The 144,179-nt window shown below is 41.4% G+C and overlaps 3 protein-coding genes across 5 annotated transcripts; all 3 read left to right on the top strand.

Moving 5' to 3' along the window:
* The first annotated feature begins 10,463 nt into the window (after positions 1 to 10,463).
* Positions 10,464 to 17,943, top strand: LOC141978700 (keratin, type I cytoskeletal 19-like). The gene is made up of 8 exons (XM_074941026.1): positions 10,464 to 11,057; positions 11,623 to 11,705; positions 12,501 to 12,657; positions 13,394 to 13,555; positions 15,033 to 15,158; positions 15,398 to 15,624; positions 16,476 to 16,858; positions 17,918 to 17,943. Exons 1-8 carry the CDS (start codon positions 10,464 to 10,466, stop codon positions 17,941 to 17,943), a joined length of 1,758 nt encoding a protein of 585 aa, XP_074797127.1.
* A 30,137-nt stretch (positions 17,944 to 48,080) lies between these two features.
* LOC141978532 (keratin, type I cytoskeletal 19-like) lies at positions 48,081 to 57,003 on the top strand. The gene is made up of 8 exons (XM_074940697.1): positions 48,081 to 48,647; positions 51,119 to 51,201; positions 52,785 to 52,941; positions 53,219 to 53,380; positions 53,508 to 53,633; positions 53,794 to 54,014; positions 55,223 to 55,251; positions 56,805 to 57,003. Coding segments are annotated over exons 1-7 (1,302 nt in total). The 5' UTR covers positions 48,081 to 48,095; the 3' UTR covers positions 55,224 to 55,251; positions 56,805 to 57,003.
* Positions 57,004 to 65,747: 8,744 nt separating this feature from the next.
* LOC141978632 (keratin, type I cytoskeletal 19-like) lies at positions 65,748 to 119,595 on the top strand. 3 transcript variants are annotated; one of them, XM_074940887.1, is made up of 10 exons: positions 65,748 to 66,314; positions 67,790 to 67,872; positions 69,084 to 69,240; positions 70,156 to 70,317; positions 70,620 to 70,745; positions 70,861 to 71,085; positions 78,694 to 78,715; positions 102,775 to 102,801; positions 105,276 to 105,279; positions 119,511 to 119,595. In XM_074940887.1, exons 1-10 carry the CDS (start codon positions 65,748 to 65,750, stop codon positions 119,593 to 119,595), a joined length of 1,458 nt encoding a protein of 485 aa, XP_074796988.1. The 3 variants fall into 3 exon arrangements, with proteins under 3 accessions (XP_074796988.1, XP_074796987.1, XP_074796989.1); XM_074940888.1 differs by lacking the exons at positions 65,748 to 66,314; positions 67,790 to 67,872; positions 69,084 to 69,240; ... (3 more) ...; positions 78,694 to 78,715; positions 102,775 to 102,801 and adding exons at positions 109,105 to 109,187; positions 110,743 to 110,899; positions 113,877 to 114,038; ... (2 more) ...; positions 117,247 to 117,249; positions 118,056 to 118,084 and having other exon boundaries at positions 104,910 to 105,326; positions 119,492 to 119,595; XM_074940886.1 differs by lacking the exons at positions 78,694 to 78,715; positions 102,775 to 102,801; positions 105,276 to 105,279; positions 119,511 to 119,595 and adding exons at positions 72,134 to 72,159; positions 72,732 to 72,826 and having other exon boundaries at positions 70,861 to 71,081.
* The last annotated feature ends 24,584 nt before the right edge of the window (positions 119,596 to 144,179 follow it).

Here is a 144,179-nt window from a genome sequence, read left to right as displayed (position 1 = left end):
GAATGAAAGTCCAAGTCCTCATCTGAACTAATCATAGTTTCCCTTGAGATATTTTCTTCCAAAATGTATTAATTGGGGAACAGAGAGAATAACCAAAAGATTGTTCATTGTGTTTGGAGGTTTCCATGTTTTTTGTTTTTGTAGTAGCCTATCTGCTGTAAATGGAAAATACAGGTTTAATAGCTGCAGGGTGATTCTGGGATGCATTTTAGAAAAATCCTAGCCAGAGTCGTCTTGACAGTTAAAGATTCCCAACCAGGGTCACGCAGCAGCTTTTAGAGCAGCAGCTTTTGACAGCACAAGTGTGAGAGGTCCAGAGAGAAACAGCTGGAGCATGGTTGTAGCAGTTGCTTCTCCTTACTTAGACACAGGCAGGCGGACTCTCTCAGTCCTAGCTCAGGCTTTTATCAAACGTGGCCATTTTCCTTTTCTCCCATCAGTCCCTGTTCTGCTCACAACAACCCCTACCCCTGCCCAACATCAGTGAAAAACCAGATGTGACAGAGGTGGAAGATCTTTTTGTGAAGATCCTTCTCTGTGAAGTCTCATATTTGTATAGACAATTACAGACCTGGCTGATGTTGCTGAGTCTGCTAACCACATGCTACAGGCTCCATGTGTCCCTCCATCCTCCCTTTCCAGTTTTCCAATTTTCACCAAAATCAATAGGATTCTGCCCATTGTTCTGCCTAGAACATTCCCTGAAATTTTAGAATTGAGCAGATGTGGCATTCAAAAATTATTATGTTCCATCCAAACAGAGAAATGCCATCAAGCTAGGCGTAGGCTATTATTATGCTGACAACACCTATCACTAAATCCTTCAGCAGTCCCACCCTTGAGTCTATCTTCACCACTCTCAAATATCAATACCTGGCTCTTTCATAACTTTTTTCAATTGGCTTGTTGACAAATGAATTTCTCTCAAGCTCTCTCAATTCTGGCCTCTCTTTTGCCACTAATGTCTATAATCTTGGAAAAAGAAAAGGAGTACTTGTGGCACCTTAGAGACTAACAAATTTATTTGAGCATAAGCTTTTGTGAGCTACAAAGCTTATGCTCAAATAAATTTGTTAGTCTCTAAGGTGCCACAAGTACTCCTTTTCTTTTTGCGAATACAGACTAACACGGCTGCTACTCTGAAACCTATAATCTTAGAGGCATCCTTGCCCCATAGCTTTTCTTTGAACCTCATATTGTTAAAATCTGCAATTCCATCTACTATAACCCACACCTGGATCTATTACTTTCATGCACTCTCCATTCCTTCTTTGATTACTCCAATTCCCTCCTCTTTAGACTCTCTGGTACTCATAGACAAACTCCAGTCTGTTCAGAATGGGGTAGCACACCGAGTGAGGGAGCATTGTTTAGAGCCCTGTTTCTCAATCGGTGGGTTGCAAACCCCAGATTGATCTAAAAGGCAAAAGGGGGTTGTGAGGTGTTGAAAATTTAATTATGATTCTAAAGCAAAGAAAATAAAAATTCCAGAATAACTTTAGGGTGGCCACAACCTTTAAAGTTTGTGATGTCAAATGTATAAACAGCTCCACCCCTTTCAAGTTCACACATGTAATCCTCTCCCACTATCTTTCTCCCTCACTTCCTATGCACCTTCAAGGTCAAGTATTCTCTGTGAACCTCTCAAACCACGTGCACCATACGCGCGCGCACACACACACACCCCCCAATTATACAGGCTTATCACTGATAACATTTTTACTGTTACTTTTACAACAAATATAAAGAGGTAACACATTTTTTTGACTTCAGGTAAGGGATGGCCAACCCCCAAAGTGGTTTGATCATGGAAATGGGAGCCTTGAACACCTGAGCTCCTCATCCATCTGTGCCAGTGACTCACTGTGTTGATTTATTTAAGTCACTCAGTTTTTGTGGGTCAATTTCCTCATCTTGAACAAGCATTTACTTGCCTACCCCATAGGGTTGCTGTCAGGATTTGGTAAATGTTTGTAAAATGTTTGCTATCTAAATGCTAAGCATTGTTAATATTCTCACCCTAAAATACAAACATGATTACATCAGCTGTTCAGTAAAACCTTCACTGTCTCCCTATCTACTACAAAATCATGCTCCTCATCTTTATGTCCCTTCTTAGGTATTCTCTAGTTTTAGCTCTCCCTCTAGCCCTATATAGTCTCTTGGCTCTGTTAGTTCTGTCTTCCTCTCTGTTCCCAACTGCCTCCTTTTATTTCAGAGATATAAGCCAAAGGGCTAATGCACTTGCCTATAAACCAAGGAACAATCTCTAGTCATAGGATTCTAGTCCCTTTTCATCAGGGACTCGGTTTTATTTTAACACAAGTGAAATATATCAGTCATGTCCTTTTCCCCTTGGCCAGGATATCCTACAGATGCCTGCCTGCCTTGCTGGTGGTGATCTTCAAGCTATCACCTGATCTCTCACATGATGGCATCATCTGGGAGGCAGCTGTTTAGTCACAGCTGAGGTGGGCCCAATTCCTCATTACAGACCAGCCATCCTGAGCCAGGGTGTACTGTTGCTTAAAGCAGAACCTCATTATAATAGAGTTGGAAGTGAGAACAGGCATAACGCAACCTGCAGGGTTGGAAGCTGTTGGGAAGAGAACTCAGTAGATAGCTGAACACTAAACTGTCTGAGATCAGACGGTTATAAATATTACATGTGACAAACTCCTGAACTAGCACTAACTGAAATTTTATCAATATTAATATATTGTATTTTGCAAAGTGTTATATAATCATAGAAACATAGGGCTGGAAGGGACCTTGAGATATCATCAAATACAGACCCCTGTGCGAAGGCAAGACCAAGTAAATCTAGATCATCCCTGACAGGTGTTCACCCACCCTATTCTTAAAAACCTCCACAGATGGGGATTCCACAGCTCCTTTGAAAGCCTATTCCAGAGCTTAACTACCCTTATAATTAGAAAGTTTTTCCTGATAGCTAACCTAAATCTCCCTTGCTGCAGATTAAGCCCATTGCTTTCTGTTCTACCTTCAGTTGACATAGCAACTGATTGATCACCGTCCTCTTTATAACAGCCCTTAAGATATTTCAAGACTTATATCAGGTCCTCCTTCAGTTTTCTTTTCTTAAGACTAAACACGTCCAGTTTTTTTAGCCTTTCCTCATTGGTCAAATAACTTTTCGAAACCATTTATCATTTTTGTTGCTCTCCTCTGGACTCTCTCCATTGTATCTAAATCTTTCTGAAAAGTGCGGCACCCAAAACTGGATATAGTACTTCAGGTGAGGCCTCACACGTGCCAAGTAGATTGGGACAATCACTTCCCATGTTTTACAAATGCCATTTCTGTTACTATAGTCCAGAAATATTATCTTTTTTTTTGCAGCTGCATCACATTGTTGACTCATATTTATTTAGTGATCCACTATAGCCCCCAGATCATTTTAGTAGTACTATCATCTGACCATTACTTCCCATTTTGTAGTTGCACATTTGATTTTTCCTTCCTAAGTGAAGTACTTTGCACTTGTCTTTACTGAATTTCATCTTGTTGATTTCAGACCAATTCTCCAATTTGTCATGGTTGTTTTTGAATTCTAATCCTGTTCTCCAAAATGCTTGCAGTCCCTCCCAGTTTGGTGTCAACTGCAAATGGTATAAGCATATTCTCCACTCTATTATCCAAGTCATTAATGAAAATAATGACTAGTACTGGTCCCAGGAAAAACCCCTACAGAAAACCACTAGGTACACCCTCCAAATCTGACGGTGAACTAGTGATAGCTTCTCTTTGAGTATGGTCTTTCAACCAGTTGTGCACCCACTTTACAATAATTTTATCTAGATGACATTTTCCTAGTTTGCTTATGAGACTGTCATGTGGGACTTTGTCAAAAACCTTAATAAAATCAAGATATATCAAGTCTACTACTTCCCCCCATCCACTAGGTCAGTAACCCTGTCAAATAATGATGCTGACCCATTCGGAGTTATACTTGCAATTAGTATGATTATAATAATATACAGTTTGCAGAAGAATTTTGGTTCTTCAAGATGGAAGATGCTATGTGAATGTACTATAACAATACTTTTGGCAGTACTTTCCTCCTTATCTAATGTCCACACCTGTTCTCACACATCATGTAGAACTGCTGTGTCTTTGTATAGCAGTTGTAGTAAAGACATTATAAAATTAGAGTGCATCATTAAATAATGTATTTTATATCCTGAAAGTAAAACAATAAAATCTAATGAATACCCACTTAAATTACCTAGAGAGGGAATCGGAGGACTACTGAAGCATGAACAAAGCCAGAGCAAGCCAGGCAGGTTTAATATTTTATGCTCCCAGGAGCATAGCTTGCCAACCTCTCAAATTTTATTTCTGATTGTTTTTTTATGCCAGAATAGCAAGGCCTGCTTTGGGTTATTACTGAGGTGCACTGGCCAAGTTGTGTGGGAAATCCAGATCTGGAATAGCACAGACAGTACAGGCAAAGCTGTGCATAGACACAGGACTAGAAAAGCAGAAGTACTGAAGGCCAGGAATTAAGTACATTAGCAGAGCTGTGTGGGGTACCATAGCTGGAAATAGAGGGACTGCTGTAGGTGAAGTCTGGGTAGTATTGACAGAGCTGTGTGGAGAACCTTGCACAGTATCTGCATTCATTATGATTAATCAGCATTATGAGCTCTAATCTTGTGAGCATCAAGTCTTGCAATTTGCAGAATGTATCTGATGTTTCTAGTAGTTACTCAATAAGCTTGCCGCAATACATGTTGGAGCAAGATCTTCTGAACAGTCATAGGCAAAAATAAATTAGCACACACAGTCCTGCAAAAACCCTTCACTCTCAGAATAATTTGCTTTCTGCAGTTGAAAGAATCAATTTAATTTTGTTAACATATTTCAAATTGCCTAGAGAAGATTTAAATTAATCCCATTATTTCTTAGGCTGATCTAATTCGTCAGCACATGTGTAAGTGTACAGAAATACTTCCTGCTGAGAAAACTGCTCCCTTATTGGACTACAAGGGGGAAAAAATGGAAGAAAAGGGGGAACATTCTTTAGTTTGATGGTAAACCGGCAAACTTTCTCCTTAGAAACCATCCATCTCCATCATGTATTTCCTGGTGCTTTCCCTACTCTTTTTATGAGCAGGGCATCTTGGTTGCTTAGGGACTTATTTACTTCAAATATTTATTTCCAATCATAATGTCCTATTTGGAATATCAGAGTAAGGTGCTTTGGAAATTATCATGATTTCACAGAGTATTATGAAATTAGCTGGACATGAACAGCTAGGGCAGATTCCTAAGCAAAATCAATAAAAAAAATCCTGTTTTCAAGCAGAAGTTTCTGGTAACAGTTGGGGGGAAGAGACTGTCAAATATAACAGCAGAAAGGTTTACAAAGTTTGCCACAAGATATTAGATGTGGTTGGATATCCTGGTACATATTTAACTTCCTGGGACAGACACACAAGCATCGGTGTATTTTTTTGCAAGTCCATTTTGTATACAACAGCCTCATGAACTGCCTAAATTAAGTGTCTCTGGGTTGTGGTGAAGTACACAATGGGGTTAACTGTTTGTGGACTTTGTCTTTGGTCTGATGCTCACCAGCTCTCTCGTTGATATGTACTGTTGGGGCCTGGGATAGAGGCAAAGAGTGAGAGAGAGTCAAAGGAAATCAACATCATTTTAAATCCATCACATGCATGTAGATTTAACAGCTAGTTTCAGTGGTGGCAATAAACTAGTGGTAAAGCTATGTCATAAGATCTGAATCCTTTGCAGACTTCGGGCAACTCTACATTACTGCACTACACTGGCGCAGCTGCATGAGCATCTGGTGAAGATGACCTATGCTGATGGGAGAACACTCTGCTGTCGACATAATTACTCCACCTCCACAAGAGATGGAAGCTATGTCAGTGGGAGACATAGTGCCAGTGTGGACAGTGCTTAGGTTGATGTAACTTACTTCGCTCAGGGGTGTGTGTCTTTTTCACACTCCTGAGTGACGTAAGTTACATCGACTTAAGCAGTATTGTAGACAGCCCTTAGTAATGCTGGCAGTGGTAATCATGAATTTGTATGCAGGCAATCCAGAACGTTGGTCTTTCTGCACTGGACTTGAAAATAGCAACAGCATTTAGTGCATCTTAGACGGGTAAAGAGCATAACTGTATCAGAATCATAGTGCTCCTCAAAGATAAAAAGAAAAAAAGGGACTAGAAAAGCTGCCCTAAAAATTGTCAGTTTCCTTTAGGCACCCCAGAAAACCACGGCTTTTAGGTCATCCATTTTGCAGTTACTTATGTGAACAAAAATGGATCAAAAATAATGATTATTGTTGTGTCTTGAAACATCAAAACAGCTCAGGATAGGAAAGATTGATTCTGCCAGAGAGAAAGTGTGCCCTATTTTTCAAACAATTAACATATAACCATACAGATACTGCTGCATTAAGTGACTTCCCAAGAAGGTTGAACTAACCAAAGTTTGTGTGCGATTGAGAGCTTACCTAGTGGAGGAAATCACAGGAACCCAAACCTGCTGGTACTGGATTTAAACTTTGAAATAACTTCATTTAATAACTTGATAGTTTAGAAATGGGAAAAGTAGGGCTGGCTGAAAATCTGCCATCAAAAGTTTTTTTCAATGGAAAAACGGGATTTTGACTACATTAAAATATTCATAGAAAGTGTCTGATTTCCACAGGTTTTTCATTGAAAAACTGAAAATGTGACTGAAAACTGATTGTTTTTAATATGACAAAAAGTCAATTTTCAGTGGGGGAAAAATTCTGACCAGCTCTAGGAATAAGTGTGTGGTGTATGACACATAATTGCCACTTTAACAAAAAGGCCATGCTTCGTGCAGTGCACTGTACAATGCATGTACTTTGACTAATAGCAATGAGAAAAAAGGGAAATTTGTACAGCAAATTAGATGAAGCTATCAAAAGACCCCCAAATGCTGAGACATGTCTCCTTTTAAGTGACTTCAGTGACCAAGAAGGAGCTGACTGCCACTATTATGGGTTGACTGGATGAATAGCTAATGGAAACGGCAGCAGACCTTTGCTACACCAAAATAAACACTGCTGGATTAATGAAAAGAAAGCATTAGAATTCAAGTGATAATGAAATAATAGCAATATTGAAAGAAAAAAAGGAAAACCCCACAGGTATACCATTTAAAAGTTACTGAAGTTCAAGAAGCAAAAATTCATACTTTTGTTCCATCTTTCAATATAACTGATGAGAATTTTTAAGTATTAGAGTGGGACTAAAAGAGCCTCTGAGACTAAAGTACTGAAAGTAGGATGGAGTGTTATTAGGGATTTTAAAAAGAGTACTAGGGAAATCTCATTTCTGAAAATCTCATATTTTGGTCTCTTGTAATTATATTAAATACTTCATTGTGAAATTCTTAATTTTTTTAGAATTATGTATCCACTTTATATTGTGGGAAAAGAATTTAAAACATTTTAAAATCTTTATAATTTATTATTATTTTACAGCCCCCAAAAATGTGCTGGGCATTTATAGACAGACAAGACCTTGCCCTGAGGAGCTTTCAATCTAAAAAACATCATACAGGACAGGAGGAGGGGAAAGGATGCAGGTTCTTTAACTTGAGGAGACTGAAAGCCTTCATAAAAGTGACCAGGTTATATCAGAGAACTTGATGCAAATACTTTTGCTCTTGTTGCACACACTCCAGAGAACCTTCAGTTCATTACTAAGCCAATAAAATAGGTCTGATAAAATGAAAGTAATGTACTGCCTTGCACCTGGGAAAGCATATGTAAGACACAGCACTAGAATCAGTGGTGGGAAACTCAGTGTGATAATTGATTTTAGTTACCTTATGGAATTTTGTCAAAGAGGGCCCTCACTGACCAAAAATATGTTACCTGAATAAAAAAAGACACAGAAAAGAGATTTTGCATATGGCAAATTGCATTTTTCAGTCATGCACCAGTAGGGTATCACACATAAGACCAAAGTCTACATTTACTCTGTTGTAGCTTGCCACCTTGCTCTCCATCTGTGCAACAAGGACAAGTTATTATCTTATCAAGGAAAATAAAATATTTCATCACCATTAAGCTATTATGCATAACAAATGGCAAGACAAAATCATAAACAGTGAGCTTCTGCAAAGAGAATGCATAAAGAGCAATCAAGCAAACACAAAAGCACAGCTTTACTGGACAGGACATGTCCCAGATGGCACCCACTGAGCTCAGAAAGAAAATGTTGTATAATGATTTGTTAAATTAAAAACAGCCAGAAATGAAGACGCAGAAAGATATCTTGAAAAAGAACCTTGCACATTGTGACAGATGGCAATTTGTGAGAAGTGACTTGCAGCAAACCAAACAGGTTGCATAGTCAGGGTAACATTTGCAAATCCATGGAGCGCTTGCAAAATGGGCCATCAGAGATACAAGGACAAATGATGATGACACTCTAGGTGTGTCTCACTGTGGTCTTAGCAGGGGGAACATGGGGTGAAAATAGTGTGTCCATACCAGTTGCTAAATCTCACAACAGCATCACAACTCACTAAACCAGCAATCACAAAATATCACAAAGGCAGGATAGTGTTAAAAATAATTCAGTAATATCCAACACTTGATACTGCAAAAACAGTCCAGTTTCCTCAAACCACACCTGCCAGAGGATTTGTGGTTTTCTGAGGTTTAATCCACGTGAGGAAGATCACAAGAAGTACTGATAGGTGAATCTTACAAGGTTTAGAGGCTGATTTCAGATAAGCAATCCAGGGTTTGGATGTTGACCTGAATTTACTAAACCTCGTATGTATACAAATATGGGCTGGAAATCTCACAAAAACAGACTTCTGGGCTGCAGTGGGGTTGAGTTCTGGATCTGGCAAAGGAAAAAGTTAATTAATCAATTGACAGCAATTCATACCATCAGACAAATGCTTTTTGGAGACAAAAGCTGATTCTGGAAGCAAGCTGTTATACTCAGTGTTGGTTGGCCATTTCCATGACAATACTCAGAATACTCTTTTAACTTTCTCAGAAACAGTGCTGGTGTCCAAACACTCAGTGAAAATATTAGGATTGTTTGGGGGTACTGCCTCTCCACAGACTGCTACAACATGCATGCTTGGCAGAAGTTTTGAAGCGACCCACACCTTTTGATTCCCTACTTTCGCACAGATTTAGAAATTTAAGATGGAAAAGACCTATAGGTCTTGTGGTCCATACCCCTTTAGGACCAGAGCAAGATTCTTCCATAAAGTATCTTCTCTAGTGCTTTGTCCAGTATAATTGTAATTGATTCAAATTATGGGACTTCCAACATTTTCCCTGGATACTATTTCAGACTCTCTAAGATCTCTTTACTATGAGAATACATAACACTCTAATCATAGATGGAACTGACACTTTCTACCACACTTTGGTTTATGAAAACTCTTCAGCTTAATACAGCTTTTCACTGCACTGCAATTAATTTTTAACAACATTATTGTACAATTGATTTTATTATGATTTCATAGTGAATATCACTCTCCTAGACAAGAACAGTTTAAGAGGTATATGCTGAAGAGCTCTTTGCTGCAAATAAACTGTAATTATTCTTTCTCTGTAATATTCAGAGTGCTTTTGTATAGTTTTCTTCATAAAGAAAAGTTGAAGATTTAAAAATATTAATACTGATGCATTGTTTGGAATAGACTTCTGATATGTACATTAACTGTCTTGTTGTAGCTAAATACACATTCCAGACAAGTTAAATAGCTTCAATAGTAAAAATATATTGCAATGTTTTGCCCACTGAGACAAAAATATGAGCAGAATTAAAATGGAAATATACAGAATATGAAAATACAAAAGAGAACAGTAACATTCTATAACAGTAATTAACGACAACAATTAGAGCAAACAAAATGAAAGAATAAATAAATACCCAACCTAAATCGGAGGGAATTAGGATTAATTTTCTCTATTTCATATAGGGAAATGGAATTTGGAAAACAACTTTATTGACCAATGATGCCCATTAGAGAGACACTATCCAGTAGTTGCCTTTTGCAGTTTATTGGACTACAGAAGCCTTCTTGCTATGATGAAAGAGGTACAAATGGGAAGAGTGAGGTAAAGCACTGCACTGCACTATCTAACACAGAGATCCACATTAATACATCCATCCCACTGAAATTACGTTTGTTTGTCTCAAACAAAGACACGCTGAAAAAAATCAGCAATGTGTGCTTGATTGTCTTTATATTTAAAAAAATCCCTTTGGCAAACTATTCTTGGCATCAGCAATACGGTTGCCAAATGCCCTGGGAAGAGGAAACACCCTAATGGTGACACCCAATGTGTAAGGTATAAATAGAAATCGGAGGACATCAAAAATTTACAGTCTGAGTCTTTATCAGGCTGTGCAACTAAACTTGGGCTTTGGGTTGGACGCTTTACTGCTATCACTATGAGTCGTAGCACTAAGACTACGATTACCTCTTCTTCAGTTGTTGGAGGTGGAGGACGTAGCTCCAGTGGAGGTGGTGGTGGGCATTCTTCAAGCTCCTCTAGAAGGATAACCAGTGGTGGAAGCTTTTCTGGTAGAAGTTATGGTGGAGGAGGTTCCAGATGTGGTTACGGAGGGGGAATAAGCATTGGTCGTTGTGGAGGGGGAATAAGCGGTGGTAGTTATGGAGGGGGAATAAGCGGTGGTAGTTATGGAGGGAGTTTTGGATCAAGTTGTGGTGGCTTCGGGGGATTTGATGGCAGTTATGGAGGTGGCAGCTTTGGTGGAGGTGTTGGCTGTGGTGGAGTCATCGGCTTTGGTGGAGGCGTTGGCTTTGGTGGCGATGATACTGGCATCCTCTCCAACAACGAAAAGATAACCATGCAGACTCTTAATAACCGCCTGGCTTCTTACCTGAATAGCGTGCGAGCTTTGGAAGAACAAAATGCTAATCTTGAGAATTTAATCAAAGAATGGTATCAGAAGCTAGGTCCAACTGGTACATTAAACGACTACAGTCACTATTATGGAGAAATTGAAGACCTTAACAATCAGGTAAGCTATTATTTTTCAGACAAGTTCTATTAATTATAAAGGCTTCTTTTTGAGACTATGCACAGCTACTTAGGCAGACAGCAGGTAAAATATTTCATGTAATATGAGATTACATACAAGCAAGCAAAAATTAGGATGTGCCAGCATTAAGGTTACCTGTGCAGATGGAAACTTCAGAGACTTTACTAAACTCTAACAAGTATTTACTGAGCATGTGCAATCTCAGATTTTCACAGGCAAATAACTTGTCCAATTTGGGGCTGATTTTACAGAGTCAGCAAAAGGTATGTCTTATGCCAGGGTACACCCTCCTGCCAAATTTAAAGTCTCTATTCCAAAAGATGGAGGTGCTAAACTCAACAAAATGTTAGTAAGAGCTTTTTTTTTTTTTTACATATACAGTGTTTTGTCTTTTACCTAACCTTGTCTAGAGAAATAGCTGAACTGTTTCTGCTAAAATTATATATTTTAAAAAGGAGGCGGGACTCCAGCGTTCACAAACAGGGGCAAGACCCCCCGTCCCCCCATCTCTGGGGCTGGATGTCATCTGTCACCTCTTTTTCAGATTGTTAATTCATCTGTGGATCTTAACAAGATCATTCTGAACATTGATAACACTAGGATGACTATTGAAGACTTTAAACTGAAGTGAGTATCTCTCTTCCTTCCTGCCTGACCCAGTCATTTCCACCTCTTCACATCAGTTCCATGAATCCACTATCCAAAGCAATTCATACAGGGGGTTATAGTATTTTAGTTCCAACTACATGACAGAAGATGTTATTGGAAAGAGAAGTACTCCAGGAACCACTGGCTTTTTAAGATTTACGTTGTCATTTTTCTCTAGAGATGCTTTTGAAGAGGAGCATTCCAAGGACTTCAGTTCGTTGTCACCCAAAACTTTTCTTGAGTTTCTTAGGTATTACGAATTTAGAATCAGATCCTCAGCTGGTATAAATCAGTGTAGCGCCATTGACAACAATGGGGTTTTGCTGATTTTTACGCACTGAGGATCTGACCCTTAGTTTTACATGGTAACTGAACAAAAAATTGATGATTCCTCACTGATAACAGGATACACTGGTAGGTGATATCTGTACAATGCCTACAGTGAGTGGGAACATGGAAAAGACTGAGGAAGGAGTGCTTAATTGTACTCAAAAATCCAGTCCATGACGTTGAACTAATAGGTCAGATGGTCAGCCTGTACTCACCTACACCAATGTTAATCAGGAGAGGCTCCATTGCAGCCAATGGGATTAAAACAGTGTAAAGTCAATAAAAATTGAAAGAGAATCAGGAATAAGCAAATAGATTAAAATAAGGTAGAAAAAGGCAACTAGGTGATGAGGACCTGTTTGCAAAGAAACCTGATTGTGCTAAGAATACTAACCTAGTATTCCTCTGGCTCCACGGTTACTGACTTTCCTTTCTGTGATTTAGATATGAGACTGAATTGGGTCTCCGCCAGACTGTGGAAGGTGATATTAGTGGCTTACGCCCTCTGTTGGACCAGCTGACCCTAACCAGGTCTGACCTGGAGTTAGAGTTTGAAACCCTGAAGGAGGAACTGATTTCTCTCAAGAAGAACCACGAGGAGGTAAAATCCCCCCATAAAAATAATAATTAATGAAAATTCAATATTCAAAGAGTTTCCTTGGCTACTAGTCACCAAATTTTGCCCACTGATTTTGAGTGTCTAACTTGAGACATCCTGGGCCTGATCTTCAGAGCTACTGATTGTCCACCACTCTCACTGACTTCAGCAGGTACATTCTTGTTCAGGAAAGGGATGGCCAGGTGAAGTCTACTTCGAATGTTAGACCAAACTAGATTAGGGAAATGAGCAGCTTTCATTCTCCAAATTCAATTCATTGGTGAAGCCATGGAAGAAAACAATAGATTTCATGTATGTAAAAGCCACAAGGAAATATTTAAACTTCTTGTGAAAATATTTTTCATGGAAGAAATGTGATGCATAAACTCACTACCATAATGAACACTCAACATGCAAGGTCCACAACACACTGGAAATCAAACACCCCACAGGAGGCAGAGTTGGGGCTGAGCATACAAAACTGGCCCTTTCACAGAGTAAAACAGTGTTGGCCATTGTGTTGTTTAACTAGGGAGTTAAAAGTGTGGATCCTGCTCCTCTCCTGGCATATGACAGAGGAGGGTCTTGTGAAACATAAGGGGTGAATGTCAGAATCAGGCCACATGAGAAAGGGTTGTGTTGGCAGTGGGAAGGTTGTCTTCCAAACCTTCTTTGCTACAAATATCAGCTCAGAATGAGGTATTTGTTTGTTTCTGGGGGGCCTGGGTTTTCATTGCAGGAAATTAAAGGACTGCAACCACAGACCAGTGGTGATGTTAATGTGGAGGTCAATGCTACTCCAGGCTGCAATCTGACAGAAGTGCTAAATGACCTGAGAAACGAATATGAGCATGTCATTGAGAACAACCGTAGAGAGGTGGAAACATGGTATGAAACCAAGGTAAGTTGCAGTATCTGTAACTATATCTCTCACAAAAAGACTTGACATACTTTATTAGCACACACAGGTATAATAGTGGTAGGACAATTGTTCACATGTTACTTAATGCAGATCATCTTTAAATTACGCTGACAGTTTAGCATGAGAAGTTCAGAACTGGAGTGAAAGGGTTTGCTGCAAGCTAGAATTCATAGAATCATAGAAATGTGGGGCTGGAAGGGACCTTGAGAAGTCAGATGCAGCCCCCTGCACTTATGGCAGGACCAAGTGAACCTAAACTATCCCTGACAGGTGTTTGTCCAACCTGTTTTTAAAAACCTTCAATGATGGGGATTCTACAACTTCCCTTGGAAGCCTATTCCAGAGCTTAACTGCCCTTATAGTTAGAAAGTTTACCTAACATCTAACCTAAATCTCCCTTGCTGCAAATTAAGCCAATTACTTCTTGTCCTACTTTCAGTGGACAGGGAGAACAATTGATCAACTTTTACTACAGCCCTTAACATATCTGAAGACTAATATCAGGTCCTCCCTCAAGACTCCTTTTCTTAAGATAAAGCACACCCAGTTTTTTTTAACCTTTCCTCAGAGGTCAGGTTTTCCAAACCTTTAACCATTTTTGATACTCTCTTTTGGATTCTTTCAAATTTGTCCATGTCTTTCCTAAAGTGGGGCATCCAAAATTGGACACAGTTCTCCAGCTGAGGCCTCAACAGTGCAGAGTAGAGGGAGACAATTACCTCCCGTGTCTAACATACAACACTCCTATGAATACACCCCAGAATATTAGCCTTTTACCACAGCTGCACCACATTGTTGACTCAGATCCAATTTGTGATCCACTAGAACCCCCAGGTATTTTTCACCACTATCACCATCTAAACAGTTATTCCCCATGCAACCCCTCCCAGCTTGGTGTCACCTGCAAATTTTATAAGCACTCTCTCCACTCCATTATCCAAGTCACTAATGAAAATATTGAATAGCACTGGATCCAGGATTGACCCCTGAAAAACCTACTACATAGACCCTCCAAATTTAACAGCGAACCATTGATAGCTACTCTCTAAGTATGGTCTTTCAACCAGCTGTGCATCCACCATTTAGTAATTTTATCTAGACCACATTTCCCTGAGGTGAACTGGTAAAGATATGTGGAATCTCTGTATTAAATAGCAAGGGGAATTCAAACCAGGCCTGGGGTGCATTGGCATTGCAGAACGGTGTGTGGAAAGTTTACACAGTCCCCAGTTTACATTACTCATAGACTCAGACTCATAGACTTTAAGGTCAGAAGGGACCATCATGATCAACCAATCTGACCTCCTGCACATTGCAGTCCACAGAACCTCACCAACTTATTCAGCCTCTAGCCAGATTTACTTATTTTTTTAAGATGCTTTCATGATGATAAATTCACCATATTCACCCTATAATTAAAGCTAAAACATCTTGATTCTGTATTTGCATTTTTCAGATAACAGAAGTTAATCGAGAAGTCCACTCGAGTGGTGAGGACATACAGTCAAGCAACAAACAGGTCACAGAGCTGAGACGTGACTATCAGAACGTGGAAATTGAGCTGCAGTCCTACATCAGCACGGTATGTAACAGCATTTGCTTCTGTATCTGACATATGGAACAGGACACATAGACTACAGGCATGACAGGAGACCAGCCATAGCTAGTGCTCCTTTAGTAAAGGGTGAGATGGCTGGTACATCTGTTGCTGTGAAGAATTTGCTTTGTACTTTTTATCCTGGAGAATCCCAGTTTCCTGCATCAAAATAGGTTAAACTTGCCACATTCCTACAGACCCTGTTCTTCCTGTTCAATTCTCAGGTACAGTCTTTGCAGTCCTCCTTGGCTGACACAGAAGGTCGCTACAACATACAGCTGCAACAGATCCAGGGCCTTATTGTCTCTGTGGAAGAAGAACTGGCAAGTATCCGATGTGAAATAGATAATCAGAATCAAGAGTACAGGCTGCTCCTTGGCATCAAGAACCAGCTGGAACAGGAGATCGCTCAGTATCGGCATCTGCTTGATGAAGGACATCAAGACATTAGGTATGTAAACTATTGAGATACCAGGGCATTACATGAAACCTCAATGCTGGTAATTCCTGAGTGCAAATTATAGTACTTAGGAACAAAGAGAATCATGCAGGGTGAAGAACTGGTACAACAGATTCTGCAGCCACAAAACCTGCAAGGAATGGGGGCTAATTTCATGCCACTGAGTGATCCTGAAAATATTTGGAGATTTGTTTCATAAACCATAGGGTGCTCCAAAACTCATAGCATTCTTGGACTTTAGAATTGGAATAGAAATCTTATGGGTAAAACCATAATTTAAAAATTATTCTTCTGCTGTACTACTTTGGGCTGGGCAGGAAATACCATGAAAAGAACCTTTTTTCCATTCTTTTGTTAGTTTTGATTCTAGAAAAAGCTGGGAAGTACAGAGGCAGCAGTGAAAATAGAGAAGAATTTTAGTTTGAAGTTCTGGTGAAAATTGAGGTTATTTTTTATTTTACCTGAAGCAGTTGGCCTGTGCCTAATTCTGACTGGTCTTAACCCATACCATGAAGCAAGCAAAAATTAGTTAGCTTTATGCATTTCAACTTTGGATATCAGTGACATAGTAGGCTTTCAGAACTGGTTGGCAGCAGAACCGAATCAGGCAAAAAATCTCTGAGCAGGGCCATGGGAAAATTCGGCCTGTGGACGTGAGGTTGGTGGGGAGATGGATTTGAGTGTCATTTTCTTGATGATCTGCACTGGCCCTGGGGGTTGAGGGTGCTGGGTAATGGACCGGAAGAAGAGTGCTGGCCAGGCTTCCATGCATCTTCAGTGTGTGGGTCTCCTTTTGTGAAATGATTTGTTTTTTCATTCACTTTTCTCTTTTCCTTTTACAGTGTTCCACAAGAAGGAGGTGGCACTTCTTTAGGAGGAGGAAGAGTCATTGGAGGTGGAAGATCAGGAGGCAGAACTGGAGGAAGTAGCATTACTTATGGAGGTAGCACAGGAGGAGGAAGAGGAGGAAGTATCACTGTAGGTGGAGGATCAGGAGGCAGAACAGAAACAAGAGAAAGTGTCCATTATACTGGAGTTAGCACAGGAGGAGGAAGAGGAGGTGACATTTCCTCAGGGGACGGAACAGGAGGATCAGGAGGAAGATCATGTGGTATAACTGGAGGAGGAGAAAGAATTTCAGGAGTTAGTAGTAGTTCTTCCCACTCCTATTCATCTTCCTATGGCCACTCAGCTTCTCAGCCATGCCAGTCTGGTGAAAGCTATGGTAAGAAGGATAATTGTTTCCTTGTTCTTTACACTCTCATTCAAACAGTAGGCTAATTGCTCATTTGGCTCAAAGGATTCCTTGTGTGGGGCTCTGCAACATTTTATTAAGTCTCTTTTTTCTTCAAAATATATGTGAGGCTGTTGGGGAGACTGAGGTGAATTGGACTGCAGTATCATTGCCATGCAACCGGTACACTGCACTGCTCTGTACCTCATTTTTAATCAGGCCAAATACTCTTTCTTTTCCATTATCTGGGTGTCACAGAGCCCCAGTGAGAGTGAGCTGAATGAGGTTCAATTTGGACATGGCAATAATGATACTTGTTGGTTGGGGGTGGGACCTCAAAAGTACAGAGGCGAAGTTTCTGCACCCGCTACAGAGGAAGTTTGCAATTTGGGAGATGCAAGTTACAAGGAGTAGCGTGGGAGTAAAAAGTAGGTAATATAAACAAACTGTGAACTAGAGGAGAATAGGAATGGTGGAACTTGGAGGAAGATCCTGTAACATGTATGTGTGCGCATGTGTGTGTGTCTGAAAGAGAAAGGAGGAAAAGACAGAAAGAGTGAGAAAAAGAGAGAGAGAGAATGATGCTTATAGAGCAGCGTGGTGCGAAACAGAAAAACAGAGAGGGGGACCATAGGCAGAACAGAACTGCAGATAAAAGAGCATTTCTGAAAGATGCTTCAATTCATGGTGGATTACTGATGTATTTTTAAAAATACATTTTTCCACGCTATGAAAACTAAAGACCAAATTCTCCCTTCATATGTGTGCTCAGTTCCTGTTTTTTTCAATAGAAGGTGTAAGTGCGCATCTGAAAGCAGAATTTTGCCCTAAACACACATTTAATTACAACCACAGCTGGTTTTCTTCATCTCATTTACTTTCTGCAGAACCCCATCAAAAATACACTTTTTAAATAAAGCTCTGGAGTACTTACAGCCATCCTAGCATTTGTCCCCAGCCTGTTTTCTGTGTGCTAAACGGTAGTGCAAAGAGATTCCCCCCACCCCACTAAACAAAGTAATGGTTCCCTCTCTCTCTCTCTCTCAACAGCATACTCAAGAAAATCCTTTGATTAACCAGACATGCCGATGATCCTCCAGCCGAACACCATCCATTTGAGCAAACTTCAGACAAAGCTAGAGCGAACTCACCACATTTCCTGCATGCCTAAACAAAGAGCAAGGAGAAATGCTCCTAAGAGTTATTCAACGCTGCTGCCATCAATCCATAGGGGGTCCATCAGAGCTGTTCAGATGGGCCACTTTCCCGCCTATTACTACTTGCTTTTTCCATTCTGTAATTCCATTCTGTAATGTTCTGACAATCTGTACCAAGGTTGGTAATCTGCCTTCCAGTGAAAAGTGTCTCTAATAAAACTTTATTTCTGCCTGATGCAATCAGAAACCTGTGCTGGGAAGTATTTTCCTTTAACACACTTTTTGTTGCTATCCATTTCAGATGCAAATATCAACTCATCCTCACACAGAGTATACAGGAATGGGTCAGTTATACATTGCAGTAGTTGATGGCGTTATACTTAAAGCAAGAGAATTAAATTAAGAGAAAATACATCTGCATCTCTTAGTGGTCATGTACTTCAATCCCAGATTATCCAGCCCATTTCACACTGGTATTGTTCTGATTGTTCAGTGTAGATTGTAAACTCCTTGGGGCTGGGACCATGTCTTCATCTTTTAGTAATGTACCAACTACTCTTGTGGCACTCAGCAAATAATAAATAAACAAGGATAAGGAAGTACTGCTTCACACAAGGCAGAGTCTCCCTGTGGAATTCACTACCAGGGGATGCTGTGAAGGCCAAAAATATAACTGGGTTCAAAAAAGAATTGAATAAATTCATGGAGGTTTAAAACAAACATATGGAAATACTTCTTCACATGCACAGTCAAACTGCAGAACTTGTTGCCAGGGGTTATTGTGAAGACCAAAAGCATAACTGGGTTCAAAAAAGAATTAGATAAGTTCATGCAGGATCAGTACATCCATGGCTATTAGCAACCCCATGCTCTGGGTGTTCCTAAAACTCTAACTGCCAGAAGCTGGGAATGGATGACTCAGTCAGTATTGGATTACTCAACAGTTGCCCTGTTCTGTTCATTCCCTCTGAAGTATCTGGCACAGGCCACTGTTGGAAGACAGGATACTAGGCTCAGTAGACCATTGGTTTGACTCAGTATGGCCATTCTTATGTTCTTAGCGCCAATCTAGACCAGACTCTGTAAGATCACTCAACCAAGTGAATCAAGACTGTGAGAAATTAGTGCTGGTCCAGTCTGCAGAGATAACAGTGACCCAGGACAGTGTGATGGTCGGGGTGAATACAAGATGACTTATACAGACTCTTACTTCCTTACTATTTGCCCCTAGTGACCACCATGAATAGTGGCTCTAAACATTCACAACTAACACCAACCAGTCATGACTCAGTGAGATCTGAGTAATGAGACAGCCCAGACATTGTGAGATTTAAGCACTGATCCAGTTTTAGCTTTGTGAGATCTTGAATGAATTAAACTGTACAGTGTAAACTTGAAAATGTGGAATCTAATGATCAGTTTGTACAGAAACATTCAATTTAAAAGAAAAAGGAAGAAGACAAGAAAAATAATTCATAATTCCAAATGATTTAGCCAAATACAAACAGAAATACCATAATTGTAGATTTTAAAAGTGAAAAAAGCCACATAAAATGAATTTGTTTACCTAATTAGTAATTATCGCCACCCAATTAACCTGCTGCAGAACAAGATGGATCTATATAGAGCCAACAAGAACTGGGAACTTTTGCAGGGTATATGGGGGGTTTCCCTCTCATTGTTATTTTGTTTCTTCCCTAAGGAAAACCTTTTTGAATCTGAGGTTGTATCCCCCTTGGATCCTGCATGACTCGATAAAACTATGGGACCTGAAGAGAAAATACTGTTAAACTCAAAAGTGATAGCTACAGGAAGAGAATGGGGGAAGTCAAGGGAAGCCAGTTTTATTGTAAATATGGCAAATTCCAAAGCACGTGTCTTGGTCCCTCAGACACAAAGAGATGGCTGCATGGGAATCCCCTTCTAAGAAAAGAGGATAGTTCTGTAATATAGAAACCAAGAACCCTCTCTTGAGGAAAAAAGAATTCTCACGTTGGAAGAAAGCAGTTATCTGTTTTGTCCAGTATCCTGTGTCTGACAGTACCCAGTGCTGGGTACATCAGAGGAAGAGATAAAACTTACACAGCATATCCCAATTTCCCTACCTATATTAGAACATGGAGAGAATGTCTTTTTTAACACATCTGGCTATTAGTTTCTTCCCTGAAATGTCAGTATTGACTGAGTACTCAGGAAAGGATAATATTCTGGCTTGTCATTTTATAGACCTTATTCTAGGGGCTTTGTAAATTTTCTTCTGAGATGTTAACATTGATAGTAATATTTCCACTGTCTGTATTAGCTAGTGTACATGTGAAAGCAGACAGAAAAGCTTATTTATACACATTTGTGAAAACCATTTGCACAGTATTTGTAATTTGATAATGAAGTAAACAATCCTTTACCACCAGAAAGCAGGACCAGATTCACCTTTTGTGGGCCCGGCGCCAAACATATTTGTGGGCCCCTGTGACCGGAGTCCCAGGGGAGCCAACTGAGGTCACTCAGTTAGGGTGAACTGCAAAGAATGAGGCAGGCAATCCCCAGAGCTGGTGGATATTCCAATACTTAGATTTACCAAGCCAGCACAAAACAACTTCTATAATACCTCACTGGTTACCCAGAAGCCAACAACACAGTTCCGTTAAAGCAACCCAGCCTCAGGCCTCCACCAAGACACCCAAGTCAAATATGATGAGGATTACTGAAAATCTTATTCATCATATAAAAAAGTTCTACCAATCCCAAAGGATCGGACACATTACCTCCCAGGTTAATGAATATTCCAGATCTTACCCAAATACACGCTTACAGCCAATTCTTATTAACTACACTAAAATCAGAGGTGAAAGTAAGATGTACGGTACGTTACAGCGTACCGGCAGGGGCCGGTACACAGCTGACTGTACCGGCAGAGGACAGCTTCCCCAGGCTGGCAATTTAAAAGGGCCCTGGGCTTCGGGCAGCGGCTGGAGCCCCATGCCCTTTAAATCACGGCCAGATCCCCGCTTCCCGAGCCCTGGGGTAGTGGCCATGAGCCCCAAGGCTCTGGCGGCGATTTAAAGGGCCCGGGACTCTGCTGCGGTTGGGAGCCCTGGGCCCTTTAAATAGCCACCGGAGCCCCGCTGCCAGAGCCCCAGGGTAGTGGCGGTGGAGGCTGGGAGCCGCAGGGCTCCAGCAATGATTTAAAGGGCCCAGGGCTCCAAGCTGCTGCTACTGCAGCCCTGGGCCCTTTAAATTGCGATTGAAAGGGCTCATGGATGTAAAGGCCCAGCCCCTTCCAGTTGAGTCCCCGCCCCTTCCAGTTGAGGTACCCTTCCCGCCGCTCAGGACCCTGGCCCTGCGTACTGGTAAGTTCCTTAAGTTACTTTCACCCCCTGACTAAAATTTATTAAAAAGGAAAAGATAGAGAGCACTGGCTAAAAGATCAGTATACACAGACATGAGTACAATTCTTGAGATTCAGATTCATAACAGAGATGGTGAGCTTTGTAGCTGTAAAGAGTTCTTTCAGAATTAATCCATAGGTTATAGTCCAAATTATATTCAAGGTGGTCCAGTCAGAGCTGGGATCTCAATCTTGTGGTTTAAGCTTCCCCCGCATTGAAGCATCAAGCAGATCTGAGATAAAAAAGAATTGGGACCCAAGGGTCTTTTCTACAGTTTTCTAGCAGACACTTGACCATACAGTCCTGGGTAATCTTCTGTTTCCTAAACCTCATAGGTAATTAACTACATGGATTAACATAAGATAATTTATCCATTAAGCAGTTTGTCACAAACTTTTAAAGAGACAAATACACAATGACATTATTGCACCCAAGATTCATCTAAATGTTAATTTTCCCTTTTGATCTCTGAATTAACAGCTATATTGACAGACAGGAACTGTCTGTTTACATGGCTCGCATCTAAGATATCAGTCTACACACACAATTAGTATCACCTCTAACAATATAGGTTTGTATTTCAAAGTTCTAGCCTATTTAACATGGAATGGCCCTAATTACCATTTGCATACTTTCTAAAGTGTCTCTAAAGGTTGGCTTTGGGTTAGTTAGCCTGCAAGCTGTTTAACCCTTTCTGGCCATGTGTTAAACTTTGTATAAGATTTGCTACAGTTATATAACAGTGGTAGCAACAATGGTTTGCATGGTTATATTTTAATCAGATAACATCACAGCCCCCATGGGGGCAATGGAGCATGGCGTGGGGGGGGGTCAGTCCTCGGAGCCAGGGGCTGGTCAGGGGTATGGCATGGCAGGGGTGGCCCTACTCCGTCCAGCCCAGCGTGAGGGTACTATTTACAAACCAGTAGTTGCCACATGCACAATGGCCCACCCGGCCCTGTGCTGCCAGCATGCCCCTTCCTCTCAGGGGTGGGCCTATGCCGTGCCACACAGCCCCTGCACCCAATCCTGGAACACCCCCCCAATTCCCTATGGTCAGAAACCCCCCGAACCTGCTATGCCCACTGTCCCCTCCCAGACCCTGCCATAAATGCACAGCGCCCTGCACAACACCACCCCTGCCCAGCGCCCCCCCGCCGACAGCCCCACCACAACTGCCTAGCACCCCACACAGAACTCCCACTCCCTAGTGCCCCAACACACACAGATCTTCCCCTCCCCCTCACAGCCCAGCACTCCCCAGGCCCTCCAGAGACTCACTCCCCCATGCCCTGCCTCCCAGCCACACTCACCAGCCTTTCTGGGAGGTGACTGTGTTTGCCGTGCTGAGCCGGCAGGGCAGCCATGGCGGTCCCGGGGCGGGGAATCGCTCCAGCCCCTTGGGAGTGGCGTGATCAGCCAGGCCAGGGCCTGCCCCAGCCGGGCTTCCTCTGGATCCACTTGCCTGGAGGGGCCCAGCTAAGCCCCCCACACTGTCTCTTCCCCAGTTGGCCCAAACTTATCAGGCTTCTGCACCAGTCCCAGGCGGCTCAGCTCTGGGGAGACAGGTGGGGCCCCACAGGTGGTGGGAAGCAGAGACTGCCCGGTGCCGGAGGTGTACTGGGGTCCAGGCAGGAGGCAGAGAGAAGCTGCAGGTGGGGCCAAGGGGCAGAGAGAAGCCCTCGGCCAGCCAGCAACCAGGCCAAGAGGAGCAAGTGGTGGGCAGGGGGGTGCCAGCAGGTTGGTGGGGTCTCAGGGCGCAGTGCAAGCGGAGCAGGCTGGGGCCCCTTCTGAGCATGGGCCTGGCTCCATGGCAAACCTGGCATTGCCAGAAAGAATCATAGTTTCAACTCATCATTATCTGGCTTTTTGGAAGTTGCATCTATCTCAGTCCAGTCAAATGTATTCATGTGTTCTGAAATTTATTGTAACACCTTATACCCCTTGCTTGGCATCTGGAAGAACCTTTCAGAAAAGCAAACATCAGTTTATAACTACCCACAATGCAATATTAACCCTCTTGCAATAAACTATTGAATGTCAAGAAAGAACTAAACAAAGAATGGAAAGATATTACCCTTAGTTAGAAATAGCTAGCAGAGACTTGGATGAAAACATGAACCTTGCACTATACTCTGAAAACACAGCCCCTGGACAACTACTTTTAAACCAATATCATTAGACCTTTTAGTTACTTTCATCCTCATTAGTCACCATATTCACTCAACAGTTAACCCCTCACCCCATTTGTGTTTGTATTTTTCAGACTGAGGACGTGAATCAGCAGTCACCTCAAGTGGTCAGGAGGTCCAGATAAGCAACAAACAGGTCACTTAACTAAGACATAACATAGAGGCCCTGGAGACTGAACTGCAGGCCCAGCTCAGCATGGTACCTGACGCCGATAGGATCTGCACTCCCATGCTGTATGACACACAGATATAGGGATTGAGAAGAAGGTGCCATGGCTTGCACTTCTTTTGCAAGTATCAGTGTAATGAGGTTAGCAAAGGGTTTGCATTACTTTGTACTAGAAAATCCTAATTTCTTGTAGGAAAAGGGATTAAATTTGCACCATTCCTAAAATTCTGGATTTTCTTTTTGCATTCCCAGAAAAGCACTCTGGAAAACTCCTTGGCAGGAATGGAATCTCATTATAACACACAGTGCAACACCTCCAGGCCCTGACTGACTCTGTAGAGGAGGAACTGGCCTGTTTGTGACGTGACATGGGCATTCAAAACCGAGAGTACAAAATGCTTCTTGGCATTAAGACCCAACTGAAACAGATCTGTCAATACTGGGAGCTGCAGGAAGGACAGCAAGACCTTGTATATGTACCCTGTAGAGAAGTCAGGGCATAAAGTAAAATACCAGTGCAGTTGTCTGTTTAAAGTGACTTATAGTCATTTTAGCAACAATGGAAACTCTCTGGGTGGGAAGCTAGTACATGGGATTGTGCAGCCACAATATCTGCACTGAAATGGGATTATTCTTATTGTAATGAGCACACCTCAAAAGATTTGGAGATGTGGTTCAGATAAGCACCAAAAAGTTGATCCCAACCTCATCCTGTCCTCCTTGTTCTGCAGCACGGGGATGTAAATCTCATGAAAACAATTGCCATACAAAATTATATTGTATTGTACTTCCTTCTATCAGCTGATCAATAAAATAGGAAGAACTTTTCTGAATTTATTTATTGTTTCAGTCCCCAAAACTTCCACCTTTTCACAATATCCCTCAAGTCGGGCTAAAAGGAGGAGGTGGAAGAGGTCAAAGATCCCCCGAGTCCTACTCATCATCTTCACAGTCTCAGTGTCACTGAGTTTGGTACCTAGTATGGTAATATGATAGCTAAAAATTAGCTTTACAAGGGTATACTGATTTATTAGCATTTTACTTCTGAATTGGACTCTGCTAGGTAACTTATAGCATTAGTGGTGCTATTACGAAGTGATGGGAATACAGAGGTAAGAAGATATAAGTTATGCAGGGCTTCTGGATCAAATTTACATTCCTTATGATCATCTTCAAATTCAGGACAACTTAACTCCTACACAAAACTCCCATCTCTTTCCAATTCCTTTATTCATAGAATCATAGAATATCAGGGTTGGAAGGGACCTCAGGAGGTCATGTAGTCCAGCCCCCTGCTCAAAGCAGGACCAACCCCAACTAAATCATCCCAGCCAGGGCTTTGTCAAGCCTGACCTCAAAAACTTCTAAGGAAGGATATTCCACCACCTCCCTAGGTAAAGCATTCCAGTGTTTCACCACCCTCCTAGTAAAAAAGTTTTTCCTAATATCCAACCTAAACCTCCCCCACTGCAACTTGAGACCATTACTCCTTGTCCTGTCCTCTTCTACCACTGAGAATAGTCTAGAACCATCCTCTCTGGAACCACCTTTCAGGTAGTTGAAAGCAGCTATCAAATCCCCCCTCATTCTTCTCATCTGTAGACTAAACAATCCCAGTTCCCTCAGCCTCTCCTCATAAGTCATGTGTTTCAGTCCCATAATCATTTTTGTTGCCCTCCGCTGGACTCTCTCCAATTTTTCCACATCCTTCTTGTAGTGTGGGGCCCCAAACTGGACACAGTACTCCAGATGAGGCCTTACCAATGTCGAATAGAGGGGAACGATCACGTCCCTCGATCTGCTCGCTATGCCCCTACTTATACATCCCAAAATGCCATTGGCCTTCTTGGCAACAAGGGCACACTGTTGACTCATATCCAGCTTCTCGTCCACTGTAACTCCTATGTCCTTTTCTGCACAACTGCTGCCGAGCCATTCGGTCCCTAGTCTGTAGCGGTGCATTGGATTCTTCCGTCCTAAGTGCAGGACTCTGCACTTGTCCCTGTTGAACCTCATCAGATTCTTTTGGCCCAATCCTCCAATTTGTCTAGGTCCCTCTGTATCCTATCCCTACCCTCCAGCGTATCTACCACTCCTCCTAGTTTAGTATCATCCGTAAATTTGCTGAGAGTGCAATCCACACCATCCTCCAGATCATTTATGAACATATTGAACAAAACCGGCCCCAGGACGGACCCTTGGGGCACTCCACTTGATACTGGCTGCCAACTAGACATGGAGCCACTGATCACTACCCGTTGAGCCCGACAATCTAGCCAACTTTCTACCCACCTTATAGTGCATTCATCCAGCCCATACTTCTTTAACTTGCTGACAAGAATACTGTGGGAGACAGTATCAAAAGCTTTGCTAAAGTCAAGGAACAACACGTCCACTGCTTTCCCTTCATCTGCAGAACCAGTTATCTCGTCATAGAAGGCAATTAGATTAGTCAGGCATGACTTGCCCTTGGTGAATCCATGCTGACTGTTCCTGATCACTTTCTTCTCCTCTAAGTGCTTCAGAATTGATTCCTTGAGGACCTGCTCCATGATTTTTCTGGGGACTGAGGTGAGGCTGACTGGCCTGTAGTTCCCAGGATCCTCCTTCTTCCCTTTTTTAAAGATGGGCACTACATTAGCCTTTTTCCAGTCGTCCGGGACTTCCCCGGATCGCCATGAGTTTTCAAAGATAATGGACAATGGCTCCGCAATCACATTCGCCAACTCCTTTAGCGCTCTCGGATGCAACGCATCCGGCCCCATGACTTGTGCACGTCAAGCTTTTCTAAATAGTCCCGAACCACTTCTTTCTCCACAGAGGGCTGGTCACCTCCTCCCCATGCTGTGCTGCCCAGTGCAGCAGTCTGGGAGCTGACCTTGTTCGTGAAGACAGAGGCAAAAAAAGCATTGAGTACATTAGCTTTTTCCACATCCTCTGTCACTAGGTTGCCTCCCTCATTCAGTAAGGGGCCCACACTTTCCTTGGCTTTCTTCTTGTTGCCAACATACCTGAAGAAACCCTTCTTGTTACTCTTAACATCTCTTGCTAGCTGCTACTCCAGATGTGATTTGGCCTTCCTGATTTCACTCCTGCATGCCCAAGCAATATTTTTATACTCATCCCTGGTCATTTGTCCAATCTTCCACTTTTTGTAAGCCTCTTTTTTGTGTTGAAGATCAGCAAGGATTTCACTGTTAAGCCAAGCTGGTCGCCTGCCATATTTACTATTCTTTCTACACATCGAGATGGTTTGTCCCTGTAACCTCAATAAGTGTAACCCTTCTGCCTGTCAGAGTTGGCAGCAACAAGGGCCGGGTTCAGTATCTAGGGGTTCCATTCCAATAACACAATGCAAAACTGGCTCGAGCCCCCACCCAGTGACCTGGGACAAATATATACCACCCCTGCTGGGCACCTCCAAGAGGCAATACTTCCCCTCTCGCAAGCACATAGTCTGAGTGTAACAAAAAGCCTTTTAATAACAGAGAGAAACAATGTGGCATTATGTTGGGGAAACACCACGAACAGGATTCATAACACAACCCATGAGCAAAAAACCCACCCCAAGCAAATTGGGGCATGTCCTTTCCCTTTAGTTCTTGAGTCCAGCAACCCAAAATCACCCAAAGTCCCAAAAGTCCAACGACCCAAAAGTGTCTGTCCCTGGTCAGGGCAGCCCCAGAGTCCAAACGTTTATCTGCAGAGTTTTAAACCCCAGTCTGGGTAAAAATGTGCCTGTGGGGGGGGGGAAGAGGTAAGGGGCACCTTAAGTGACCTGAAGCTGACTGCCCCAGAGCTCCGCCGTCTCACGAACGGCTCCGCCCCGCCGTCTCACGAACGGCTCCGCCCCACCGTCTCACGAACGGCTCCGCCCCGCCAGCCGCTCTGCTCGCCGTCCCGCAAACTGCTCCACCATATATTTTCAGGCTCCCCCACTACTTAACACAACACTCAGTGATTTCAGCTCTTTTGTGATTTCAGCTTGTAGTAGGGGAGCCTCAGTGCTGGTGCACCATTAGCCCAAAGTTAATTCAGCTCAGCAGCCTGCCACTAGACTCCTAATGGAATCAAAATTAGCTCTGATATTCCACAGTGGAGAGAGGAGGAAGTGCAATTAGCATGTAAGGCCCTCACCAGGGGGCCCATACCACCAAGTATTAATACCTGTTCATAGATTCATAGATATTTAGGTCAGAAGGGACCATTATGATCACCTAGTCTGACCTCCTGCACAACGCAGGCCACAGAATATCACCCACCACTCCTACAAAAAAAAAAACCTCACACCTATATCTGTGCTATTGAAGTCCTCAAATCGTAGTTTAAAGACTTCAAGGAGCAGAGAATCCTCCAGCAAGTGACCCGTGCCCCATGCTACAGAGGAAGGCGAAAAACCTCCAGGGCCTCTTCCAATCTGCCCTGGAGGAAAATTCCTTCCCGACCCCAAATATGGCAATCAGCTAAACCCTGAGCATATGGGCAAGATTCATCAGCCAGATACTACAGAAAATTCTTTCCTGGGTAACTCGGATCTCACCCCATCTAATAGCCCATCACAGGCCATTGGGCCTATTTACCATGAATATTTAATTACCAAAACCATGTTATCCCATCATACCATCTCCTCCATAAACTTATCGAGTTTAATCTTAAAGACAGATAGATCTTTTGCCCCCACTGGTTCCCTCGGAAGGCTATTCCAAAACTTCACTCCTCTGATGGTTAAAAACCTTCGTCTAATTTCTAGTCTAAATTTCCTAGTGGCCAGTTTATATCCATTTGTTCTTGTGTCCACATTGGTACTGAGCTTAAATAATTCCTCTTCCTCATTTTGTTAAAATTTTTTTGCGAACCCCCAAGCTCCCCATTCAGCTCCTTACCCCAATGCCCCACTCCACCTCTTCCCGCCCTACCCCTGCCCCTCCTCTTCCCCGCCTCTTTCTGCCCCTACCCCAAGCGCCCTGTCCCTGCTCCTCCCCCACCCTCCCAGCGCCTCCTGTATCTCGTGGAACAGCTGTTCCGTGGTGTGCAGGAAGCACTGGGAAGGAGGGGGAGGAGATGATCAGGGGGTCGGTGGCCCTGGACATGACTCGCGCACCCCCTGGAATACCCTTGCAGACCCCCAGGGGTCCACGGCTACATTCTTATGGCAGGGTGTGACTGGGTATAATTTTTTCTGCTGCTGTCTCAAGACACAATGTCGTGAACTCAGCTCAGACAGGAAATACAGCTTGAACTCTCAGCTTTCAGGCGTTTGTTTGTTTCAGTTTGTTTTTTCCTGGCTTAACGTAGTTCTGTGTACTTGGGTATCTCCTTTTTTCTGCTGGAAGATGCCTTTTTTAGCATAGCCAATCACATAGTATGCTCATGTGGCATCCTCTAGTGGCAAACACAGAAAATGTGAAAGAATTTACAACACAAACTCTTTAATATAGTCCCAAGCTTCACAGGCTGAGGGACCATCATTCAGGTATATGACTAGAGAAAGGGACAGCCTCATGAAAGTAACATACTTTATAACTTCGTAATAGCTACCATTAAAAGACTATGAAGTTTCTACCTGCTCCTTGTTTTGTATCCTCAAGATACAACAGTCTTTCACAAAACTTGTGACCTTTTTCTTCCATGAATACGTGCCCTTAAACTCCCAAAGAACATGCCCTCTAGTTCCTGATGCTAACCAACCCACTCCCATCCTCTCCACACTTTGGCCAGTATTTGAACCATATAAGTTTTGAAACATTTAAAAAACCCAGCTCCTGCTACTTCTTCCCCACATAAAGGCACAATTCTCTGTTAAGACATCACACTTATTTCCTGGGAAGTTGATGACATCACAAATAGATGATTCTGACTAAAGCTGCATGAAAACAGACCAGAGAAAATTTTTCTTAACAAGTTCCTCAAAACAAGAACTCTTGTGGTTTCTCTCTGAATTAACTGCCATTTTCCACAAAAAGTAAGAGCTTATTTTTCATTGGCAAATGTGGTGAAAGTTGTCTATGAAAAGACTTCACTCTAATCCCAAACAAGTGTGTAAACGTGCACTTGCTATTTCTTCCAGGGTGAAATTTCACTAACGTGTTTGATGAACAGAAATGGAGGGAAAAATTGCTCCTGAGAAAATTCACATGTAACTCATGAAAATGTCGGATTTTAATGCAAAAATATATTAATAAAATTGATACATTTTTCACAACTGCAGTGTTGTGATTTCAAATGGGGGAATAAACAGAAGGAGCAGATGGACATTCATAGAAAAAAGATAATGGAAATGTCACTGGTAATAAAGAGCAAGGGAGAGTGTTAGAGGACGTTCTGGTTATTTAGGCATGATTGTCTCTGAATCTTTTCAAATCATTCCATAAGCAGCCAGCAGATCGAACTGAAGCCAGAGTTTGCCAGTGCTGTGCTTGTGTGCATATTTAGCATGCATATTTTTCTGTCCTTGTGGCCAACTCACCTACCTACTGACAGAGGTGCATAATCATAAAATGACACTTCTATTAAGAATGAGGTTTAATGGCTCGGTCGTGTGTTTATAACGTAGCCCTCAAGAGAGGACTGCATTTGTTACTGTTGCTTTGTGTTATGTTGTTACTGTCTCCAAGGGAGGAGAGCCTCTAAACTTCAACCTCCAAGCGTGTTTGGTTTTCTTAAATCTGGGAATTAATAATCTCTGCTTGTGTAACAGAAACATGCAGGAAAGCAGATGAGGCCATGTCTGTGGAATGTGATAATACATGATCCTGTGGGTAATGTGCTGACTGAAAACGAGAAAACTAAGATAAGAACCCAGTGCCTTACCCTGAGTACAGAAGGGTTCACCTTTTCATGAGTTGGCACAGACTATATTCCTATCTCTGTCCCTGTAGCAGCCAACCATCTTCTCCTCTGTGATTCTGACAGCATTGCTGCTTCATGCAGCACAATACACCTTCAACCACTACAGTCTGCTGATCTCAGAGCATGAAAATCAGGCAAAACACTGAGGGACATATCCTCAGCTGGTGTAAATTAGCATAGCTCCACTGAATCTCATTTACACCACCTGAGGATCTCCCCCAAAGACTGAAATGAAATTTGTAACCCTAGATTTAGCTTACAGCACATAGACATTAGGGATAAACTTGCCAAGAACTTGGGAGACCTGATTTTCCCCTCCCCCCCTTTCTATTAGAAGGGCCAACACAAGTTGGTGGATGAAGATACATCCCAAGTATGGTCCCTGGACTATTAACTCCTGTACATTGCACTGAAAATTGCTATACATTGTATTGTAGGGAACGCTGCATTCACTCAAAAGAGTGCAATTTGTTTGAAGGGTCTGTGAGGGCACAAAGCACATACCTATAGAATATAAAGCATACTTCTGCAGCGACCTCAAATTTATGCTGGCTGTATATCCAACTTCTGTAGGAACTGAAGATGGGAGAGGGATACAAACACATTAATAGTTAGAAATTACTATTAAAACTGTTAAGGGAAAGTTTTAGAGAACCAATGAAACTTCACACAGGATCACTATCTATCCTAATTTAATGGGATACCCCTGATTTTGACAGCTGACTTGCATCTTGCATTAAAAGCATCTCAAAATGCCATACCTTCAAGGCTGAGATAAAGTAATGATGCTATGCTGCTATATCACAAAGTGATGACTACAGCTGATGTAAAATTTTCCACTGAAGTATTTTTTGGGGAGAAAATGGCTTTTTGAAATTTTCATGCCATCTCTGGGATCTAGCTACGGACATGAAAATCTTACATGCAGAGGTCAGTTTTAGTTCAGAAAGAATGATAGAATAGTGATGTCTTGATTAGTGAAATTAAAGTAGTTTGTGTTCCTCACCAAGCCCCACCCCAGGCAGCAGAATTTAGGATAGGCTTTTTAGCAATCCCTTGGCTTGGCACAGTTGCCAGTGTGAATTTAATAATGTCCAGCAGATGTGTGCAAGAAGGAAATCCCCTGTATTGGTCATGGAAAACTATGGCTGCAGACTGCCTTTTTGCAAGTCAGCATAAGAAGTTTGTATCAACAGAGATATCCTTCCACCCATAGATGATTGTGTAGTAATCTAGGGGTGTGTATTCAGATCCTTCATTGAAGTCTCTTTGGAAAATCTAACCTTAAATGCCTACATTGTCTCATACTCCCACTATCCAACTGTAACTCAAATTCTATTTTTTGCTGTTTGCATAGGAGAGAGAAATTTGCTATGAGTTGACAAACAGATCATTCCAGAATTTGTCTGCATTTCCAAATATATGACTAGACAATCGTGAGCTAATCTGGATAAAATCGTCGTCTGGTCTAATCTCCTCGCAGAATGCCAGATAAGCCTTTTTTGAGGCAACTCCCCCTTCCAAACAACTTGGTTACTTAAAAAAGATCTTTGTGACTCTCCAGGCTTGTGACAAGAAACACTGGGAATCAAATACTGCAAGGAAAGCTGCTCATGTAGTGTTTTAAAGATGTATTATATCAATGGAAATAATAAACTTAATAATAATGGTCAAACTAAGGAAGTACAGGAATTCTTATATGAAAATCCATTTTCTCCCTGTGTCTACATGAAAATTGTTTTTGTTAAATTTCGAGATAAGCATCCACAATTTTGAGTAGAAATCCAAACAATTTGGAAACTTCTTGAAATTTTCCTGTCATTAAAACAAATCCCAAGAGACAATGCTCCTTTACGACTGGTGCACTGAATAGGCAATTTCAGGTCCACATAAGATGCCTTCTAAAAACTTGTTTGGTAGTGCCTAGAGAGAAGTTTATGCACTCTGTAATTAATTCTAATAGCCCATTATCTATGAACCTACACTCAGAGGTACTCAGAGGCTGGCTGCAGGGAATATCTTTTGACTGGAATGTAGTCTTGTGAGTGAATTGCCTGGTTGGAGTCTTGTGAGGTGCATAAGAGGCACTTTAAATCGTGTAAATCTATTTGTTCCTACAGTCTTTATGATCTCAGGTCAAACCTGTCCCACAGCCTGATGACAGAGAGCCTCCCACACTGCCCCAGACACAAATCTACCAGAGGCCAGGAGGGGTCCATAAAGCCCATAATAATCTTGCACACAGAGAAAATTAAAATAAATGCTGCAAAAATTACCTTCAGGTGGAAATTTGACATTGAACCTAAAATTTGCATTTGCATTTTTGGTTAATCCCACAATAGCATGAGTCTGTCCTCGTCTTTAATGAGTGATGAACCACAGCTTTTTAAGGGCTTCCGGGGAGCTGCACATGGGGGCAGCAGCACCAAAAACAACTGAAGTTATTTGCTAAGCAGAAGGCAGATTTTAACAAACTATAAAGAGACTGTAAAGTGGATGATCTCTCCAGATGCTCCCAGATACATCCAAGTTTCCGCTACAGTTAATGTAGCCAGACCACTCGGGAAGGCATCTATATTGTGATCCAATTGGGTGTCTGACTTGCACCCAGTTGGCATATATAAATAAATGTTTCCAAGCTCTTCTGCATGCTTTTTTAAAAAATGGAACAATCTTCCAGATATGCAGAGAAGTATTTGAATGATTAGAAATGCCACCTCCCCTACCTTCTACTTGTGTTGCCAGATTGGTCAGGTGAATACCAGGGCTGCAGTATTCCTTGTCCCAGCACCTGACCAGCTGCTATGAGAACAAGGACCTGAAGAGACATCCTTGCTCTCTGGCATAGCTGCCTGTTCTCACCTACCTGTATATTTGTGTAATGTCTTGCACAATTTTGAACATGATCCTGAATGGTACTACCAGAATACAATAAACAATAATAATAAATAATAATATAGCACTTACATGGCACGTTGAATCCCCAAAATATTTTACAACCATTAGCTAATCAAATCTGTGCAAGATCTCCCCACATGCTGTTCTAGCAAGCATCCCTCCTTGCCTATTTCGTTTCCCTCTGTGTCCACATAAGCTTTTTTAGTTTCTGCTTATTTTAGTTGCCCAAACCCCAGGAATATTCAATGGGACATGGGTTCCCTACTCCCTTAGGCTCTTTTCAAAATCCCATCCGAAAAGTATTTTTCCAGACCTACATTTGTATGATTCTATGATTCTATATTGCACACAAAAATATATTAAAAGAACGTTATTGAGATTGCAAAATTGAAGATTTGGAAGATTGGAAGACTTGAAGATTTTGAAATTCCAGAATTCAGGCTTCCTGTGCACCTTAATTCAGCTCCCTTGTGTGTGTCATTCTGATACAATCTTCAATTGCATAGCCACATACTATTTTTTGCACAGGACCCCTGCTTCATTCAGTTAAGGGCAACCCCCCCACTGCCAAATTTCAAGTTCCTGCTCCAACCCATGGAAGCGCTAGAACTCTAGAACTCTCCAAAGAAATAGTTGCCATAATTTTTTACCATGGGCCATGTTTTTCCCTGGCCTCATTCTTGGAAACAGCTGAACTACTTAAGCTTGGCAAAATAATAAGCAGCTGTAAATGGGTCTTATAAAGGGAAGTATCAGGCAACCTTAATAATAGACAGTGCCACCAGCTTTGCCTACAATGTCTTAGAGATGTAGAGACGTCATCATCAAACCATTCTGGACATGAAAAGTTTGCAGCTGCTTCTGATCCTATGTGACTATGTATTTCTGTCCTCAGCACAGTGCCCAGATCCAGTGAGGTTGTGGTCTGTCTTCTACCTGATGAATGTACAATCAGGTTGCAATTAACAGAGATAGAAAAAGTTGTAAAATACAACTTATGGGGATGGTGGGAGAGTAGAAGGTAGAAGAGAACTACAGCCCCACAGGCCACTGCCCCTCTACTCAGATTTTTTTATTTTGTGCTTCTGCTCTAAAATGACTCACTACAGGGCTGTCATTGACATGTGAACCATGTGAAATGTTTGTTGAGTTCCCTGCAGACCTGGAAAGGTTTAATTCAGTTGGCTCTGGCAGCCTCCACCAAACACGTTATACTTCTTGATGCTTGCTGAAACCTGACTTCTGGGACAAATCAACATGTTTGTTTCAGAAGTTTGGCTCCTAACAATAGTCTCCAGCCTCAGCACATCCATGCTAGTATTTACGCAGCAGAGGACCGATTATACAAAATGTATAAGAAAAATTCAGGGACTTATTTTTCACTGATCAGAGCACAAGATCCTTTCTCTCCACATGATTTTTAATCATTTTGTATGGAAATCCATTTTAGAACAACATTAAATACATGAATGCAAACTAGGTACTTTTTAGAGTGCGCCCGCTGGGCCTACACCAAGCAGTTAGGGCACAGCACATTAGAACTCTTTACAAATCACACACCTCTAATGCACTTTGTTCCACCATGTAGATAACCCCTGCGCCCCATTAACTTTCAGTGGGAGTTAGGCTCTTAATCTGTTTAGATGCTTTTGAAAAATCCCACTAGCCACATCTTTAGGCACCTAAATACCTTTGAAAATCTGGCCATTCATGCCCAAACTGACCACTGATAAGTTTCTGGCCCTGGCCCTGTAAAGCACAGTGTGAAACTATATTGCATAGGTTTTAACCTGCCTTGAAATGTCCTGGTATAATACAGCCTGAAGCCCAATTCTCTCACTGCAGTTAATGAGAATTTCACATAGCTATCTATTCTAGGTACTTATATGGTCCCTATTATCAGTTTCTGAGTGTGTCACAATCTTTAATGTACTTCTCCGCACAACACCCCTGTGAAATAGGGAAGTGCCATTATAGCAAAGATAGGCTAAGTGACATGCCCCAAGGTCAAACAGGAAGTGTGTGGCGCAGCAGAGAATTCACCCCTCGTCTTGCAATTCTTAGGTGAATGTCTTAACCACAGGATCATCTTTTGTTTTCTGAACTGGAAGAATTGAGTCCCTGGATAATAAGGGATGGTTGTCATAAAATGCTACTCTTGTAATTTTCTCTAAAATAGACCTTTATACAGCATCTCTCTGTCTCTACTCTCATTCTATCTGTTCAGAGTATCTATGAATCAATTTGTATAGACTATTAAATCTACCAGCCCATCTATTTGAAGTATTTGTCTCTCTCACATTCTGTAAATCCTTCACCTAGTCACAATCCTCCTAATTTGTCAAAATGATCCTTTTCTACTTCTTTCTTATTGGCTGCATAGTAAGACTGGGAAGGTTACAGTATTGCAGATTGTTGTCTAATCTAAAATATGCCTTTACTTACAATGGAAAAATGATATTTAGATCTGGAAGTTGTCCTTCTTAGTTAGGACAATGAAACAGTGCAGGAAGATAAAAAGAGCTTATTCTCTATGGGGACAGGGTTTATGTGCTTCATCCTCCACACCAGTGAGAGGTAACACATTCAAATCCAGCAGAGATAACGAGACAGTATCTTTTTCACCTAGAAAATCATGATCTTGAAAAATGTTTCTTCCCAGTTTATTAACGGTTGTGTGTGTATGTGTTAGAACCTGCCTTTGACACATATAAACATTCTTGTCTTTGAATTTGTTGGCACCTACATGGAGTAGGCAAACGCTGTGGGGATTTGCAAGTGAATGATTAATGATGGGATATGCTGAGATACGCACACAAGAAGCCCTAAGGATTGCATTTTATACAGTCATTTGCCACATGCCTAGTCATAAAGAGCCTTAGACTAGCTTCTTTTACTGTGTGTTATTTCCAACAAGAAACTGAAAGGGAAAAAAATGAAGGCGAATTTGAGCCTGAATCCTAGAGAATCAGTATGCCATGCCTCACCTCTGATCCTTAGTGTGTAGGCCACAGTTGACAGCACATGATGGGGGTAGGGAATTGCTCCTCTTTGGAGCAACAATAAGGTGGTCTGTGCAGCAGCATGGCTCACAAACCCTCTATGTGGCTGCTACAGTCACGGGCTCCATCCGCACTCATCTCTATTGTAATGACAGGGTTTATAATAAGATGCATTTGCAGATGAGATGAAACTGTTTTGTCTAATAACCAGTCTATAATGAACGAATTCCTCAGGGGAAAGGAAGCACCTGGTCTAACAGAGAGTGCTGACTGTTTGCTTCAGTAACACAGAAGTAACCTCAGATGAAAGAAGGAAAACTGATAAATCTAGATGACATTGCTCTGAATGGGAGCAAGCCCTCACTAACAGGTGTGGGCACGGAGTTAATGAACAGGAAGAAAGGTGAAGACACACAATACACAGAGAAAAGATTCAGAGGGCACATTTTCACTAAGTGAGATAGAATTGGATGGCAGAACTATCAGAAGGGACAGACATTGAAAAAGATTTTAAAGATAAAGCTAGGGTGTCAGATTTGATTGTCTTGATATTTCCCTCTGTGAAATTGCAGACAATGATGAATGTAGGTTAAAATGTTCACACAGCTCACTTATTTGTAAACTGTAAATTGAAATAGCTATTTGATGGATTACCTGAAAGCAAACCTGATGGAGATGCAGGAGGCTGGAGTATATAGTAGTGTAACTCTGGGTTGAGAAAAACATTGGTTTATGGAAATCAGATGTAAGCAGAGTCAGGATGGGCTCCACCCTGACATCTGGTGGTGAGGTGTGGCAAGTAGTGGAAAAGAACTTCAGGGGCTGATCTCAATTTGCATAGGCACACCCACCCCGCCTAGAATGAGGCCATAACTGCCCAAATGGTCACTTTGGCTGTTGTGGGATCCCCAGTGTCTTTGTTATTGGGGCGGGAAGAGTAAATTGTTATTACCCTGATTATGGGAACTGTGCTTGGAACTGTACTTGGCCTTTTGTTATGATGGAGGGACTCACCATCAACTGAGTAGCACTCGCTAGGCAAGGGACATGGGTTCCAAAACTCTGTGAAGGGAGAGAGACTTGAGACAGGTATTAGTACCTGGTGGTGTGGGCCCCTTTGTGAGGGCCTGAAGCCCCAATTGCACCTCTGTCTCTCTCCACTGTGGAATGTCAGAGCTAATGATTGGTCTATTAAGAGTCTTGCTACAGGTACTGTGCTGCATTCACTTTGGCCTTATGGTGCACCAGCACTAAGGCCCCCACTACTATGAGCTGAAATCACTGAGAGCTGAAATCACTAAGAGCTGAAATCACTGAGCACTGTGTCAAGTAGTGGGGAGCCGGAAGATCTAGAGTGCAGTGGTGCTGTTCGTGAGACGGCGAGCTGTGCAGAGCGGAGCCGTTCGCGAGACGGCTAGCTGAGCAGAGCTGTTCGTGGGACAGCGGTGTGTTCGCGAGACGCCGAGCTGAGCAGAGCTGTTCGTGGGACGGCGAGCTGTGCAGAGTGGAGCCGTTCGTGAGACAGCGGTGTGATCGTGAGACGGCGAGCTGAGCCGAGCTGTTCGTGAGACGGCGAGCTGTGCAGAGGGAGCCGGTCGTGGTGGAGCGGAGCCGTTCGTGAGACAGCGGTGTGTTCGTGAGACGGCGAGCTGAGCCGAGCTGTTCGTGAGACAGCGAGCTGTGCCGAGCGGAGCCGGTCGTGGTGGAGCGGAGCCGTTCGTGAGACGGCAAGCTGAGCAGAGCTGTTCGTGAGACGGCGAGCTGTGCAGAGTGGAGCCGGTCGTGGTGGAGCGGAGCCGTTCGTGAGACAGCGTAGCAGAGCAGAGCCCTGTGGGGCAGTCAGCTTCAGGACACGTAAGGTACCCCTTACCTCTTTCCCCCACACACAGGCACATTTTAGCCAGACTGGGGAGTAACACTCTGCAGATGAACTTTTGAACTCTGGGGCTGGACTTTTTGGATTTTGGGTGATTTGAGGATTGCTGGACTCAAGAGACATTTGGGTTCTGGGACTCAAGAACCCGAGGGAAAGGATGTGGCCCAATTTTCTGGGGTGGGTCTTTGCTCATGGTTTGGTTAATGAACACTAGTTGTGGTGTTTTCCCAATTTAATGCTGATGTCGTTTACCTCATGTTATTAAAGATTCTCTACTACACCGAGACTCCGTGCTTGCGAGAGGGGAAGTATTGCCTCTTCGAGGCGCCCAGGGGGTGTGTAAGATTTTCCCAGGTCACTGGATGGGGGCTCGAGCCAGTTTTGTATTTGCTTTGATGAGAGGGAACCCCTGTGTACTGAACCCGGCCCTTGCTGCTATCAACTTGGCCTGGCAGAAGGGTTACACATACATCACAAAAAAAGCAGCAGAGATCGGTGAGGCAGGGTAGGGACAGGGTAAAGTTTTGCTTACGTTCCCAAAGTTCAGTAGGTAACTGACTACAGTGAATAAGATGAATTAAAGTCACTGCAGTAGAAGAAAAGTCAAGGCAGAATGATGAAGCAGCTTCTACCTTGTGCTATGGACTCTCTTTGGTGCCTCTTTTGGTTTCTAACCTCTTTCATTTTTGTGATAGGAAAGTAGGAAGGCTCAGGCCTGGGAAGCATTTTTCCATGCATCTAGGTACATTAGATCAACTGAATAAACTGAGCTGCAGCTGTGAGCACAGCCAGGCTTGGGGAGTGCTGGAAAAAGTGAATTCATGTGGCCATCACGGCAACAGAGATAAAATCTCAGAACCTAAATGGAATCTTAGACTCTCCTCTCACTGAGGCACCCAGAAGCTTTAAGGATGATCACAGTAAAGGTGCATCTACACTGAGAAATTTTAGAAGTATTTTCCTGAAGTGGTATAAACTGTAGTGTAGCCATGATGCAATGTTTAGTCCCTATGGCCTGAGCCAGATCTAATCTGACTACAGTACACTATTAATATTCTTCTGTTGTCTTATCTGGGCAATTAATGTCTGTATTTGAGATCTCAGTGAACCAAGAATCCCGGAGGGCTGCCAGAACTTGACCTTAATGATGATGATAAATTGATACTGCACCATAAATATCTTTTACTTGACTGTAAAGCAACATACACAATGTCCACTCCCAATAACTTAACATCTAAGATGTCAGAGGTGAGGGCTGGTTCCAAACCCTGAGGGGGAGATTCTTCACTGAATGAGGTTGGGTTCCTGACCCTGAGCTGCTGCCAGCTTTCCACTGGTGGAGAGTTCTCTTGCTCAGAGGGAATTCTCTCCTAGCCATCTCCTGCCATTTTAAGTTCACTTTGCACCACATATGCATAACTCTTTGCCAGAGGATGTTGTGAAGACCAAGACTATAACAGGGCTAAAAAAAAAACCTAGATAAGTTCATGGAGCATAGGTCTATCAATGGCTATTAGCTAGGTTGGGCAGGGATGGTGTCCCTATCCTCTGTTTGCCAGAAGCTGGGAATGGGCGACGGGATGGATCACTTGATGATTACCTGTTCTGTTCAGTCTCTCTGAAGCACCTAGCATTGGCCAGTGTTGGAAGACAGGATACTAGGCTAGATGGACCACTGGTCTGACCCAGTATGGCTGTTCTGTTGTTCTTATGTAATTAATCAAAAGTGGACTTAACAGGTAAGAGAATCTAGCCTCAAGGGAGTACAGGGACAGGAGACAGAAGTTACAACAAGATCATGTGGTTGCTTTGGTTAGTGTATCTTGATATTATTTTGTTTTGTTTGTTTGTGTCTCATCATTTATAAAAGCTTTCATATTTTAAATCCTAAAATTATGGAAGGTCCTATTTGTCACTGGCTTGATTTCTCCTGAGGATGCGGTGTCTGGCATGATAGGAGATTAAAAGTGGCATGGCTGCCAAGTTGTTCCACTGAACATTTAGGTGGAAAAGGCAGAGAGTTGATGGAACTCCCTCATGAAGCTTCATCATTGGGCAATGACAGACCCAACATTTCTTTTATACCACTTTATGCTCTAACTACACACTTCAGCATTCACAATGACCATACAACACTGGAAAATCGCTGTAGCTACAAATGGCTTTCCTCTCTGTTCACGCAGACACTCTAACATGTTGAGAGGAATGTTTCACCTCCTGAGAAAATTTGGATCAGTTACCTGTTGGGCCGGTTTTTCCTGCCCTGGGTTGAGCAGGACACTCAGATCTTCTGCAGGCAAACCTGTCATCTGTGTTTCTTCCTAAACACTCTATATTTATATCACAAGCTTGGGAGAGCTACGTGAACACAGCAGCCCATTTCGAGAGAAAGGAATTCGACTGTGCTGCCTCTAGAGCAGTGGCTCCCAAACTTATTACTATGGCGGCCCACCAACCGCTAGTTGTCTTTTTTTGCAACCCACCATTACATATATGCACTCTCCATCCCGGTATCGCAACTGTAATCCGGCCCAGTGTGGCGAGGAGGCCATGAGAGGTGGGGTTCTAGGGCAGCTCCTGTCCTATGGGGCTGGTCACTGAATCATAGAAGATTAGGGTTGGAAGAGATCTCAGGAGGTCATCTAGTCTAACCCCCAAACAGAACCAACCCCAACTAAATCATCCCAGCCAGGGCTTTGTAAAGCTGATCCTGGCTCACCAGTCTGAGTGTTGTGATGTGATGCATAGAATCACAGTGTTACTCAAGTTTGGTGCTGTTACCCCATGTGCCAGGTCACCACACCTGGAGCAGAAAGCCAGGCCTGCTGCTGGGGGATAAGTGCCTGGTGGACTCACACTCCAACCTATCCCACCCCACAGGGCTTCCTCTCTGCCCTGGGAGAAGTGTATGTTTGCCCAGGCCAAGGCCAGTGACGGGTTAATCCAGCCCTGGATATGGTGACACACCTACAACTTTCCCACAACCCACTGGGGGGGTTGGGACCCACCTTTGGGAAATACTGCTCTAGAATGACCATATCACTATCAGATGCCATGTAATGAACTGTCAGGTGATATGCAGATATTTGCTCTTTATGTATCATCACTAAGCCACTGCTGGTTCACTGGTGAAGTGAAAACAGCAATTAGAAATGAAAAAGCAATATATAGCAAACGGAAAAAAGGGGAAAGAAGACATCAATATAAATCAGAAATTATGAAGTATAGAAAATTGATAAGAGAAGCTAAAGACATTAGGGAAATATCCATGGCTAGCAGGCCTAGGGCCAATAAGAAGTTTTTTTATGTATATTAGGAACCAAAGAAATCCTAGCAATCGTAGCATTACTAAATGGAGACAGTAAAACTGTTTATAATGATGCAGAAAAGGCAGAAGTGTTCAACAAATATTTCAGTTCAATATTTTGAAAAAAGCATGATAATGTACTCGAATCACATGAGGATGACGTACTTTCCAGTCCATTAGTAACTGAGGAAGATGTTAAATAATATCTACATCAGCAGACCCATATAATTTGCACCTAAGAGTCTATAGGAATTGGCTGAGGATATCTCTGGTTCACTGTTGTTAATTTTTAATAAATCTTGGAATACAGGGGAAATGCCAGAAGACTGGAAGAGTGCTGTTGTCATGCCGATATTCAAAAAGAGCAAGTGGGATGCCCTGGATAAGTATAGCTCTGTTATCCTGATATCAATCCTGAGCAAAATAATGGCAAACTTGATACAGGATTCAACTGATAAAAAATTAAAGGATAGGAATATAATTTATGCCAGTCAACCTGGCTTTATGGGAAATAGCTCTTGTCAAACAAGCCTGGTTTCCCTCTTTGGCAGATTGCAAGTTTGGTTGAGAAAGGTAACTGTAGAGATGTAATATACTTAGGGCTTGTCTACATACCAAGTTAGTGTGTGGCTAGTCAGGGTGTCAATCTACGCTGCACCAGTGTGGTGTGCACTAACTCGTTGTGTGGACAATGCTACAGCACAGTGAAAGTCCCAGGCTGTGGCTTAGCAGTCAGTGCTTTCAACCCTTAGATTTTTATAAGGCATTTGATTTAGTCCTGCATGGCATTCTGATTAAATCGAGAGAACCATACAATATCGAGAGAGCACACATTCAATCAATTATGAACTGGCACATGGACGGATCACAAAAAGTAGGTGTCAGCAGGGAATCATCATTGAATGGGGGGTGTTTCTAGTGGCTTCCACAGGGATCGGTACTGAGCCTGATGCCATTCAACGTTTCCATAAACAATCTGGAAATAAATATAAAATCTCTGCCAGTGGAGTGGTTAGCAATGATGAGGCCAGGGCAATCATACAGAGCAATCTGCATCGCTTGGTAAACTGAAACATTCAAACAAAATGCATTTTACTACAGCCAAATGAAAAGTTATACATCTAGGAACAAAGCCCACAGGCCATGCCTACAGAATGGTGGACTGCATCCTGGAAAGCAGTCACTGAAAAGATTTAGGGGTCATAGTGGACAAGCAACTCAACATGAGCTCCCAATGGGATGCTGTGGCAAAAAGGGCCAATGCGACCCTTGGATGTATAAAGAGGCAAGTAGTGAGTAGAAGTGGAAGGATGACTGTACCTTTGTATATTGCATTGGGAAGACCAATAATGTAATACTGCACAGAGTTCTGCTTTCCACATTTTAAAAGGATGTTGCAAAACTGGAGTGTGTGCAGAAAAGAGCCACAAAAATAATTCAAGAGCTGGAGAACATGCCTTACAGTGGGAGACATAAAGAGCTCATCTGTGCAGCTTATCAAAAAGAAGATTAAGAGGTGAACTGATTACAGCCGTTACGTTTCTTCACAGGGAGAAAAGAGCAGGTATCAAAAGGTTCTTTAGTCTAGAGGAGAAAGGCAGAACAAAAGCCAACGGATGGAAGCTGAAGCAAGACAAATTCAAATGAGAAAATTACACTCACATTTTAACGATGAGGGTGATTAGCCACTGGAACAAACCACCAAGGGAAGTGGTGGAGTCTCCATCTTTTGATGTCTTCAAATCAAGATTGGATGCCTTTCTAGAAGATATGATTTGGCCAAATAAAGTTATGCTTTAATCAAACGTAAGTTACTGGGCTCAATACGAGGTAAGGGAGTGAAATTTAATGTCCTGTGTTATTCAGAAGATCATCACCACTTTATAAGCACTAAATTCACTTAAAAAAAAATCCCAAGCAGAGGATTGGAGCCTCTTTCTCACACCACTTACCAGCATAGTTTGCTGGAAGCCAGTTCTTACAAAGCACTCCAAGATTTGGCTTCTGCTTCATTACATCCACTTTGTTTTATTTTAGACCCCTCCCTCCTTGTAGAAGATTTGCATAGAAGAGCTAAAGACCAACAGTGGTGATACCACTTCACTCCCCAATAACCATATGATACATTACAAGAGATTGTGATATGTCACTTTGCAACCTTCTTATATTTAATAATCTTTCCTGGGTGACTTCTCATGAGATCAATGTTCATTTCTGTCACCACTATGCTTTACGGCTGCAGAACTTAGATACTGAGGGGCAGATTTTCAAAGGAGAAAACCGTAGTTAGGCAATTAATTCCAATGGAAAGTCCACATTATTTGATATCATGGAGGTCTAAAATTACAGTTGCCAATTTCCAGGGCTGTTCATTTGGAGTAGGGGTTAAAACATCCATGATTAAAAGCAATTGTCCACCATGATGTGTGCAACAAATCGTGGTAATTTGTAATGAATGACAAGACGGTATGATAGCAGGGTAGTAGACAACCTAGACTAGTAAAAAGTTCAAGAGGAAATGGAAATTATCAGATACCGTGCCATTTAAGTAGATAAATAGAGAGGGAGATTTGTAATGATGAAGGGGAGAAAGGTCATCCCTATGGTATTCTTCAGGGCTACTTACCTGCTAACAGTGTGAAGGAGACTTAGAAACAAAGAATCCATTGGGTTTGTGTCTATGTTTGTTATGTAAAGTACTGTGCTGCAATGTTGGCACAACACCATATTTTGGAGAGGAATAAATATTGCATTGCCTTTTTTTTTATATTCTGGCTTTTTAAAACAAAGGAATTAGAGGCAGAGTGAGTGCCCACAATTAGTTTTAGAGGAGCTTGTCCTGGAAATACTGATCTCTCAAACAGACAGCATGGCAAAATATGGAAGTGCCTCAATTGTCTAATCAGCATATGTTAGAAATGGCCATTAACAGCCAGCCCTATGCAGGATATATTAGGCATTTTTAGGATGGGTGGTAGTCTGATGTTTGTCACACATTTGCCAACAGGACAAAACAAACCAGACTCTGAAGTGGATGTTTTTCATGTTAAATGTAAGTGCAAATCACAAACTTTCAAAACAACAATGCCTGAATACAATAGATTACACGCAGTGATTTATCTTGTGAGATGTTAAAAAAAAGACATATAAAAGGAAACAAGAAGGAAGAAAACAAGCCCAGCTAGCATGCAAGCCTTGTTAAGTTGGATTGTAGCTCCTAGCTACAATCTATTTATCAGTTCATTCAAATTTCTGTCCTCTGGAATCTGAGTCCCAATACTTGGTGAAGAAATTGTGCGCAGAACTGCTGGTACCATTAAATAAGTCTAACTTGTTGCTCAATATAGTGAAACTTTGAGGAACCCAGCTCTTGAGACAGAAAGTTCTTTTTGCAAGAGTTTTTTTAATGGTATAGATGACTCATGGGGCAATAATGGAGTATGGAGTTCTTCATCGATTGGTCATAGGTACTAACTGGTGATTAAAAATCATTACCATCTGATGTCTGATCATGGCCTTTGTTAAATGAATTGGTGGTCTCCGTGCAGTTCCTAGGGGGCATAACAAATACTATTAGAATTGGCTCTAATTGCACTGTAGTATCTTAGTGCTTCCTTGAGACCCAGAAGAGAGGCCAAGCACTGAGCAAGTGTGAAGCATGGAAACTCTGGTCTCCCAGATGTGTTACTTTCATAGCAGGGTTGAAACAGCAACGTGAGGAAAGCTTGCACTGCCAGTGCCTGTGCACAGAACTTTTTGGAAGAAAAAATAAACTTGTTGGTCCAGGCGACCTGCAATTTCTACTTTGCAACTTGGGTATTTACACTCTCTCTATGTAAATTTGGCCTGAAGTTTTCAGTCAGTGGAGTTATTTGAACAAGCTACATGTAACACTGCTGTGCACTTTTAAACACCTGCTGCATTTCACTACGTATGTGAGGATTATGCACAGGCACTGAATTGGAGTAGGTATTTTGTTTGACTTTTATCTTATTTTCTTATTTTTGTATTGTATGGCTTGTACCCAAGGAGCAGAGGCACCATATTTCTTAGTTGCTGGGGGCTGTTCGACTCCTGTTCCACCCCAGGTCTCACCCCCACTCCACGCCTTCCCCCAAGCCCCTGCCCTGCCTCTTCCCGCCCCTGCTCAACCCCCACCCCGCTTCTTCTCACCCCCTTCCCCTGCCTCTTCCTGCCCACGCTCCTCTTCCTCCTCCCCAGCACCTCCTGCATGCTGCTGAACAGCTGATCTGCAGAGGGCGGGAGGGGCAGGAGCTGATCGGTGGGGTCCGCCGGCGAGCAGGAGGCGTTGGGGGAAAGGGGAGGTGCTGATCCGCGGGGCTGCTGGTGGGTGCTCAGCCCATGCAGTCAGCGCCTATCCCAAGGAGTGCCCCAGCCTGGCACCCTTTGTTCCCCATAGTGGAAGCATTTCCAAATGGTGCAATGCTCCTCTGTTCTTGGAAGGGCTTCTCCCATCCCGCAGTGGTACTAATGGGATTGTTCCACAGCAATGCAAAATGCTGGTGGGCTGCATTGCTCCTGCCATTCTATAAGTAACATTTCTTGACGGGGCTGAGAGGAAGCAACTGAAGAAAGAGAAGCAAACAAAGGACAAACACAGGCCCAGCTGTAAGGGGTGCTTATAGATAAGTCAGAAGTACCAACAGCAAGACTTTTCTGGCCAATTTCATCTTGGATAATAAAGGATTTTTACACGTTCATTAATGTCAGAGACTACAGGAGTAAGGGATTCTGCTCCACCTGCTCCTATTCCCCTGCTTTCAGTGGTCGTCATACCCTTTGCTAAGTGAAAGGACCAGTTTATAATCATGCACCTGTCACTGTGCTGCTCACCCCAGAAATGCTGTGACAGTAAAGGTTAAAGGATTATCTGAAAAACATTAGGAAAAACTTCCTAAATCTCAGGGTGATTAAGCACTGGAATAAATTGCCTAGGGAGATTGTAGAACAGGGGTGGCAAACTTTTTGGCCCGAGGGCCACATCAGGGTGCGAAACACTATGGAGGGCTGGGCAGGGAAGGCTGTGCCCCTCAAACAGCCTGGCCCCTGCCCCCTATACACCCCCCCCACTTCCCACCCCTGACTGCCCGCCTCAGAGTCCCTGACCCATCCAACTCCCCCTGCTCCTTGTCCCCTGACCACCCCCTCCCAGGACCCCCCACCCCAAACCGCCCTCCCGGATCCCACCCCCTATCCACCCCCCCCGCTCCCTGTCCCCTGACTGCCCCCCAACCCCTATCCATCCCCCCCCCCGACAGGTCCCCCGGGACTCCCATGCCCTATCCAACCCCCGCTGTTCCCCGACCCCTGACTGCCCCAGAACCTCAGCCCCATCCAGCTACTCCCTGTCCCCTGACTGCCCCCGGGACCCCCCACCCAAGCCCCCCACAGCCGCGTGCGCGCAGCCGCCACCCCCTTACCATGCCACTCAGAGTGGCAGGAGCTCGCAGCCCCGCTGCCCGTGCGGCAGCATCACTGCAAGGGAGGGGGGACAGAGGGAGAGGGGCCGGGGGCTAGCCTCCCCAGATGTGGCCCACAGGCCATAGTTTGACCACCTCTGTTGTAGAATCTCCATCATTGGAGATTTTTAAGAGCAGGTTAGACAAACACCTGTCAGGGATGGTCTAGATAATACTGACTCCTGCCATGAGTGCGGGGGACTGGACTAGAGACCTCTTGAGGCCTCTTCCAGTCTTACGATTCTATGAATTAGGGCTAGGGAAAAAAATCAAACCATGGCCCACTGAAAGAGACTGTCATATTATGAAAAGAAACAGATATTTTCATGTAATTTCTACCATCAAACCCTTTGTCCTGCTGTACTCCTAGAAGGAACTGAGAGCAAAGAACCAGTGTTTGAGAAATTTTTCTTTTGAAAGAAGAATTTTATGGGAGAAGTAATGAAAAAGTTGGGTAAGTGTGGGAATTTATTTTTCCAAAGGTCTCTCCTCACAGTGCTGTTTGTCATCTGGGTTCCCTCTATACAAGGCTCTATTAACAGCCTAACAGTTACTCACTGCATTACTATGTGTTATAAACCTTCTTTTGAAATTACCTAAGGAAAGTCTTCACAATGGAGGCACTGTACAGTGCAGAAGGGGTGTGTGCTTAAGGGTCTTTTGTTTCAGTATAAGTAAATTATAATTCTAGAGTCACAAATGTCTCTTTGAGCAGAGAGCCACATACTATGAATCACACCTTTTGTCTGAAGAGGAAGAGAAGGGAGAAAAAAAAGAAATCTGGTATGTCTGAAAGTATTTGGCAAAGAAACACAGCCCACTTTATATCGACTGACCAATAAGAAGAATTTCAGTGTTGGCAAAAGGCTTACGGCTGGTGAATTCCACAGGGCTTACATATCATGTTCTATGGACAACTCCCATTGTCACAGGCATAAAAGACGCCAGGTGGGAGAAAGAATCTTTCACTCCTGCTTCAAGAGCACAAACTGTGTGACCTGGTGCTTAGAGTTCAATCCTTGCTATCTACTCACCATGTCCACTTACAGCTTGAAGCAAATAACTTCTTCTGGGTTAGGTAATATTAGTGGTTCCTCAGGCGGTCGGGCTGTTGGTTCCTTCAGGGCTTCAAGTATACATGGAGGATTTGGTGACAGGGGTATTTCTGTCTCTACTGCTCGGTTTGTCTCTTCTGGGGTAGGAAGTGGCCTTGGGGGTGGATATGGTGGTAGTTTGTACGGTGGCTTTGGTGGTGGTGATGGCCTCCTTTCTGGAAATGAAAAGACAACTATGCAGAACCTGAATGACCGCCTGGCATCCTACCTGGACAAAGTACGTGCTCTGGAGGAGGCAAATTCTGAGCTAGAAATTAAAATCCGAGACTGGTACCAGAGACAAGGACCAGGGCCAGCCTCTGATTACAGCCCATATTACAAGACTATTGAAGATCTTCGAGACAAGGTAGGTGTTAAAGTTTGTTAAAAAGCATCTAAGGATAGACCCAAATGTTTGTTAAAACAGCATTTATATCATGTGATTATTATTAGCAGATGGAAGGAAAATGTTATTATCTGTAAATAATTATAACTGTTTTATTATGTGGTGTCCACTAACAATGAAAGACAAATTCAGCCTCAATTACGTTTCTGAAATTTAATAAGAAATGAAAAGAAAAGCCTCAATAGAAAACCAGCCAAAAGAAATGGTGGATTATGGGAGAGTAGAAGGGTGATGTGAGTATGTAGTGAATCAGAAGGGATAGACAATGACAATGCCCAGTATGAAATGTATCTGTTATAAAACTGTTAGCTAAGAAAAGTGACACCTTTAATAGTCAATGGTGAAATGATTTGAGGGCCCCACTAACTCCCACAATCCCACAAATACTCGATGCCCCTGAAAACAGTAGTAAAGTCCTTACACTTTTCTCAATTAATTCTGCACAATTACTGTACCAAATTTAGCCTTGGTGTAAGTGGATGCAACTGCTACTGTAGTCAATGAGAGTCGTATCAATTTGGTTTTGGAATGAATTTGGCATCCCAAAAAACAGTCACCCTTCAGTTTAAATCTTGTCAGACTACTGCAGGTATCTGTCTATCTCTGCCGTCACCTACCAATCAGACACTTTTGTTGAAGCCTCTGGACAGCCAGTATGTGCACTGCTTTAGCAGTTATCAGAGAAGATGACTAATATCTAAGTTGATATTAACAGTTAAAATAAGAACTGATCAAATACAGGGGTTTGCAAATGTGAACTGAAGCACTTCAGAATTTTACCACATGAAACTGAGATTTTTTAAACCTTTTTTATTTCACCTTCTGAACTTGAACTTTGAAGAAGAAAGTGTTTAAATATGTTTCTTAAAGAAAAAAGAAACAGCCAACATTAACTAAATTAAGTGCATACAAATTATATATAAATACAGGATTTATTGTGCCTCAGCAAATCCATTAGTGCACAATAAGTTTGTTTAAGGGTGGTACACACCTTAGAAGACATACATGATTGCTGACTGAACTATGTAAACACAGCCTCATGAGAAAACCTAAAGTTTATTTTTCAGATCTTAGTGTGGTTCATGACCCCACCCACACAGTTTCCTTTCCCTTGGGCTTACTTCGCTCACACTGTACTGATTTCAGAAATGAACCTCCGAAAAAGAAGAGCTGGAATTAGATTCCCTCATTTGAAATCTCCTGGGCTCTTGCTCTTTATTCCCAACTCATGAGAGTGAGCAGCTCCCACTGTGTTTTCCAGATGACCTATTGATTTCTGATAGTCATAGAATTTTAGGCCACAAGAGACTACCAGATCATCTAGTCTGACCTTCCGTAAACCACAGGCCACCAACACCACCCAAAATCCACACACTAAACTCAACCATCGAAATTAGAGCAAAGTATTACAGCCCACAAGAGACCAGACTATTGTGTGCTACAAGCAGAGAACTGGAGAGACCAATGCCCAAGGCCCTGCAATAGCAGGGAAATGATGAAGTGAGATATATCCAGATAATCCTGGCAAGTGACCTGCATCCACACACTGCAGAGAAAGGTGAAACCCCGCCAAGGTCCCCACCAATCTGACCTGGGGGGAAATTCTTTCCTGGCTCCACATAAGGTGGCTCATAAAAGTAAATTTGTCAGGTAAGGTACACAGGGAAGAAGTTTTAAGTAAACAAAACTCTCTGGGTGGCTGTTCATGGTGTGTTACAGGAATCACTCAGCGTTCTGGAGCTGGGGAACCTGTTGTATGATTAGGCTAGGAGATAAAATACATTCAGACTCTATACAAATGTGATATAGAATTGTCATATTATATTGGATTCCATTACAGAGTTATATACAAAGGCATAATTTGTTTTTATTTATATAAAAGTAATATGAACCCCCAAATCTCTGGTCAGAGCTAACACAGATAAAAGCCTCCTGAGCAGAATTTCTGGCCAGAAAGACTCAGCAGACTTCCTTTGCTCAGCACCTCTGTCTCCTTGTGGTTCTTTAATATGGTGGTAGGAATTCAGTCAGTGGAATTCAGTGAGCCTGCCCAGAGAAGGAGTCATTTCCTGATCTACATGCTACATCTCAGAAACTGATAGGTAGATCCTTAATGGCAGGTCACACAAAGAAAGGGGCAAATCCATTCCTGATGTAGCTCCACAGCCTTGAGTGAAGTTACGTCAGAGATTAATTTTGTCCAGTATGTTAACTGAAGACCCTACTGCCCTTGATCAAAGAGAGACAGGCCTACTTTAGGACTAAAACAAAAAGAGCTGAAATGTCAGTTACTCAACTTTAAGGCCCCGCATAGTTTCATTAGAATTTCACCAGAATTTGTTATGTCTTTTATCCCTGATTGTAATGAATGGAGGCATACGGTTATTTCAGCCCAGACTGTGATTCACTCTGTGCCACTTGGCTTTTTCCAGATTCTTGCTGCCACCATTGACAACTCCAAGATTGTTCTGCAAATTGATAATGCCAGGCTGGCTGCTGATGACTTCAAAACCAAGTGAGTACATTCCTCTAAGGCAAGGAGATACTGACAGTCAGGTTGTCAGGCGTCTGATTTTTGACTGGAACGCCTGGTCAAAAAGGGACCCTGGTGGCTCTGGTCAGCACTGCAACAGGGCCATTAAAAGTCCAGTCGGTGGCACAGCAGGGGCCCGGGGCTAAGGCAGGCTCCCTGCCTGCCCTAGCTCCCCGCATCTCCCAGAAGCGGCCACCAGGTCCCTGCAGCCCCTAGGCTCATGGACGGCCAGGAAGGCTCCACATGCTGTTCCCGCCCCAAGGGCCGGCTCTGCAGCTCCCATTGGCCAGGAACTGTGACCAATGGGAGCTGCAGGGGTGATGCCTGCAGGCCTGAGGGCAGCGCTCGGAGCCTCCCTGGCCACCCATGCATTTAGGGGCTGCAGGGACCTGGCAGCTGATTCTTGGGAGCCGTGATAAGTGCCGCGGGGACCCTGCACCCCGAGCCCCCTGCCCCAGCCTGGAGTCCCCTCCCACACCCAAACTCCATCCCGGAACCCACACCTCCCCAACACCCTGCCCCGCACCCTTCTGCACCCCAAACTCTTCATCCCTGGCCCCACCCCACAGCCCACACCTGCAGCCGGAGCCCTCACCCCAACTCCCCATACCCCAGCCCCCTGCCCCAGCCCAGAGCCCTCTCCCACACCCTGAACCCCTAATTTCTGGCCCCACTCAGAGCCCACACCCCCAGCCCAGAACCCATACCCCCACACCCCAAACCCCTCATTCCCAGCCCCACCCAGAGCCCTCACCCCCAGATGGAGCCCCCCTCCTGCACCTCAATCCCCTGCCCAAGCCCAATAAAAGTGAGTGATGGTGGGGGAGATCAAGTGATGAACGGAGGGGGGATGGAGCAAATGGGGGTGGGGCCTCAGAGAAGGGGCGGAGCTGGCGTGTTTGGTTTTGTGTGATTAGAAAGCCGGCAACCCTAACTGAAAGGCAGGCAGATATTCATGTCATTATCATTTGAAAAAGCAAAAGGAATGTCACTTGAGCCATGCATTAAAACTAGACAATAAAAATATGGTCTGAAAATGGATATAGCCAGTATATAATATGGGTTTCACAATGTACCTGGCTTAATCAACCAACCATAATGGGTTGAGTGGACCTCCTCCTCTATGTTAGCAGACCGTCTATAAAGATCATGACACAATTCAGCAAAGTTAATAATGGCCACAATAACGAGGGTATCGAGAACGATTCTGCAGAGCCATATAAGGGTGAGAAAAATTGTAGTATAGCATCCTACAATGTAAATTTATAGAGTGTAGCGGGAAGATCACACAACACCTTCCTGCACAGCGTCTTGCTCTGTTAAAGTAATATCATTAAATTCCACACTTTAAATTCGACACGTGCAGTACATGTCACGTAAGTTATACTGCTCATATAAACCTATGTGCAAAATATTGGGATAGATTCATTATTACAAATATAGGGCTTTTTTATATGATGAAGAAAACTAAAGTCAAAGTCAAATGGTAATAAATACTATTTGCCCCTTGTTCTAGATTTAAATAACTCTTGGTTTTGTTCTGCTTTTGTCTGCTTTTTTTGAAGGTATGAAACAGAGCAGGCCCTGCGCATGAGTGTTGAGGCTGACATCAATGGCCTGAAGAGAGTCCTGGATGAGCTGACCCTAGCCAGAACTGACCTGGAGATGCAGATAGAAAGCCTGAAGGAGGAGCTGGCTTACCTAAAGAAGAACCATGAGGAGGTATAAAACCCAAAGCATACATGTGAAAATAGCAGTAGGAAAAAGATGACTGATATGTAGGAGGGATTCTGGAATTTCTCAGTTATGCTGGGCTTTCTAGTAGAATATAAAAAGCCTCTTTATAGATTGGGTAAATAAAGCCTCCCACCTGCAAATATTTGAGAATGGTCAATCAGAGGTTAGCCCTTGAGGAGAGTGGGTGAACTCAAGAGAGAATAGTAGTGTCTTTAACTCATGCTTGTGTCTTCTTGTGTCTTTCTCTGCAATGTTACTATAGGAAATGAAAGCCCTGGGTGGTCAAACAGGAGGGCAAGTCAGTGTTGAGGTTGACTCTGCTCCAGGTATTGATCTGACCAAGATCCTGGCTGACATGAGAGACCAGTATGAAGTCATGGCTGAGAAGAACAGGAAGGATGCTGAAACTTGGTTCAACAGCAAGGTAAAAAAATAAAACAGTACAAGAGAGAAGAAAATAACTTCAAACCTCTTGTAGGAAAGGGCTCCTACAGCCTTTCATGATCTTCAGAAAACTGCACTCCATTTTTCAAATGTTTTCTCCACTTCAGATTGAAGAGCTGAACCAAGAAGTAGCCATCAATACTGAACAGCTGCAGACCAGCAAGACTGAAATCACAGATCTGAGACGCACCCTCCAAGGCCTGGAGATAGAACTTCAGTCCCAGCTTAGCATGGTATGTGGCAATTTCTCCCAAGATTTGCACTTTACAAATCCGTGCTAGGACAGGTATAGTGATAAGTGACCCCTAATCGAGGGTGTTTCCTTTCTGAAGAACAATCCTGTATTTGGTGACAGACTTTGAATTATTTTTCTTCCAACTTCTTTATTCTCAGAAAGCTGCCTTGGAAGGCACCTTGGCAGACACTGAGAATCGCTATGGTGCCCAGCTGGCACAGATCCAGCACCTGATTGGAAACATCGAGGCACAGCTGACCGACCTTCGAGCTGATATGGAGCGGCAGAATAGTGACTACAAGATACTCATGGACATCAAGACCCGGCTGGAGCAGGAGATTGCCACTTACCGCCAGCTGCTGGAAGGCCACGACTCCTAGTATGTAACTATACTCACTGCAAAAGACATCTGAGGGTTGTTAGACTATCATGATATTCCTGTGGTAACTCTGCACCACAGTACATTCAACTTAAAATACACTCGGAGACTCTAAAATGTCCAGTGAACGACGTTTGCAGGATACATGACAAATCTGCAAATGTCAGTGATCCTACCTATGTTGTGCAGATGGGAATTATTATTTTGCATCATATATATCTACATCAGGGGTTCTCAAACTGGGGGTGGGGACACCTCAGGGGGTCACAAGGTTATTCCATAGTGGGTTGCGAGCTGTCAGCCTCCACCCCCAAACCCTGCTTTGCCTCCAGCATTTATAATGGTGTTAAATATATAAAAAGTGTTTTTAATTTATAAGGGGGGGGGTCACACGCAAAGGCGTGCTATGTAAAAGGGGTCACCAGTACAAAAGTTTGAGAACCACTGATCTACATTAATTATTATTTTTATAATTTATTAATTATTACTAGTTAATTTATTGTTTCCAGTAATGCCTACACTGTGCTAGTTGCTTTCTAAAAATAAAAGAAGGCACAGTCTCTGCCCCAAAGAGTTTCAAAACTAAATGACAAACAGACAAAGGGTAGAGGAAAAAAGTAGAACATATAAGTAAAGTAATCAAGGTGATTATTAGTTACACAATGTCTTAATAACACAATGTTGTTAGTGTTGTTTTATAAAACAAATAGATTATCTCCAAATATCCACAGCTGGTTCTTTTCTTGTAGGCATCATGGTAGAAGTGAATCTTGAGGAGGGATTTGAATGCAGACTCATTTATATAGCTAATTTCAAACAGCAGTATAACTTCACCCCAGACTTGGTGCCATAGCCTTTTCTCAGTTCATGTGTGGCACCAAAGGGAAAACATTCCTCATATTCTGGAACATGAAAAACCATTTGGGGTTGGACAGATTCTTAAATTTCTCATATTTAATTTATTTCCTTAGTTCCAGAATCCTCTTTGCCACTTCTGTCCTTTTCTGATACATCTTCTATAGTTTCCTCTTCCCTGAGCGAAGGAGCAGAAGAGTCAGTACAGGAGCCAGCAAGGAGCTAACCCTTTCTTTCCTGATGCTGAAAAGGGCGCCTGATAGAGAGACTTTACTTTTTCATATCTTCCTCTCATCCAGCGCTTGATATTTGTTATCGTTCTTTGCTATAATTATTTTCTCTTTGTGCCACAGGATGTTTTGGACCCTTTATGGAACTGCTGGTAAGGATTCTCCTTCTTTATGGGAACCTATAAAAGGCAGAGTATTTTTATTTTAATAAAGAAGAATCTGTTGATGAGTGGTATCCATCTTGCTGTCTATGCCACGCATCCGGTCTTCAACCAGAACGCCCAGTCGAAAAGGGACCCTGGCAGCTCCAATCAGTATTGCTGACCAGGCCGTTAAAGGTCCGGTCAGCGGTGCAGCAGGACTAAGGCAGACTCCTTGCCAGCCCTGGTTCCGTGTGGCTCCCAGAATCGTCCACCACCATCCCTGTGGCTCCTAGGCACAGGAGCGGCCAAGGAGGCTCCATGCCCTGCCCCTGCCCTGAGAGCCAGCTCCGCAGTTCCCATTGGCCTGGAACCATTGGCCAATGGGAGCTGCGGGGGCGGCACCTGCAGGCAAGGGCTGCACGCAAAGTTTCCCTGGCCACCCCTGTGCGTAGGGGCCACAGGGACATGCTGGCCACTTCAGGGAGCAGCTTGAGGTAAGTGTTGCCTATAGCCCGCACCCCCTCCCACACCCCAACCCCCTGCCCCAGCCTTGAGCCCCCTCCTGCATCCAAACTCCCTCCTAGAGCCTGCACCCCACACCACCTCTAGGGTTGCCAACTTTCTAATAGCACAAAACCGAACGCCCCTGCCATGCCCCTGCCCCACCCTCATCCCCAGCCTCATCCCAGTGCCCGCACCCCCAGCCAGAGCCCTCACCTCTCCTGCACTCCAACCCCCTGCCCCAGCCCAGAGCCCCCTCCCACACTCTGAACCCCTCAGCCCCACACCCCAGCCCGGAGCCCCCTCCTACACCCCAAATCCCTCATTTCTGGCCCCACCACAGAGCCTGCAACCCCAGCTGGAACCCCCACCCCCTCCACCACCCCAAACCCCTGCCCCAGCCCAGTGAAAATGAGCGAGTGAATGAGGGTGGGGGAGAGTGAGTGACGGAGGGAGGGGCAATGGAGTGAGTGGGGAGGGGGGCCTCAGAGAAGGGGCGGAGCAGGGGTGGGGTCTCAGGGAAGGGGCATGGCAGGGGGCAGGGCAAGGGTGTTTGGTTTTCTGCAATCAGAAAGTTGGCAACCCTACATTGCTCCCTGTCATTGATAGAATTCAAACAAAAAATGCCATTCAGTCTAGTTAGAAATTTTTAACAGATTACAGCTCCTTGCTAGGGATCTTTATATAGTCACAGCAAGATACTAAAGGCGGGGAAAAGTATCTAAGACTATAGCACAATAAATGGCTATATAAACAGCCAATCACATAGTCATTCCTATGGGTGAGAGGACTATGAAGAAATTCAAGACTGAGCAGTTCAGAACTATTATGCACACATTTAAGGAGAATTTGCTGTGAATGTTCTTGGGTCCACAGTATCTTGCAAAATACTGTAGAAGTGACACAGGCTTCTACTTTAATGTTATTTCAAAGAAAAGTTCTGAGAGGGAGGATTGAGAGTTGAGGTTGGAGCTAAACTTTTCTCTCCACCTGCTGAAGCTGTTTTCACATGTGTAACATGCTAGAATAATCATTGTTCTTTACCTCCTTATTTACTGCAGGCTCTCAAAGCAGCAGCAAAAGAGACACGGTGGCTAATGGAAAGAACTACTGAAGAGACTCAGACTATCTTACTCTCCAAGAATAAAAGCACTAGACAACCAGGAATCAGTACCGAAGGGTGCCATCACAAACAGACAGTAGTGCTTTGAGATATTCACTTATAAGAAATTCTAGACCACACAATGTTCAAGGTAGAATAGGCCATTTATTAGTGATACATTTATGAACTGGGTTAGCTGTTCTTGCATTTCCAGTTCTCTTTTACTACTATTTTTGCTGTTTCTACTGTCTAATAAAATCATCTGATTTATGCAAACATCACTTCTGTCTGGTTATTGTGATATACCAAACAGATATTATTATGAATAGCAATGGCTGCGGCCAACTGAAAAGGACTATTAATGAATTCCAAAGTACTCTTGGTAAAAACATGGTGAGTGGGAACCAGTGTTCATGGGTGGAAGAATAAAGCATCTCAAAATGGAGTGAGATCCAATAGAAACTTACAGGATCCCTCACGATGGAAAGTTATGTAAGGTTTTTTCATGCAATATATATTTGAACACATTTATCCTCAAACTAAAAGATAAACCTCTACTCCATACCCCGTTAAGTGGCAAATGCATACCCAATCCACATCCAATCGCAACAAACCTTCGGTCTCTGAATACTTACAACAACATAACTGTGCCAATGTAAAAGGCCTGACCCTATCCTACAACATACTGAGCATCTTCTGCAAGATATGAGCACCCTCAGCTTCCATTGACTTCAACAGGAATTGAGCAGACTCAGCACATTAGAGACAGTGCTAATATCTTGCAAGATCAGACCCAAAGTCAATTATAGTGAATGATAGTAGTCTCCCATGCCTGACTGCAAAGCTTTCCAGCTTCCCAGACAGGAGCACAAGACTGGTTCATTATTTGCTATACTGTATGCTTGCTGAGTTGGCACTGATACTTCGTTGTTCTACAACATTAGCAACCATCAAATAGTGATGTGGTAGCCTTATTGAGATTATTAGGGCTCACTGATTTCTGCAAATAGCAACCAATATAAGCCATGATATGTTCTAACCAAGCTTGCTTTGTAGTCTAGAATTTTGGAGCTTTTAAACTGGGATCTAGCTTTAGTTTTTAAGGCTATTCCATCCCGTAAAGTTTTTCACTGCTAAAGTATTATGAGTGCAACAGGATACAGAGATCTGAGAAATTTCAGTCAGTGACCCACATGGAATTAAGTCAGATTTCTGCAATCTTCCCCAATGTTAACCCTCTGCATTCCTGCATTTCCTTTACCCAGACCCCCCAAAAGGCAGGAATTAACCAGCGTTATAGATTCACAGAAAAAAACAATAACTTAAAAAACAAAACAAAGTAGTTAAAAGGAGCAGAAGAGCTGATGTCTTTAAGATTCAAAGGGAACAATTTTCATTCCAGTCTCTTGAAGATTTATCATAGTTGAGGCACTGATGATGTTTAACTGAATTGTTCAGTCCCCCGAGTATCAAATTTCATTCCCAGCCATTGCTTTGGAAACTGTATGTTGTGACCGGGGTTGGGACATAAACCAGTGGCATCCTTTTAGGCTTCATGTTAAAAGGCAGCTCAACATGCAAAATACCCACAGTAATAGCCTACCTGTAGCATAAGACATCCACACCTCCAAGTATCATAATGGCCATGTTATTGATTAGTCACTGAGGGCTAGATAGTTGTCTTACAATCGGCACTGAGTAAGGGGCAATGCACAGCTGTATCTCCTAGGAACAGACCAAATTGCAAATTGTGTCTCAGAGGGTAACAATGTTTCCCCTCCTTCCACTTACTCTGGGGAAGGAGTACATTATTTCTCAATTTTTTATGAAACAAAGAATTCTTCTCTGAGCACCCACCCAGATACTCTGGACAGCAAGTAAGCCAGGGCTCCACTCCTCTCCCTCCCCACCTCCTCCCTGCCCACTTGCTCATGGTGGGGGTAGCCCGAGTAGCCCCTGCTCTCTTGTCCAGGGCTTGAGTCACAGTCCAAGCAGAGCTTAGCAGAGGAGTAAGAGTGGGTAACCCTCTTGCAATTAATAGCACTTTTATGTACATTTTTCTGAAAACTGTTTCTAGCCATGCTGCAGAAGAATGAAGCCAGCTAGGGAAGGTACGCAGTTTAGAAGTTACAATTAGACAAACAGGATGTTAGCAAACTAGCTTTTCCACAGCTGGAGAGTGAGACCTATCTTCAAATCTCTAAAAAGAGACTCAGTTGGTTGTGAAATGAATTTGGTGTTCTTAATCTCATCTCTAAAAGAGGCTTTTTTTAAAAAACATTGAAATTATGCATTTTTAATGGTAACTGAAGTAAAATAAAGATATAAATCTACTAGGAAGTAATATTGTACATTATATTCTGCTTTCATTTTGAAGTTTCCCAGAGCATTTTACAAACTTAACAGAGTGCTGAAAATATTATACACAGAGTTAATTTAATTAATTACAGATATGTATCAGCTGGTTAACAGCACAGAGCAACAGTATCCAACGGTTTTGGCAAGAAAGTGAAGAATGCTTTTTCTAAGTTTACCATTTGCTTATTTTTTAAAATGTGCCAATCACCTTCTTTTCAGTCACATGTGCAGAGACCATTTGAGGCAGACACGGTCACTTGTTATGTGGTTGTACAGCACCTGGGTTCTAGTACAATGTAAATGTTAGATAAATAACAAGAACAACAATAATAATTTTATTAAAAACCCAAATAAATTTGTTAGTCTCTAAGGTGCCACAAGTACTCCTTGTTGTTTTTGCTGATACAGACTAACACGGCTACCACTCTGAAACCATTAAAAACCTTACGATCAGTTGACCAATGTCAGCCAAAACCTATTAACTCAACCTCATACATAGCTCTAAATAAAAATACACCCCATCTTACCCATGCAGACAAAAGCTCAAGCAAACACATAGATTTAGATGTGCCGTGAAAATGGATACATTTGCGGTTTGTTAGAGCAAAGTGGGAAGTGAAGTCCATAGTTGAGGGATCACTATTTAAAACAATCTGCCACCAGTACTGACACTTACCTCTAATAAGGACTCTGAATAAAACCACAGAGGCAGATCTCAACTTTGTAGTAGGACATGGTGAGAAAGGAGAGCTCTCAGGTCCCAAAGTATGCAGAGATTTAAAGGACATTATCAGCACTTTTAATTGTATTGGGAAGTGACCAGGAGGCCAGTACCTGCAGTATTGATGTAACACATGCCCTGTAATTAGCACTGATAAGTAAACAAACCAAAGTATTTTGCATCAATGTTAGTTTCAGAATGGTCCTCAAGTGTAGCGTGGCAGTAATTCTAATCTGTAGGTGGCAAAGACATGGAGCACTGTGACAACTTCCACATTAGAGAGAACAGCTGCATTCTCTGTGCCAAGCACAAACAAGAAAAGGCACATCTGGCTAATGCAGTACCTCAGATTGCAAGAGCATCTGGGTATCCAGAAGTAGCCCAAGACCATGAATCTTATCCACAAAGTGTGAGCAAACCCTTTTAATCATGGGGGCGAACACCATACTGGTGCATTCATTTGGTAATGATTCATGGGAATTGCCAACACCATTTCCTGCAAAACCCTGGGTATTCCTTGGAGATTTCTTTCCAAGTACTGACACAGCCTATCCATGCTTAATTTGTTGGAATCTGGTAAATTCACATTAGAAAGTTGTCTGACTGAAAAATAACCAAAGGGGAAAAATAATTAAAATACCTCTTATCCCCGCCACAGAATCCTACCCATGCAGATCAGGAGGGAGGTGCATTGACAAAGGCAGGGTAGTGAGAGGGAGACTAAGACAGGAACAGAAGTTGCACTGAGGTGCCTTGGCAGAGCTGGAGGTGAGCACAGAATCAGAAGAGCTGGGAGCATTGCAGGTTATCAATAAAAGCATTAGCTTCGGTAGAGATGAAGCTTGTTCTAAAACAGTATACCTGTATATTTTACATCTGCCTGTGGGAGCAGCGGGAGAAGTCTGTAACGCATCAAACACAAAGAGGCTTCTGTATCTCTCCTTCAAAGTTGCTGACTCACTTGCTAAGAAATGTTTCATATCAAATTGCAAATCCTTTGTCTCCTAAACTTAGTGGTTACACCTGGAATCCATTCCAGATCAGCAAAGATCTCCAGTTCTGTCTTTATTCTCCAAAGGCTATACATAGGAGCCCATTCCCTGTGGGTTTGTAATTTTTGTCAGAGTTCTCTTTATTCCAAGTGTCTGAACAGAGTCCCAATAGAGTACCAACATGAGTTAGCTTACAGCATGTTACATGCTCACGCAGTAAGTCAGGTTCTTCAGCACTGCAACAGTTAAAACAATATGTGAAAAATGCTTAACCCTCAAAGTGCTTTGCATTATGTGGACTCATGAAGCTGAGTATTTCTATCATGCATCGTTTATGTAATTAAATGCTACAGGGTAGAAAGTAAGATGTACGGGGACACTTTCCTGCATGGACATCCTACAGCCAATATTTTCAAATTTCAGTATTTAAAGTTAGGTACTAAATGGACATTTAACCATGTAAAGGAATGTCCTGATTTTTAGAGGTGCTAAACATTCACAAATTTTATTGAAGCCCTACCTGCAGATGCTCAGCAGCCCTGAAAATGAGGCCACCTTTATTTAGGCACCAAAATATGGATTTTAGTGTCTAATTTTAGGCACCAAAGTTTGAAAATGTTGGCACATACTCTTACTGTACTGGAAGGTTTCAGGTGAAATATTCAAAGTAAAATCATTCAGATAGTGTCAGACAGTGTTAAATCTGAAGTCTGGCTCTCTCAGTTCATTCAGAAATAGACAGCCTGCAGGGTATGTGATGAATCGTTATGGTTTGACCACACAAAGGCTGGGTATGTCGTGGCGACAAACAGGCCTCTTTCTGAATGGAACTCTTTGTCTGCATGAGCTGACAGGATATTATTTTTTAGAAATCTAGTAAAAAAACGATGACAATAACAGAGTTTGCAGAGTGCAGACATGCCAGAGGACGTCTGCCAACAAAGCTCTGCCAAGGCAGAACAAACGAAGTAGTTTATACATAGCTTAGTTTGGAATTCCTCATTTACAGAGGCACAGTACTGAGTACCATGCAAAGGACTAAACTGAGTGTAAGCGTCAAGACATGAGGTATCAAATCTTAGGGAAAGGTTAGTGTGAAGTGTGCAAAGACCACAAGTGGCAAGCTCAATACAGCTCCTACCACCTCAGTGGGTGGGTGGCTCTGCTGTGACTTTCTCGGCAGAGTCATTTTCACTTCATACCCAGCTGCTGAAAAGTGCTGGATGAACAAGACAGTGAACTAGATCTCAGCTGATGTAAAACGGCATCGCTCCACTGACCTCAAAGAAAGGTTCATTTGAACACAGGAGGGTGGTGAAACTGGGAGAAGTCAATGTTTGGGGAAATGTTAAGAATTTTTAGGCAGTTCATACAACAAGAGTAGCGTACAGAAATAGTCTCCAGAAAAAGAAACCCACATTTGTTCATATCAGGATTCACACCTAGATCTAGAGCTGAGCTAATATTGGGGGAAAATTCAGTGAATATTTAATCAAATTCAAAAATGAACTTTGATTAGCCAAAGTTTTAATCTCAAGTTTTACTAATGTGAATACTCAAGAAAAGCAACATCTTAGCTCAATTATTTGACAAAAGCCAATTAATTTCACACTGTCTATTTGACTATAAAATGATATATTGGCTAGTTAAAGAAGTAATCCAAACAAGAGCCAGTAATAATATTATGAGGCTTATGTAAATAACCAACAGAATGTGAATTGTGAACTAGAGATACACACAAATTGTTTACCAGCAATCTGCACTCGTGGATAATTTGATCATTTTTCTTTCATAAGAAGAAGCAACACTCAGACTAGAACTCACTGAAATGAACCTTATTGTGAATGATTTAGTTGGGGATTAGGATGATTTAGTTGGGGATTAGTCCTGCTTTGAGCAGGGGGTTGGACTAGATGACCTCCTGAGGTCCCTTACAACCCTGATATTCTACGATTCCATGAAAGCATCTGTAAGAAACAGCAATTGGTTCATGCGGTAAAGACTTGGTCCAGAACTGAACAACTCCAAACTTCACAGGTGGTTGGCACCTTTGGTAAGAAAATATTGCAAACAATATAGAGAAAAAATATTGTAAACTATTGGAACAAAGCTGGCCTTGTCATTTAAAATGAAAGACAAATCAAGAATAAGAAGATGGAAAGATGGAAAGGGCTGAGATCTGCAACTGCTGTGCCCTTCTTGGATTGCAGGATCTTGATCACGTGAAATATGCCCTGAGAATTCAGGCTCGATGTTACAGAAGGAGGAATAAAAACATCAGACTCTCTGTCAGGCTGCTCTTCTGAGTTATGTTATAGGAGAATAAATTAAGCTGTTCTATTGTTTTTATTTTTTCAGCTGCATCTGCTACCTACCATTCATGAGATCCTGTCCAATAACAATCCAGTGTGTGCATGGAGTAAAATAAAATCAGCAAAGCATATTTCACCCTCAAGCTTCCAAAGGGGTTATTATGAACAGTAAGTGCAAAAAAGATTCAAAATTATGAAAAATCTGTTCAGTGTCCCTATAAAATCTATGACATTTTCCACAAGGGCTTCTGTTGAAACCCAGGATTTTAGTGAAACAGAACGTGATCTTGCTTATTAGAGGATCATTAGGAGTTAAACTGAGCCTAGTAGCATGTAAGTTTCAGCATGCTTACATTACAGGGGTTTTATGGAACATTCTTCACTGTTAGGAGAGTTTGTTGAAACTTGTTCTTTAAGATACTAAAGACTTGGTGATATATAGATTTGGCAAGCTACTAAGAACTATCAATCAACCCATGGCAAGACTAAGCCTCCATGGCTTAATTCCAAACTCAGTTTGAAACATGCTATCAAAATTTGGAAATATACTGCTTTTCTCTAGAATTGGAAAGGTGAGAAAACAGATTGTGAGAGGGCAGTATCATAAGCAGATTGTTAAGATGTGGATCAAAGAGGGGCCGTTGATATAGCTCTTGGTTCCCAGTGCCATGTCTTTCTGGTGATGTATCTCTAGCACTCCATTCAATTGTCAACTATGCAACCTCAAAAAAACCCTTGATACTGAGGACTGTTAATCTGAAATCTCCCATCCCATTTTCCAATTTATTTATCTATATCCAATTCGGCAACTGTGATAGATAGAAACCTCTTTTATTGATGTTGCCAGCAAACACATAACATTTGTTGTTCTTTTTTAAATGTTTGATTTTAATGTACATTTGGTGTTTCTGAAGTGAAGGGCAGGAAAAGTTTCTCCCATTCACCTAGCTCTGTCAATACACATCAGGTCCTACAGTACAACCTCCTCTTCCAGTACTTGGCTCCCTATACATCACTGCCAATGCCAGTCAGTCCTGACCGGCAGCATTCCCAGCTCCCTAAACCTACTATTCTGACTTGTAGCATGCCCTACTACTCCTCATGCTAACTCTCAGCCCCCAGTAAAAAACACTGCTTTCATCTAAAGAACAATCTCCTTGGAAACTGTCATTCAAGCACCACAAAAGGGATGCAGGGGCAGGGGGCACAGGGGTTTTAAGAGCAGTGCTACTTTGTTTCCAGCCTCTCTTTCTCTCTCTCTCTCTCACACGCACACATACTACTCTAGCAGGACAGAACAAATAAGACTTGCATCGGAAATCTCACAAGTTCAGTCTCATCCTGTCCACAGAGGATGAAAAGATGTTTCTTAACAGCATCCAGTTCATGTTGCACAATTACACTAACAGATGACCGATCTGTGTTGTGGAATTTCATCAGAGAATTGTTAGGACTGAAAGGGACACATAGTTCACTCCCCTGCTTTTAATGCCGGACTAATACCTTTAGATAATTTCTGATAGGTACTCCTCAAGCTGTGATTTTTAAGATATCAATTTGATATTGATTGCACCTTTATTTTCAGAAATTTGTTCAATTTCCAAGTGGATATCACCATTAAAACGTTAACTTCTATCTGACTGAAACTTTTCTGTTTAATGTTATATCCAGTATGTTTAGCCTTTGCAATAGTTAGCAGTGGGAAGCTTTGCCACCTCTTCTTTGCAGCAGCCTTTTTTAATTACTTTTCACTCATCTCGTATCATCCCCGTTCTTCTGTTTTCTCTTGACTGTTACCTCCCAATAATTATTCAGTTATTTTAATAACTACGAATACTGTCCCCTGTTCATTTGAGATTCACACACCAGCAGGATTATGTGTTTTATGCCTTAAACATTGAGGTTCCAAACCCTGAAGGATGATTCTGAGCAAAGAATAGAAATAGAAAAGTAGCTGATTCCAAAGTCTTGATGGAAACAAACCATGACTTTTTTTTTTTAAGGGGGTGGGGGGACAAGCAGCAGCACTGGATAAGCTGCTAAAGATGCATTTTAAATGAATGTGGAAGTTCATATAAAACAAACTTCACTTTTGTGGAAGACTTTTTCTTAAAGTGACTACAGCGGTTTTTGTTCATGCATAAATTGGGTGTGGTCAAACTCACTTGGTTTTTCTTTTCTTGAATGTAAAAACAAAGTAAAACATAATCCAAGTGGTAGAACTGTAGCCTCAAGAAAAAAACAAACATGCATTCATCCTGAATCATACCTTTTGTTTAATTGAAGAAAAAAAGTCCAACTCCTCAGGATGTACAGCCAGCTGTGTTAGTAAGCAAAATTATTATAACTTGGCATCACCCTTAAGGGTGGAGATCTTTTGGGGGAGGTTTGGAGAGTGGGTTTGTCATATAACACCCACTGTGGTTGGTATAAATTGAGCTCCACTACAGTGCAGAGACTTACTCTCTTATACTAGGCCAAGCTGAGTAACTGACACCAGATCCTTCAGTGCTGCTGTCATGGCTACTTCCTTTATGCAGAGCACCTCTTCTAACTATGGTGGTGGTCTGGGGGGTGGGGGCAGTAGCTCCTCTCGTGTCTCTTCAGTCCGAATGGGAGGATCCTACAGACCCCCAAGTATCCATGGAGGATCTGGTGGCAGGGGCGTTTCTGTCTCTTCCACTAGGTATGTCTCCTCTGGAAGTGGATATGGTGGTGGCTTGGGCAGTAGCTATGGGGCTGGATATAGTTCTGGCTTGGGTGGGGGGTATGGAGGAAGTAGTGGCTTTTATTCTGGCTTTGGAGGAGATGCTGGTGGTTGCTTTGGAGGAGGTGCTGGTGGTGGCTTCGGTGGTATTTATGACTTTGGTGGTGGTGATGGAGGAATCCTATCTGGAAACGAAAAGATAACTATGCAGAACCTGAACGATCGTCTGGCAACCTATCTGGACAAGGTGCGAGCTCTGGAGCAAGCAAATACTGATCTAGAGATCAAAATCCGAGACTGGTATCAGAAGCAAGGTCCCACTAGTCCAGAACGTGACTACAGTCCTTATTACAAGATAATTGATGAGCTTCGAGACAAGGTATGACATTCATATTTAGAAGGGATTGTTATAACAATTTATTATTAGTGAATTGCACATTCCAACTTTTTTAACCAATTAGAAAGAATTACAAAGTCATAATTTCTTGCCAAAAAAGTAAATGCATTGTGGATAAAAACACTCCAGCAGGAAAGAAGGGAACAGCTATTGCTGTTTTATTTTATTAAAATAAAAGTCTCACACCGAAAATGTAGGCTTTTTTTAATGTTAATTGAAAGCTCTAAGACGGTAACAAAATGTGACACAATACATTAAAGTTTATCCATAAGTTGTAAGGCAATCAAATATTAAACAATGTGACAAAGTACAAACCATGGCCTTCAAAAGTAAGGAAGTCTCCGGGGCAAAGGTAAGGTGAAATATTGTATGGTGTAAGTTTATTTTCCATTTACCCTGGGTGTGAATTGAATGTACTGTTTAACTTCCCACTGTAATTAATTTTTAAGGATTATAAAATTTGTACAAAAGTACCATAGAATACATTTAGAACGAGAGAAACATGCTTATGAAAAGTTAGATTTATATTTTGAGTTCATTATTTCAAACACATTTTGGCAAGGAGAATGTTTCAATATTCTATTGCCATCAGAACTGTACTGGGTAATAATGTGCAGTCAGTTTTAATTCTTATTTCATCTTTTATCTTAAGAACATTAGCACAGAGAATGAAAGGGTTGGATTTTGTTGCCATTAATTGCATGAACTGAGAGATTACACAAATAGGAAAGAGAGGGAAAATCAAGCTGTCTAATTTCAGTCTGACACACCCACACTTGCTTCGGATAAACCTCAAGATCTCTATTTTACACTCAGCTCCCGGGTCCACATTTAGAATACGAATAATGTTTAGCTTCTTTTGTTTTTCCCATGTATAAGCTATGAATAGTATGGTGTGGGGTAAGGGCGATATAATGAAATGTGTTTTTTAGAATTCATAAATCGTGCTTTGATTAATGATTTATCACCCCAGATCCAATCCTTCTCTCTTCTTCACTGCTTTACATGTCTCAGTAACTACCTACACCTATCTAACCCCTCCCAAACCCCAACCCCGACTCAGCCCAGAGCCTACTCTCATACTCCGAACCCCTCTGCTCCACCCCCAGCCCGCAGCCCCCTCCTGCATCCCAAACCCCTCATCTCTGGCCCCACCCCAGAGCCCACACCTTCAGCCGGAGCCCTCATCCTCTCCCGCATCCCAACCCCCTGCCCCAGCCCGGAACCCCCTCCCACACAGTGAACTCCTCGTTTTTGGCCCCACCCCAGAGCCCGCACCCCCAACTGGAGCCCTCACTCACTCCTGCATCCCAACCCCCAATTTCGTGAACATTCATGGCCCACGATACAATTTCCATACCCAGATGTGGCTCTCAGGTCAAAAAGTTTGCCCACCCCTGTACAGTGATTTTTCACCATTATTCACAGGAATCTTTTTTCTGTCTCCCAATTGCCAGATTCTTGCAGCTACTATTGACAATTCCAGAGTCATTTTGGAGATTGACAATGCTAGACTGGCTGCAGATGATTTCAGACTGAAGTAAGTTAATTTTGCTCTAGCTGTTTCAAATTAATATTTCGGAAGCTGAACATCTCATCATAGTAGCAGAGAGTATGGATTCCCAACCACAGCTCACAAGTTTAGGGATGGAATTTTCTCCCTTATAATTTACAAGAGAAAATCCTGGCAAAAGAATAGATATTCTAAAGGAAGAAATGGGAGAAGAAACTTTCTTGGCAATGACACCAAGCCAATCAAGATGTCTTCCTGTTTTGTTATACCTCATGTCTTAACTTCCTATACTGTTATTAACTTTTTGTACAGTTCATTCTCACTGAAAAAATTTTCACTTAAAGATTTTAAAATGAGAAAGGGTCTGAATTTGCTTTCAGCTTGAAGTGGCATGATGGGATGGAGGGATAATCTCTTTCTTGTACTCATTCTCTCTCATAGGATGTAGGCATTAGGAGAGGAAAGATAGATAGGAAAGCCAAAGAGTGACCTACAGAAACTCAGGTACGCTGTTGAAATGAGCTTATCTTCAGGGCACTGCTGTCAAGATGCCACCAAGTACTTTCCCTTACAATGATGTAGCTCCAGGATTATATTTTCTCCTCTAGTGCCCTGGGCAAAGCTTACAACGTATGCCTTTCTTCATCACTGAGAGGTCACGAAAACTGGATTGTCCATTATCTTTTTTATAGATGTTAATAACCCCGTCTAGGTATACAAACCCATAAAGCTCATATTTAGCTATGCTTCAGAAATGTAGTTCAAGTCCAAATACATTTGTTATTTTCAAGTTTTCCTCTTTAAATATAGTGATTTTCTTACTGCATATGAGCACCAGCCTGATAACCCAGTAGGTGGGCTTTTTGTAAGTTCCCACATACAATTCTGGCATTGCACCTAAATCCTGATCTGTCTGTCAGTCTGTCTTATAGTACTAATCACTGTTGTAACTAGGTGCTGGTATCTTGGGATTGCCAAAAATGCCAACTTATTTGCTGATATGATGTTGTCAAATGTCCACAAAGGACCAAGATGGCTATATCACACATTTTTGCATAGCATACTTTAAAATTGGAACAAACATTCTAGCCTACTATTTTTGGTCTGTCTTCTGACTTTACATTTCTGTTGTCCTGTTCCTCTCTGACACAACAGGCATAAGATTCCCTGTTTTTACAATTACATAGGATACAAAGCCATGTGTTTTCAAATGTCTGTTTCTTTTATTTAAATTGCAGATATGAGAACGAGTTGTTCCTTCGCCAGAGTGTTGAGGCTGATATCAATGGCCTGCGTAGAGTCTTGGATGAGCTGACTCTGTCCAGAGCTGATCTGGAGATGCAGATTGAAAACCTGAAGGAAGAGTTGGCTTTCCTCAAGAAGAATCATGAGGAAGTGAGTGCTCTAAACATGGAGTGGGGAGAAACATCCACATTTAGAATTCAGTTTGGGATTAAAAAATACCCCAAGGAATGACAGCTTCACAACTGGATGATTTATAAAAAAATCTTTAACCTTAAAACAAATCCAAAGGGCTCCCCAGGCTAATATCCCTCTGATTCTAAACTGTGTTAAAGATGTGAGTTGTGTACCTGCTTTGACGTGCATGAGCATGCGGTCAGAAATTTTTAAATTATTCCATAGACAACAATATTTCTTACATGAAATGTTCCCATTCATTTAGAAACAAAAATATGATTGTTCCAGACATTTTATTTTAAAAAAGATCACATACATAGATAAACATCAATCCACAGTAATCAAGATATTTCATTTAAAAATTTCAGCTCCAACCACAACATGCGAACAAAAATTCAGTGTCTGAATAAACTTCTTTATGAAAAGGAACTGATAAAGAACTCATGTGTTAAGATATTAAAGTTATAATACATGCAACAGAAATTGTATATAATAAAGTTAAATTATATATAAGGAAAGAAAATAAAAACTTCTAATTTAGCAGAGGATGTTGCAACCTGTATCAAGGTAACGTCTTTGATTGGATCAAATTCTGTTGGAGAAAGGCACAAGCTTTCGAGCTTCTCAGAGCTCATCTTCAAGTCTGGGGAAGGAAATTACAGTGTCTGAGCTAATTACAAATTGGGACAGATTATTAAGCGTAAGGGATTTACGCATGGTGTAGGAGCCCATTTTAAATGAAATGGGGAATTACGGGCTAGCAGGCAGTGAGGTGTGTAATAACCATAACTCAAACCACATGTTTCCCAGTTAAGCTATATGGATTGCTGAGGGCAGAAAGTGTACAAGGGAAGAATGTATAACCTCTTTTGTGTCCTTCTGTCTCTGTAGGAAATGAAGGAATACAGCAATCAGCTGGGTGGACAGGTCAGCGTAGAGATTGATGCTGCTCCTGGAGTTGATCTCACCAGTATCCTGGCTGAGATGAGAGAGCAGTATGAAATACTGGCTGATAAGAACCGTCGAGATGCTGAGGCCTGGTTCTATAAACAGGTATGGCTATCCCAATGAACAAATAAATTGATGCACTATCATCTCATCATGGTCCCAATTTCTGTGCAACACTCCTGCATTTGCTGATCAGTTTCTGCATTCGGTAAGAAGCTAAGAGTCCTGATACACCTACCAAGATTTTAAACATTCATCCTCTTTTCACCATTGGACCATTGCTTAGAATCAGATCCAAAGCAAGCAGCACCACGACAGTGATTAGGGTGGTACTTTCCTTTTGGGAAATAAAACATTTTGGTAATCCAATTTGCATTTGATTTTTATTGTTTTTGTTTTTCTTCCAGACTGAGGAGCTGAACCGTGAAGTAGCCACCAGTACTGAACAGATACATACCAGCAAGAGCGAGATTACAGAACTGAGACACACACTGCAGGGCCTGGAGATAGAACTCCAATCCCAGCTCAGCATGGTATGTGGCTGTTCCATGCACACAATAAGTCACAATAAGTCACCTCCCTTTGATCTCTTGCTCTACTATGGAATGAATCTGCATGATAACCCACTTTAACTTTGTTTTATATTAGAAAGCTGGGCTGGAAGCCAACTTGGCAGAAACAGAAGGAAGATACTGTGCACAGCTAGCACAACTTCAGGCCATGATCACCAGCATTGAGGAGCAACTGGCTGAGCTTCGATGTGACATGGAGCGGCAGAACCAAGAGTATAAGATGCTCCTGGACATCAAAACCAGATTAGAGCAGGAGATTGCCACTTACCGCCGTCTGTTGGAAGGCCAGGACTCCCAGTATGTAACTATGTCCAAAATAAAACCCCTAATGGCAATTTATAATCTTATTAACATGACATATGTTATAACAGTAATGTATGGAATCTGCCCTGAAATTAGGTGAACTTGAGCCTCATTACAACCAGGACTACTGCAGATTTCTGAATTGTACTGACTGGGTACTGGGCCTCTTGTGGGCTGCCAATAGGTGTCCAGGAAAACCCCAAAGGCTGCCAAAATGCAAGTCCATCTTCAAAGGCAAATGAGCTGATAATGAAAACTTTAATTATGAAAGTGGGAATGCACTCATATTAACTAAGATGAGCTACAAGATGAGCAACAGATAAAGGTCCTGCATGTTTCTTGCTGCATGGGAATCATGGCCATTAGCGTAGAACCATCTATTAAAGTCTCTTCTCACTACTCATGTAAATGTCACACCCCTGGTTCCTCCATAGAAAGATGAAAATATCCACTGTTATACGGTGTAATTCTAAGCTATTTCCTCATGTTTCCAGTGTGTAGAACACTTCTTAAATAAACTTTTCACTTGTTGGGGACTATTCCCATCTCTGATCCACAAACAGAACTTGCATTAATGCTAGTAGGACATTTGTGTGTGCACTGAAGCACTACTTTTGAGGGGGAAATCAGCTCTTAGTTTTTTTTTTTTTTTTAAATAATGAAATTTTAAGAGACGTAAAAATGTAGAAATGTCAAGAATGGGAATAGGAATCTAAAGAGCTACAACTGTACTGACTGCTGTTCATGTTCTTTACTGTTATAGGACTGAGCAAAAATACGTGACCTTCAGAATATGCAAAAGAGGATAAGCAATAACAACCAAAACACTATAACTACTGAATGGTCATTTAAGGGCCACATTTTCAAAAGGGCCTCCATTTCGCATCTGCAGTTTTTCACAGTCGATCTTTTGTACACAAAATTTGCATGTTCCAACTTAGAGGCCGTTCAGTGGTCAGACTACATCAGTAGGATTGAATCTGCTGCACAGTGCACAATTGCAGTGGAACTCATTAGTTTAATCCTGTATCTCTTCTCTTCCACAGGCTGTCGGGATGGAGCCCTAAGGATGGTAAGATGGATTTTGAAATAAAGAGGGGAAATAAAATACATTTAGTAGTGCGGTTGGTGGATACAACCACCATCCTTATGGTAAAATAGAACTGAACAAGCCCATCCTCTATTGACTAGAGGGATTACAGACAGTATCTCCATTTCTCCTCCCAAAGATTGATCATACTGTCTCCATAGCCCCCATAGTTTTTTTAGGACCAAAATTATTTTATCCCTGGTCTAGCAAACTGGTAGGCAGGCATCTGATCATTTGTACTCATATCTCTGAAATCAAAATAATTATGGAGATCTGGGGGTCCCTTGATCGGCTTCTGCTGAGTCATACCAACAGTAAGGTACTGCCAATTTTGATATGTAATTTTCATATGGAAATTACATAAGCTTTACTTAGATCTCATGATCCTCATATTTCAAGACTGTGACAATCTAGTGTCGTGAGAAGAGGCAGGGCTGTGTGTATGATAAGTGAAGGAAGCTTCTACTGGGAGAAAAACAGGATTCTTCAGTGTTCTACGGATGTATATTTATTTCCCCAGTTATAATTACAGTTTCCCTTTCTCTTTATCACAGCATCCCTTAGCAGCAGCAGCAGCAGCAGAGTTCGCATTAGTGTGGAAGATTCAGTAGATGGAAAGGTAATTTCTTCCCAGGAAAGGAAATACTGATTCCCCTCACCCACATGAGACCACCTGTGTTGTACCAGTTCTAACGACAGCAAGCATCTGAGAGGGGAATCATGAAATACCTGCCAACAGAGTAACAAGGAATCTGTTCGGTATGCACACTAGAAAATGCTAACTGAAATGATAATGATATAGTCACAAGAGTGTAACCCGATAGTGCACAACAGCTTGGTGTCTTTCTTATAATTTCCTCTCTGTCTTTTACACTGACTATCTGTTCTTAAATCCTGAGGTGAATGGCTCATTTTACTGCATACCAGCAGCTTTACTGTATTGTATAAGTCTGGATAATAAAATTTCTTTCCTGGCTTGAAATAAATGTATGTTGAGTTTTTGTTTAAATTTTTTTCATAATCAGCAACATAGTTTTGTGTGTTAGATGTGGCACCCATGTCACATGTCCAGCACAATCCAAACCAAATTACTATCGTCATACATCTGCCTTCAACTGTCTAGTTCTGAACAGCTTTTGGAGTAACGGAGATATGAATAAATTCACATACTATTAAGTTCCCAACACTACTCCTACCAATAATACATGGGCAGAAATAAAACAAAATTAGGCTGCAGTTAATACATCTGGGGAAAATCATCTAAAATACAGACAGTGAAGGCGGGGGAGAAAAGTGGAAAGCAATAATGCTGAAAGAGACGGGTGATAGAGGAGAGCAAGCTAGACGTGAATTTATAATGTGATTTGGAATCAAAATATCAGTATGATTTGGGGCTGCATACATACAGGCACTAGGTCATGGTGCAAGAAGGCAATAGTCCCTTGATATTCAGTGCTTACACCTGTAATATTGAGATTGCAGCTGGTACCTTTAGGCACCAGGTCAGTGGAGGAAAGATATCCATAAACTGGAAGAATATAGGAAAGAATAAGAAAAAAATGATCAAGGAACTGGACAGACTGATTTATGAGGAAAGATTTAAAGAACTAAACATTTATGGCATTGCTCACTAGGGACACAATAGGACAATATAATAACCACCTCCAAACAGCTGAAGCCCTGCTCAGCTCCTTTTCCTATGGAGTCTTCATTACTTCCTGAAAAGGAGAAACAGACATGCCCTTTTAGATCAGGAAGTTCCTTTTCCTGTAATGTCATTCGGAGAGTTGAAATAGGAAAGTAGGACTCTGAGGTAGTGGAGAAAGGCAGGTGGGCTCTGTAACTATGCAGAGTCTACCCTGAAGAACCTCGGTTACAGGTAAGTAACCTCCATTTCTCCTTTGATTGTCCTCTGCATATTCCCATTTATGAGATAGATTGATAAACAGTACTCTGACCCAGAATAGTGGGATGATGGAGTCCTAATTATACAAGGACTGAAGGACTGTGTAGCAGGGCTGGCTGTTCAGTCAGCAGGCCTAGTAGTGAGAGCCTGCTGCTCCAGTCTCCCTTTTAGTTCAATGTGTTCTGAGCTCCCTGAATGGCGTTCAGCTGGGTCAGCTTCTTTGTCGATAACCCCCTAATCCTGCCCATCCTAGGGGCTAGGTGTAGGGGAATTTGGGATTGGTGGGGGGACCCAGGCCCTCCTGCTCTTCTGGATCCCAGCCCAAGGCCCTGAAAGTGTGATAGCGTGGCATGGCATATGTTAGACCTATCCCCTGCACATCTTGCCTTGGGCCATGTCCTACCACATCCGATGGACCAGTTTGGGGCATGGCTGCTGTTAAGTTATAGTCCATTGTTTCAGGTGACTCTCTTGGGTGATGTCTAAAAGGAGGGAGGGAAAGACTCACTGCTGGACCGCCTCAGTAAGGGCTCCTTTTCTTACTGTTGCAGGGCAGTGGTCCTCCCGGAAGTGGCTTCTCTCTTTCCCCTTGCCTACGCTGCTAGAGCTCTCCATATACTGCTCCTTTCCCCAGGACCATGCTCAGCAGTAGTGCCTGAGGTGCAGCGCTTTCCTGGCCCAGTACTGCTCCAGCCTTTTCCTTGACTCAGCCTCAGTGTAGAGTTTGTAAACTACATCAGAGACTGCCTTGCCAAATTTTGCATCAGATCTAGATTCCAAATCTAAGGAATAAGGTTTAGTAAAGGTCTGAACAGAACTCCACTGTGTTGCTCTACATATCTTTATTAGAGGAAACTGTCAAGCTCTACAGACTGCCTTTTCTGTAATCGAATGCTTTCTAATCCCTTCAGGAATGGGTACCTCCTTCAAGTTATAAACTTCATAAATACTTAATCTAACCCATTGAGAAAGTGTTTGTAGAAAAATAGCTTTCCCCTTGTTCTTCATTTCATAAGCAATCAACAATTTTAGGGACTGTCTAAATTGTTTAGTCCTGTCTAAATAAAATGATAGAGCTCTTCTAACATCTAGTGCGTGTAATTTAGGCTCTCCATCATGAGTATGGGGTTTGGGAAAGAAAACTGGTAAAATAATAGACTGATTTATATGAAAATCAGAAACCACATTTGGTAAAAAGAAACACTTTGTCTTTATGAAAAACAGTGAATTGCAGATCAGTCATTAACACATGTAATTTACTTGTATGCCTTGCAGAAGAGATTGCTATCAAAAACACTGTTTTTATAGACAGATGGAATAATGAACAACTCCCCAAAGGTAATTTTAATAAAATGTAACAGTACTAAATTCAGATCCCAAGATGGCATAGGGTAACTTGATGTCTCAACAAGATATTTTATGGTGAGTCAGCCAGTACTAAAAGGTTTAGATAAGTCAGGACTCATCACAGTAAGTTTTGCCACTGTAATGTTCTTTTTATTGCATCATCAAAGGGACCTGTCATCAGACCTAAACAAAAACTCTCATTAATTGGGCATGGGTACGTTAAGTGGCATTTGGACCACCCAGTTTGGGTTTGATACTGTACTGTGATAATATTGTCCCCACCATCTGTCCATCACTGTTTCTATGGTATTCTGCAGAGATTCTGATGGATTTAGCAATCAAAATACTCTCCTGGTTGCCAGCACCATTAGCTTAGCTGAAAAATATTTTCCCATTTGTCTCCCTGTTTACAACTCCTTCAAAGTGTCAACGGTACACCCCTCAATACTCTCTCTCAATCAACCAGAAGGATTGATATAAAGTAACAGCATTCCCTCCCACAGGACCTGATCACATGGCAATCAAAATGCTATTAGCCCCTGCCAGCCCACGGTGAGGGACCAGTCCCAGCAATCATACAGAAGGTACATCATTAACTCCTGGACACTCCGAAGCATATACAATTTTTCAGGATAATATATTTCAACAGCACAATACGTCTCCCTCCTCTTTGCCCTCTCCCCATCCCCTTTCCATCATTTAACTTGTGTAGTATTCTCAGTGTTCTCACCTCTTATTGGGCTGGCCATGCACTTGTGTATAGATTTGATGTCCCACCACTAGAGCACTGTAGCTTTCCTTTTATTTTCTAGGTATTTTCCAACAAAACACAAGATAGTAAAGGAATCAAATCTAATTTTGACCTCTAACCATGGTATTTGCTTTGCTTTGTAAAAGCAGACTCAATTTAATTTTTTCTGAGACAAGATGTCTTGCACTATTCGGACCTCAGTGGCCTTTATTCTAGCTGCTTTTAGAACACAGTGTATCTTTTTAATAATATTTATTTTCTCTAGGAAATCTGAGTGTGCTTCTGCAGTTCTCAATATTTTCAGCAACATTCATTTTCCATTGCCAAGGCAAGCACCATACTAATTTTATCTGTTTTGGTGCAATTCATTGATGTTCTTCCATTGATCTCATTCTACTTTTAGGTTTAGCTTTGTATTTTTGCAAGACTGGTTTGTTCCAAGTCTTTTTCTTTGCATCCACCTGGCTGACATACCCCTCTATTTATTTGTCAGTTCTTTTTCATGGTTCTTTGAGAATATATTTATGCTTCTCACTTTCTCTCATAAGGCATATCAATGACATTTCATTTTTGCTTCTCAGCTATCTTTGCCCTTTCAATATTCCAGGACTTCTGTACAGCTTTCTCCATCTTAGTCAACAGCTATGAGAAATCTGTCTCCATCTTCTTCTGGTGAGTAAGACTGCAGTAGTGAAGCAGTATTAATTGTTAAATGGGTTTGATCAACTAGCGTGTACCCAGCTTGTTGTCATTCCCTATCTGTTTTACCATGACCAAGTCACATAAGCTCAGTTTTCAACTGAATATGCTGCCTCACTACTCTGGTGATGGTTTCCTTCATGTCATCGTTGGCTCAAACATTATATAGTTGAACTAGGGTAATCCTTCAAAATGCAAAGCCTTCATTTGTGTATGAGTCTCAACCCACGTCCCTGTTAGTGTGACTGAGCAACATTTCCATATCACTGAAGTTGTCCAACATCTTTTGTTGCAGCTTCAGGGCCTTATTCCATCTTCTGGCTCCCTCAAGATTTGCAAGGAATCATAGAACTCGAAGGGACCTCGAGAGGTCATCTAGTCCAGTCCCCTGCACTCATGGCAGGACTAATTATCTAGACCATTCCTGACAGGTGTCTGTCTAACCTGCTCTTAAAAATCTCCAATGATGGAGATTCCACAACCTCCCTAGGCAATGTATTCCAGTGCTTTACCACCCTGACAGTTAGGAATTTTTTCCTAATGTTCACCCTAAACCTCCCTTGCTGCAATTTAACCCCATTGCTTCTTGCCCTATCCTCAGAGGTTAAGAAAAATATTTTTTCTTCCTCCTTGTAACGACCTCTTATGTACTTGAAAACTGTTATATCCCTTCTCAGTCTTCTCTTTTCCAGACTAAACAAATTCAGTTTTTTCAATCTTCCCTCATACGTCATGTTTTCTAGACCTTTAATCATTTTTGTTGCTCTTCTCTGGAGTCTCTCCACTTTGTCCACATCCTTCCGGAAATGTGGTGCCTAGAACTGGACACAATACATCAGTTGAGGCCTAATCAGAGCAGAGTAGAGCGGAAGAATTACTTTTCATGTCTTGCTTACAACACTCCTGCTAATACATTCCAGAATAATGTTCGGTTTCTTTGCAACAGCATTACACTGTTGACTCATATTTAGCTTGTGGTCCACTATGACCCCCAGATACTTTTCCACAGTACTCTTTCCTAGGCAGTCGTTTCCCATTTCCTTCCTAAGTGGAGTACTTTGCATTTGTCCTTATTGAATTTCATCCTATTTACTTCAGATAATTTCTCAAATTTGTCCAGATTATTTTGAATTTTAATGCTATCCTCCAAAGCACTTGCAACAGACTAGGATATGAGAACTGATAGGTATTTATTAAATACAAAGGAGATAAAGGAATGTTATATTTCTAGAGAGAGAAGCATAAAAAATGCAGAGGTGATTCACCTACTCTCAGCCATTATTTGAATAATGTTCTTCAATACCTCAGTGGTTGAGTTCCCTTCTAACCTCTTTCTATTAGTTGCTCCTCATACTTCTTTTGAATAGTTTTTTTCATACACATTTCACTATTATTTGTCTACATTGTTCCAAACTTGAGCAAATCTTGTCCTTGACATAGACCCAAATACATTTATAATCTTCATAGTTTCTCTATAAAAAGAAAAGGAGTACTAGTGGCACCTTAGAGACTAACCAATTTATTTGAGCATAAGCTTTCGTGAGCTCACTTCATCGGATGCATTCAGTGTGTATGATAACACCCATTTTTTCATGTTCTGTGTGTATATAAATCTCCTCACTGTACTTTCCACTGAATGCATCCGATGAAGTGAGCTGTAGCTCACGAAAGCTTATGCTCAAATAAATTGGTTAAAATGTTTAGGGCATTCACTTCTATTTCTGTACTGGCATTCATAATAAACTGGGTTCAGTACATCTGAAAATGGGGGTCATTTCTGATAGAAAAGTGAGAGCAGAGAGAGACCACGAAGAGGGTCAGGAAAATTTCAGAGGGTGCTTGGTGACCAATAAGAGGAAAGGATCCTTTCTGCATTGTTCAATCTCTTACTCTTTGATCTCCTCAGGAAGCCAAACCACTTCGCAGTCAGCTTGGTGACCGAATCAATGTAGAGGTGGATGCAGCTCCAACATATGACCTAAACAAGGTCCTGGGAGAGATAAGATGTCAGTATGAGACCTTAGTTGAAAAGAACCAGTGTGAAGTTGAGGATTGGTACTGTGCCCACATGGGTATTTTATGGTAGACAAATCAAAATCAAATTCCAAACCCAAATGGAGCCACCATTGTCTGATTGTTTCCTTTCACCTTATTTGTATTTCAGACAGAGGAACTGAATAAGGAGGTGATCTCTAGTGGAGAACAGCTGCAAAGCGGCCAGACATGGGTCATTGAGCTAAGACACACAGTTCAGGCTCTGGAAATTGACCTGCAGGCCCAAACCAGTACGGTGTGTAACACTCAAAGCATTCACAACATCTCTGGAATGTCTGAAAATGAATTAACAGGCATATATGACACAGCACTGTAGTGGAAGCCTGAAATAACTGGTGGCTGTATATTTATTGGTATATCTGAGAGTTTTGCTACACTGCAATTGCAACCATCCTTTCGACATATATGTGACAAGTGGCTTTGGGGCACTGCCATTTCATCTCTGATGGCATGGATTTGAAATTAGACAGAAAAGTTCACCTTTCTCAGCCTAGTCTTTAGTGGATGTTTATTCCATTCTCAGAATAAGGCATATTTTAAGAGCGGCAGTCTCCCAGTTAAGTGCATCTTCATAAGATGTAGTTAGAAACAGGGCATGTGACAGGTCATCTGTTTTTATCATTCCAGACACTGAGACTTGAACAGGAGTATGTGGGTTTGTCTCTAAACTGCAGGCAAACACCGGGTAATCATACAGTATTTGCAAGCCCTGGTTTGCATGAATAACAATATTCCTTATTTCCATTTTTTTCCATCTCAGAACACTGCTCTGCAAAACACCTTTGGCAGAAACTTGCTATAGTAACCAACTACCAGAGCTCCAGTGCCTGATCAGCAGTGGGGAGGCACAAATAGCTGAACTTCGATCTGACACAGAACACCAAAACTGCGAGTAAAAGGTCCTCCTGGATGCCAAGTGCCAGCTGGACTGTGAAATCAGTGCTTACTGCGGGCTGCTGGATGGAGAGGACTGCAAGTATGTATTAGGAAGCCTTGTCCTGGATGCTAAGGTTATGCCTCTAAGGATATGTCTGCCCTGTTGCAGGAAGGTGTAATTCCCGGCTTGAGTACAAATACTCACTCTAGGTCTGATCTTGCTATCACAATAAAAATAGAGATGTAGCTGCAGCAATACAAGCAGCAGGAAGAGCTAGCTGCCCCAAGTATGTATGTAGGGTCCCATATGGGATCATACTCAAGGCAGTTAGTCCCGCATGCCTTCACTTCTATTTTTAGCCTCCATGGGTATCTACCTTCCAGCTGTAGTGTAGACATACCCTAAAATGAATTATTTCAAAAGAAAATCCTCTTGCACTCCAAAACAGCCCAGCTTCCCCCTTTTTAAACTTCAGAAATATAAAGGAAAGGATCCAAATTGCTCAAAGTTGAGTTCTCTAGATTTAGATTTACTCTATAGCATTTTATTGTAAATTTTTCATATTGCTTATTTTTTGTTTCACGCTGATTTCTGTAAAGTCCATTACCTCACATTAAATCTATCCAAAATGATTTTGTTTTACCAGGCTGCCTCACTACCCCTGTAAATCAGAGAGTACAACCTCCATCTGCTCATCAATTTGCGAACCAGACTGTGCACCAGAACCAATCTGTGCATGAGCTTTTCCTCCTGACTGCAGCCACTGTGTTCCAATGATTGAATCAACCCTGGCTCTGGCCTGCTGCAATCCCTGTGCACCAGCCTGTGCGTCAGGCTGCAGTCCCTGTTCATCAGTAACCCGGGTCACTACTAAAATCTGTCGTATTTGAAAATCCTCAGGAGCAGAAACACTGATCTATGGCATGAAGACAAAGATACAGAACAGTGATAGAGAAAATACACTATACTCAAGACTTACCAAGAAGAGCCTAGGCTAAGATTTTCATAGCTACCTTATGGATTTGGATGCACACGTCCAAGGGAAGTTAATGGGAATGGGTGTCTAAATCCCCTAGTTGGCTTTACAAATCTCAGTCCTATTCTCTTGAAGGTGCTAAACTTCTTACCATTTCAACATACTTTTCTGCTTTTTTGTTGCCACTTGTATTGCATTCCCTGTCTCCGATTCTGTTTCAGTGCCTAAGGCAGACTAAAGCTGCCTTGTTAATTATCTAATAAACCTAATTTCTTTGGCAAAGCAAAACTTAGTTATCATTGCTATTCATTCCTTTCTGTGTGCTTGTCTTGTTCATTAAATACACACAAATTAGAAAATAGTTTATTTGATTTCACATAGGGCCTCTAGACAGTACTGTAATGTGAACACTAATAAAAATTAAAACCAACATCAACATTCCAAAGCAAAATAAACTCTAAATTTAGCCATTAAATTTATATGATTCCCTTTGCAAAGTATGATACAAGAAATATTTTTTCTCATTGCAAGATAAATAAACATCTGATAAACATCAGTAAGATATATTTCAGTAACAAGAAATGTTTCTTAAACGGTTGTATTGGTTCATTATTGCTTGGCATTTTGGTCAATCTGTGACAGACTCTAGATCAGAACGTGAGAATCGCATTGCCCAATACGGGTGGCAGTGTGTCACTGCACCATCTATTACGCCTTAAGAAGGGTACTGCATGAACTCACTTTCCAGACCAACCAGCTCTGCTGGCCAGCTTGGGGACAAGGAGGAATGATTCTGCCTTTTCCCTGCCATTTTTGAATTAGATCATCAGATCCAAGGGACACTAGCAGGAAGCAATCCCCTCCTTCAAGAGAGCGCAGGGACTGCAGATGTGGCTGTTCCCTCCATGAGACATATAAATGTACTTGTACTTTTCCATTCTGATTCTTCAGCCGTAACACAAGAGCCAGTGGCCATCTGGTCCTCTGTGCACCCAAGGGACTGTATCAAGATAAAATTATGAAGATTTACACATATCAAAGAAATACACAAGGGCACAGAGATAGCTGCTCCCAGAAGAAAGTGCATTTCAGCAACTGCCTTTTCAATTGACCCACACCAGGGCTGGACTCATAACAAATACTGACCATGCAGTACAACATTACGGTACTGTTCTGTTAGAGGAGTAGTCCTTTAGATAAGGGTGAACTGAAGTCCCATATACTCATCTGATGTGGACTGTCTATGTGGAAGATAATGATCACCAGGTAGTTTTCAAAAAGAGTAAGAGAGAAATCTGGTGTCTTGCATAACTTTCCCTCAATACAGTAAGTTCTAACATCTATGGCTGTGCTCACTCTGAATGTTTCATTTGTCTCTAGAGCCACTGCACACTAAAGATGGTGGAAAAACAGGATTTCTCCTCACAAGAACATTTTGAAGGAAAAGTTTTTGTTCAAAAATTGTAATTTTTATGGGAAATTCAAAAGATAAAACTGATATGTTCATTTCATTTTAAATTTTAATTTGAACAACAAAATCAAATTTTAACAACATTAAAAAATGTTGTTCTTTAAAAGAAATGTTTCAACTTTTGATTTTGGGGGTTTCCCACTTCTCTCCCCCTCCCTCTTTTAAATTCTTTCCTTTTTTTCCCCACTGGAAGTACTACTTTTTCTCTTTCTTCCTGCCCTTCCCTCACCTCCAACCCACATACACATTTTTCCAGTTGAAAAAAAAAGTTTTAAAAAGTGTGAAAATACGTTCCCCTTCAAGGTTTCCTCTCACCTTTTTAAACGTATCTAACCAGTTTCTCTTTCATTCTTTCAACATTTCTTAAGTGTACCTAGTACATAAAAGGTCCTATGCTAGTCCAAATTCTAAATCACATACAAGAGGATCAATTAATATTAATTAATATTATTACTCTTTTATTTATATAGTGCAAACAGCATGCAAAGGTGTTTCACACAGGCATAAAATAAGGTCCCTGCCAAGTATCAGCTGGATTGTGAGATCAGTGCTTACTGGAGGCTGCTGGAAGGAGGGGGACTGCAAGTTATGTATACCACAAATGATTGCTAGTTAAGCCAGCTACATCGATATGAACCTATTGGTAGTAAGTACCCATCCACAGTGCCTGAAACTCACAGGACATGAAAGTATATTTTAAAAGTGGAAAGTCTTGAATAATACTTCATTAAGAAGCTTTCTACTCCAGTGCTTATCTTCTGTACCTATTAGGAAATCTTTCAGGCTTTCTCAAAATTGTTTTATGGTTGCGTGAAGGATCAACTGAAAGGGACATTTAATTCTCTAAACCACATACCCTTCTGATGAAGTTGCTGTCTCCAATTGCTGATTGTTTCATAGTGTTTCACACTCTATCTCCCCCAGTTGCATAATTCCATCTCTGATTCTCCCATATATTTTCCCCCTCCTTTCTTTGCCCCTTCCACTAACAGGGGGGTCCAGTTGTGTGCTGCTGGGGATGCTCAATGACCATTTGTAACTGGGCTCAGCAAAAAGAAAACTATTTATCCTGAATGCTGAGGTGAACTATTCCAAGGGAAAATCCCCTTGCCTTCCAAGACTTCCCACAATGACATTGTCTGATTTCCCTATATTATTTTTTACTTTACACATACAAAAGAAAAAAGATCTAACATGTCAAAATTGAGATTTTTCTGGATTTAATATTTTACTATATATTCTTTGTTGCTTACTTTTCGTGGTTCACATTAACTTCTGTAAAGTTTATTCACCTCATGTTAAATCTATCCAAAAATATTTTGTTTTACCAGGCTGCCGAAATACCCCTGTAACCCAGAGAGTACAACTCCATGTACTCAACAATCTGCAAACCAGCCTGTGCATCAGAATCAATCTGTGCACCAGTTTTTCTCCCTGACTATAGACCCTATCTGCCAATGATTGAACCAAACCCAGGTGCAGCCTACTGTAATCCCTGTGCACCAATGTGTGCTCCAGCCTGTCTACCCTGTGTATCAGTAACTTGGATTTCCACTAATATTTGCCGCATTTGAATATCCCCAGCACAAGACATACTGATTCAAAGCATCCAGACAAGGACAGGGCCTGGCAACTGAGAAAAGAAACATACTCTCTACCTTTTGTTTAGGAATCTAATCAAGGCTTATAACTGAACTTCTGGACACTGGAATTTGCTGAAGATCTTTTCACTTTAGCATGTTTTCCTTTCAAGGCTTCTCTCGTATTGTGTTTCCTGTCTTTTATTCTGCGCACTTTTATATCTTCTTTGATGCAATGAAATTTTTTGCTTATATTCTAATAAACCTTATTTCTCTTGCACAGCAAATTAGGTTCCCATTGTTACCAATTCCTTTCAGTATGCTTCTGGTATGGATTTGATAGTCATTTGACACTGTATGTATGGTTTAAATGATTTCAGTGGGCAAAATGGTTCCACAGCAGATTCCTCAACAAAATAACGTTAGCATGAGAAGCCCAAATATTCAACATGGCAAAGCAGAACAAATTGTTTACTCAGTATTTAAGGGTCCTATCCTGCTTCTACTGGGTAAAATTTTCAAAAGTGCCTAAGCAATTTAGAAACGTAAGTCACATTTTCAAAAGTGACACAGGTGCCTAAGACCCATTTACTTTAAATGAGATTAAGGGTAACATTTTCAAAAGCACCTAGGGCTAGATTTTAAAGGTATTTAGGTGCTTAAGAGAGCAGATAGGAACCCAGTGGGATTCTGAAAAGCACCTAGATACCTGACTCCTATTATGGAATTTATGCATCTTAAATGCTTTGGAAAATCTCACTAAGCACCTATCTGCATTTTTAGGTGCCTAAATACCTTTGAAAATATGGCCCTAAGTGGTTAAATCTCTTCTGAAATGGGACTTAGAACCAAAGTCACTTAGGTGCTTTTGCAAACTGTACCCCTGGATTGGAGTGGGAGATGAACAGGGCCCAAAAGATACATGATTTTCCCTTTTCCAAAATATGCTCTAGGGAATACAATATTTTACACTTTAACGTTAAGAAACACTAAATGAAGTTGCTTTGACTCATAGGATGGGGTTTATAATTTTGAAGATCATAAAGATGTACAAGCATTTAAAACGGTAAATTAATATAGAATTTCCATACATCAGAAGCAAATTTGTTCTTGGTCTCAAGTCTACTGCAGAAGGTTTGAACTCTTTGCTCAGTGATTTACTGAAGAAAAGGATCTGGGAGTCATTGTTGTTCACAAACTGAACATGAGCCAACTATGTGATACAGTTGCAAAAAGCTAATATTATTCTGGGGTGTATCAACAAGAGTGTTGCATGTAAAACAAAAGCGGTAACTGTTTTGGGCACCACACTTTAAGAAGAATATGGACAAACTGGAAAGAGTACAGAGGAGAGCAATAAAAATGATAAGAGGGTTAGAAAACCTAACTGGTTGCATTTTTAAGAGTCTCTGAAACATGTCTTTTATAGATCTGGGTTTTTTTTTAAAGATGAATTCAAATTCTACGGCCTGTGTTACACAGGTCAGACTAACTGATCATAATGGTCCCACCTGGCCATTAAATATATGAATTCCTGGTGGGAGATAAAGATGGCTGCCTCATCCAGTTTAAGCACTAGAAAATGGAATTTGTGGAATGCTCTAAACAGATGAGATATTGGCTATTTGTTTTTTATTCATAATGAACTGAATAGAGCTGAATGTAAGGTTCATTTCTGATAGAAATGTGAGAACACAGAAGAGACTCTGTGAGGCTTGGACACTCACTCTCTTACTTTTCCAGCTGTCCTGGAAGCTAATCCACTTTGCTGTCAGGTCAGTGACAGAACCAGGATGGAAGTGGATGCAACCCCCTCATGAAATCTGAATGAGGGGGAGATAAGATATCAGTACGACACTTAGCTGAGAAGAAGTGGGATTGAGTTTAGAACTGGTACTGCACCCAGGTGAGTATTTTGTGGCAGACAAGTCACCACAAAATTCCAAACCCAAAGGATGCCCAACTGTCATGTAAAGTGGAGCCACCATTGTCTGACTGTTTCCTTTTGCCTTATTTGGATTTCAGATGGAGGAACTGAATACAGAGATGATTACCAGTGGACAACAGATGCAGTGCAGCCCGACCAAAATCACGTAACCAGGACACTGTTCCTGCTCTAAAGATTGACCTACAGACCCATCTCAGCATAGTGTGTAATACTCAGACCACTGACAATATCTTTGACATTTCTGAAAATGAATTAACAGGCATGTCTGACATAGTACTCCAGCAGAAGACCTAAATAACTGGTGGCTGTATATTTATCTATATATCTGAAGATTCTCTTACACTGAAATGGCAACCAGCCTGTAAGCTGACAAGTTGCTTTGTAGCATAGGAAGAATAAGGGACTTGCCATTCATCTCTGATGGCATGGATTTTAAATCAGACACTGGACACAAGTAAGGATAGTTCACCTGTCTCAGCCTAGTCCTTAGTAGATGTTTATCCCATTCTCAAAATAAGCCACATTTTGAGAGGGAGGGCCTCCCAATTAAGTGCAGCAGGGCAGGCCAACTTCATAAAAAGTAGTTAGAAGCAAAGTATATCACAGTCATCTGGAATTTTCTAATCTATAAAACTAGACATTTAGAATTGAACAGAACTGACTGCATCTGTCTGTAAACTTCAGAAAAAGCACAGGCAATATTGGTTGCTTGGGACCTGTCCTGTGTAAATAATAATATTCTTTACAGTCATGTTCCTTTTTCATCTCAGAACGCTGCTCTCCAAAGCACCTTGGCAGAAACAGTAACTCATTCTAGCAACCAGCTACCAGAGCTCCTGTGCCTGTTGAGCAATGTAGAGGAAGAAGCTATCTGAACTTTGATCTAGCATAGAGCACCAAAATTGTGAGTAACTGGTCCTCTTGGATGCCAAATTGTGAGATTCAGCCTGCTGGATGAAGAGAACTGCAGTCATGGGTATCAGTATAACGCTCAGTATCGCTATCATGGAGTAAAATGGAGTATATTCTGTCTCGTGAACCATCAGCATCACTGCTAGCCACGTTCTGACTCCACAGTGAGTATGAAGCAGAAAGGCTGCAGTTTAACTTTCATATACTAGGCTGAACCCACAAAACTGTCAGTCTCAAAAGTCCCATTTGGACTTGAAAATTGAGCAGACTTGATATGAGTGTTATCAGTGACAAGTTATACTGGAGACCAAGAAGCCATGTTTTCCCTTACCATATCCCCATTTGATTAGATTAAGCTAAATAGTTTAATTTCTGGCCAGGTTTCAGAGTAGCAGCCGTGTTAGTATGTAGTCGCAAAAAGAAAAAGAGGACTTGTGGCACCTTAGAGACTAACCAATTTATTTAAGCATAAGCTTTCGTGAGCTACAGCTCACTTCATCGGATGCATTCAGTGAGCTCTCCTCACTTTTACCAATCACTAATTTTGTGCAGCAAACAGAAAACAAACCTTAGCTGTTAGTGCCATCTTCTGTCAGAATAGTTTAATTCAGAAAGATAACAATAATTTTGTAGGATTCAGAGTAGCAGCCGTGTTAGTCTGTATCCACAAAAAGAAAAGGAGGACTTGTGGCACCTTAGAGACTAACATATTTATCTGCGCATAAGCTTTCATGAGCTACAGCTCACTTCATCGGATGCATTCAGCGGAAAATACAGTGGGGAGATTTATATACACAGAGAACATGAAACAATGGGTGTTACCATACACACTGTAACAAGAGTGATCAGGTAAGGTGAGCTATTACCAGCAGGAAAGCCGGGGGGAGGTGTGTGTGTGAGGGGGGGAACATTTTGTAGTGATAATCAAGGTGGGCCATTTCCAGCAGTTGACAAGAACGTGTGAGGAACAGCTGGGGTGGGTGGGGAGAATAAACATGAGGAAATAGTTTTACTTTGTGTAATGACACATCCACTCCCAGTCTTTATTCAAGCCTAAATTAATTGTATCCAGTTTGCAAATTAATTCCAATTCAGCAGTCTCTCGTTGGAGTCTGTTTTTGAAGATTTTTTGTCAAAGAATTGCCACTTCTAGGTCTGTAATCGAGTGACCAGAGAGATTGAAGTGTTCTCCTACTGGTTTTTGAATGTTATAATTCTTGACGTCTGATTTGTGTCCATTTATTCTTTTACGTAGAGACTGTCCAGTCTGACCAATGTACATGGCAGAGGGGCATTGCTGGCACATGATGACATATATCACATTGGTAGATGTGCAGGTGAATGAGCCTCTGATAGCGTGGCTGATGTGATTAGGCCCTATGATGGTGTCCCCTGAATAGATATGTGGACACAGTTGGCAACGGGCTTTGTTGCAAGGATAGGTTCCTGGGTTAGTGGTTTTGTTGTGTGGTGTGTGGTTCCTGGTGAGTATTTGCTTCAGGTTGGGGGGCTGTCCGTAAGCAAGGACTGGCCTGTCTCCCAAGATCTGTGAGAGTGATGGGTCGTCCTTCAGGATAGGTTGTAGATCCTTGATGATGCGCTGGAGAGGTTTTAGTTGGGGGCTGAAGGTGATGGCTAGTGGCATTCTGTTATTTTTTTTGTTGGGCCTGTCCTGTAGTAGGTAACTTCTGGGTACTCTTCTGGCTCTGTCCATCTGTTTCTTCACTTCAGCAGGTGGGTACTGTAGTTGTAAGAACGCTTGATAGAGAGCTTGTAGGTGTTTGTCTTTGTCTGAGGGGTTGGAGCAAATGCGGTTGTATCGTAGAGCTTGGCTGTAGACGATGGATCGTGTGGTGTGGTCTGGGTGAAAGCTGGAGGCATGTAGGTAAGCATAGCGGTCAGTAGGTTTCCAGTATAGGGTGGTGTTTATGTGACCATCGCTTCTTAGGACTGTAGTGTCCAGGAAGTGGATCTCTTGTGTAGACTGGTCCAGGCTGAGGTTGATGGTGGGATGGAAATTGTTGAAATCATGGTGGAATTCCTCAAGGGCTTCTTTTCCATGGGTCCAGATGATGAAGATGTCATCAATGTAGCGCAAGTAGAGTAGGGGCATTAGGGGACGAGAGCTGAGGAAGCGTTGTTCTAAGTCAGCCATAAAAATGTTGGCATACTGTGGGGCCATGCGGGTACCCATAGCAGTGCCGCCGATTTGAAGGTATACATTGTCCCCAAATGTGAAATAGTTATGGGTGAGGACAAAGTCACAAAGTTCACCCACCAGGTTTGCCGTGACATTATCGGGGATACTGTTCCTGACGGCTTGTAGTCCATCTTTGTGTGGAATGTTGGTGTAGAGGGCTTCTACATCCATAGTGGCTAGGATGGTGTTTTCAGGAAGATCACCGATGGATTGTAGTTTCCTCAGGAGGCTGAGGGAGCTGGGATTGTTTAGTCTGCAGAAGAGAAGAATGAGGGGGGATTTGATAGCTGCTTTCAACTACCTGAAAGGGGGTTCCAAAGAGGATGGCTCTAGACTGTTCTCAATGGTAGCAGATGACAGAACGAGGAGTAATGGTCTCAAGTTGCAATGGGGGAGGTTTAGATTGGATATTAGGAAAAACTTTTTCACTAAGAGGGTGGTGAAACACTGGAATGCGTTACCTAGGGAGGTGGTAGAATCTCCTTCCTTAGAGGTTTTTAAGGTCAGGCTTGACAAAGCCCTGGCTGGGATGATTTAACTGGGAATTGGTCCTGCTTCGAGCAGGGGGTTGGACTAGATGACCTTCTGGGGTCCCTTCCAACCCTGATATTCTATGATTCTATGATTCTAAGTCAGTGGTGTCTCGAAGATAGTTGGGAATGCTGGTGGCGTAGGACCTGAGGAGGGAGTCTACATAGTCAGACAATCCTGCTGTCAGGGTGCCAATGCCTGAGATGATGGAGCATCCAGGATTTCCAGGTTTATGGATCTTGGGTAGCAGATAGAATACCCCTGGTCGGGGTTCTAGGGGTGTGTCTGTGCGGATTTGTTCTTGTGCTTTTTCAGGGAGTTTCTTGAGCAAATGCTGTAGTTGCTTTTGGTAACCCTCAGTGGGATCAGAGAGTAATGGCTTGTAGAAAGTGGTGCTGGAGAGCTGCCGAGCAGCCTCTTGTTCATATTCCGACCTATTCATGATGACGACAGCACCTCCTTTATCAGCCCCTTTGATTATGATGTCAGAGTTGTTTCTGAGGCTGTGGATGGCATTGTGTTCTGCATGGCTGAGGTTATGGGGCAAGTGATGCTGCTTTTCCACAATTTTAGCCTGTTGACGTCGGCGGAAGCACTCTATGTAGAAGTCCAGTCTGTTGTTTCAACCTTCAGGAGGAGTCCACCCAGAATCCTTCTTTTCGTAGTCTTGGTAGGAAGGTCTCTGTGGGTTAGTATGTTGTTCAGAGGTGTGTTGGAAATATTCCTTGAGTCGGAGACGTTGAAAATAGGATTCTAGGTCACCACAGAACTGTATCATATTCGTGGGGGTGGAGGGGCAGAAGGAGAAGCGCCGAGATAGGACAGATTCTTCTGCTGGGCTAAGAGTATAGTTGGATAGATTAACAATATTGCTGGGTGGGTTAAGGGAACCATTGTGGCCCCTTGTGGTATGTAGTAATTTAGATAGTTTAGTGTCCTTTTTTTTTTGTAGAGAAGCAAAGTGTGTGTTGTAAATGGCATGTCTAGTTTTTGTAAAGTCCAGCCACAAGTAAGTTTGTGTGGAAGGTTGGTTTTTTATGAGAGTATCCAGTTTTGAGAGCTCATTCTTAATCTTTCCCTGTTTGCTGTAGAGGATGTTGATCAGGTGGTTCCGCAGTTTCTTTGAGAGTGTGTGGCACAAGCTGTCAGCATAGTCTGTGTGGTATGTAGATTGTAATGGATTTTTTACCTTCAGTCCTTTTGGTACGATGTCCATCTGTTTACTAGATAATAGTAAAAAGAAAAGGAGTACTTGTGGCACCTTAGAGACTAACAAATTTATTAGAGCATAAGCTTTATGCTCTAATAGCTTATGCTCTAATAAATTTGTTAGACTCTAAGGCGCCACAAGTACTCCTTTTCTTTCTACGGATACAGACTAACATGGCTGCTACTCGGAAACCTGTCATTAGATAATAGTATTTTTAATTTAAGTATGCTGAAGTTCTTTATAAAAGTGGATAAATTGCCCTCAGCAATTTAAAACGTTATGTGCCCAACACAGCTTGTACACATGCAATGATTTATAAACACAAAAGAAGAAAGATGTACTTTGAAAGGGAATATGACCTGGGAAGAATTTTAAAAAGAAAATTCAAAGCTCTTTGCTAGTTCTGAGAAACCTCTATAAAGGGGAGTTTAAATCCTGTGCAACTCAGCAAAAGCTGGATGAGAGTGTATTATATAATGTTCCTGTGTTTGCCTCTTTGGTAAGGATGCCTCATCAAGAATGGGTAAAGGTGGCAGCAATATCTACTGCTAGTAATATTACTGGAAACTTCAACAAACAGAATAAAAATATAAAAAGCTATCTGTAGCCCAGTTGTAAGAGGGTGAAATTGTATTACAGCCAATCATGTTATAAAATAGCAGAATTTGATCAATCTTCTAATATGAAGCAACAGCATACTGCACTTTTTTGTACCTGTCCCACTGTCCTGAACATTTCAGTTCAGCTTTAGATAGTCTACAAGCTAAGGATGATGCTGAGAATTGCAGACCACTGACTGTTGCTTCAGGACCAAGTAAACGTAAGTACTGATTAAAATATTTTAATTGTATGCAGCAGGATTTAGAACTACTGGCCAAATCTGGCAGTCCTTATTGAAGGCTTACTTAGGTGAATCTCAGATTCATTTCAATAAGAGTTATTTTGGAGTAAGTTTTGGCCTTAAAAGAACTGACTCTGTATTAATTCAAGTTTATCCTGCTCCATAAATATTTTGGCCATCCTTTATACCTCCAAATCCCATGTACCTGTTTTCTTGGGTCCCACAGACCTGAATACAAAACAAACTCTTCTGTAAATTGCCATCAATTGTCCTTTTTCAAACTAATAAATGTTTCCAAAATATAATATAAAATGAAAAGACCATATATAAAATAAGTTGTTTGCAGTGTTGTGGTAACCTTGTTGGTCTCAGGATATTAGAGAGTCAAGATGGGTGAGGAAGTATGTTTTACTTCTGAAGAAGAGCTCTGTGTAGCTTGAAAGCTTGATTCTTTCACCAACAGAAGTTGGTCCAGTAAAGATATTGCCTCACTTACCTTGTCTCATATATAAAACAACATATTTACAAACATATCAACTGTAAAGAATTCAAATGAATAGAAAACTTCCTTATCCAGGACAAATATAGTGTCTTCCCACACTATTCCCCGCATTTGGAAATAGCAACTGAGGAAGAATCATTTCAGTTCTACATTTTTCACCAGTAGGTGGTGCTACCAATACTTTTTAATGTAAACCAAAATCCCTTGAAGACCATTGTTTCAGTTTAGTCTGTAAAGATGTTTTTATTTGTTTATGTTGAGACAAAAACATTGGCCATGTAAGATTGTTAGAATTAATATAATACTAATGTGGATACAGGGACCCCAAGTGGTACAATGGGTAGGACAGAATTTTTGATGAACCAGTTTTCAGATCCCCAAGTCAGAAGACAGTTTGAGTTGCTCTCTCAAGATAGCACCTGTGCAAGATACTAGAAAGGAAAGACAACCCCATCATTCTGATTGAGAGTAGCATCTCTGAATATGAGCAATCACATGCAGATACATAGACTTGCACTCGCTGAGAGAAAGAAATGCTGGACTGTTTCTAGAAAGAACGGTCCCGTCTCTGGTCATCCTCTGGGAACCTGAGAATGTTCAGGCTGTCATAAAAAATCATGGGTGACCAGATTCTGAAAACTGGACATCACTCTTGGAAGTGAGGATGCTTTTTGAGGGAAACTTGTTCTAGGTATGGTACTTGGGAGCATTTTACAGCTGATGGGAAAATAATGTGGGGGGGGCACTGGCTGGGAGGTAGGTGCTTCATGGGGGATGATCATTTCTCTCTATTCCCACAGGTGAATTTCTTCTTCCTATCTTCTCTACTTGCCTCTTCTGCTCTTAGCTTAATGCTGATTAGGTGCAATTCCTCCCTCTATACCAGTCTTTTCAATTCAACCGTGCTATTTTAAAATGGTGACTGTAACGCATACGAATTTGAAGTGACTGGCAGAGAGTTGAGAGGCAGTGTTTGTTCACTTAGTATACATTCAGTTGGGTCAATAGTTAGTACAGCATTAGCACAGGAATGGTGACGGAATATCATAGGAGGAGAGAAGACAGAAAAGGGCAGAAGAAAGCCACAAGAGGAGGAGGCAGTAAGTGAAAAGTGCCCCAACCCAGACTCCTCTGTGTCTGTTCCTGGGACCTAGTGCCAAAAAACACATAGTTAATTCCAAATTGCAGAGCCGATCTCTTAATCAAGAACTGGCCCAATATAAAAGCAAAACAAAGCATATATTGTGAGGGCTTCATTCCACCAGGATGAACATACTCCACTGAGGACAGTATGTACACTACAAACGTGCACATTTCTTCTTCAATTGCTTTGTCATACCTGGCATGCTACAGCAATTTCACTAATAAAGGGTTTTCCAGACATCTGTTGAAGAGTTTTGTTTTTTTTTGATTAATGTCCACATCTGCTTTACTGTCTGAAAATGAGAATTCTATTATCTACATTAATTAATACTTCCTGCCTAATGGTAACCCTTGCCCCTCCTATCTTTTCTGCTAGCTATCAGAATTCATTGGCTGGCTTTTTATCCTCTCCTATTTATCCTCAGCTCTTTAGTCCCAATACCAGTGCTATTGAGTATCTGTTTGTTTACAGTGCTACTAAATTTTTATATGTACTGTGTAAGTGCTTGTGTGTATGAGAGAGAGGAAGAGCAGTTAAACAGTGTAATATTATGGTTCTGTGTCAAGTTCAATACTAGTTTTAGCTGTGCCATGCCAAGGCCTAGTCAGTACCCAAATTATTGTCATTGTGCTTGCTTACAGAAGCAAATAATTTGGCTGTATTTGTAGTGTCTTCACAACTGATCTGTTTGAAAGTGATCTGTTTGAATAGTCTACTTGAAAGTGTGCATGCTAATGATTTTACTGCTGTAAAATGTGAAAACCTGGCCACTTATTTTGGTGTCTAAATGGGAGTTAAGCTCTTTTGAAAATCTAGCTCTCAGGGTAGATTTTTTAAGAAAGCACCCAACATTGGTCTAATTCTGCTCCCATTTAAATCAATTCATTATTCTCAATGGTTTCAGAAATATGCTAACACTGAGCACTTTTAAAAATCTTACCCCAAGTCTCTAAAGTTACAAAAACAAATTTAGAAGCCACTTTTGAAAACCTGGTCTTTAAGCTGTTTGGGGCATATTCTCCACTCTAAATCTGCTTGGGTATGATCAATGGGGTGGGGGGCAATCAGGGAGTTGTTTACAGTGCTCTGATCCTGAGCAGTCTAGCCCCAGCACAATTTTGAGCTGCAGGGAAGCAGCCTTAACTTATGTGACTAGTGTAAGGTCCCTCAAGGGCCTTATGCTGGTGGAGAAACAGCTGTAGCTAAAAAATATAAAAATGCTAATTGCTAGTATTTATTATTATTGTTATTATTATTCTCAACAGCATCAAAATAATATGTTGTCTTCCTTTAAGGAATATGCAGACAATTTAAGATAGATTTTCCTGTGACGATCTCAGATTTAAAGGACTGATTAACAAATTCTTAACTAGAGTATCACTCCAAGAGTTGACTCTCAGTAATAGTTATTAATTTAGAATAATTTAATTCATTAACAAATATATTTCACCAGACAACATTTCTAGCTGTAAAAGAGGGCTGAGGGCTCATTAGGGAAAACAATTTGGAAGCAACCGCTCTGAGAAATTGTATTTGGGATTTAGTCTAATTTATGTTCTTATATAGTCCCATTCACAATATCATTTTAGCACCTCATAAGTATTTTAAAATAGAAATAAATCTCTCCTTTCCTTCTAAGCCTCAATAAATAACTTAATTAGTTTATTATATATATATATATATATATATACACACTTGTGTGTGTGTAGGTTTAAGAAGAATTTATTGTGGGAAAACTAAGTAGAATAAATGAGTTTTGTATTAAATTCCAAAGGCTTTGAGCCCCGATCATTCCTATCTCTTGCATAGCTGAATTCCATAATCTAGGTCTCTTTCCTGTGAAATCTATGTCTTCTGTACTCACACCCATTCTGCTATCGGTTGACAATTCCAAGATTCTGGGTAGGCATTGAGATTGCTGGGAGTCAGCGCCATTTCTGTTTGATATAAAGCAGATGTAAGACAGGTGTAAATTGAGTTTGTGCTGCTTCACCAGCTCTCCCAACAGCTTCCTATAAATGTTAAATAATGTGAGTAAAAGGATCGAGCCTTGTGGGACACTGCATTGGAGGCTTTGGAGGTCATTAAACAGTTTCCCATAATGATCCTCTGGGTTCATTCTGATGGAAAAGACGTAAGCCATTTCAGGGTATTTCTATTCACCTCTGAAGCTACTTGGAGGCAAGACACAAGTATCTGGTGAATGCTGACAACTAGCAAGTGGTATTGGAGACTCTTTTTTGCTACCTTCTCAATTAGCTGCAATAGATAAGGGAGGTGAGACAATGGGCTCCACACCTCAGGAAGGAGGCTGATAGCAGGTTTAGCTGGTATCTAGTCAGTAAAAGGTCTAAGACCTTCACTCCGGGTATTCAGGGTTAGGGTTAGGTGAAAATTCCCCATCTTATTAATCTCTCCTCATATGGCAGACACTCCATACCCCTAATCATCTTTGTTGCCCTTTTCTGAACCTTTTCAAATTCCAATATATCTTTTTTGAGATGGGGCGACCACATCTGCACGCAGTATTTAAGATGTGGGTACCATGGATTTATATAGAGGCAATAGGATATTTTCTGTCTTATTATCTATCCCTTTCTTAATTATTCCCAACATTCGGTTCGCTTTTTGGAGTGTCGCTGCACACTGAGTGGATGTTTTCAGAGAACTATCTACAGTGACTCCAAGATCTCTTTCTTGAGTGATAACAGCTAATTTAGACCCCATCATTGTATAGGTATAATTGGGATTATGTTTTCCAATGTGTATTACTTTGCATTTATCAACACTGAATTTCATCTGCCATTTTGTTGCCCAGTCACCCAGTTCTGAGAGATCCTTTTGTATCTCTTCACAGTCTGCCACTGAGAATGCACTTGCTGTTAAACATGTCTTGTTGAAAAACATTTTTAACAGGGAAACAGTTTACATTGGTCCAGCAAACACAGGCAGTATAGCTGAAGCTATCAGAATGAAGCCCAGTAGGTCTACCACTGGTGTGGAGCAGATCAGCATACTGGTGCCTTTCTCTTGTTATTGCAAGAACCCTATTTTACCTGCATTTAATCTGTTAGAATACTGTGCAGAGGTGCAGGTACTGTTTGCTGGGACTTATGATTTGACCAAGTTCACCAGCTGACACCTTTGAAAAATACTCAGAATACCCAGTGACATAGGATACCATTGCCAGAAGTACCACAGCTGGAAGATGGTCATTCCACAGGTATTGCAACAAAGTCTGTATTTCCATTTAGCTTGTGCACTGACCAACAAAAACAGCGAGGATTCTTGTGTCTGGGTATTTTGGCACATAAGGTACTTAAGATCATACAGTTTTCCAAGATATTAAGATGTCTGTGCACAGTCTTAAAGATGAATTTTTAATTTCTATGTTTTGGATTTTGATGACTTTAAATGACCTTACCACCTCCTCCCCATCCCACCATGAGAGAAGTACTCTGAACCACATGTTCCAAGGTTGCAACTTGTATTATGGCAACTTATGACCTTGTTACAGAGGGCTTCATATGGTTGCCTCTGGAACCTGACTGACACTATGAAAGCAATGAGAGGGAAGGTCAATGCTCAGCTGTTTACAAAAGATGTTTTTTTCTCACCCCAGCAGCCCCTTTACTGCTGTGCACACTTTTCTCCTCCCTGTCCTTTACAGCCCATGTATAAAGATTGACCATTAGTTTGTAATTGTGATCCAACATATGATAACATATTGTATTACTGGGGGAATTTGAGCACCTGGGATTGAATCCTGGCTCCATTAAAGTCAATGAGAGTTTTGCCATTGACTTGAGTGGAGCCTGGATTTCACGGTTGGTATTCTTATCCTAATCCAATTTTTCTGTATAGGCTCCATATCAAAGCAAACAAGAAGTTAATATGCCTCATAGAAAAAGCTCAGTTTTCAAATCTGTGTTCCTTTCTTTAATAAACAATCTAAATCTTGGATTCAGATACTTGAATTAATGCATAAAAATAATATAGGTATTAAGTGCTTATTTGAGCATCCAAATGCAGGATTTGGCCATCGTATTAAGATGTCCATGTTACCTGTGTTATTAATATATTTATTAATAATCTGACATATACATAGTATCCATCTGATTCACAACCACGAACGTCAAGCTGGAGCTGAGGGAAACAATCCCATATTTGAGACCTTCCTTCCAGATGATGTCACAGTATCCACACTGAGGATTCCTCTCTGTGGGAGGGGACCCCCATGAGCAGGAAGAAACAGATAACAGTAACAGAGGATTTAATTATTAGAAATATACGTAGTTGGGTTTGTGATAACCAGGAAAACTGCATGGTGAATTGCCTGCCGGGTGCAAAAGTTGCAGATCTCTCAAGATATCTAGACAGACTTATGTATACTGCTAGAAAGAAGTCGGTGGTCACGGTACATGTAGATAACAATGACATAGGGAAAGGTAGGAGAGAGGTCCTTGAGGCCCAATTTAGGTTGCCAGGTCAGAGATTAAAGTGCAGGACCTCCATGCTACTGTTCTCTGAAATGCTTCCAGTTCCACATGCACGGTCACTTAGAAGAGCAGAACTGCAGGGTCTCAATGCATGGATGAGATTATGGTGTTTGGTGGAGGGATTTAGGTTTATTTAGGAAATCATACCTCACCAATCTATTTAAATTCTCTGAGGATGCCAACAAACATGTGGACAAAAGAGTGCCAGTTGATATAGTGTACTTGGACTTTCAGAAAGCCTTTGATAAGGTCTTACACCAAGGCTCTTAAGAAAAGTATTGTGTCAGACCAATGGTTCAGCTAGACCAGTATCCTGTCTTCCAACAGTGGCCAGTGCCAGATGCTTCAGAAGGAAAGAACAGAATAAGCCAATTATCAAGTGATCCATCCCCTGTGGTCCAGTTCCAGCTTCTGGCAGTCAGTGATTTAGGGAAACCCAGAGCATGAGGTTGCATACCTGACCATCTTGGCTAATAGCCATTGATGGACTGATCCTGCATGAATTTATCTAATTCTTTTTTTAACCCAGTTATGCTTTTGGTCTTCACAATAACCCCTGGCAACAAGTTCCGCAGTTTGACTGTGCCTGTGAAGAAGTACTTCCATATGTTTGTTTTAAACCTGTTGCCTATTAATTTCATTGGGTAATCCTTGGTTCTTCTGTAATGTGAAGGGGTAGATAACACTTCCCTATTCACTTTCTCCACACTGTTCATGATTTTGTAGACTTCTGTCAGATCCCCCCTTAGTTGTCTCTTTTCTAATCTGAACAGTCCCAATCTTTTTAATCCCTTCGCCTATAAAAACTGTTCCTTGCCCCAATCATTTTTGTTACCCTTCTCTGTATCGTAATATATCTTTTCCAGTTGTAATATATCCTTTTTTGAAATGGGGAGACCAGAGCTGCATGCGGTGTTCAAGGTGTGGGCATAGCATGGATTTATACAGGGGCATTATAATATTTTCTGTCTTATTATCTACCCCTTTCCTCATGGTTTGTAAAATTCTGTTAGCTTTCTTGACTGACCAGATGTTTTCAGAGAACTATCCACGATGATTCCAAGATCTCATTCTTAAGTAGTAAAAGCTAATTTAGACACCATCATTTGGTATGTATAGTTGGGATATTTTTTCCAATGTGCAGTACTTTGCTCTTATCAACATTGAATTTCGTCTGCCATTTTGTTGCCCAATCACCCGGTTTTTTGTGATCCCTTTGTAACTCTTTGCAGTCAGTTTTGGAGTTAACTATTATGACTAATTTAGTATTATCTGAAAACATTGTCACCTCACTATTCACTCCCTTTTTCAGATTATTTATGGATATGTTGAACAGCACAAGTCTCAGTACAGATCCTTAGGGAACCAACCCCTCCCCCCCACCCACCCATTTGCCTCTTTCTATTGTGAAAACTGATCATTTATTCCTACACTTTGTTTCCAATCTTTGAACTAGTTACTGATCCATGAGAGGACCTTCTCTCTTACCCCATGACTGCTTACTTTGCTTAAGAGTTTTTGGTGTGGACCTTGTCAAAAGTTTTCTGAAAGACCAAATACAACTGTATCAACTCGTGCACCCTTGTCCACATGCTTGTTGACACCCTCAAAGAATTCTAATAGATTGATGAGGCATGATTTCCCTTTACAAATGCTGTGTTGACTCTTTCCCAACATATTGTGTACATCAATGTGTCTGCTAAATCTGTTCTTTATTATAGTTTCACTCAGTTTACCTGGTACTGAAATTTGGCTCACCAGCCTCAAATTGCCTGGATTGCCTCTGGTGCCTTTTTAAAAAATTGGCATTACTTCGCGATCCTCCATTTATCTGGTACAGAGGCTGATTTAAGCGACAGGTTGCATACCATAGTTTCACTTTGTGTTTCTTAGTAGCATCATTTCATACCTTTCTTTCTTGATGGCCCTACACTCACATATTTGTCTTTTTTCCCCTCCAATGTTGTTAATTTTTTGTGTGTCATTTTTTCTTTGCTCTGCCTTCATGAGATCAGCATGATCCTTCTCTCCATGTCACTCTCTCTATTGCCTCTGAACTGATGGATTAAGACACTGCATGTAATGTTGATTGTCCTTGGGAGGGTTGGATTAGATCAATCAACACTTTTAATCAATCATCATTTCACTTGCTGATGCTTTTATAACAAAGTGAGGGAGCTGAACTATCTGTTACACTATTTAACAGCTAATATTTGGTGGGAAGAATTACCAGAGTACCTAGTACAGCCAGCCTTTTCCATCAGCTCTCGTTTCTGTGTTATTACATTTGTTTAGCCTAATTTGCAAGAAGCACCAGATCCATGGAGAATGAGGAGTACATTTTCAAAGAGCCTTGTGAGGGGGTGTACTTCCCACAGTGGCCCTGCAAGAGCTGCATTAGACCAAGTGGGTCCAATAAACCAGTTAGTATGCAAACAGGAGAGATTTAGGCTGGATGAAGCTAATTAGAAGGTGAGGGAACAGCCAGAACTTTTATAAAGTGAGGAGGCTGGAAATAGCATGGGGAAGTAGCAGCGAGGAAGCCTGCAGTTCCTCTCCTAAGGGAGAAGCACAGTAGGAAGGAGTCCAGGGGTGAGAGCAGTAAGGTGGTGCAGATGCAGACCTTAACTGTTCACTACAGGGCCCTGAACTGGAATCTAAAGTACAAGGTGGGCCTGGGTTCCCCAACCAATCACTACAGAGTGGTATTGCTAAGGGCTGTGGATATGAAGACTGCTGGAATCACTGCGAGAGTGACATAATCAGGGCAGCAGATGTGAGGAATGCCTGATGCCACTTATGGAAAGAGACTTTGAAAGACTACCCCTGGAAATGGAAACCACGTAGCAAAATGGCCAACAGGCTGAGCCATGATGAGGCGGCAGCAGCTCCCGGAGCAAGAAAGGGGCTGCAGACTGGGCAAGAGAGACAGAGGGCAACCGCAGGAAGGAGCGTCAGCTTCGCAGAGTCAATCCCTAGAACCACCACAGGGCAGTGTCATCCCGTGGTGTGAGTACAGCACCCCATCACAATGTCTTTGCTTAGCACCCACGGGATAAAGAATAATAGGGAGGTGTTTAGGAGGGTCAGAAATGTTAGGAAAATATCACAGAGGGCTCAGAAACCAGAACAAAAGCCACAAATCAAGTAGGGCCTCTGCTCTCTGTTATAAATACCTTTATCTTTCTTTGTATTAACCTCTGACTTTAAGGCTGGGAGAACATTGTGTGTCTTCTACTGCACTCTACTGAAATAAAGAACAAAAAAGTAACCAGAAATAAATATATTTGGACAGATTAAACCAGCTCATCCTGTCTTTTCTCAGAGGTGAATGGGAAGACTATGTGAGGGAGATACCAAGTAAGATATGTGTCCAAAGCCCATGGGATCCCAGCTAGGCTATCATAGCTCCAAAGGAGCAATTTGCATTTACAACACATGGCTTAGGTACAGATGAGTTCTTCCACCATCTATGTAATCATTGACAATCCATATGATCATTTAATAGATGGTGGTAGAGGAGGAGTTTTCAGACTTTTTAATGTCTATCAGCTTATTTTAATGAGATTTAGCAGCTGAAAATAAAGAGGAGAACCAGAACTATGTGATCAACCAGTTGTAGTTTGGGACCCTCTGGAGAAGAGGAAGCTGACAAAAGCACAAGCAGAGCAGTGAAGTTCTGTAAGTAAAATTATGTACAGAGACATGGAGAGAAAGAGGAAAGACATATTTAAACTTGTAATGATGGCAAGAAAGGAGTCTCATAAGGGGAAATGAAAAATCCTTAAGTGATTCTAGCCTTTCAACAAGAACACAAGAATTTTTCACAAGCCTATTAAGGATCTATTGAGAAGTGAGGCTTATTTTCCTTTAGGCTAGATTAGAAATTTCCAAGCAAGATAAATTTAGGTAAACTGAAATGAAATTTTAATCCTCCTGAGTATGTCTAAACAGTAAAGACATGATAGATCAATGGAGATAAATTGATAATTACATCCAAAATAATGATGTAATGATAGTTTCTTAAGGATAAATGTGTGAAGTACAAAGCTGAGAATGAAGTAGAAGAGAGGCATTTCTAGGTGCTGATAGGCAGAGATGTAATTAAGTGAAGAGTGCCCACCATGACAAGTAGGAGTATTGTATTTAAATCTTCTCTCTCACTCATAGTTCTACAATGAGGGTGATTATTAACATAGAGATGATAAAGGGGAAGGCTTTAGGAAGTAATTTGAAGGTAGATCTCAACTATATATATTTTTATGGCCACACAACATTGTTATTCTCTCTAGTATCAATACACCTGTGAAAAGACAGAAAAGCTAGCTGATAAAACATTTAGTTATATAATAGACACTCTTCTTGCAGCAGATGCATAAATACAGATGACCAAATGCTTTGGTATGTCAGAGGAACGTGATGCATGTTCATAGTTTCTTTCCATTAATGCAAAACTAGAAAAGCTTGTTGTTGTGAAAGAACTCACCATAAGATCATTCAGAAATCAACTGGCCGAGGTTTCAAAAGTAAATTGTGATTTGGGGCAACTCAAATTTTGAGTGTTCAACTTGTGACACCTCAGAGGGGCTTGACATTCAGAAAGTGCTGAGCATCCACAGTCTGAAAATCAGACCCCTTAAAATAGGGCACTCAAAAACTGAGGCAATCAAAACCACTGGTTTCTTCTGAAAATCTTGGCCAGTGTTGTTGTTTTGGTTTCATCAATGAGTTTGTCTGCAGTTTTAAGGAAAAAAACAAACTTCTGTGGTAGCTTTGATGTATGGGATAATGCCAAAGTAAAAGCAAAATAACACAGGAATCTGTTAAAACACAGCTCAGTGGCAATTATTTTCTCAGGCATTACTATTCAAAAGAAGCTGCCCAAAGAGGAGCTGGTCTCATGCATTCGGAGATTCCAAGGCCAGAAGGGACCACTGTGATCATCTAGTCTGACCTCCTGTGTAATGCAGGCAACAGAATTTCCCCATACACACATACACACAAACACATACACATAAAGCAGTGTACAAACAATACAAACTACATTCTCAAATTACCCACCTGAGATAAGCAAGTATTATTCTATAGATGCAGAAGCTGACACAAAAAGAAGGAATGTGATTTGCCCAATATCAGGCAGTAAGCCAGTGGCAGAGATTAAAAGAGAAGACAAGAGTTTCCGTCTTCCCATGTTTTGTTGAGTCTACCATACCATGATGCCACCTTATTCATAAATGTTGAAATAAAAGCAGCAGAAATTGCCAGTGTATTGTTCACACCCCATTCTGTAGACAAGATAAAGATTATCTTTCAGCTAAAATAAATCATGCATCAGAGCAGCCACCATATGGTCCCTGGTCTAGAGTAGAACTGGGTAGCTTTTAAAAAGATGGATTTCTCTATTTCCTGGCTATCCAATTTAATATATTATCTAAACTGTACTAACAAATGGGTCAGTTGTGTGTCCTGGTTGAAGTTTAATAGTTGGTTGTTTTATATATTTCTCGGTGCAAGGCATCAAAACTAATGTGTAGTAAACGGGAACATTTAGAGTAATTTGGGAACAAATGAACCCGATATACGATTTATTTTAAAATAGTAATAACTAGGAAACACTTGCAATAATTGTAAAAATTTTCTTTGAAATGTTTGGATATATTGAAAGAGCATAATTTATCAGAAAGCATTCAGCATTCTTGAATCTTTGGGTGTTTGTGGGAACAGAATGCTTCGTGCTAAGAGGGATGGTGGGTAAATAAATTTTTTTAATTTATAAAAATAATATAAAATTTATTAATTAATTTTATATAATTTATTATTCTCTCTCAACACATCACGGGTAGAGGAAAGAGAGAGATACGCGCTATCTCAGAGTAGGAAAAGCAAACATCCCAAAAATGTTTTAACTAAGTTAATTACTGGCTCAAAACCAATTCCACATAGAACTTAATATCACTCCAAATCACACAAATAATTAGTGACATGCATCCAAAACAAACAGTATGCTTCCAAAATGTTACAAGGGGAATTTATTTTTTAATCCTACAGTATTTATGAAGCCATTTCTACTGAAACTGGAGCTAGTATATATTCTGTAAGCATGTTACTGCTGCTTACCATACAAATTCAATAAGAAAAATGTATTTCCAGTCCTGACCAATGTACCAGTTTGGAAAAAGTAAGATCTTCTGCCCCTGGAACATTTGCCCATTTCTAGAAATGGATCCAAACTAAAGCAAACCCCTTTGAATGTCAAATGATCAGTCATCTTCCCTTCAATGCCACTCCCAAACCCCACTATTTTGTATTTTCATGCTGCCTTTGCAATTCTGGGTTCAGCTCAGGACTAACAGTGGACGAGCTGATATTACGGGAAAACTGTTATCACACTATTTCTAGCCTATCCAGACTTTGGGAAATAACTGGAATGTCTTAGGAGCCCATTCTGACAAGATTTCCAGGAAAATTTTTGAGTAGGTTCAGAGAAGCATCTGACGTTTTGGGTGTCTCTTCTACAAACTCAAACTCCAAACTTTTTACATTTTCCCATCACTACCTGCTATACTAAGTTCCTTTTAAGTGGAAATTAGGTCTTTCTCCTTTGGTCCCGCACAACATGAAAGAACAAGTGGAATGTAGCAGCAAAGCAGCTAGTAACACTGGGCCAGATCTCCAGTTAATATCAACTGGCCTAGCTTCATTCATTTATACTACTTGAGTATCTATCCCTTTTTTGTTCTTAGAAGCATTCATAACAGCTTCATAGGAAGTGGTGTTTAACATGCAGTTAAAATTCTAAAGCTTGTTATAAAAATACTGACATTTAAAAAGTCTGTTTATTAAAAAGATACATGGGAAATCCAACCCTGTTTGGGCCTTTAGTACTCTGTGTAATTCAAGACGCTCTTCCCACCGTAGACAGGAACACACAACATATTTACTGAGAGATTAGACTGAGGCAGAGCTGGTCCAGCTCCACACCTCCTGCTGCTGGCCACACCTCACTGTTATAATAAGAAGAAGAAGGGGGGAAAAAGAAGACAAATAACTGAACATTGTATGCAGTTGTTCCAAACAACAACAGTGTGTGCAGACACATAAATAGTTCAGAATTGACCAAGAGGAAACACATATTTCATGATGACACAATCCTGTTGCTACAGTCATTCACGTAAGGGAACTCCCACAAGGAAAGGCATAAAAAAAGCTTAGGGAAGGTTGAGAAACTGCTCAGTCGGTGCTAGTAAGTCAAACGTTGTGTTAGATCCCTAATAGATGTGGTCATGAACTCCAGTCAAGGCCGTTTCCAATTCTCTTCTGGATCCCACAGGGGTAGTGCAGGGTGTGATTTGTCCCTGCTAGGAAGCTCCTACAGACCTTCAAGTGCACATGGAGGGGCCATTGGCACATCGGACTCCATTTCCTCCACCAGGCCCCTCTGGCTGGCCTCTGGAGTGGGAGTATCTTGGGGAGCTTTTGGCAAGAGCCATGGGGATAGCATCTTTCTGAGTGGGAATGAGAAACAGACTATGCAAAACCTGAATGACCGTTTGGCTGCTTATCTGGAAAAGGTACGTTCTCTGGAAGCAGCTAATGCTCAGCTGGAGAGCTGTATCCTGGAGCGGCACAAGAAGAGGTTTCATGAAAAGAAACGTGACTTCAACCAATATGAGCAAAATATCACTGACATGCAAGGACAGGTAAGTCAGAGCTGCATTTGGCTATGCCATTCTGCATTTCCCCTCTGTAGAATGCGGGTACTCCTTCAGGCTGGCAGCCCTCCTTTACAGAAGCATAAATAAAATATTAGAAACATTAATGAAAATAGTTACCAGAGCTATGCATAAAAGTTCATTGTGCACTCAAGGACGCAGGAGGGGGATAGGAAAGGGTGGAGGGAAAGAAAAGAGAGGTACGTCAGTCTGTAGATGTCTGTGATATAAAGAAATTAAAACGCTGTCAAATGTTCTTTTGTTTTTAACCTGAAGTTGCAGACAGATCTGCAATTTCTTGCATAACATGTTCTCATTGAATGCCCAGTGTGGTAAATCACACAAAGACAAATTGTAAAGCAGGAAAATGAAGAGACTGCCTGGCTTATTTCAAAGGGGGAGAAAAGCAGGTTGGACTGCCTAGGACTATTGGAGCAAGGGGAAGAGCTGGCCTATTGTAGAAAATAGGAGGATGTGGGAGTTAAAAGTTCAGAAAATCTGCAAAAAGTCATTCATGAATGCCCCTTAAGAGCACTGACAATGGTGTTACAAATCTTCCAAATAATCCAAATCTTGTAGGTTTAATATCGAAAAACCATAAATGTCTAGTGTGTAATCTAGAAATATGAGTCAGTCAGCAGATGCCATATAGAAACCATTACCTACAACTGTTCGTCCTCCTATCTAGCAGTTCCTTGCAGCAGGCTTTGGCTATACCAAAGATACCCATAGCCAAGTAATGAAATCATTCCTGAAATCACATGCAAAAATGATGTCACCAACATTCCCAATATAGCACTTTTGAAGGGAATAGATTTTGCAATGCCTCAGGAAATAACAAACATAGAAAAGCTCACAATATGTTTGTAATGGAATGAGTAGAAATACACATTCACACAGGCTATGTATTTCATTCACTGATTTCTGTGGCGGTGGAGCAGGGAATTATAGTGAGCATATCCAAATAAAACAGAAAAATGAAATGTCCATTCTAATTATGAAAACAGCAAATACTGACAAATATAAAAACTGACAAATACTCTTTGGCATGTTTTCACTGTAACTAAAAAGTGAATTTATGGTTCCCACCACTATTGCATATTAGCGTTCAACAATATGTCTTTCAAACTCATGTATCTAAAAATGTAAGAATAATATTAATCTGCATACATAATAAAACCTAATTAACTCAGTAATCATCCTGTGACTAATCGGAATAATTAACTTTACATGACCATATAAGGCAAGAAGCAAAGCTACTCAACAATGCTATGTGTTTAGTTTTTAAATGGCACTTTTTGTTTGGAATGGGTTAGGATTTCTTATGATCTTGAGAACTTTTTTCCAGAGATACCTGGACATTGGCATTAACTGGCACCTTTGCTGATTTATGGTAGGGAGGCCTGGGATTGAATAAACACGGATAAAACTTCCTTCTCGCTGCTAAAGGTGTTCCCTTCAGGCAGAAGATGAGGGACACTGGCCCCAGGCAATGCATAAGGAAAGCTAGTTCTACTGCTGCCTTGGCCTGTTCTTAGGCTAAAAACAGGTCATCAGTCTCCAGGCCTGTCAGTTCAGCAGTGAATTCATTTTAAAAGAAAAAAATCTCTAAACCAGAGATAAATACTTGGTCTCCAACTAAACAGATTTTCTCACATCTTGTTTGAGAGCCCAGAGAAGTTCTGATTCAGGGGGAAAATCCAGACCTACAGAATTCACCCATGCCAGAACCTTTCTTTAGAAAGGAAAAGAGAAATTAAGAAAGATGAAAAGACGCAAATCATAGGATTGATCAGGATAAAACTCTAAGTGAGGGAAGCACTGTACCACCAATATAGCTCTTGTATCTACCATTCACAGTTAAGGTGGGTTATCCAGTAGTTACTAGCATCAAGCCTCTTAGACCAAGTATGTATTATTTTATTAGTATATATTTTATATACCATTCATAGAGGAGGTGGGATATCAGATGGTTATTTACAGTGGGAACCTCAGACAGCTTTAAACCAGAATTTTCATTTACTCTGGAAGGAACACCAGCTAACCTCATGATTGCCACCATTGTGAAGGACAATGAAATAAATATTTATTAATCATAATGAATTAATCATGTATTAGTCAAAGTGCCCATGTTTTCTGATTGAATGTGGAATATGTCCAAAAAGAACTTTTCTGAATATCTATCATACATCCATAGAGCAGTAAAATGGTTATGGTATTAGACAACTGCTTGCAGATATTTACTGCCTGACGATGCCTCTCTGTTGAGGACTTTACTGCTATTTTAGCTGTATGCTCTTCATAATCAAGATCCCTCCTTTCAATAAAACCTGGCATTTTCAGTTTCCTAAGCTAACAGCTCCCACCTCCCACCTCAGTGCATATGGTACAAATGATACAGGCCTTTCAGCATATTATCTAGTGCTTTGTCAAATCTATCTTTGCAGCCTCAAACAATAGAGTTTAGTGTTGACATTAGAGATGGAAAGTTGTTAAATTATGGCTGTTTCATGCTCACTGTAACACAAATTGAAAGGCTCAGTCTACTTCTAAGCAGATAGATGTCCACATTTCAAAATCAGCAGCAACTAGCCTTTTAGATGCCACGGACAGAGTCTCTTTTACACTACGCCCTTACAATGTCATTATTTTTATTGTTGATTTGCTATATTATAAAATGGTTACATAACTCAAGACACTAATGGAGCTTTCTGATCGGCTCTCAATTATGCTCCTCCACAGTATAATCCATAATGCTCGGGAAATGGGTTCAATTATTTTCTTTATTTCTTTTCCTTACCAGCAATAACAAACCCCAGACTGCCCAACATTTAGGATATTATTGTACTTCTCAGCTGGCCTTCATTATGCCTTAGGGCAAAACCTGAAATGTGCTGTAATTGACCAGGAATGTACTGCGTATTCTGTATTATTGATTGATTAATGCATTCCAAGGACACCTTGATTTTTCCATTCAAAAGTCAACGTGGAGCACTTCAAGATATTTTTGTCATGTTTTATTTTTCCTGGTTTCTTGCTGACTAGGTGCAGAAAGTTTTGTTTGAAAAACTACTGGGAATTCTTTCACTGGATAAAGCTATTTCTGATTTTAGGAATATTTTCACCTTTTATTGCCATCTAAATGTTTAGTAAAGGCTGAAGTGAGAAATTTCCCTGTGATTACCTCTTTTCTCCTCCTCCCCCTTAATTAGTAAAAGACTTGATATGTCACAGTTCTTAGTTCATGCTAATTATATATTAAATTAATGGGTTTAAGTGAACTGGATTGCTTTTAAGGATTTGGAATGGAATACTGAGCCTTTCACATTCACATCAGTGTTCAAACCTATCCCAGGTTGGTGGTGACTGAAAGCCATTACCCTTTGATGGCCCAGTATCTTCTGTAAAATGAGCTAGTGCTCTTACTTCTGTTCCTTTAGGGCAGGCTCCAAATCATACAAGCCACCACTGGAATTGTCACTAACTAATTTCACTTTGCGGGTAGTCTTAACATGGGCAAAAGATGACATTCAGTGAGACTTAGGTTCCTAAACACCTAAGTCACTTTTGAGAGTGGGGCTTAGGCTCCTAAGGAGTTACATACACCTAAAAATCTTTGAGGATCTGGGCCCAAGTCACTAAGGGGCATTTGAAAATTTTACTCTAAATCCATTCACACGTCAAACAATAGGAACGGCAGAATAGCGAAAGACATCCACTATATGGCATATTTATGGGAACTTAACTCAGTGTCTGTGGTTTACAGATTGAGGATGGCAAGATCACCAATGCCAGTATTCTTCTGAATATTGATAATGCTAAAATAGCATCTGAAGATTTGAGTCTCAAGTAAGTTCTTTCTTGGCTTCTTCATACTTGTAAGGAGGGTGAAAGGAAATAAATCCAGGCTTTGTCCCTGATAATATAATAAAACTTGTTTCTGGTGAAGTTCTTTGGTGACATCTGATCAATAAAATGAATGTACAGCAAAAATAATAGAGCGATGAGAACTTAATGTTAAAATTACAAATGATTGCTGAACAATCACGAGTCACTCTGTTTATGAATCGTAGATCAGGGCCTGAAGAGCAGGTTTTACTGCAGGTGTTTAATTCTTATCACAAAAAGTATGTATAGACGGTAAGGCTGAATACAAATTAACTCTGGTTTGCACCTCATCCTCTCCCCGAATTCAACCAAATTATTCTGTCTCCTGTGGTCTTCAGTTCATTCTTCCTGACCCCTAGCATGCCCCTCACCCTCACTACCTTCTGCTGGTCTCCACAGTGGGGTTGCCACAATAATTGAATCAGTTCCTGATGAACCACTCGTGTACCATCTCAATGGGCAATAAATAATATTAAGAGACCTTTTTCAGGAAAATCTAAGAAACCTGAATAGTTTAATTTGAACTGCAAACTTCCAGGCAAATATATGCACATGAGGGAATTTACATTATTGTAGGCTAGTTTCTGATGGACCTTGAACAGAATCCTCCATTCAGCAAAAGAAGCTCAGTCACTTAAGTGGCCTAGCACTATAAGGCAATATTTTTTAAAAATGACTTTTTTCTTTTAAGACTCAAAAGCCCAAGTCGCTATCCCATACATTCTCTGTGCTTCCTTTCACTTCATAACTGGTTACCAAAATATTTCACTGAGCGGTGCCACTAAAGTGGAACTGTGAAGCTTCTTAAATGGAAGGGAATGATGTGCAGAATAGGATTTCTGTGTGATTATCGCATTCTGAAGAGAGTCTGGTGAATTAGTTGGAGGAAACATTAGTTGACCCCATGAAAATTAGAGGGAGAAAGAGATTTTGGTTTCTCTTATATCTGAGCTTGGGGAGCAATCAGAGAATCAAAGGCTGTTCCAGAACTGAAAGTAACCGCAGTACCAGTTTCAAGTGTTGTTTTTGCCTTTTTTTTTTTTTTTTTTTTTTTGCCTTGGAGGTGCAACTTCCTAAATGTGGCTAACTTGAAGAGTTTTAAAGGATATTACTAGCTAGTTTTTAAGCAATTTTTACACACAGTGATTTCACCTGGACTGTATAGCAATCACTCTGGGGTAAACTGCAGGAGACATTAAATTATAGATGCTGTTTTAAGATCCCTAATAGCAATTTTTTTCTGAGTTTTGAAACCCCTATTTCTAGAGCTGTGCTAGTCACAAACAAGAAAATTAAGAAAATGCTATCTTGGTCATTTCCCTTTATCATATAAGGGAGTGGTATGGGGACATTTCATTTTAAAGGATTTCTAAGAAATAGCAAAGAATATGTTTTCAAAGAGCCTACTTTCTTGTGATTTGCCCGAGCATTTGCTTCTCTTTGATGCTATTCATAGAGAACTCATGAATTCACCTGTTCTCAGCATGCATGTTTTGCCTCCTTTTTCCTGGTAAAGGTATGAGGCGGAGCAGTCTCTCAGGCAGGGAATGCAAATCAGTGTTGAGAACCTGCGTAAGGAACTTGACAACCTGACCATTGTCACGACAGATCTGGAACTGGAGATTGAAGCCATCCAGGAAGAGCAGATCCTCAGGAAGAAAGACCATGAGAAGGTAGGAGAAATCTAGACCCTAAAATCCTAACTAATACAGTTTTTCTAATGAATGGAGAAGTTTGTGTAATATCTACATCCTAAAAATGAGGCAGATAATTCAAGGCCCACTTGTGTTCCCACTGAAGTCAATGGGAGTCTTTCCATTGACTTCAATGAGAGTTGGGTCCAACCCAGAGTTTGCATTATACATGATCTAGTGGTTTGGGATTGGACTTCTTTAATTCTAATCCTAGATAGGACAATGACTCACTGTATGTCTTTGGAAAGTTCATTTTGCCTGTTTGCCTCTCATTTACCCCACCTGTAAAACGAAGATAATAAAACTTGCCTATCTTACAGGAATAGTGTGAGAAATTATATAATATTTGTACAGTGATTGCAGATGAAAACCACTGAGATTATTATTATCGTTAGCTGATACAGCACCATTCATGTTTAGTGTTAGCAAAGCAGATACTAGCAATGTGGTGAAATTATTCAGATTATATATTGTGATTCCTAATGTATGAAATGATTGTTACTGGTGTGTTCGCCCCCAGATTTACCCTCATACTCTGGATATGTCAGTTCTGCAAAGGAGGTTTGCTTTGAGATTTTGGTTTCATCTGAACCCAAAGTTCAGAATGAAAGTTTGAAAGAGATTTGGGCAAGAATGAATACAGACAGATCAAAATTGAAGAAAATGTTTGCACAAATCCCTCCCAAGTGAAAATTAATTACTTTTCCAAAGCTCTAAACACAGCTAAATAGATAGTACTTAATGTACTTAAGCCTTGACAATTAAACTTTACCACTCTTAATTCTCGCTTTGTTGTTGTGCTGTATATGTTGCTACCTCCACACAGCACTGTGTCACTGCTTGACAACATGACATTTTCATGCTGACTGCTGTACTGTTGTCCTTAGGTACCAAGTATCCTGCTCAGTGATCATCATTTTTTAAAATGTGGAACAGAAATCCAAAGGGTAAATAGTAAAAGATCAGACTTCGATTGGCTGACTCACTTGTGTACCCAGAAATATTAATGAGCTATATTCTAACAGTTTTTGGAAGCAGGACAACCAAGAAGGATGTTACTGTGTCCAGTCAGTCTGCATTTCAAATGCTGTAGTATCATATCTTGGAGTGTTACCATTTTCAAAAGCTCCCCAGAAAAAGTATTTAAAACATGAGATTATGCTACACTGAAGAGAATTTTACCAAACCTGTTTGACTTGTGCTATAATTATGGTGTTTACAGAGTAATTATATGTTTTAATTTGACTGCTCCTCTAGTAATTACATGGAATTTTTGTAGTCTTCTCCTGTAAACTTGGCTATAGTTTCATAAATACTATGTATTCTCTGAAAGGTGAAATTACAATTAGAGTTGAATGAATCTGGATGGTTTCAAGTTCCATTCAGATAAACATCCAAATGTGGCAATACTTCTTTCAAGTGTCTTACTTCTAGAAATATTATGAGAACAAGTTTTTTGTTGAGTTCTCTGACCCAGTCCTACATGCACTGAAGTCATCAGGAGCAGAAGCAGGCTGCTGGGTTTGGCCATGTCAGATACACCATGACATTACCTATCCACAATATTTAATTAAATTTTACTGAACCTCCCAAAAAAGTTTTGAGCTCTGGTTTGAGTCACATTTTAGATAAAGATATACTGGCTCTTATTGAGGCCAGACTAGTTTGCAGACCCATAAGAACAACTGAATTTATCTAGAAAATCATCCATCTCAAGTGGAGAACAAACTATTTTATCACCCAAGAGGTGGTCTTTCCATGGAGTCATGTTAGTGGATGACCTGGGGGAAGTTTGCACTGCTCTTGTCCATGCTGTACCTGTTTTGTGGATATAGAGGACTTCAGTCTCCAGGATTCTCAGTAGAACATCTTTCACCAACAGAATATTAATTTTTAAAAAAGCAATCAATAGGTCTTGCAGATTGTCTGCACCAGTCTCTGGTGAACAGAAGCCCCAGCAACCAGCGAGGTGGGGATAGCCACATCTCAAAAGTATTGGTATAAAGATATCAGAATGAACAGCTTGTCTATGGAGGCATACTTCCAGCACTAGGTTCTCTGTTAAGTATGCCAACAAAGCAAGAAAGTGGGGGAGGGGTTTGTAGGTTGTAATGAGGCAACCTTTATAAGAGTTTAATATTTTGACTGGTATGGGTGTGAGACTAGTGAAGTAAAACTGATTGGATCTGGCATCTACACTGTAAAAAAACCCCAAAGCATTCTTATTACATGGAGGGCTCCACATCTGCCTTGATGGCTTGTCATATATTTTGCAGATTAAATATATATTGTGCTGTTGACAACAAAAATCACGTACATTTTTTAGGAAATGAATTCTTCCATTATGGAATTTTGCAATAGGAATAAAATCAACTTCCTTTCCAGCCAATCGGAATTCCCTAATGGTTTGGGAGCTTCCATGATTGTCTTTGTTTCAGCTGATTCTGCACAATAATTTACTCACATTGTCATATGATAAAATAGTGTTCCAAAAGGTTGGGTCTGGAATCAGTCAGACGAGTAGATGCGAAAACCCAGATGTGTGTGTTCCCTTATTACACATGAAGAGTCAGCGCAGGCAGTGCACTTTCCTGGCTGACCAGAGAAATGGTATGAAAATACAAGCTTTTAGTAAGAAGTTAAGAGACCACAAAGCATAGGTAGGTGAGAGTATTTCTGCAGGAAGTCTAAAGTAATAATCTTTTTAAAAAAATAATTTAAGTAGATTGCTCTTTTTAAATTAAATCACTGTGTGTTTTAGGATTATCCAGGTCAAACTAGTATGATATAAGCAGTTGTTAACTGTGTGTATAACAATTAATTCACTATAAGGAGACTAATCTTTTAGTGCTACTTACTGAAAATAGGAATGAAGGGGACAAGGTGAGAATGGGGAATTCTTTGTCATCATTTTCATAAATGTGTCTTATTTTCTCTTCTCTGCTAATATGAACAGGATATGGGGGCGCATCATTCATCACAGGATTTCAAGGTCAATGTGCAAGTGAATGCAGTGCTGCAAGAAGATTTGGCCAAGATTTTAGCGGGGATAAGAGAGGATTATGAAGCCATTATTGAAAAGAACCGCCAAGACCTTGAGGTCTGGTACAAAGAGCAGGTAACAAAGGAATAATCAAACTTCCTTCTGCTGATTTCACAGAGTCCTATTTTCATAAAAGATTGACCAGTATCAATTACTTTTGCTCCACAGACTGCAACTGTGTCCCCAGTGGCAAACATCAGCCCAGAAGAAATACAGAGCAAGGAGGGTGAAATCAAGAACCTGAGGCGAACTTTTCAGGCCTTGGAGATTGAGTTGCAGGCACAATTTAGCAAGGTATCTTCTGGGGAAATCAATGGCAGGTCACTTTTTATCCAATAAGTTTTCCAGGAATGCATACCTTCATCCAGATTCTGCCCTCATTCACACCCATGCAGCAACGTTGACTTCTGTGGAGTTATATATAAATGAAAGTAGAATTTGACCCCTTTTGCCTATATTTAAACCCATGGACACTTGCAAAGAAGACTGTTATACCGTCACCACATAGAAAATTCATTAGATACTTCCCTTCTTGTGACTGCACATGGAGGAAACAGGAGGAAATGGGTGAGATGACCTGGAAGCCAGCCAGCAAGGTGCTCCAGTCGGGGGGAAGGGGAAGGCTGAGGAGTTTGCCTATTGGTCCAAATGTCAGGTCTGGAAGATCATATGATATGTGAAATCCTGCTACCAACAGTCACACACAGTAGGAAGAATATTGGCTGAAAATCTTAAGAATTCCTCAGATTTCCCAGATATTAAAGCTTCTGTGTCCATGACATGGCAAGCTTGGAGTAATACTGTATAATAAGAGGAAAACTGACAAAATTGTCCAAGAAATGTCTCATTTACAAAATATAAAAGTGTATTTTACAACTCCAGAGAGAGGAAATCCGTAACTTCCAAAGTCAGTAATCTAAGGTTAGAAAAATTCTATGTGCCATTGTATAAATGTATACATGTACAATGTACATTTATACATTGTATAAATGTATGTATATGTACATTGTATATGTGCCATTTGCCTCCCTTTTTTAAACTAATCAAAAATTATCCTTTGTGATTTGTTAACACCTCAGATATAATCTTTCCATTTAGAAAATTACATCATAAAATGCACATTTGGTGTCAACCTATTGTTTTCCTTTTCATTTTAGACCATTGTAAAAACAAAGAGAGGAATTCTCATAATTGAGCTGAAAATATAACCTTAACATTTCACCTTTCTAAAAAAAGAATTCTGGATATGTCAATGTTATGTTTATAACTTTTGCAGAGGTTAAGAAAAAAATAAATGACCTGTGAAGATCATATTAAAAAGTTATATCCAGAAAGAGGAAATATTTCTAAGATTTAACTTGAGATTTATTTATGTTTACTTAGTCCTTGTGGACACCAATTTCAGATTGATTATGATAGTTAATGTCTGAGAAGGGCCTGACTGATCCCAGTATGAATGCAGTTTTATGCCAGTGTAATTCTGTTTAAAACAGGAGCTACATTGTTGTAAAAGTGAAGCAACACGGTGGTGAATCAGGCCAGAAAAGTGCTAAGTATTATTATTACATTACTGCTGTTGATAAATTGTATAATCAATTGTTTGACCACACTGATTCATTATGAAATATACTCTAGACACCAAATAACCAATGTCAGTCAGGTTTATTAATATGGTACAGGGAAAAGGTTCTATATGATACCAGGCTACAAAGAGCCGTCCTGTGTAGCAATGTCACATTATTCGTACATAGATGGTGTGCTCTCCGTGCTACACTTTTCAGCTGGTATTATTTATAGGATGATTTTACAAGTTACACATCTCTTTACACATCACTAAAAATCTAATCCATCAGTTTGTCTCAGTTCTCTAACTTCCTTATTTTTTTGGGGGGGGGGCGGGGGGGAATACTATCATTCCAGGTACTGGTCAATGAAGGTACTTCCCTAGCATGTACTAAGACATGGAACAAATTGTACCTTGATTTTGCAAGTTTCCTTTCTGTTTGTGCCAACTGCCTACCTAATCAAATGCAAAGAGTTATGGTATACTTAGAATACGGTAACAGGATTATTGTATAGGCCAGTTTAATGTGTATCACTGTTACAATATTTGTGCTTAATGTTATTATTGCTTAATGCATAGATAGATAAATACATATGCTAGCCAGCATATATTAGTCAACAATGCAAAAATTAATTTTTGTACCTTTTTGTGAGGATTGTGCATAATTATGGAGATTGTCAGAGTGCAAGTCAGGTGGGATCAAAAGGCCATTCCAAGATTTCCTTAAAGACCGACTCAGTTACCCTTTGAGCATGGAGAACAGAGATGGGATGATTTAGGCTCCACTCCCGCAATTATGCACATGCAACACTTTATTCATGTGAGTAATCCTACTGATTTCAATGGAATTACTTACATGAGTAGTCATGCATGTAACTTAAATGTTTGAAGGACTAGAGCCTTAAGTTTGGAAGCTCTTCTGGTTAGGGACCATGCCGTCTGGTATTTTTGTACAGGATACACTGTAGCCACCTCATAAATAATTATACTAGTATTGTTATTTTCTGCTCTTCCAGAAATATGCCCTCGAAGGTACCTTGGCCGAGACCCAGGCTCACTACACATTTCAGCTCCAGAATATACAACAATTCATCTCCAACTGCGAGGAAGAGCTGAGTCAACTCCGCCAAGATATCAAGTGCCAGAACAATCAGTATAAGATCCTCCTTGGGATCAAAACCCGCCTGGAAAAGGAGATTTCCACTTATCGTCAGCTCCTGGAGAGAAATGTTGATGGGTAAGACAAAGCTAGCCTAATTTGGGTAGAGGAGAGGGGAGTCCTTATGTTTATGTAATTTATTTATTTGTTTACTCAGTACTTGTGGGCACCATGAAGATGGTAGTAAACATTGGTATTTTTATGTGTATGGACCATAATAAAATCCACATGAGACACTTACTGCACAGTGAAACTTGCATCAATATTATTTTGATTAACTAAATTTATTTAACAAATATCTGCATGTATTGCTCTTGTGTCTAGTAATTGGGATACTTTAATTATAATAATATTTTGTATTTGTATAGTAACTTCCATCCCAGACTCTGAGTACTTTAGAAATATATAAAAAAATAAATTCACAATATCCATGTAAGGTAAATACATTTAATTAACTCGATTTTATAGGTAAGGCAACCAAGGCGCAGACAAGAGAAATGCATTACACAAAGCTAGAATCCACCCTGTAGTAACTGAAGCATCTCAAAGTCTTGTAACAGAATGTGCTGCGTACTGTCTAACACCCAGGCTAGATTCTTCAGGGCTGTGATAATTTAGTTATTTTGTTAAATATTCTCACACACACACACACACAAAATGTAACTAAAACAAAATTGTTACTATGTTCTTACACTGTGTATGATTCAGTTGGACTCAGAAAAATGCATAGTCTTTTTTTTTATTTTCAGCTCTATTTGTTGTCTAAAAAGAAGAATGGAGATATGTTTGGATAATCATCCAAATTCACAGTTGCCTCCATAGCGCATCTCTGAAGTTTTGCCCCTCACTAATGAATTATCTATTCTATCCATTCTTTGACTTCTATGAATCTCTGCATTCAGAAACCTCTTAGCTCACAGTTCTTTGTTCTGTCAATTAAAATACACAACTTGCTTCAAACACAGGAAACCTGGCCATTAACAAACCAGATGGAGGAAGGTTATTAGTAGTAATTTACAGCTCTGCTGCTGAACCTCCCAGAGAGCACTCTCCCTCCAAATATTGAACTCCTTATTAGAAACCACAATGGGCCCAACACTAACCATTTATAGGACACGATGAAAGATGTTGCTTTTGAGGAAAAGTAACAGTAAAAAACAAAGGGGGGCATTCAAAGTAAAAGTGGCTGGACCTAAGAGTAATGAAGAGCAAAATCCCTCATGGTAAAAAATGTATGTGGTCAGTTTTTGTTTTTGCCCTTTAGATATTGGTATGATGGTCACATTAGAAATACCATTGGTGGATATATGAATGGATACTTGAACTGAGAACATTCATTTATTTTACCTTCATTATATTACCTTTACAGAACAAAAAACTTTGAATCAAGCACTAAAGGTAAAAACTCCTTATTTTGTTTTCTATAGTAAATACCAATCACATTTGCTTTCAGTGAAATTTATTCCTGTGTGGAGGGTCTATGCAAAGCTTATGCACCACTTAAGTCCCGCTTAAGCCACATTTTGATATGGTTTAACTGGTGCATATATGTCTCATGCAGGGGTGAATTTCAGTCAGTTTGTCTACACTGCAAGAGAAGGTGTGATTAGAGCGCAGGTAGGCATACCTGTACTACCTTTAATCTAACTACTCCAGCTAAAAGTAACAGCGAAGCTAGATGTGGGCTAGGAATATGAACACATACAAGTGCACCCAATCCACTTGGGTAAGAGCTTGCAATGAAACCAGTCCTGCTGCAGCGTCACTGATATTTTTAGCTGTTCTAGCTAGATTAAAGTTAGCATGGGTATGTCTACCTGAGCTGCAATCACACCTTTTTATTGCAGCACAGACATATCCTCAGTGTATGCTGCTGTGTCCACCAGCTTGTAGCCATTTCTTGGTACAGACTTCGCCAGTTACTGAAATACTTCATCCACAGCTGAAACTCTAGCTCAGGCCTTCATGGTCCATAACAGGAACAGCAGCTCCACAAGGCAAGCTAAAAAGTAGCAACCCCTTTGGTTTTAGCCAGTAAGTTCTGGGCTGTTTGTGCCAGGTGCAAGTCAATGCTGTCTCCATATCTATAGACAACATTTTCTTTTTCACATTTCTTTTAGACACATTAAGACGCTTTGGCTAGAGATGTGGGCAAGTATCTCTATTTATGTGATAACCTAAAGGTGAACTATCATCACTCCATTCTGCGTATGGGAAAAAATCTGCCTTTGTGAATTGGTGCCTAAATACTCAATATGCAAGCACCGAGTGGTTGTGTTTGTTTTGCATAAAAGGTGCATACTAATTTTTGCAAGAGCAAATAGCTGTGTCCACAAAGTGACAGTGAAAAACCTGAAGCTACGGCTGACTATTTAGTCCTAGCAGGGTCAGAAACCAGCATTAGAGACTGGAAATCAGTTTGTACCATGCTTCAATACCAATTTAAAAACATAGAGCATAAGAATCTTGCCATGTCAAGCCAAAGGTGAAACATACAGAACTTTTGAATAGCCGCTCAAACAGAAAAATTTCACCATTCACATCACATACCAGAAACCTATTTATGAACTATACTACCCCAGAAAATCTCTTCATGGCTAGGCCAGGTCAGGGCCAACGAACATATAGGATTAAATTGTCAGCTGGTATAAATCAGAATAGCTCCAATTACTTCAAGAGAACTATGACAATTTACCATATCTGTGGATCTGGCCCATAAACTATGTACAAAAGCAAATTTTCCCCTGCTTAGTTTCTTTTCAGTACTCCTCTTGCCTAATAAATCTCTTATTTACTTCCATTCAGAATATGCTGGAACGACCAGTCGAAAGATCAAAACAATCACACAGGACAGCGTGAATGGGCAGGTGGTGTCCTCCACCATAAATGAAATTGACCAGCAGATGTGAAGCAAGGGGCATACTAGGCCCTGGCTCTACCAATGGCCTAATATGTGGCCTTGGTGCAAATCTTTCATGCTCTGTGCTTCAGTTTCTCCTTGTGGAAAATCAGCATAATACTGACCTTCTTTGTAAAGCACTTTGAGATCCACAGATGAAAAGTGTTATATAAGAGCTAGATGGGTTTTTTGTGTTTTTTTTTAAAGAAAAATTCTTTTATCCACCAAGACATGGAAGAAAAGCTAGATAATGAAAATGACTTGGGAATGTTGGTACTGAATGTGGTATACATTTCTCACCAGCGCCAGGAATCTGCTGACCTTCTATAATTGACATATTGTTTTCCAAACTGACTAACTTAATGTGAATTTAATAATTTTCCACCTTCTCTGTCAGTCTCAATTACGTTTTATCTTTTACAATAAACCTCATGACCTGTAATAAACTCTATTCAAATACTTTCACTGGTAGTTGTTTTTTTATATTAAAAAATTAGAGGGAGGCAGATCCAAGAGGCCTGAAAACCTTGTGTGTCTTGGGCAAGCGTGAGGCTGGATGGTAACATCATCATCAATCATCAAAATAATCAAAGAAAAGGGTTCACACTGTGCACAAAATCCTACACTTGCCATGTACAGTAACTCCTCGCTTAACGTTGTAGTTATGTTCCTGAAAAATGCGACTAAGTAAAACAATGTTAAGTGAATCCAATTTCCCCATAAAAATTAATGTAAATAGGGCGGGTTAGGTTCCAGGGAAATTTTTTTCAGACAAAAAAGTGTGTGTGTGTGTATATATATGTATATATACATATATATACATATATACACACACACACACAGTACACGTTTTAAACAAAATTTAATACTGTACACAGCTATGAGGATTGTGAAGCTTGGATGAGGTGGTGAAGTCAGAGGGTGGGATATTTCCCAGGGAATGCCTTACTGCTAAATGATTAACTTGCTTTTGGCTGAGACCTCAAGGTTTAACACGTTGTTAATGTAGCCTCACACTCTATAAGGCAGCATGAATGGAGGGAGGGGAGACAGCATGGGAGACAGAGACACACACCCTGTGTGTGGGAGAGAGAGAGGGAGAGAGAGATGCGCATTGACCCCTTTAGTACGCTGACCCCACTCTTAAGTACATTGTCTTATTAAGTCGATCAGGAAGTTGAGACAGCAGCTGCTGCCCCAAGCTCTCTGTCTCTCTCCGTCTGTGTCCCCACCCTGCTCTATATGGAGAAGGGGTAAGCGGGGTGCAAGAGCAGGGGGACATGCTGACATTAGCCCCTCCCCTCCACCCCCCCGCACAGCAAGCAGGAGGCTCCTGGGAGCAGCTCCAAGGCAGAGGACAGGAGCAGCACATGGCAGTGGGGGGAGGGAAAGCTGAACTTCGAGCAATTGATAGCCTGCTGGGCAGCTGCTGCACAGGGAACTTAGCGGAGTGGGGAGCTGATGGGGGGGCTCCGGTCCACCCTGGTTCCAAGCCCCCACCAGCTAGATCCAACGGGCTGCTCTTCCTGCCAGCAGTGGACAAAGCAGGTGGCTGCCAAACGATGTCATAAGGGAGCATTGCACAACTTTAAACGAGCATGTTCCCTAATTGACCAGAAACGAAACTACGTTAACTGGGATGACTTTAAGTGAGGAGTTACTGTATATAAACAAGGTCAATTAGGCATTTCCTGTGTACAACTTTTTAAATGTCAGATTTTAAATAGATTACTTTTAGCATTATTTTAAAGTATATTTTAATGAAATGCCCATTCTGGAAATAGAAAGGCAGTACTTGTGGCACCTTAGAGATAACAACTTTATTTGAGCATAAGCCTTCGTGAACTACAGCTCACTTCATCGGATGCATGCAGTGGAAAATACAGTGGGGAGATTTATATACACAGAGAACATGAAACAATGGGTGTTACCCTACACACTGTAACAAGAATGATCAGGTAACGTGAGCTATTACCAGCAGGAGTGCGGGGGGAAAAAACCTTTCGGAGTGGTAAACAAGGTGGGCCATTTCTAGCAGTTGACAAGAACGTGTGAGGAACAGTAGGGGGGGAATAAACAAGGGGAAATAGTTTTACTTTGTGTAATGACACATCCACTCCCACTCTCTTTATTCAAGCCTAAGTTAATGGTGTCCAGTTTGCAAATTAATTCCAATTCAGCAGTCTCTCGTTGGAGTCTGTTTTTGAAGATTTTTTGTCAAAGAATTGCCACTTCTAGGTCTGTAATCGAGTGACCAAAGAGACTGAAGTGTTCTCCGACTGGTTTTTGAATGTTATAATTCTTGACGTCTGATTTGTGTCCATTTATTCTTTTACGCAGAGACTGTCCAGTTTGGCCAGTGTACATGGCAGGGGGCATTACTGGCACATGATGACATATATCACATTGGTAGATGTGCAGGTGAATGAGCCTCTGATAGCGTGGCTGATGTGATTAGGCCCTATGATGGTGTCCCCTGAATAGATATGTGGACACAGTTGGCAATGGGCTTTGTTGCAAGGATAGGTTCCTGGGTTAGTGGTTTTGTTGTGTGGTGTGTGGTTGCTGGTGAGTATTTGCTTCAGGTTGGGGGGCTGTCCGTAAGCAAGGACTGGCCTGTCTCCCAAGATCTGTGAGACTGATGGGTCGTCCTTCAGGATAGGTTGTAGATCCTTGATGATGCGCTGGAGAGGTTTTAGTTGGGGGCTGAAGGTGATGGCTAGTGGCGTTCTGTTATTTTTTTTGTTGGGCCTGTCCTGTAGTAGGTAACTTCTGGGTACTCTTCTGGCTCTGTCCATCTGTTTCTTCACTTCAGCAGGTGGGTATTGTAGTTGTAAGAATGCTTGATAGAGAGCTTGTAGGTGTTTGTCTTTGTCTGAGGGGTTGGAGCAAATGCGGTTGTATCGTAGAGCTTGGCTGTAGACGATGGATCGTGTGGTGTGGTCTGGGTGAAAGCTGGAGGCATGTAGGTAGGCATAGCGGTCAGTAGGTTTCCAGTATAGGGTGGTGTTTATGTGACCATCGCTTCTTAGGACCGCAGTGTCCAGGAAGTGGATCTCTTGTGTAGACTGGTCCAGGCTGAGGTTGATGGTGGGATGGAAATTGTTGAAATCATGGTGGAATTCCTCAAGGGCTTCTTTTCCATGGGTCCAGATGATGAAGATGTCATCAATGTAGCACAAGTAGAGTAGGGGCATTAGGGGACGAGAGCTGAGGAAGCGTTGTTCTAAGTCAGCCATAAAAATGTTGGCATACTGTGGGGCCATGCGGGTACCCATAGCAGTGCCGCCGATTTGAAGGTATACATTGTCCCCAAATGTGAAATAGTTATGGGTGAGGACAAAGTCACAAAGTTCACCCACCAGGTTTGCCGTGACATTATCGGGGATACTGTTCCTGATGGCCTGTAGTCCATCTTTGTGTGGAATGTTGGTGTAGAGGGCTTCTACATCCACAGTGGCTAGGATGGTGTTTTCAGGAAGTTCACCAATGGATTGTAGTTTCCTCAGGAAGTCAGTGGTGTCTCGAAGATAGTTGGGAGTGCTGGTGGCGTAGGGCCTGAGGAGGGAGTCTACATAGCCAGACAATCCTGCTCTCAAAGTGCCAAGGCCTGAGATGATGGGGTGTCTAGGATTTCCAGGTTTATGGATCTTGGGTAGCAGATAGAATACCCCTGGTCGGGGTTCTAGGGGTGTGTCTGTGTGGATTTGTTCTTGTGCTTTTTCAGGGACTTTCTTGAGCAGATGGTGTAGTTTCTTTTGGTAACCCTCAGTGGGATCAGAGGGTAATGGCTTGTAGAAAGTGGTTTTGGAGAGCTGCTTAGCAGCCTCTTGTTCATATTCCGATGACAACAGCACCTCCTTTGTCAGCCTTTTTGATTATGATGTCAGAGTTGTTTCTGAGGCTGTGGATGGCATTGTGTTCTGCACGGTGAAGTCCAACTGTAGAGAAATCTGCCTATAAAACCCTCCTTCCATCAGTCAATATAATTAAATCCCTCTTTTTCATCTATAGTTCAGGCAGTTTGTCCAGATACCTCCTTCAGCCTCCATCTTTGAATTCCCAAGTTTTCTCTGTAATCTGATTAATCCAACTGTAGCAGGGTAGTCACCCCGCTCCGGCGCTGAAGGGGTTAAAGCAGCCCTGGAGAGGGCTGTGGCTGCAGGAAGAGGAGTGAGAACAGCTGTGGGAAGCTGAGTGAGTAGCTGACCACAGCTGTGGCCAGCTCAATCAGGGCCCAGCTGGCCCTTATAAGAGGGCTGTGGGCCAGCAGCAAAGGAGTCTTTGCCTTACTCTAGCCCTGGAGTAAGAAGGCTGCCTGCCTGAGAGTGAGGTACCTTGTGCAGTGCAGTGCAGTGCAGTGCAGTGCAGTGCAGTGCAGTGCAGTGCAGTGCTGGGAAAGGGCAAAGGGAGCTGGGGTGCTCCAGCCTGGTAAATCCCCAGGCTGCAGGCCTTGGTAAAGGCCCAGAAAGGTACTGGGGCTGCAAAGGGGCAGCCTGGGAATAGGCAGAGGCAGTTGGTCCTAACCCCTTGCCAATGATTAGTGGCCATTACACTGCAGTCTGCCCCAGGGAAAGGGGGCTGGATGATGACTGGCAATAGCCACTGAGGCAAGGTGGGTTTAGAGGGTTGGGGGTTCCCCTGGGAGGGGAGACCCAGAGCGAGGGGGTACTGCTGGGGCAGAACCCCATGGTAAAGGACACCGGGGTCTGGTAGGGACATGGGGGGCCAAGGGAAGTGGGACACCGGCCTGCAGAGGGTGCTCTGGAGAGCTAATTCCCAGGATGATCAGCGGGAGATGCTGCACCGGTGAGTCTCGATCTTGCTACACCAACCCATCACTTGACTGTTTGCCTTCCTAACAGAAGCTCATATCCCATGTTGTTGACTGCTGTATAAGAACATAGTCAGATAAATAGGTGTCTATTGAGGTATCAAAGAATAGAACCAAGGTCAATCTGATTATTTTAGGAGTTCATGAACAAGTGAGCTGAACTGGTGAAAAAATTTTAATTTGAAATTCATTAAAATGAAAAATGGCTTTTTTAATCAAAACAGAAATTTACATGGGACATGTTTGATTTCAATAAAAATTTGTGGAGGTCATAAAAAAAATTTCAACTGAGAACTGAACATTTTGGGTGTTTGGTTGCCAAAAACTGAAACATTTTCAGTTTTGAGGTTTTCAACATTTATGATTTTTGTTCAGGGGGAAAAAGAGAAATTTCAATGAAAACAAAAAATTCATTCTCATAAAAAATGTTGCAGGAAAAAATTAATTCTCAACAAACTCTGGTAACAAGGAGAGACTGATTTTCAGATACAATGAACAATCTGAATTGCAGTAGAAGCCAATAGCAGTTCTGGACGCTCAGCTTGTCTGAAATTCAGGCCAACAATCTCTGTGGTCAAGGCCTGCGGTTCCTCCCTATATTTCACATCAGCACATTCACCAAATCAGGAGAAAATCCTGACTATGATGGGACAAATGACAGTGAAGTATAATAAATAGAGACTCTGGCAAACAGAATCAACACAAGTGGATATTCAGCCAGGGAGGACTGGAAAATGAAGCAACGGAAGAGAGACAGCATGGAGGAGCATGAGCAACTGCATGTGATTTGTACTCCCCAGCAAACATGCACACAAGACAAAATAGTTCTGGTCTGACCAGTCTTATGTCAATGGGAGAAAATGACATTGTGTTCCTTCATATCTGCTCATCCTTAGCTTTAATGGGTTTGCACATATATTCTGTTGCTTAGTCTGCACTGAAACAAGGATCACAAAAGAGGGTGAAAGTCTCAAAGACTCAGGAAAAATGTACTTCTAAAATGCACAAAATCCAACCCCATGACCTAACCCTTTCTTACTGGCATGTTAGGACAAGTTAGTGATCACCCACCCCTGGTTGCAGAAAGAAGATTCCCAAGGGCCTTGAATGAATTACTTAATGTTTTGTCTAAATTGGGTAAGACTGGTAATACTGGATTGGTGGCTCTAGGCTAATTGAAGTTGTATTCCTTAGTGCTCAGCAGCTCCAACCAGCCAGACCTGTTACTTAAAGCACCTGGGCTGGAATGTACCTGGCTGACTGTAAACAAAAATTTTGGATTCTTTTAAACTACCTTTCCACTCCCCCAATCCTATGGTCTGCTCTAAATGATACTGGCTGGACTGGTCCCATAGGTACCCTCCCAATCTTTATGTCCAGGATGGGTGAGTAGGTGGCTATGCCAGCTCTGTGCTATCAAAGGATTCCCTTGCACTGGGGGAATACTTAGATACCTGCCTGAGGTGGCTTTAAGCACCCCTTGCACCACTGGAATCTCCAACAAGAGCCAAGGAATCACAAGCTTTAGACTACGAAACTTGTAGACATATATTAAAAAAAAAATCTAAATAGTGATTTTCATCCATATCTCTCAAGCTGAGACAAACAGAGGAACAACAAAATATCTTCATTTTACAGATGGGTAAAGTGAGGCACAGAGAGGTGAAATGACTTGTCCAATGCCATATAATAGGCCAGTGGCAGAGCTAGGAATGGAACCCAGATCTCTTGCTGCTACTTAAGGGTCCCATCCAATGGCTCATATTAGCACTCACAGAAAAGATTAGGTCTCACAGATACATTACTATTGACTATGCATTATTTCTGACTATATGACAAATAGAACAGGAGTGTAACCATTTAATACAAAGCTACAGTTCTATTGGCTAAACCTGGTGGTATCACAAAGCACAAGAGCAGAGCTCAAATTACCAATATCCCAATGCATTTGTTTTGTTTTTTGATCTAAGATTAGAATAATTTTATGTGACTGTATGTATATATGCTTATTTCTAAAACTTCTAACTAACATTTCTTATCAACATTTTAATATTCAGCACTACATGATTTCAGAGTAATACTAATATGGATGATTGTTTCAAATAGTCCATAACAGAAACCATAAATATTTTTTTTTCCACAGGATGTATTTCACTGACAAATGTTTGTTTGATTTTGAAAAGATTATAATCAAAGTGAAACACAGATACTATAAAAAGAAAAGGAGTACTTGTGGCACCTTAGACTAACCAATTTATTTGAGCATAAGCTTTTGTGAGCTGTAGCTTATGCTCAAATAAATGGGTTAGTCTCTAAGGTGCCACAAGTCCTCCTGTTCTTTTTGCGAATACAGACTAACACGGCTGCTACTCTGAAACAGGTACTATATTAACTGGAACATAATTACTGATATGTTCATATATGATGTGTGTTATGTTTTGTGTTTTCTTTTAACTGTGAAATGATAGCATTCATGATTCTAAGGAATGACTGGAGGGAAAACGGCTCAATAAAGATAATGGATTTCAAGACGGCAGACTTTACCAAACTCAGGGAGTTGGTAGGTAAGATCCCATGAGAAGCAAGTCTAAGGGGAAAAAACAGTTGGCAGTTTTTCAAAGAGATGTTGTTTAAGGGCACATGAGCAAACTATCCCACTGCCTAGGAAAGAGAGGAAGTATGGCAAGTGACCACCCTAGTTTACCCAGGAGATCTTCAGTCATCTGAAACTTAAAAAAAAAAAGAGCACTACAAAAAGCAGAAACTAGGTCAAATTACAAAGGATGAACATAAACACAAGCATGTAGGGACAAAATTAAAAAGGCCAAGACACAAAATGAGATTAAACTAGCTAGAGACAAAGGGTAACAAGAAAACCTTCTACAAATACATTAGATGCAAGAGGAAGATCAAGGATAGGGTAGGCCTATAACTCAATGAGGGAAAGACAATAACAGAAAATGTAGAAATGGCAAATGTGTTAACTGACTTCTTTGTTTCAGTTTCCACCAAAAAGTTCAGTAGCAATTAGATGTCTAACATAGTGAACGCCAGCGAAAATGAGGTAGGATCTGAGACCAAAATAGAGAAAGAACAAGTTAAAAATTACTTAGACAAATTAGATGTCTTCAAGTCGCCAGGCCTGATGAAATACATCCTAGAAGCTGACTAAGGAGATATCTGAGCCATTAGCAATTATCGTGGAAAAACTCATGGAAGACAGGAAAGATTCCAGAGGACTGAAAGAGGGCAAATATAGTGCCAATGTATAAAATGGGGGGGAAAAGGACCACCCGGTGAATTACAGACCAGTCAGTTTAACATCAGTCACTTTTCCCATGGAAAGTATGGGAAATATGAAAGTGGAACTACTTGTGTGAGTAAAGATACAAGGAAAGTAGTGAAAACAACTAGGCAAAAAAGGCCTGATTTTCATAGGTACTGACTAAAGAAAAGCATCATATCTGCTCTTGAGATGGGTTTATTTAATGTTCTCTTACTAGAAAGTAATTCTGATAGTGTAATCTATCTGAGATGGAGAATGGCAATTTCAACCACCTGCAGAACATAATGGGGGATTTTCAAAAGCTAGCATCCATCAAACTTAATTCCTCTTAAATCCCCGAGAGGCTTTTGAAAATATTCCTATCAAGTCCTTCTGTAATATGGAAGGCAAATTGGCAAAGATAAGGATTAGAATGCACAAGGAACTTCAGTGCACTGGATGATGCTGTATCTCAAGAGCCACCTGGAAAATGGAAATCACTACTGACTTTAGCTGCTGGAGGCAGAGAAGAGCAAACAGGAAAATAGAATCACTTCGACTTTGAAACTGAAGATTCAAGATAGACCAGAACTTCCTGTAAATAAAATTCTTCATGATTAGCTCAGACTTCCTCCCACCCAGGATAGCCCAAATTCAGTTAATAGAGACATGAGACCTTTATAACATTAGGAAATAGGAACCATTATTATAATAGAATTGGAACACTGAAACTCAGTGATGTCCACACCCTCAATCTACAAAAGTCCCTGAAGGTTTGTTGGGAGATGCCCATTCCTGTGGATGAATCATTTGGAAAAGGGAAGGATCTATCAACAGGAAAACAAGGAGAGGAACAAAAATGGGAGGCCTATACACCCCTAGCACAGCTAAGAACCTGTACTTTCTGAATTATACAGCAGAATCGTTTAAATTATTGGCTTCATTTGTAAACTTGGTTTAGTGGTATCCAAAATAATTTAGGATCTGACTTGTTGTTCACTGCTTCCTCACATTTTTTTCCTCAGTGTAAAATTTAGCAATTTTTTAAAAAGTTTATTGCTAAATTGACATGATCTACGTACACAAGCTATGCTTCTCTCTCATGGCTGCTGATCTCAACTAGTTGTTTGTAAAATGCCACATCAGATGCCAGTGTTGATTTATAATTGAGGTCAAAGGCATATAAGCAGTAAAAACAATTAAAGTAAAAGCAGTTCCAACAATTGTCTGGACTTTGTGGGTAATTTATCTGAATTTTCTACTGAAGATACAGTATATTAGGTAAATGCCACATCACATAGGATACATTTCATTTATGTTCATGGATGACTTGTATGATCAATGCACCATTTTGTAAATATTTGTTTTCATTTAGCTTTTTACCATTCTCATGATATTAGACTTGCCAGATTAGATTAGACAAGAATCAGAAGAGGTCCCTGACCTGGACTGGAATGCTCTGAGCTATGACTAGGGAGCAAGAGATGCAAATAAAATTCAGTTTACAGAACTATCTAGTTTTCCTATGAAAGTTTTCTATTTGGATGGGAGAACATTAGGAAGCAAGCTAAAGCTTTCGACAAAAGAGACACAGTAATGGTACTACTTTCTTGATAGGTTATATAGGAGATAAATATTCTTCAATGCTATTGAAGATAGAGTACCAAAGTGGGCCTCAAATCTGTTTCCTGCTTGATGGGAGCAACAGAAAGAAAGCCCTTCTGACCACATTTCTGGAGGAAAGGGAGCAATTTTAATCAGTGAAATTTCATCTTGACGTCCCCATTGCTTGTAGCAGAGAAGCCATCTTCTCAGGCCAATGTTGCACCAGCCCTGGTGAAATTTTGAGAAGCATGAAGGTTGCTCTCAACTCCACCTGCTCAAAGGATTGTCCACCAGGTGATTATAGCCAGAGCACAGCACACTGTGGCTATACTACTAATATACCTTCTATTCGCCCCTTACATGGCCCCATAGGTAGGAAGGGAAGGAGGTGCAGATGTCAGCTATAGTGGAGCTACATCTACTGAGGACTCCCTTTTGCACTGCTTGAGTGGCACAAAGGGTGTGGGGCTGGGGGTCCAGAGAGCATCTGGACCATAAACTGACCAGTGTCTAGAAACAAAATATTTCTCACTCCATCTCTGAAAATGTTACTGAAGTGAGTAACTAGTTTCTGGAAGTCTGCATGGCCTAAGAGAAGAACATCACAGACTTCCTGAAGGTTTTAAAATACAAGTTTTTGGGGGTAGCACAAGAAAGCGTAAGACACAATGACATTTTATTTGAGGGGGAGGAATGTCACCCACATTTGCCCAATGGTTAAGAGCATAAGAATGGCCATACGGGGTCAGACCAAAGGTCCATCCACCCAGTATCCTGTCTGCTGACAGTGGCCAATGCCAGGTGCCCCAGAGGGAATGAACCTAACAGGTAATGATCAAGTGATCTCTCTCCTGCCATCCATCTCCACCCTCTGACAAACAGGCTAGGAACACCATTCCTTACCCTTCCTGGCTAATAGCCATTAATGGACTTAACTAGATAAATTCATGGAGGTTCTCTTTTAAACCCTGTTATAGGCCTGGCCTAGCCTTCACAACCTCCTCAGGCAAGGAGTTCCACAGGTTCCACAGGACTGTGCTATTTGTTTTAAACCTGCTGCCCATTAATTTCATTTGGTGGCCCCTAGTTCTTATATTATGGGAACAAGTAAATAACTTTTCTTTATTCACTTTCTCCACACCACTCATGATTTTATATACCACTATCATATCCCCCCTTAGTCTCCTCTTTTCCAAGATGAAAAGAGCTAGTCTCTTTAATCTCTCCTCATACGAGACCCATTCCAAACCCCTAATCATTTTAGTTGCCCTTCTCTTAACCTTTTCTAATGCCAGTATATCTTTTTTTGAGATGAGACCACAACTGTACACAGTATTCAAGATGTGGGCATACCATGGATTTGTATAAGGGCAATAAGATATTCTCCATCTTATTCTCTATCCTTTTTTTAATGATTCCTAACATCCTGTTCACTTTTTTGACTGCTGCTGCATACTGTGTGGACGTCTTCAGAGAACTATCCATGATGATTAGTTGTAGCTAATGTCTATATAGTCAGTGTCCAGACCTTATTTCTCCATTTCACAGTAAGCAGAAATATTTAGAACAATCTCAGAGATGCATGATCTTTAGTCCCACAAGCTGCACAGTGCAATACTGGGGTGAGTCTGCTGCTCTGTTGGAGGTGCCCTTAAATAAGGTATTAACAAGGTCTCTTCTTTTGATCTGTACAGGTTTTGCTATCTGGGAGTTAAAGGCTATGATGGCACTTATCACAAAGAGTAAGAAATGACTAATCCAGTGGTAAACATTCACTTTCTCAGAAATTCATCTTCTAATGTGCACAGTGATACGTAAGCAATTGCAGACTACATAATAGCTGTTCCTGCTGCTTATAAAATCATTGCAATATATTTGTACTTTAACTCAACACTTTTTATGTAATGTTTGAGATTATGAAGGTAAATCCTCACAGCACTTTAAACATTTAGATGCAAGAGTCCTTAATCCTTTTGTCTACTGGATAGTGTGAACAGATGTTTTAAGGTGTAAAAAATAGGAGATATATATAAAAGACTACTGTGACAAAGTACATTTGCTTCAACTGGAAGCAGCTGCTTTGTTAGCCATGCTCACGTCCCAGCATGGGTTTCTTTCTGTAAAATAACCTCCTAATTACACTACAAGTGGCTGATTTAAGAAGGCATGTGGAGGCCTCTAGTGATGGATGAATGAATGAAAATATATATATATATATGTGGGTTAGAGTGATTTGGACAAGTCCCCAAAGTGTTTTGATACCCATACCTCATGTGGCATGCAGAAACCAATGAAAAGAAACGAAAAGAAACAACAAAAAACTAATTAAAATGTTTGTGAACCTCCTTCATTCCAAGGGTCCTTTCCCTTTAGCTTCATAGTCTTTTACAGAGAAAAACCACTGCTTGACATTCTTTTAGATGGTATTAAAAATGGTATTTACTGTCCTTTTTTGGAAGACAAAGAGAAAAGGTTAATTAAGATGGCCTAAGCTGTTATTGTTGTCACTGAAGTCCGATCCTGTCTCAAAAGAGCAGCAAAGGTAGAAGAGGCAGCCTCTTCTGTCTGTGGTGCAGACTTTCACTTGCAGCACTGCATTTGGTGATTTCAACCACAAATATTTCCTCCCATTTCTAGAATCTTTCAGCTCATTATTATGCCATCCCATGACTTTACCAGGGGCTCTGAAGACCTCTCTCACAGTTCTTTTAACTTAAACGTTCAATTTATACAGATCTTTGTCTCTAACTTCTGCTTACTTTTACAAACAAGCAATTTTATGCAACTGATTTGGACTTTTATCTTGGATAATTTACAGTACAGAACTCTGAACACATCCAGTCTATATGTTCAGAAGAAGAGCTGCCCCTATAAACTACATCGATTATTGCTTCCTGCAGTTGTCACAGAGCAGGGGACTTGCTTTGTTCTTAATTTACTTCAGTATACTGTACTTCTTGGTCACACCTGGCATGAGTAGTAATCATTCTGAGCATTAGATAGAGACACGGGCATTTTGAGGATGCAGTATTTGGAGTAATGTAGGATATGGGAAATAATTTGCTTACAGGGTGGAGAAGTGTCCAAAGTTCTCTTCTCACAGTAAAAATATTTAATTTAAAGCAGATGAAAATTATATAACTTGGTGAAGATTAGAACTGATCATTATCTTTGTATTACATCCTAGCTTGCTATACAATGTATAGGAAATTGCTACAGAGCTGGTATTGTTACATATCTCAACTGCCTCACTCCATGCCACATCAGTGTATGAAGTGTCATTATTATTGTAAGAATAATTTTTTAGGGTTTCAGGTGACTCGGCACCATGGTATGTCAGATATAGTGTTACAGCAAAGAGCAGATAAAGAAGGATAAAACATAGCACAATAAAATAGCCATTTTCTTGTTGCATGTCAGCTACACTCCATATGTGACATATTAATCGATATGAAACACATAGTGCTGCATTCCCAATTCAGAGGAAAAACAAATAGTCACCATGTTTGCTGTTTCTGCTCAAAGGGTTCCCTATCCATATTTGTGATTTGGTCTTAACTACACTATAAATAGCCTCTTATTTCCCCTGAAGCTTTGTCCTGCACCATTTCTCATTGTGCAAGAACCACCTTAGCATATATTTAGAGAGAAAAAAACCTTCTCCCACGCTGAGATTTAGAAAAGTGGAAGGGGAACTGCCAAGAGATATGTTGCAATATTGAACAAGGAACCCCTTCTCCCCTGAATGCATATTTACATAGGGAGTCTATTCAAGACTGCATCAGTGAAGTTCTGCAGTATACAAAAGTCCAACCTAAGAACTGGACTGAGATCAGCAACTCATTTCACACAGGCCACTACAGGCAGCAGAGAGCCATGACTTTTGTACACTATCAACCTGGGCAACTATCAATGGCTGAGATGAAAGGTTCGATACCCCATTATCAATTCCGGACGTCAGCCAGTTTTTGTTTTCTCTCTTTACAATAAAAGAGAAGCCTACTTTACACACACAGATTTGCAAGAATACAGGACTGAGGAGAGGTGTGGCCCCTTTCTTGAACTTCAGCAGGTCGGTTAGTAAATAGATGAGTAATACTAATGGCATGCACGTATTAGCACACTCCTGCATGAGTCATCCTCATTGCCTCCTAAAATATATTTAACTTCAGTCACACAGGTGAAACTTCTTCAGGAAATTAAATAATCTCTGAATGTTTCTGTGAACACCTTATTTCACTAGACACAAACCACTCAGCCCGTGCAGCTCCTTTCCCTGAAAGTAGTTGTTGTATATGAATCTGTAGCCTGTTTTAACAGAATATTCAGGAATGAAACTTACTGGGAGGGAAGGAAGGTAACAGCCAGTGGGTGGGAGAGAAAGAGACGGAAGACATGTAGCATATTAACACCCACAAAAGGTTTAATTGTAACCTTTCAGAAGTTGCTAGGAAACAATGTTCCACCTTCAGGATCACCAATCACCCAATGAGAGTTATTCTGATGAAGTAATACATCTAACTTGAATTTTCATTGATTGGTTGATTTATCCTCAATCCCTTTTGGTGGTTGAACTGTAGTTCGCCAGCTTCTGCAGTTAAATTTCTCCTAATAAACACTATCATTAATGTTTCCATTTGCCTTTAGACTCAGAAATAACTTACTACAAATGCACCAGGATGAGAGAGAAATGGTCAGGGGAGAAAGAAGAGAATAGTGGGAAAGAAAAGAGGAGTAGTAAAGAGAAAGAAATGAAGTGGGCAGAGATAGGAAGAGAAAGGCAATTAATAAAGGAGAGTGCATGTTTTAATTGCAGGAGGTAGGACTGCTGTTTTTATGGCCCTAAGCCTCAGCTGCTGTGACGCTACTTTGAGCTGCTAGCTCCTAATCTAAAGCCAACATATCTGGCCATGGAAGGATCCCCCAGTTAAGGGGCGGGGGGCGGTGTCCTTTGGTGGTGCAAACCCTAGCCTGATAGAAATCTATGACAAAACTCCAACTGATTTCAGTGGAGCCAGGATTTCACCGCTGGTATAGCACCCCATCATGGCTGCCGATATCGGGACTGTAGCAGAAGAAAAGGGGCATAACCAGAACTTTCCTACACTCCAGTGATCTCCAGCTGACAGCGGGCAGCCTTCAGATCTTTCATCAGGGGAGTAACTGCTAATTTCTATAGTTGTGAGAATCAGGCTCCCCTATTTTTATAATTTCAATAAAGATAAACTGAACCAAAATAAGGATAAAAAGTATCAATATTACTTAAATATAATTCTCCAGTTTTTTCATATCATCTTAAAGTACTGTTAGGCTGTAAGGTGTTAATGACTGCCGTCAGTCACAACCTGGTTCAAGGTGATGGGTGTACTAAGTCCCCTTCATTCAGGCTAAATGGAAGGAGCAATTAAATGCCCCTTTGTATAGTGTAGTGGGTTCCACTTGGGGGCCAGCAGGCCTACTGCACAGACCATGGCTAGGTAGCCCTTCCACCAATTTGTAGCAGGGTCCATTCAGAGGCCTGCAGGCAGGCCATGGCTTGACAGTCTTTCCACCCCCCCAAAGTCCTGGGATAGGCTTCCCTGATGGTCAGTGGGCTAGCAGCAGGGGTGAAAGTAAAATGTAGATCTTACCGGTACAGGGCTGCTGTGCCCACCTCCCTGCCCCCCCCCAGCCAGTCCACCTGTTCTCCCTAGCCCGCGCCACCTGGGGCTCCAATGGTGATTTAAAGGGCCCGGGGCTCTGGCTGGCGCTGCTGCGGTAGCAGTGGCCGGAGCCCCAGGCCCTTTAAATCGTGGCCCCAGGGCAGCTACTTCTTTTGGCCCCCCCAATGTCAGCGGCTTGGGGGTCCAAAAGGGGCAGTGATATTAAAGCGCTGCTATGCTTTAACATCGCTGCCCCTTTTGTGCCCCCCCATTGGCGGCCCTGCTGGTAGGGGCCTGGCAGGGCCGCCAACTGGGGGTGCAAAAGGGGCAGCGATGTTAAAGCTCTGCCGCGGCAGCACTTTAAGCAGAGTTCTTAAAGCGCTGCCCTGGCAGCCCTTTAAAGTCAGCAGTACGGGCCAGTATTGGTACTGCTGACTTTAAAGGGTTGCCGGGGCAGCGCTTTAAGTATTGGTACTTTTACCGGTACACCATACCGGCCCATACCCCCTTACTTTCACCCCTAGCTAGCAGTCAAGCTGTGGGTCCATCACTCCCCTGACAGGAAGGGCAGGAGGGAAGAAAGTAGGGGGACCCAGGCTCTTCCTCTCTACTGGGTCCCAGCCCAGGGCCCAAGGGAGAGAGGCACAGAAACCTCTTCCTCGTGCACCTGATCAGCCTTCCCTGGGCTGCTCCCTACCTCCCCACTCTCTTTTCAGTTTGGGGCATAGTGACAGCCCCCACCTCCACCCTAGCAGGGAATTCCTAATCAATTTCAGCAGCTCAGTTGGTCAAATAAGTATTCCCCAGTTCTCTTCCCAAAGTTCAGCAGGAAGTGACAGGGGAAGGGTCAAGGCCTACCCTCCGAGCTGGGCTGTTACCAACAGTGAGAGACCCCTCTCCTGTGAATCACTGTCCCCAGAAGGGCAAACTGGCTTTCTCCCTTCAGGCAGGCTTTCCTTCACTCTCCCCTTTTCTAGACTGTCAGAATCCCCTTTTGACTTTGAGTAGATCCTCCAACTGGAGCATGCTCTGCAGCTGCTGATGGGCAGGGCCTTCTTGGTCTAGTGCTGCTCTTTCACTTCCTTAGCCCTGGTCTACAATGGGGGTTGGGGGGGGGGGAAATCGACCTAAGATACACAACTTCAGCTACGAGAATAGCGTAGCTGAAGTCGACGTATCTTAGGTTGACTTCCCGCGCTGTGAGGACACGAGGTGTCGACTGTTGCCGCTCCCCCATCAACTCCGCTTCTGCCTCTCGCCACAGTGGAAAACAGGAGTCAACGGCAGAACGATCAGGGATCGGTTTTATTGCATCTACACTAGACGCAATAAATCGATCCCCAATAGATCGATCACTACCCGCTGATCTGGTGGGTAGTGTAGACGTACCCTTAGTCTCTGCGTGGGGTCTGTAAACCCCATCACATGTAGTAAGAGATGAAACAATAGAAGCCAAAGCCCAAGGCCTTGAAAACACAGCAAGGCCTGAGCAGAAGCTAAGCCATGTGGGCCAAGGGTTTCCCTGGGGTCAGACTGTAAATGCGGGGGCTGGAAGACTGATTGGTTGCAGCTGTGTGTGTGAGTGTGAGGGCTTGTTTACATGAACATTTAGTTTGAAGCAAGCTGAGGTGTAAATCTACCCTGTAGTAGCCTGCCGTGAACTAAGTGTCTGTGTGGACCCTGCTGCTGGGCACTAACAGTTCCCTAGTGTGCTTTGAACTACTCTCGTTTCAAAGCAAGAGAAGCAGTGGAGAACACGGTCTTGAAAGGAAGCAGAGAAAGAGTTCTTTAGGGCACAGGACTCGCTGGAAAGGCAGGCTGGGAAATTGTGAACAAGGAAACTATCTCCTGTTGATTATAACTGTGTTCATGGAAACAGGACTTTATGAACATTCTCTGCAAATAAATAAAATTGCAACCAAAAAAATTCCAGACTCATATAATCAGTTTCTCCTCCTAATGGAAACAACATGGCAAGGTTCCACATATTGGCTAACCACTCTGGCCAAAAAGAAGCTACAGTATCTTTTCAGAATTTGTCATTTAGTGGTAAAATTGGCTGAGGTTGGCTTTTAGAAAGAAAACAGCAACAATCTTGGGGAGGGTTGGGGTTAATCACACCATTTAGTTTAAAGCCTGTTGTGCTGATGAAAGATCTTCAACAAAATGTGGAATAGGGAAATACACAATCTTAAGTAATTTTCAATCAATAGATGATTATGATACTTTGCTTTTATCATCACCATCTAAGAGAAACTTCATTCACAGCAATGCAAACGTGAAAATGGTATAAGAACTTTCCAGGCTTCTGCAACTAACATTAATTAATTTCTCTCTCCGAGACAATCAACATCTGCTGAGTTTCTGACTAGAGAAATTTAGTTCCAGTGTTGTATCACAGGGAGCTCCGTAAACTGGTTTTGCAAAGGCCCAGTCAGTGCTGCCAAATCAATAACATCTTGGATAAATAGTTTGGCCAATCCACTTCACCACCTTTTGTGGGTCATCAGGAAAATAGCTCACACAGCTACTTAAGCCCATTACTTCTTATCCTGTCCTCAGTGGATAAGGGGAACAATTTATCACCATTATTGAAAATTTGCATAATCAATTGTTTGACCACATTTTGCTTATTAACTATACTTAAGAGACCAATTAACCAATGTCCGGTTTAGTGCTATAAGCCAATAACAATATAGTACAGGGAAAAGGTTCTATACAATACCAGCTTCCAGGAAACTGTCTTGCCCAGCTTTATTACGTTCACCGTATGCAGAAGGTGTGCTCCCACACGTATCCATTGCAGCTGGTAGTATTTATAGGATGATTTTACAAGTTACACATCTCTTTACAGGTCACTAAAATTCAAACCATCAGTTTGTCACAGTTCCTTAACTTATTGTTCTGTTACTTTCCTTATCTTTGTTTCGGATACGACCATTCCAGGTACTGGTCTGTGAAGGCAACTTCCAGGTTTGTATGAGGGTAGATCAATCATATATCCTGTCATCTTCTTTTGCGATATTCCAGTATTGGCTTGTGATAATAGCCTCTTGCTGTGGTAAAATACTCATATGTCCTGATCCTGACAGCTTTCCTATCTACTGAAATCAAAGCTTATTTCTGCTAATGCAAGGTGCTGTGGAATATTTAGCGTAAGTGAACAGGATGATAGTAAAGGTATAGGCCAATTTAGGCTATATAACTGCTACAATGTGCTTGATGCTATTTGTGCTTCACGCCTGCTAATATGCATACGGTACGGATAATACATATTATTGACATATATAAATATATGCTAGCCAGCATATACTGCTGAACTCTTCTTTATAACAACCTTTTATGTACTTGAAGACTGTCATCATATCCCATTCAGTCTTCTGTTCTCTAAACTGAACAAACCCAATTTTTTCAGCCTTTCCTCAGGGATCATGTTTTCTAGACTTTTAATCATTTTAGTTGCTCTCCTCTGGATTTTCTCAAAGCTTGGTGCCCAGAACTAGACACAGTACTCTAGTTGAGGCCTCATTAGTGTTGAGTAGAATGGAAGAATTACTTCTAGTATCTTGCTTTCAACACTCCCACTAATAAAACCTGCTGCAGGAGTTCAACCTGAGTTGTAATGTAAGAAGCAAAATAAGGTTACTATGTTGTGCTCTATGACCTTGCAGGACTGGAATAAGAGTTGATGCCCTAAGAAAGATTTTATGTTGGGATCTGTAGAAAAGTTATCTTTCTTGAACACACTGAGAACATTATACTACAGAGACTTGACTTTTTTGGTTGGACACTCCCACTCAAATAAAACCCTCCTGAAGGAACTCAGTTCTGTGTTTCACTTGTTTAACATGGTACTTAAACTCTGAACTTTGCACCAGCTATTAGAACAAGTGTTTGTTGACTTATTTTTGGGGGAGGAGCGGTGGGAAGTGTCTATTAAAGCAATAATCATTTCATCCAGCTATTTATTTTAAACCTGTCTGGTCTGAGATGGAGGATTGATCTTGAAGTAGCAGACTTCTTCTGTGAGACAGAGACATCCAAAGATCCTACACTACGTTAATCCTCAGAGCCATAGCCTCTTCAGCCCGCAAAGATGAAAAGTATCTCTGCCACTCTCTCCTTCCCATCTTTTGCACTGTCCTGAGGAGAAGTGGAAAAGATGGAAAGACATATACTAGAGACTTTGCCCAACTTGGCAAAAGGCCATTCACAATCTCACATCCCAGGTCCCAACACACAGAAGGGCTGCAGGTCACTTGTTTTTTTGTTTGTTTGGTTTTTTTTTTTTTTTACTCTTTCCAGATGCAAAGAGGTCAATCATTAGACCACCAAATAAATTCTCAATGAGTAAAGGTATTTCTGGATGTAGGAACTACTCTGCTAATCCAACTTTTGCGATACAAACATAAGAATGGCCCTACTGGGTCAGACCAAAGGTCCATCTAGCCCAGTATCCTGTCTTCCGACAGTGGCCAGTGCCAGGTGCCCCAGAAGGAAAGAACAGAACAGGTAATCATCACGTGATCCATCCCCTGTCACTCATTCCCAGCTTCTGGCAAACAGAGGCTTGGGACACCATTCCTGCCCATCCTGGCTAATAGCCATTGATGGACCTATCCTCCATGAATTTATCTAGTTCTTTTTTGAACCCTGTTATGGTCTTGGCCTTCACAACATCCTCTGGCAAGGAGTTCCACAGGTTGACTGTGCGTTGTGTGAAGAAATATTTCCTTTTATTTGTTTTAAACCTGCTGCATATTAATTTCATTTGGTGACCCCTAGTTCTTGTGTTATGAGAAGTAGTAAACAACACTTCCTTATCTACTTTCTCTACACCAGTCATGATTTTATAGACTTCAATCACATCTTCCCTTAGCCATCTCTTTTCCAAGCTGAAAAGTCCCAGTCTTATTAATCTCTCCTCATATGCAAGCCGTTCCATAACCCTAATCATTTTTGTTGCCCTTTTCTGAACCTTTTCCGATTCCAATGTATCTTTTCTGAGATGGGGCGACCACATCTGCACACAGTATTCAAGATGTGGGCATACCAAGGATTTATATAGAGGCAACATGATATTTTCTGTCCTATTATCTATCCCTTTCTTAATTTTTCCCAGCTTTCTGTTCGTGTTTTTGACTGCCACTGCACGTTGAGTGGATGTTTTCAGAGAAGTATCCACAATGATTCCAAGATCTCTTTCTTGAGTAGTAACAGCTAATTTAGACCCCATCATTTTATATGTATAGTTGGGATTATGCTTTCCGACGTGTATTACTTTGCATTTATAACATTAAATTTCATCTGCCATTTTGTTGCCCAGTCACCCAGTTTAAGAGATCCTTTTGTAGCTCTTTGCAGTCTGCCTGGGTCTTAACTATCTTTAGTAATTTTGTATCATCTGCAAATTTTGCCACCTCACTGTTTATCCTTGGTGTTCATTTCCTCCTTGGTAGGGAGAGCACATGGAGACAGAAAATTTTGCTCTGACCAGGACAGGAAAATTTCTCACTAGGGTAGGTCTGATTGTGTTCTTCCTAAAACCCCTATCAGACACATTGACTGTCACAACCCTAACAACTCTGTTATCCATGGAAGGAGCAGTGCTCTGGCACTTCAATGAATCATTGTGTCCAGATGGTGGATGCTGTACTCTGTTAGTGGAACAACTGCATGAGGAGAGACTCTGAAGGACCCACATCAGAATATCTTATAGCCCAGTGGTTAGGGCTCTCTCCTGAGAGGTGTGGGAGACCTCTCTTCAAATCTGTTCTTCTCTCAGGCAGAGGGGGAAATTAATCCTGGGTCTCCCATAACACAGGTAAATGTTTAGGGCACATCTCTTCCCTCAGCATCTCCAATTGGCTAGCTTTGGTGACTCCCTGCTTAGTGTGCAGGCTTTTGTGGATAACATTCTGAGATACCAATCTCTCCCTATTCATTGTACAGGGAGCCTTGGCACCGTGGATCACAGTACCGTTCCAGTGATTTTCTAAGTGCCTAAGTCTCTTTGTGGATCTGGGCCTGTGTAACTTGCAAAGTTAGTTATTGCTATAAATATGCAGGAACACTTGATGCATTCTGTTTCACTAACCAAGCAAACCTAAGAACCAGCCTTCATTTTTAAGATCTTTTTTACAGTCTTATTCTTGCTTCTCTATACAGGATCATAGTCCTATAATTTGCAGATTCACCACACTGCTACCTAGTTTTATAGTCTATGCATGGTATTTGCTCTTTGAATACAGGGAACATCTAGCCGTAGATTGATCTGGATAGAGGATGTGTATGGATGTTTATGGATTTCCAGGCTGAGAATTTGGCCTATGAAAGCTGATCTTAAAAATATGCTGACATCATCAGTGATGTTTTTAGTTTAACACAGAAGTTACAAACTTGAATGCTGGCTTTTGCTCAATGTTGAATAGAGAGGGAAAATGCAGTGTTTGACAAATGAGTAATTACAAAAAAAATAAAATTAAAGAGCAAGAAAGATACCTTTAATTTGGATATTACAAGCCACTGCCAGACAATCAGGTAGTGGAATAATTAGCCAAGTTAAGTTATTATGACTCAAACACCTGCTGCACTCAAAATAAAGTCTTGTAAGTATGAACTCTATTATAGTAGCTTCTCCACTCCTCTCAGATTTAATGTTTTTAATAAACAGATAAAGACCTATGGCAGGTTTCCATAGTTACTGCCTAAGAGATTTGGTTAGTGTACCTTGACTTCAACTCATAAATATTCTTCAGTCATTTACAGATACCAGTCACACGCACAGAGGGCTGAAGTCCGAAGACAATTCACATTGACGAGGGCAGGGCATCCTTGTATAAAAAGTTAACATGAGATAATATTTTAAAGGTTGTTCATATTGGTTTGGAAAACTTTCATACTTTGAAAATTGCAGTTTATATAATGATCAAAAAGTATGAGGGAAGTGCAGATTCTCAAAATTTACTTAAAATGTTTAAATTTAGGGCCAATCTGCATTGCACGAAACTGGAAAGAAGCCATCAGAGAGCTACCTATTACTTCCTGATTCTCTGCCTGGCCCCAGGTGCAGGTTAGAGTAACCTAGGAACTGCCAGAGCACAACAGTCCATTAAGGACAGTCTGCCAGCTAAACATAGCTAGAGCACAGGGCACTCTGGCCACACCTCCTCCCTCTTGTTCACCATCTAATATCTGTCCTCTACTATGAAATTGACTGATTATTACTTGAGCTTTAGACGTCCCCAGGTCACCTCCTCCCCACCCAGGGAAATAAAGAGTGGAGCAGGTGCATCCATCCCTCATTTCATTCACCAATTGTGATAAAGTCTCGAGCCTGTATTGGTGGGTCATAGAATCATAGAATATCAGAGTTGGAAGGGACCTCTGGAGGTCATCTAGTCCAACCCCCTGCTCAAAGCAGGACCAATCCCCAATTAAATCATCCCAGCCAGGGCTTGGTCAAGCCTGACCTTAAAAACTTCCAAGGAAGGGGATTCCACCACCTCCCTAGGTAACGCATTCCAGTGTTTCACCACCCTCCTGGTGAAAAAGTTTTTCCTAATATACAACCTAAATCTCCCCCACTGCAACTTGAGACCATTACTCCTTGTCCTGTCATCTGCTATCACTGAGAATAGTCTAGATCCATCCTCTTTGGAGCCACCTTTCAGGTAGTTAAAAGCAGCTATCAAATCCCCCCTCATTCTTCTCTTCCGTAGACTAAACAATCCCAGTTCCCTCAGCCTCTCCTCATAAGTCATGTGTTCCAGACCCCTAATCATTTTTGTTGCCCTTCGCTGGACTCTTTCCAATTTCTCCACATCCTTCTTGTAGTGTGGGGCCCAAAACTGGACACAGTACTCTAGATGAGGCCTCACCAATGTCGAATAGAGGGGTACGATCACGTCCCTCGATCTGCTGGCAATACCCCTACTTACACACCCCAAAATGCCATTGGCCTTCTTGGCAACAAGGGCACACTGTTGACTCATATCCAGCTTCTCGTCCACTGTAACCCCTAGGTCCTTCTCTGCAGAACTGCTGCCTAGCCATTCGGTCCCTAGTCTGTAGCGGTGCATTGGATTCTTCCATCCTAAGTGCAGGACTCTGCACTTGTCCTTGTTGAACCTCATCAGATTTCTTTTGGCCCAATCCTCCAATTTGTCTAGGTCCCTCTGTATCCTATCCCTACCCTCCAGCGTATCTACCACTCCTCCCAGTTTAGTGTCATCCGCAAACTTGCTGAGGGTGCAATCCACACCATCCTCCAGATCATTAATGAAGATATTGAACAAAACCGGCCCCAGGACCGACCCTTGGGGCACTCCGCTAGATACCAGCTGCCAACTAGACATGGAGCCATTGATCACTACCCGTTGGGCCCGACAATCTAGCCAACTTTCTACCCACCTTGTAGTGCATCCATCCAGCCCATACTTCTTTAACTTGCTGACAAGAATACTGTGGGAGACTGTGTCAACAGCTTTGCTAAAGTCGAGGAATAACGCGTCCACTGCTTTCCCTTCAACCACAGAACCAGTTATCTCATCATAGAAGGCAATTAGATTAGTCAGGCATGACTTGCCCTTGATGAATCCATGCTGACTGTTCCTGGTCATTTTCCTCTCGTCTAAGTGCTTCAGAATTGATTCCTTGAGGACATGCTCCATGATTTTTCCGGGGACTGAGGTGAGGCTGACCGGCCTGTAGTTCCCAGGATCCTCCTTCTTCCCTTTTTTAAAGACTGGCACTACATTAGCCTTTTTCCAGTCTTCCAGGACTTCCCCTGATCGCCATGAGTTTTCAAAGATAATGGCCAATGGCTCTGCAATCACATCCGCCAATTCCTTTAGCACTCTTGGATGCAACACATCTGGCCCCATGGACTTGTGCATGTCCAGTTTTTCTAAATAGTCCCGAACCACTTCTTCCTTCACAGAGGGCTGGCCACCTCCTCCCCATGCTGTGCTGCCCAGTGCAGCAGTCTGGGAGCTGACCTTGTTCGTGAAGACAGAGGCAAAAAAAGCATTGAGTACATTAGCTTTTTCCACATCCTCTGTCACTAGCTTGCCTCCCTCATTCAGTAAGGGGCCCACACTTTCCTTGGCTTTCTTCTTGTTGCCAACATACCTGAAGAAACCCTTCTGCTTACTCTTAACATCCCTCGCTAGCTGCAACTCCAGGTGTGATTTAGCCTTCCTGATTTCATTCCTACATGCCCGAGCAATATTTGTATACTCATCCCT

This window comes from Natator depressus, chromosome 27 (genome assembly GCF_965152275.1).
Source record: "Natator depressus isolate rNatDep1 chromosome 27, rNatDep2.hap1, whole genome shotgun sequence".
Classification (NCBI taxonomy): Eukaryota; Metazoa; Chordata; order Testudines; family Cheloniidae; genus Natator; species Natator depressus.
Note: the sequence above shows the minus strand (reverse complement) of the source record. Positions and strands in the feature narration are given on the sequence as shown.

What these genes read in the sequence shown, in the direction of transcription:
- LOC141978632 (XM_074940887.1), top strand. Translation starts at nt 65,748, where the DNA reads ATGGCTACTTCCTTTATGCAGAGCACCTCTTCTAACTATGGTGGTGGT. An exon ending in TTGATGAGCTTCGAGACAAG is followed by an intron (nt 66,315 to 67,789) that starts GTATGACATTCA and finishes CCCAATTGCCAG; the next exon opens with ATTCTTGCAGCTACTATTGA. An exon ending in TCAAGAAGAATCATGAGGAA is followed by an intron (nt 69,241 to 70,155) that starts GTGAGTGCTCTA and finishes CTGTCTCTGTAG; the next exon opens with GAAATGAAGGAATACAGCAA.
- LOC141978532 (XM_074940697.1), top strand. Translation starts at nt 48,096, where the DNA reads ATGGACAACTCCCATTGTCACAGGCATAAAAGACGCCAGGTGGGAGAA. An exon ending in TAAAGAAGAACCATGAGGAG is followed by an intron (nt 52,942 to 53,218) that starts GTATAAAACCCA and finishes ATGTTACTATAG; the next exon opens with GAAATGAAAGCCCTGGGTGG. An exon ending in AAACTTGGTTCAACAGCAAG is followed by an intron (nt 53,381 to 53,507) that starts GTAAAAAAATAA and finishes TCTCCACTTCAG; the next exon opens with ATTGAAGAGCTGAACCAAGA.
- LOC141978700 (XM_074941026.1), top strand. Translation starts at nt 10,464, where the DNA reads ATGAGTCGTAGCACTAAGACTACGATTACCTCTTCTTCAGTTGTTGGA. An exon ending in ATTGAAGACTTTAAACTGAA is followed by an intron (nt 11,706 to 12,500) that starts GTGAGTATCTCT and finishes TCTGTGATTTAG; the next exon opens with ATATGAGACTGAATTGGGTC. An exon ending in AAACATGGTATGAAACCAAG is followed by an intron (nt 13,556 to 15,032) that starts GTAAGTTGCAGT and finishes TGCATTTTTCAG; the next exon opens with ATAACAGAAGTTAATCGAGA.